General features: G+C 43.6%; 2 protein-coding genes across 4 annotated transcripts in view; both read right to left on the bottom strand.

The window, feature by feature from the left end:
- Window positions 1-27031: 27031 nt before the first annotated feature.
- Window positions 27032-125862, bottom strand: LOC138743683 (semaphorin-4B-like). Of its 3 annotated transcripts, none has more exons than XM_069899270.1 (15): window positions 125279-125862; window positions 107095-107252; window positions 76259-76318; window positions 73218-73316; window positions 69595-69706; window positions 67854-67973; window positions 67050-67201; window positions 63835-64016; window positions 61124-61265; window positions 56802-57021; window positions 48830-48939; window positions 46632-46795; window positions 32112-32166; window positions 31917-31975; window positions 28090-28176 (listed from the first exon to the last, which is right to left on the bottom strand). In XM_069899270.1, the coding sequence occupies exons 1-14, from the start codon at window positions 125667-125669 to the stop codon at window positions 31955-31957; spliced, it is 1986 nt and encodes a 661-aa protein (XP_069755371.1). In that variant the 5' UTR covers window positions 125670-125862; the 3' UTR covers window positions 28090-28176; window positions 31917-31954. The 3 variants fall into 3 exon arrangements, with proteins under 3 accessions (XP_069755370.1, XP_069755371.1, XP_069755372.1); XM_069899271.1 differs by having other exon boundaries at window positions 32121-32166; XM_069899269.1 differs by lacking the exon at window positions 32112-32166 and having other exon boundaries at window positions 27032-28176.
- Window positions 125863-141970: 16108 nt separating this feature from the next.
- LOC138742955 (docking protein 3-like) overlaps window positions 141971-144179 on the bottom strand; it is a 50041-nt gene continuing 47832 nt past the window's right edge. The window contains exon 5 of the mRNA XM_069897828.1: window positions 141971-143022. Within this exon, the coding sequence (XP_069753929.1) occupies window positions 142114-143022 (909 nt within the window). The 3' untranslated portion in view covers window positions 141971-142113. The remainder of the gene's footprint in view (window positions 143023-144179) is intronic.

Raw genomic sequence — 144179 nt, 5'->3', positions numbered from 1 at the left:
AACTTCCTACATTCTATTATTCCTTACTTCTCCTTATCTTATTCATACGGTGGGCTCACTGATCCTGTCGGAAAGACTAGAAGATTCTTATCTTACAGAGGCTGACTCTGCTTCCTGCATTCTAATTTCCATGCTTAGCCTGTTCATATTGGTTTAATCCATCACTCCATGTGTCTGTACTAGTTTCCCCATCTTTCATATTTTTATGTCAAGTTTACTCATGTCTCACACCTACTCAGCACTTACCTAACTTCCTCTAGTCTAGTATTCCTTATTTCATTCATACTAGCTTTACTTCCTATATTCTATTATCTCTCACAACTGGGTGAAGAAATACATGGTGACTGAAGGAATGGTGAAGGTGCATTCCCTCTGTCTCATAGGAACATGAAATATACCCTAGCACGTGCTGGGGTAGACGGTGCCTCCTTACATGGTATCTCCACCGTCAAAATGCTCACCATGTGGCCGGAGTACTGTGGCAAAACCCCACCAAATCCACACCTCCCCCACCTCCCCCACCTGAGGTGGCCATCATTCTCCCTTGTGCAACAGGAAATGGCCAACAAAGGCAAGCGATCGGACGAGACACCCTCCACTGTGTGGAACAATGCCATCTATGCCCCATGGGATGGAGGCCAGGGAATCTGGTGGATCCGCTCAGTGGTCCTGTCCCACCCAGGGGACCCAAGGCCATTTATCCCAGTGGGTCCACTAGGAAAACGGAAATACCCAAGGGTTGTTGGAATATAGGGGTTAATTAATCATGGAAAATATGTAGAATATATGCTTATGTACTATTCATTTTGTATACATGAATCCAGTACTATGTAACAATTTAATATTTACCTCATGGTGAAGGGAAAGGGGCAGCCACAGTATGTAGCAAAGTTGGCTGATTACAGTAGGTTTAGAATTGTCTGCTCCCAAAATACAAAAGAGAGAATATGTATGAAACAATTTAGTAGTAGGGGGGGCGTGGCAAGATGGCGTAAGGAACAGACGTGCCTTCCAGTCCTCTCCTGACTCTAACTTATTGTTTTGTCTTTAAGTACCCGTTAAAACTTTTTAAAAAAGTTTATAAATAGTATGAGATGTTGAATTAATACCTAATGGTACATTTGATTAAAAAAAGTAAAAGGAAACATCAACAGATTGTTAAAAAATTATATTTTCCGAAATTATGTGAGCCTGCTTGTTTACAAAAAGCCACGACTCACCGTGAAATGGATCCAGGAAAACAAGCGAAGAATTCAGCCTTGGAGCTCCATTCTGATTCCGTAAGTCTTTCAGCTGCCTTTAGAACAAAGGGCTGGCCGGATGCCAGTATTTCAAACAACGTCTACTGAGACTTTGATTCCACAAGAACAGCAGAATCCCACCATGTCTGGATCTACTGATGTTGATATTCTTTTCAAGAGTCTTGAACATAAGATATTTTCTTCAATGATGCATCTAGGTGATTCTATGAATAATCTTACTTCTAAGATTAATGCATTGGTGGATGTCAATACTCAACAGATGGCTGATTATGGAGCTTTTAAAGTTGAAACTATTGAAAGACTTGAGATGTGTGATCAAGGATTATCTGATGTACAAGATCAATTGCAAGATGTGAATAAAACAATTGAAACGTTACAGATTCAGAATAAAAATTTAGCAAAAAAGGTTGATTATTTGGAGAACCAATCCAGACGGAATAATGTGAAAATTGTCGGCTTGCCAGAAGGCATAGAAGGGCCAGATCCAAGAAAATTTTTCACTGAATGGATTCCACAAGTGTTGGGACAAGATAAGTTTTCTGAAGGTTTAATATTGGGATGGGGTCATAGAGCTTTGAGAAGGAGACCTTTTTCAGGACAGAATCCAAGACCTGTTCTGGTTCGCTGTTTAAATTACTGTGATAGAGAGACTATTTTACATATGGCTATTAGAAATGCACAGCAAAACAAATCTCCTTTGATGGTTCAGAGTAATCGTGTTTTCTTCTAACCGGATTTGAGTCAGGAAATTATGTTTCAATGACGTGAATTTAATTCTGTGAAAGAATTATTGTGGAAAAAAGGATATAAGGCAACATTTAGATACCCTGCGGTACTGAAGATTTTTCAGGATGGATATCAACCAAAGTTCTTTGATAATCCTAAAGAAGCTATGGATTTTGCTCAGTCTTTACCAATTACGCAATTCCAGGAACGACGTAGTCCTCCACGGTCTCCAAAGAGGGCAGAGCTGTAAGAAGGGAATTTGATTTCTGGAAGAAATGGAAGAAACGGTGGTCGCAATGGCAAAGGAAACTCATTTAATAGATAAGGAACATTTGTAACTCAAACGTGAATGGGTTGGGCACGTTTTTTATTCTTCATTTAATTCTAAGGCAAAAGGTGTGGCAATTTTGGTACATAAGAATCTACCATTTTAGTTACAGAGTGAAGAGAAAAATGGTGGAAGATTATTAAAATTAAATTGTACAATCTTTAATGAGGCATGGACTTTGCTTGTTGTTTATGCTCCTAATGTTGAGGATACAGCTTTTGTTATGGATATGTCTTTATTACTTGGACAATCGAACTCTAATGTGATGTTGGGGGAGATTTGAATGTGGTGTTGGAGCCTTTATTGGATAAGTACTCAAGAGTAATTAAGAAGTCTAAGATGGCAATCCAAATGATTAATATGATGGCAGATTTGAATTTAATTGATATTTGGCGAAGAGTTAATCCTACAGAGAAAGATTTTTCTTTTTATTCCTCGCGACATAATTCTTTTTCTAGAATTGATTATTTTTTAATATCAGCACATTTGCAGGATAGGGTTACATCTGTGGAGTATAAGGCTAGATTGGTTTCGGATCATTCATTATTATTATTAGAATATTTGAGTTCACAAGATGTTCAGAAAGCTTCAAGATGGAGATTTAATACTATGCTATTACGACGCAAATTTAATTCTGTGAAAGAACGGTTGTGGAAAAAAAAGACATAGGGCAACATTCATGTATTCTGCGGTACTGAAGATTTTTTAGGATGGAAATTAGCCAAAATTCTTTGACAATCCTAAAGAGGTTATGGACTTTGCTCAGTCTCTACCAATCATGCAGTTTCAGGAACGATGTAGTCTTTTAAGGGCTCCAAAGAGAGTAGAGATGTAAGGTGGTATCCAGATTTTTAAAAGAAATGGAAGCAATGGTGATCGAAGTGGTAACGTTGATTTAAAAAAATAAATCTTTTATCTTTTTTTTGAAAAGAGTTTAAATAGTTTAAATAATGATGATAGTTTAATGAAATGGGAGTTGGGAGAGGGAACTGGGTGGGCACTAGTTTCCAGAAGTCATCAGCTACCTGTGAGTTATCTCACACCCAATATTTTGGGGGAGTTACCGCTTTGGGCGGTTTAAACAGGAGGAGGTAGTTGTGACCTCCGACCTGTTTTTTTTTTCTTTTTAATTTTTGGGTTAAGAAGTGAAGGGTTTTTTTTATTTTTTAAAAAATAAATAATTATATATTTTTAAAACTCTTTTTGTTTTGATTGTAATTGAGAGGGAATTAGGAGGTTTTTTTCTCTCCTTTTTTTTCTCTTTTTTTTGGGTTTTTTTTTCTTTTTTCTTTCTTTTTTAAGAGGATGATGTCACAGAAGATAATAAGTTAAAAATTGAGGATGTTGAATTAGATGAAGAGGAAGATGAGGGGAAAGGTGATAAGAAGAAGAAGAAAATTAAGTACAAATACATTGAGGGAGAAGAGTTTAATAAAATTAAGTTAATTTTGATAGAGAATTTTGAAGATGTTATAAATGAAGAATATGGAGAATTTTATAAGAGTTTGAACTTTTTTTTCTTTTTTTTTCTTTTTTTATATAAGGGGAGGGGAAGGGAATAAAAAGTTTATCTGATTGTTTTTCTAAGGGATGTTTTTGTTCTCTCGATGAATTATAAAGGAAACTTGGTATTAATGGAAATTCTGTATTTATGTATTATTAATTATGATTTTTTGTATAACAGATATGTGGTTGATATATGATTTTAATATTTGAATTTAGTTTTAAAGTGATTTCATTTGTTAAATACATGAATTATGTTTGATTTAAATATATGTTTAAGGGTATTATTTTAGTATTGATTTTTTTTTGTTGTTAGTAATTTTTTTTGTTGTTACGTTTTATCCTTGTTTTTGTAAGTGGGGTTTTTTCTATTTTATTTACAACATTGTTAATTAATTCTTCACTCTTTATTTTGGGGGGAGGGTTGGATTAATTTTAAATTAGATGATTAATGTTGTGTTATAATTATTGGGGGGTTAATTTGTGTAGTTTAATGATGTAGTATTCTAATTTTTATTATCTTACTTTTTATTATTTCTTTAAATGTAATTTTTATTTTATTCATGTCATAAAATTTTAAATAAAGTTTAAAAAAAAAAGAAACAATTTAGTAGGAAATGTTAAGGCAAAGGAGGTGTTGATTAGCACAGGAGACGATGGCCAGACTTAAGAACAAAGAGGATCCTGACAGAGACTGTCAGAAACAAAGAGAATGGAAACTAACTCAGTAAGAAGGCTAAGACAGAAGGAGGTGTTGAGTAAAACAGAAGAATATGGCCAGATGAGAACAAAGAAATAATTAGAAATATCTGGGGTATGAATTGATTTCTGATCAAAACAACAGGATATTCTGGCCTTGAGGATTAAGATGGGAGATCTACACCCCAGATATCTGCAGAGCAGGAAATTACTTGTGATAAATCTTATGCAAGAAATGTAGCAAAGAAAGCCAACTTTTGTTCTGTATGATAATGAAATCTAGCAAAGGAAGCCAACTTTTGTTCTGTATGATAAGGTTGAGCTATATAAACTGTAGAGACTGGACAGTAGAGGTCAGTCTTGGGGAATAGCTCACTGTGCAGGTGATCTATGAACTAATGACTAAACCAGAGCTCTGTTAAGCTTTATTCTTGTGCTGTGTAATAAACTGATTGTTGAACCGAATACCTTCTTCTATCACTTCATTTAACGAACACGCTGGACTCAGATGACACATAGACTAAATTAAGGGTAGGGTAAAGTCAGAGTCCGACAATTTGATGACCCCGACGTGATGAAGATGGAGAAGTGACGGAAGAGAAAGAGACGAAACACCGGTCGATTGTGGTGTGGTGATAACAAGTGGCCACTCAACAAAAGGAGGTAAGCAGACGCCTGTTTAAACGAAGTTCTGCTATTGGCAATGATAAAATTGTGTGTTGTCACCACTCTGCAAAAGTCCTAGTAGAAGCCAAGGAATAAAGCTTAAAAAACCAGGGGTTAGAGTCCCCTGGAGACCCAGGGGTTAGAGTCCCCTGGAGAAAACGTGGGTTAGAGTCCCACTAGAAAAATAGGGGTTAGAGTCCCCTAGTAGAGACAGAGATATAAAAGTTAGAGTTCTTGGCCAAATAGATTTAGTGAACATATTGTATAATAGTTACGTTTTTTTGTAGTGTGCTAAGATTTCCTTGTTCAGTATTGTATAATAGTTACTTGTTTTAGTATTGTGATAAGTTTTCCTTTTGTGTTTGTAGAAAAGTGTGAAGGTTCAAGGTAAATTGACGGGGGACGAAATTCTATCAGGGGAGAGACTGATTGAATTACGAGGTCTAAAGGGAAAAAGATAGGAACGTAAGATAGAAGGAGAGGAATGTCAGGAGTATGGGGGATGCGGATGGATTCCTCCATCTGTAAACCAGCAGTGGGAAAAAAACAAGGAGTCAATTAATGGGTGGACTACCGAAGGGAGAGGAAGTAAAGGCTATGAAACGGTACGATCAGATATGGAAAGAGCTGCAGAGTCAGGGGAAGGTGCCGCTAGGATTAGGAAAAATCTGGCTTGTATTGTACTTAGGAGAAGCTGAAAGGGAGGCAAAAAAGGAGGTACAGGAACATGAGAAAGAGGGACAAGGGTCTATCTTGAATAGAAGAAAATTTAAACAACAGAAGGAAGCGAAGGAACAGAGGAGGGCAAATTTATATAATATGACATTGGCTTGCATGGCTGTGGAAACAAACCTTCAGCATTCTATTAAAAAGGCATCCCCTATCCAAAAGGAGGAAAAGGGGAAGGAGGTGACAGGAGAGGTTAAGCCATCAGCCCCGCTCTATCCAAAGTTACCAGAGACGTGGCCACCACCTTATCCGATTCCCCAGATGCCAGTGATGCAGATAAATGAGGGAATAGTGAATGTCACTGAATTAGCAGGACAAGAACTTCAGGAAGTGAAAGAGAGACTTAAAGTAGTTGTGCAGGAAAGTGTGGAGACAATGAAGGAGTTAACAAAGGAAATACAGAACGATGTATGTAAAGTAAGGGAAGTATGCGACTGTAAAAAACAAATGAGAGAGAGCAAGAACAGACACTTGAGTATGCCTTCTCGGTAGGAATGTCAGAGGATCACTCCACCCCCTTTACAGCTTGGGCTGTGGGAAATACAGCAGGTAGAAATGGTTGCAGGAACCACTGGGTGCCCTGATTCTGAACCATTTGCCAAACATGCTATGGCAGTAGGAAGTGCTATGCGGGATAAGTTTCCCGTTCGCCCTGGTGTCATGCAGTCCCTGACCTTTTCCATTAAGGAGGATGAGGAGATCTCGACCTTTTTGAGTCAGTGTAAGGAGAGTTGGATGGATAAAGCAGGAGTACACCCAGCCACAGATCCCTTGCAGACTACACTATTTAGGTCTACAGTAACGAGCGGGCTGCCAGCTGTAGTTAGAGAGGCATTAGAGAATAACCCTGATATTCCTTGTTGCTCAACTGTGCAATGAAGGAGGACAAACAAATTACGGAGTCTACACAAGTGCAACTCCTTAAGCTTCAATTGGAAGAGGCTAGGAAAAAGGCAAATGAGTCAAAAAAGAATCCCTCAAAGGGTGCGAACCAGATGATTCAGCAGCCACCGCAGCCACCACAAGGGAATAATACGAAATGGCACCCGGCCCCAAATTGGGCACCGGGTCCCACCTATGGGGGCAGGACTGGAGGTCCAATGGGGGGATTCAGAGTAAGAGGGAGAGGTCGGGGTGTTCCACGAGTGCAGCCAGCCGTATGTTTTGGATGTGGTCAACCAGGACACTAGAAGAGAAACTGCCCCCTAGCAAGGGGTCTTCAGGACACTGGGGGAAGGGTATATGGACCACCACAATATGAGCCTTGGGTCCAGCCCCAGAGATCGTCAGTGCCACCCCCGGTACATCAGGCACCCTATGCGGATCTAGCTCTGACGAGACAATTCCCATTGCTGACGGAGGAGGAGCAATGTTACCCACAGTGACGGGGCCCGAGCACCCAAGAGCAGGCTAGGTTGGCAGACCCCTTCCTGCAGATTAAAGTGATGGACATGGAAGTATCATTTTTAGTAGGTATGGGTGCCAGATTTTCAACACTTACTGGCGCTGTGTTTCAATCTACAAAGTCATCCGCTAGCGTCCAGTTAATAGAGTTCTCGGGTACACCAGAAAATCTGCCGTTTTCTACACCACTAGTCACTTCTGTGGCAGGACAGACTTTTGCACATCAATATATTCTGTCGGCAATGTGCCCTACTAATCTTTTGGGCAGAGATCTACTGGTCAGGTGTGGAGCATCGATCCTTTGCGGACCCAGTGGAATAGAGGTCACCTTTCCAAATGGGTATTCAATGAACTGTTCATTAACTACACTTCATTCCAGTTCCCAGATGTTACTGTCAGCCGCTGGAGGATCCACGTCTGAGGGACTATGGGCCGACATTTACTGGGGGCTGCTGGAACCAGAGGACCCACAGAAGGGAGGGCTGCTAAAGCTTTATAATCAATGGAAGCCGTGGATCCAGACGTTACACCTCCCTCGGACCCCCTCCATGTTACCCTCTTTTACGATAGAGATGGGGATGAAATTTATCAGCATGCCTTTTATGAAGAGGTAGAGGGCATGCAATGGGAGATTAATTCGGACTACATAGTGGTAGGAAAGGAGGGAGTGGCCGCTATGGTGGCACTGACATCCGAGCAGCTGGAGTAGTATGTGATGGCGGGTGAGGCCATTCCTCATGTCACTCTTGCAGTTGGCACTAATCACCAGGCAAAAGATTTGGGACCGATGTGTCAGAACTTGATGTCCTTGAGGGACTGGTCAGACACTCAATTACCGACAGTGCAGTTCTTTCTATCTGGTCAGGCATAAAGGATTTTGTACCCTTCAAATGATCGGGTCCTCCTTGAGCATAGACAGACTGAACGCTTTCATGGTAGAGAAAGGATGGATCATCCCGACTCTGCCCCTATGTTAGATTCTATCCCTGAGGACCTTTGGTCAGTGGGACCAGCAGATGTGGGTTTTTGCCAGCAGGTTGATCCCATAACATTTGAACTTTCAGATTATACTCCCATTTGGCAGACACAGTATCCCCATAAACCCGAGGCTGAGGTGGGTCTGGCAGATACCATTGATGGCCTAATGTATTCAGGGGTGTTGAAACATTCGTGTTCAAGTTGGAATACACCCATCTTACCTGTTCTGAAGCAGGACACGGGCAAATATCGGATGGCCTATGACTTAAGGCACATTAATGGTATTGTGTGAACACCCACAGTTCCAGTGCCGAACCCATATACCGCCATGACTGCTTTAACTCCAGACCACAAGTGGTTCTCTTGTATAGATTTAGCAAATGCTTTCTTTTGTTTGTCGCTGGCAGAACAGTTTAGAGATGTGTTTTCCTTTAGGTATAGAGGTATAAAGTTACGTTATACAGGTTTTGAAAGAACAGCTGGGGGGGGACTAGTACTACCAGGTGGGGTAGTTTTGATCCAGTACGTAGATAACATCTTATTGGCAGCACCTGAGCCTGTCTCCTGTTTGGAGGCCACAAAACTCCTGCTAGTGCAGCTGTTCAAGGCAGATTTTAAAGTCTCTCGTTTAAAGTTGCAATGTTGTAGACAAGTGGTCTCCTTTTTAGGAAGAATGGTCTCAGCGAAAGGTACAGGTATATCCCCTGAGCATCGTACAGCGATACTACATCATCCAAAACCAAAAACAGTTAAGGAAATGCTTTCATTTTTGGGCTTGATGGGTTATAGTAGGCAGTTTATCCCATCGTATGGTGAGTTGACACATCCACTGCGAACCTTGGTGAATGAGCAGGGGATGAGGAATCTGGGAGCTACATTTGATTGGACTGCACAGGCTGAGATGAGTTTTATTCTACTTAAGCAAGCTCTTACAACCGCTATAGATTTGGCGATTCCAAATTATAGACACCCTTTCTTTTCGGATGTTACTGAAAAAGCACACACGATTGTTGGTGTCCTTTTTCAGAAAAAAGGGGGTGGAAGATGTGTGCTCATGTATGTGAGTATAACACTAGATCCGACTGAAGACAGACACCCACCATGCACGAGACATGCAGTGGGGGTAGCAAAGATTTTACAAAAGGTGGCACACATAGTGATGGGACATGCCCTGACGGTATTAACAACACATAGTATTGTAGCATTTGTGAGCTCGACAGCGTTTACAATGACGTCACTGAGGCAGACGAGACTGGAAAAGATCCTGAATGCTCCAAATATTACATTTACCCATAAGGCATTAATATGCAGACAATATGGGAGAGGGAGAACCACACTGTTGTGAAAAGAGGGTTCTAAGGGATATTAAAATAAGACCTGATTTACAGGCTTCACCCTTGAGAGAACCGGATGAAACCTTATTTACAGATGGTTGTTGTTACAGACATCCCACGGACGGATTAAAAGCCGCCTATGCAGTAGTACGGAGAACCACAGAAGGATTTGAAGAAATTATTACAGGGACAGTGAGAGGAAAGGAGTCAGCACAACTGGCCGAACTACAGGGAATGATAGCAGCATTAGAATAGGCAGAAGGAAAGGAGGTAAATATATATACGGATTCGGCATATGTGGTAGGGACAATACAGGTTGAGCTAAGTCAATGGATTAGAAGTGGTTTTTTAACAGCAGAAAGGACCCCAATTAAACACGAGAAGAATGTTAGGAAATTGGCTGAGACCCTCTTGAAACCAAGGGCATTAGCAGTTATTAAATGTAAGGGCCATGATAAAACAGATACGATGGTGGCTCGGGGAAATCAGGAAGCTGACACGGCCGCAAAAAGGGCAGCAGGGTACGGCCCTCAGTTTATTATGATGCAGGCAGATAGAATGGCACATGACTTATTGTCACCTTGTGAGGTAGGAGTAATAATTCAGGAACAGGCGAAGACATCACCCCAGGAAATGATGGTATGGAAAGAAAGGGGGGCAACCGAAGATCAAGGACTGTGGAGATCAATGGACGGTAGGCCAGTATTACCATCTGGACTCATGAAACCCCTCCTGGAGGAGGCGCATGGGTTAACCCACTGTGGGAAGAAACAGATGATAAGGTATTTGGTACATTGGTGGCACCCCTTCCTGCCGGCGATGGTGAAGAATCATATCAGAGAGTGTAAGGTATGTATGACATATAATGTCAAGGCGACTGTGAAACCTCACGAAGGACAGTTTCCGTTTCCTAAGTTACCAGGGCAGGAAATTGTAATTGATTACACGGACATGATAGAGAGGGCAAGGGGATATCGATACCTCTTAGTAGCAGATGATGTGTTCACAGGTTGGCCTGAGGCAATCCCTGCCAAAAGAGAAGATGCAAAGATGGTAATTAAGTTCCTAATCAACTAGTACATTCCTATACACGGGTTTCCTATGAAGATCAGGTCAGATAATGGAAGTCATTTTAAGAATGAAGATTTACAGGAGGTAGAAGCGATGTTGGGGTTAAAACATGCCTTTGAAATGGTGTATCATCTACAATCCCAAGGAAAAGTGGAGAGAATGAACCAAACAATAAAAGGTAAGATCGGGAAAGTACAGGCACGGACCAAATTAAATTGGGTGGATGCGCTGCCCCTGGCATTAATGTCAATAAGGAGTTCGGTAAGTTATGTGACAGGATTTACTCCGTATGAACTACAAACGGGACACCAGTTTCCGGGACCTGGAGCCGGGATTCATACCACAAAGGAAGAGGTTAGTCCAATGAGATGTAAGCTTTATTATGATAAACTAACAGCTCTGGTATCAGCTTTTTCACAACAGGTTATAAGTACCGAACAAAAAGGTGAAACCCCGATACCATCCATTGTGGAGTGGAGGTGAAGGTGATCAAGAGAAAGTGGTCGGAGCCTACAGAGTGGTGGAAAGAACATCCCACGCGGTTCGATTACTGGGAAAAGTCGAGACGTGGTATCATTGGAGTCAGTGTACAGCAACGGACCCACCTACACGGACACTGGAACAGATTCGAACGGAGGTGACTGAGACCCTGTGAAGCAACTACGGACTAAGAACACTTTGAACGGGTCCCTTTAAAGAGACTATTGGATTACGGTGACTGTATTTCAGTATTTGAAGTGATATTTCTATACTGAAGTCAACAGAATTTAAGGGGCTGTGATGGACACTATGTGGGGACTATGGGTGATGTTGTTCCTAGCCCTTGAAGCGACTGGAGAAGGAAACAACTGTACAAAGAGTTTGCGGTCAGCCTGGGAGGCCCATAACGAACCGGAACAGTACTTTGTGGATTGGACTGACTTTCCTGAACACTGTGTTGGGGCCCCCACTGGACTGAAGTGTGTTCATAATGGCCAAGTGCATGAGGTTAACTTTAATAAGGGGTCGTGGATGGCAGTCTTTGCCAAAACTCCTGAGGTCCCATAAGTTAACTGGCTTGGGAAGCCCACATGTTTCACAGGTTGTGGGCACCCTCAGAATCAGACTTGATCCAGGGTGGTTGTGGGATTTCTTCTGGCCAGATTTCCCCCCAAGCGCAGGAAAATCATAACAGGAATAATATACACACACACACACACACACACACACACACACAATGAACTGGGTACATACAATCAAGGAAAAACAATACGATACCTGCCTCCCCTTGAGTCAGTGCAGGCACAGCCCTATGCCACTAGGGACATTAACTAAAACACTCCCAACCCTTTTACTGTGCACATCTTACCAACAACTTCTCCAGCGCCGTTCATTTTCATGAGACCAAAAGAGGGACTGTTGGAATATAGGGGTTAATTAATCATGGAAAATATGTAGAATATATGCTTATGTACTATTCATTTTGTATACATGAATCCAGTACTATGTAACAATTTAATATTTACCTCATGGTGAAGGGAAAGAGTAATGTAAGTAAGGGGCAGCCACAGTATGTAGCAAAGTTGGCTGATTACAGTAGGTTTAGAATTGCCTGCTCCCAAAATACAAAAGAGAGAATATGTATGAAACAATTTAGTAGGAATGTTAAGGCAAAAGGAGGTGTTGATTAGCACAGGAGATGATGGCCAGACAAGAACAAAGAGAATCCTGACAGAGACTGTCAGAAACAAAGAGAATGGAAACTAACTCAGTAAGAAGGCTAAGACAGAAGGAGGTGTTGAGTAAAATAGAAGAATATGGCCAGATGAGAACAAAGAAATAATTAGAAATATCTGGGGTATGAATTGATTTCTGATTAAAACAACAGGATATTCTGGCCTTGAGGATTAAGATGGGAGATCTACACCCCAGATATCTGCAGAGCAGGAAATTACTTGTGATAAATCTTATGCAAGAAATGTAGCAAAGAAAGCCAACTTTTGTTCTGTATGATAATGAAATCTAGCAAAGGAAGCCAACTTTTGTTCTGTATGATAAAGTTCAGCTATATAAACTGTAGAGACTGGACAGTAGAGGTCAGTCTTGGGGAATAGCTCACTGTGCAGGTGACCTATGAACTAATGACTGAACCAGAGCTCTGTTAAGCTTTATTCTTGTGCTGTGTAATAAACTGATTGTTGAACCGAATACCTTCTTCTATCACTTCATTTAACGAACACGCTGGACTCAGATGACACATAGACTAAATTAACAGTAGGGTAAAGCCAGAATCCGACAGGGTGCTTGGGAAGCCCGCATGTTTCACAGCTTGTGGGCACCCTCAGAGTCGGACTTGATCCAGGGTGGTTGTGGGATTTCTTCTGGCCAGATTTTCCCCCAAGCGCAGGAAAATCATAACAGGAATAATACACACACACACACACACACAATGAATTGGGTACATACAATCAAGGAAAAACAATACGATACCTGCCTCCCCTTGAGTCAGTGCAGGCACAGCCCTATGCCACTAGGGACATTAACTAAAACACTCCCAACCGTTTTACTGTGCACATCTTACCAACAACTTCTCCAGTGCCGTTCCACAGTACTCAGCCCAGAGCGAAGTAGGATGGTCCCTCAAAGATGGCAAAGAGAAAGATCCGAGCACATATGGCCCCCTTTATGGTACTGAAGGGCTGGGGATTTCAGCCCAGGTCATTTACAGGACCCAATGGCTAGGTGCCAGAATGTATCAATTACAATGGCATATGGTCCAAGACAAAGTGTAGGAGGGTTGGTGGGTCCACCCCACATAATTTACATAGGTCGAATGGCTTGGTACGTGTAATCGATTACAAAGGCCAATGGGCTAGGCCAAGTACAAAGGTACTTAAATGGGCCAATGGTCGGGTGTACACTAATGGTTGGGGCTAAACCTTCATTGGCAGGTGCTATGTCTTCTGACAAGGTAGTGTTGTCAATTGACAGCCATGACCCTCCACAATACAGGTGGGTCAGGATGGAATGAAGCGACAAGGGTATAGCATCATATGTGGAATGGTTTTTCTGTGGGTGAATTGATATGGCACCAGAATCTCTGGGAGGTGTGCTTTGATGTGTTCCATCACCAGATGTTTGAATCATTTCATAATGGTGTAGGTCAATGCCACAGGGTGGTAGTCATTGAGGCCTTTTATTGTCACCCTCTTGAATGATGGTGGCTGTCTTGAACCCAGAGACATGATGGACTGCTGCAGAGAGATATTGAAGATGTCTGTGAAGACTTCTGCAAATTGGTCTGTGCAGTCCTTCAGTACCCGATCATGTATGTTGTCTGGACCCACAGCCTTGTGTGGGTTCACCTTGGATAGGGTTCACCTCACCTCAGCCATGGCTATGCAGGGGGCCCATTCATAGGGGGAAATGGAGCTTTCTTTGGCATCATCCTGTTCTTCTAATCAAACCGTGCATAGAAGGTGTTCAGCCTGTCCGGAAGGGAGGCGCCATTGTCCTTAATTCACAAGGTTGACATGATCCATTATAGTCTTGATCCCTTGCCACATCTGCCTCATGTCGCTGGTGTCACACAGCTGTCTGTGGATCTTTGGTGTGTACCCCCACTTTGCCTTCCGGATTGCACGAGAGACCTCAGCCTGGATGGATCTTAGTGCCATCCTACACCCTGTCCTGAAGGGAGCAGACCATGAGGTCTGAGAAAGGCCAGGACCTCTGCATCCAACCATGGTTTCTGGTCAGTCCTGGTTATGAAGCATTTGATCTTGCTGACATCCTCCATACCCTATAGCCCTGCGGTGCAGCAGTGCTCGATGATGTGATGGCGATGGTGCCCGATATTCTGCTTCTGACCTGGACAGACTTTGGTTCTTTTGTTAGGAAGTCCAGGATCCAGTTACAGAGAGGGTTGTTGAATCCCAGTGAGGACAGCTTCCCCACCAGCCTTCTGGGAAGTGACTGTATCAGGATGTAGCCAGACACTGAGCTAGTCTATGTACTCCTCTATGTTTACATGATCATTGTGGGTGGCCCTGAAAGAGCTCCAACTCTGAAAGTGCTGTTATGGCACACCCCCACCCCCCCACCCCTGGCCATGTCCTGATCTCTTGTGAATTGACCTAGTTTGCTTTGCCAGCGGTCTGTTTGTTGGGGTTAGCAGGACAGATATGTGATCCAAGTAACCAAGATGAGGGTGAGGTGCTGCCTTGTACACACCAGGGACATTAGTGTAAACCCGATCTAGAGTCTTCTCTCTTCTAGTGGCGAAGTTTCAATGTTGTTGAAACCAAAGTAAGGCCTTTTCCAGGTTGGTGTGATTGAAGACGCCAGCAACAATCATGGCACCATCAGGGTGGGAAATCTGGGCTTCACAGATGACTCCATAAAACTCCTTCATGGCTTCACTCTCGTTAGCCGAAGGCAAAACGTAGACTGCGGCAATCAGTGTGGCTGACTGGGGTCTGCAGTGTGTAAATCCTGGATCCAATTGCATAGTGGAGTATCAAGGCCCAGATCTTGGAATTTACTGCTCAGTTTTGAGTGGATGATGGTGCTGAATACTGTAGATAATAAAGACCATCCTGATGTAGCATCTTTGCTGTCCAAGTGTTCCAGGGCTTTGTGTAGAGCTAGTGGTAGGCAAATTGGAATGGATCCATGTTGCCATTCAGACAGGGACTGATATGCCTCAGCATCAATCTCTCCAAACACTTCATCACTGTGGATGTGAGTGCTACTGATCCATAGTTATTTAGGCAGGTTACCAAGCCTTCCCTTGGATTCACTCTCCTGAAGTCATCCTCAGATACTGTCAGGAGGATCATCAGGGGGCGTGGAGGTGCAGTGATTCTTCAGGTGGTCAAATTACTTCACTAGATTTGATTTTGTAGCAAGGCCTTGCTACAGCCTTTCCACAGCTGTCGGGTGTCCTTCGTTGTTTCCTATTTGAGGATTTCCTATTATTTCACCTATTGTTGAGAGAATAATTCAAGATCGGTAACATGGCGTCTTGGAAGCAAACTAGGTAAGAATGTATGCAGCCTACTGTTAAGTGTTTGAAAACTTTAAGGCTGACAATGACTTCTCCTTCAGGTTTGGAGTTGGCCTGCTTCCACTCCAGTTTTGTATGTTCTACACTGGCTATTGAGGCAATTTGAGAATCGTGAATTCTTACACAAATAGACAAGAAGTTGTGCATCTGCTACAAGTTCTTGAGGTGCCCAGCACTTCCCCAAATGTTCCTTCTCCACTTTCAGCAGTCATGCACCGGAGCTTCCAGGAGGTTAGCAAAGTTGTTGCATTCCCACAGTGGCCATAGGAAACAAAGATATGCTCCTTGGCAAGATAGCAGCCAAGGGCCTGAATAAAAAGGTGGGAGCCAGTGTGGAAGGAGGGGCAAGGGGAGGAGCACAGGCCCGCAGTAAGAGTTAATAGGTGGATATGGATATGAGTGAAAAATGCTGAGAAGTGATGGGCATGAGGATAGCTCTCTTAATGGAGAGGGAAGGGGATGGGGTGCTGGAGTAAAGGAGTCAGAGGGATAAGCAAAGAGAGAGAGATGGGAGGAGTGGACATGGAACACTCTGTCTCAGTAGAGACTACCCCCTTATCCCCCTTTGACCATATCTCAACAAGTTGTGGGCAAGCTACATACCGAACTCTTTTTCTGCCATTTCTGTCTCAGTGTGACCTGGATTCTCCACCATACTGAAGACTCTTACTCCTGCCCAAAGCCTTCTTTCTCCTCTTAGACATCCCATTCTGGCCTTGTGCCCACTCTGGATCTTTATATTTCCAACTGCTCCCGGGGCATCAACTGTCACAATTTCACCACTTCCATCCTTATTCTAATCTCACCTCCATGGAAAACACTCTGCCCTCCACACTTTCTGCACCAATTCCAACCTCACTCTCATACCTACAGACAAGGGTGGTGCTGTTGTGGTCTGGTGCCTTAACCTTTACTTTGCCCTGACCAGCAACAGCTCTTAGACACCTCCTCTAACTTACCCCTTTAACAAGACTCTGAGCTCCCTCCCTCAGCCTCATTATTTCCTAATCCTGCTCTGCTAAGTTCTATCTCCTAACCAAGATCCAGCGGGGGACAGCACAGTTGGCGTAGCAGTTAGTGCAAAGCCTTCACAGCGGCAGAAATTAGAACCGGGGTTTGAATCCCGCATTGTCTGTAAGGAGTTTGTATGTCCTCTCTGTGTCTGTGTGGGTTTTCCCTGGGAGCTCTAGTTTCCTCCTACTGTTCAGAACGTACTGGGGGGCGGGGGGTTGTAGGTTAATTGGGTGTAAATTGGGCAGCACGGACTCATGGGCCGAAATCGCCTGTTAGCTTGCTGTATGTCTAACTTTAAAAATGTAATTTAAAAAACTTTAAAATCCACAAATTCAATTGTCCTGATATACCCACCATTTCTGCATGTTTCTGCCCCATCAACTTGGTATCATCTTACCTCGACTCCATTTTGTCCCCCCCCTTCCCTACCTATATCCGAGATACCTCACATGCCCTGCATCACTTCAACTTCCAGTTTCCTGAACTTGACCAACTCATTTTCACCGTAGCCATCCAATCTCCACACATCTCCATCCCCCCATACTGAATGTCTCAAAGACCTTTGTTTCTTTCTCAACATCAGATCCAACCAGTCCCCTTCCACCACCATCCACCTTCACCTGGCAGAACCTGTTCTCACTCTCAATAACCTCCTTTAACATGTCCCACTTCCTGAAAGTCAAAAAGGTAGCCACGGGTGTGTCCCAGCTATGTTTGGATTTTTGTTGGCCATGTTGAACAATCCATGCTAAAAGTCCTCACAGGCAAGGACCCTCAACTATTCCTGCGCTAAATTGATGACTATATTGGTGCTACCTTAAGAACCCATGTTGAGCTCATCAACTTTATCCACTTTGCTGTTAACTTTTACCCCGACCTCAAATTCATATGGTCCATCTCTGACAACACTCTGCCCCTTTCTTCTCCATCTCTCTTTTTCTATCTTGGGAGACAAACTCTGTACAGACATTTTTTGGAAACCCACCAACTCCAACAGTTTCCTCAATTACACTTCTTCACACATTGATTTCTGTAAGATTCCATTCTTTTCTCTCAATTCCGCTGTTACTGTTGCATCTTCTCCCAGGATGATGGCCTCCATTCCACCACAAATGAAATGTTCTCCTTGGTCAAAGATTGTGCCTTCCCTTTTCATGCGTTAACTCTACCCTCACCTGCACTTGCTCCATATCCTGCACACCTCACTGATCCCTTCTGCCCATAGGTGCAACGTGAACAGGATTCCACTTGTCTTCACCTACCATTTCCAACATGTGCAATTCCCACCACCAGGAACATCCATCCCTCTCCACCTTCTGCAAGGATTGCTCCCTCCAGGACTCTGTCGTCCACTCATTCTACCCTCTAATTGTCCCCTTAGCACTTCCCCTGTGACTGCAGGGGACTAAATGCATCCACACCTCCTCCCTTACCACCATTCAGCCCTTCCAATGCCCTTGTGAATCTGCAGGGATCATATACTGCATCCAGTGCTCCCTTTATGCCCTCCTCTACATCAGAAAGACTGGACGTAGACTGGGCATTCAGCTTGTTGAGTACCGTGGCTCTGTGCAGGGACCTCTCAGTGGCCAACTATTTTAATTCCCTGCCCCATTCCCACACCAATATGTTTGTCCACGGTCTCATGCACTGCCAAAGCAAAGCTATCTGCAAATTGGAGGAACAACATGTGATATTCCATCTGCAACCAGATGGCATTAACATTGATTTCTCCAGTTTCGGTTTGGCCCTCGGCTGTCTCTCTTCTCTTACCCTATCCCTCTGTCTCTTTTCCTTCAGTTCCCTATTCACTTCCCTCTCCATCCGAAAGCTGCCCCTCCCCTTACACCTCAGCTTTCTTCTCTTCTGCCTTCACACCTATGATCTCATACCTGTAGTCCTAGGCCGTGTTCATGAAAAACATATCCAGGACACTCTAGTTGTGGGAATCCACTTGAGGTACATGAGGCAGTAACTGCTCGAGTCAGGTAAGAAGGTCCTGGCTAGCCATGTTGAGCTGGCCAAATTGTTGGAACAGGCCAAGCTCAAGAACAGCGACCTTGAAGCCAGCGAGCTCGCTCACCCAGGTAACCCCTTCCAAGGACTGGCTGCTCCTGCTACCCCAGGCCTAATGACTGCTGCTCCCATGCTAGGGAGTGCTTTTTCTGCGGCAAGAGCCAGCATCCCTGAACTAATTTCCCAGCTAAAGACTCAGTGTGTATCAGTAGTGGCAAGAAAGGGCGAGGTTTTGTTGCACAAAGGGAAGCCCGGGGAAGTCTGCGGCTTGCACCGCTCCTGGATCTGATTCCAACTCTAAGCCATCTTTCCCGAATTCACTCGAACCAACTTGCTGCGCTATACACCGGTGGAGGGTGGCAGTGAGGAAACAGCACGAAAAGGCTCAGTGGCCATCTTGCCACGACCAAATTCAAACTCAGCACTATCATCATCAGAGGAGGAAGGAGATTGGCCATCTTCCCACACCATGAGGCCTACGCCATCTTACCCACGCAGGGCAACCCAGGACGGTGGTGGCCACTCAAGTAAGGAGTATGGAGTCTCCGACGACCTAACCTCGATGGACTTAGATCAGGACAGACCTCACCAGGTCAGCAACTCCATAGTGAAGGGAAACAGACATTCTACTAAATACCTAATCGAAACGGGCTCTACTGAAAGCCTCATAGACTCATGGACTGTGCAAGAGTACAACCTAAAGATGTATCCTTCCAATTATCGCATATTCCTCGTGTCCCATTCGCATTCTACGCATATTCAACAACATTGTATAGAGTATCTGTTGTTTGAAGGGGGTGAATTTTGCAAGATATGCCTGTATGTATTGATGAATTATGTGCTCCAGTGTTGTTGGGTCTGGATTTCCTGTGTCACCTTAAAAGTGTGACCTTGGAGTATTCTGTAATGGTTTGGAACAGAGGGCCTTCAAAATCAGAACCCACATGCAGCGTCTCCACACTGAATATCAACTCCCCACCTCTCTTCCTGAATCTGTTCTCTGACTGCAAACCTATTTCTAACAAGAGCAGGAGGTACAGTACAGCAGTCCGAGGTTATAGATGGAGGTATCATCAAACCAGCACTACCCTGTGGAGAGCACAAGTGGTAGTAGTGAAAGGGGAAAATAAGTCCAGGCTAGTAATTGACGAAAGCCAAACAATTAATCGGTACACACTCCTGGATGCATACCACCTCCCTCGAATTTCGGGCATGATGAATGATATTGCACAGTATTGACCATTGACCTGAAAGTTGCTTATGTCCAGCTGCCAATCCATTCCAAAGACTTTCCATATATGGCATTTGAGGCTAACAGTAGTTTCTATCTATTCCGGAGGGTCCCTTTCGATATTACTAATGGGATTTCTACCTTCAGAGAAAGACAGACAGACCTAACCTGCAGAGCTTTCTCCACGCAGCGAAAGCCCTGAACCTCACTTATAACTCTAACAAGTGTGTTTTCAGGACTAAACATCTGGCTATCCTTGGCTATGTGGTGGAGAATGGCATCATTGGCCCCGATCCCGATAGGATGTGCCCCCTGTTAGAGCTCCCCATCCCCAGAACCACAGATATGCCTGGGATTTTTCTCATATTACGCGCAATATGATCCCTCAATACGCTGATAAGGTTTGCTCTCTCTTAAAAGCCACCATTTTCCCCCTCTCCGGAATCACATTGCAAAAGCCGCCATGCACTCGGTGGACGAGAATGTACCTTTCCAAGTGGAAAGTGATGCTTCTGATGTAGCCCTGGCTGCTATCCTCAACCAGGCGGGCAGGCCGGTTGCATTTTTCTCTCAGACATTACAAGGCCATGAGCTCCGGAACCCATCTATGGAAAAGGAGGCTCAAGCCATTGTAGAAGCTGTGAGGTTCTGGAGACACTACCTGGCTAGTAGGAAATTTACACTCCTCACTAACCAGCGCTCAGTCGCATTCATGTTTAATAATGTCAAATGGGGCAAAATCAAAAATGACAAGATTACTGGGTGGAGGATCGAACTCTCCACCTACAATTGTGACATTAAAAAAAAGTCTCAATTTGTTTGAATGGTTGAACTCTGGTTGAGCAGAGTTTGAGGAGTGAGCTTGGCCCTCAGCAAGAATCTGTTGATAAGGGAAAATGTGAGAAGCAATCGTGTCAGCCTGACGTGGTTGCAGTGATGTGAGCCAGACTCCAGAAAAGGTGTGCTCTCCAAGATCTCCGCAGCTCAGGGTTACCTAATGGGCAGACGGCTTTGAAGAAGGAATGTATTGTGATGTGGAGGTGATTTTAAAGTTCCTCAGATCCTATGAATATTGTTACTTCAGGCCTCAATTTACTGATCTCACCTCAAAACTATATAGCTGGAATGTACCCTGAGAGGCAAAAAAACATTGCTGTGTACACTATAAGTAATCCAGAGGGGAAATCTTCATGACTTCAGAAGGGACAGGCCAAGGGAAGCCTGGGTGATGTAAAGAAGAGAGCGACACTAAAGCATGAAAAAGAGAACTCCGAGGTGGATTTCGATCTTGAAATATTATTTTTGAATTTAACAGAATATACTGGAAATAATGTACAGTGCAGCAGTTATCTAGTGTGATGGGCCAGCATTGTTTTGTGTTGGATTACGGAAAGATGTTAGATTGGTTATGTATTAAGCTTTCTTGGAGAGGTGAGATCTGAGGATTGTCAAAACTCACGTGAATAGGGTGGTGAAGAAGGCTTTTAGTATGCTGGCCTTTATCAATCATTGCATGGAATATAGGAGTTGGGAGGTGATGTTGAGATTGTATAAGACGTTGGTGCAGCCTAATTTGGAGTTCTGTGTGCAGTTCTGGTCGCCTAATTATAGGAAGGATATAAACAGAGTGGAGAGAGTGCAGAGAAGGTTTACCAGAATGTTGCCTGGGTTTAAGCATCTGGAGTATGGGGAGAGATTGGACAGATTGGGTCTTTATTCTTTGGAGCGTAGAAGGTTGAGAGGGGATTTGATAGAAGTATTTAAGATTATGAAAGGGATAGACAGAATGGATGTGGATAGACTATTTCCGTTAAGAGGAGGAAAGATTAAAACAAGAGGACATGAGTTAAGAATTAAGGGGCAGAGGTTTAGAGGTAACATGAGGGGGAACTTCTTTACTCAGAGAGTGGGAGCTGTGTGGAATGATCTTCCGGGAGAAATAGTGGCGGCGGAGTCAATTGTATTATTTAAGAAAAGGTTGGACAGGTATATGGATGAGAAGAAGATGGAGGGTTATGGGCATTGTGCAGGGAGGTGGGACTAGAAAGGGGTGTTTGGTTCGGTGCGGACTAGAAGGGCCTAATGGCCTGTTTCCGTGCTGTAATTGTTATGATATTATAAGATTGTAAAGTTTAGCTAATTGGACAGAGTTTGTAGTTGAGAGAGGTAAAGGACATAATTTCTTTTGGTAAAAATCCAAAAAACGTATCTGGGTGTAGCCTTTAAGTAGTAGGTTAATTGTATAATTTCAAATTTATGTAAATAATTGACTGATAAGTCGTATGATTATATATGAAAGACACAATGATATATAAAGGTTCTGTAAAGTAGCGTTTCTATACTATGGTCTTACATAATGGAACAAGAGGCTTCTCCATTGTGATCTTTGAACCTTCTACATTGAAAGGTGTTTCAGCAGTACACAGGGAACAACTGGTCATGAGCTAAATTGTTAGCTGTACCACTCATTATTATATACATTACTTCACTCTTTAATGCTAAAAAAGGAAGAAAAAGGAAATTGTTTCCATTCATTTATAAAATTTTTCAGATACTTGGGTCATCAGCATTCCTTCCAAATCTGGTTCTAGGTCTGTCCCTCCATTTTTGGACACCATTCTTGTCATGATTTTGTATGGACTAGTACGCGATGTAGATACAACACTGCCACATTCAACCTTAAGTATTAATCTGATGTAGGTTTCATCCTCAATATGTTTCCAAGTCTTAGATAGAACATTACAGCACAGGGTCTTCAGCCCATGATTTTGTGTTGACCTACATATTCCTACAAAAAAACCCCAAACCCTCACTATCTCATATCCCTCTGTTTTTCTTTCCTCCATGTGTCTAAGAGTTTCTTAAATGCCAATATTTCATCCTCCACCACCATCCCTGGAAAGACATTCCAGGCACCCACAACTCTGTGTTAAAAAAAAACTTACACCTAAACTTCTCTCCCTTCACTTTGTACATATATCATCTGGTGTTTGCTTCTCCTGCTTTGGGAAAATGGTCTCTTATCTATGCCTTTCATAATCTTGTAGACCTCGATTAAGTCACCTCTCATCCTTTTTTTGCTTCAAAGAGAAAAGCTCCAGCTCTGCTAACCTTACCTTGACATATTTTCCAATCCAGGCAACATTTCCTCTGCACCCACTCCTTGGGCTGCACATCCTTCATGTAACGTGACCAGGACTGAACACAATATTCTTAGTGTAGTCTCACCAGAGATTTATAGAACTGCAACATCACCTCACAACTTCTGAACTCAATCCTGTGACTAAAGAAACCCAGCACACCATAGACCTTCTTAACTATCCTATCAACCTGTGCAGCAATCTTGAGTCCTCGATGGATTTGGACCCCAAGGTCCCTCTGTTCTTGAACAATGGAAGATCTTTGACCCCACAATTGTAATAGTGTGCTCATCTTTTTCAGCTGTCTCCACTGTCTTTCTTCACCATTTGCACTTCTGGGAGTTGCACTTTTGAAATGGTTGCACTCATTTAATTCAACCTCTATGACCCCCATTACAGTCAGAGCCTGTGGGCTGTACTACTTTCCAGTGTTCTATAAAGATATGCAAGTCCTAGCTCCCATGATACTTTGGTTTCCCTTCCTTTTTGCGAAATCTGTCAGAAAGTCTCACTGTATCTCGTACATCAATAGTATATGAATTTTGAGTTATAACTGCAACACTTCAGCATCAACAGATTGATGGAAGGTATTGCCCTGAGTCAAGTTGCATTGTCCCTGGTTTCCTTTACAGGATCTTAGTGTGGGTACATTCGCACAATGGACCATGTGTGGTGCCTAGTACTTTAATCCAGTCTTTACCCCTTCATGGCTCATTTCATTCATCCTTGGACTTTCAACTTTTGATGTACACTGTCAGTAGAAATGATTTCCAAGTTCACATTATACACATACAGGTGTATCTTCACATACACAGGGTGTAACTTCTTCAACAACCTAAGCTGCCGCAATGCTACGATACTCAGAATTTCCAACCAACATCAGCTGTACTTTCCCAATTGTCTCACACTTCATCACGTGTACTCCCTTCTGTTGACCATCCATCATCTCCAGCCTGGCTTGGAATAGCTTTACATTTCTGAGTTAACCCTCCCTCACTTGGTCACCATTCATTCAGGTTTCACATCCAGATTCCATAAATAATCTGATCTGATCTGAATCCTTGAAATTTGTAAATAATCCTCGAACAATACTAACTCCATTCAGAAGGGCATCAAAGTACTCTCCCTGAATACAAAGATCTGGTTATTTTAACACTTAGTTGGATGCCACATGCATGTGGCACCTTGATCAGCATTTCAACTGAAAGATCAATCCTCTCACCTGTGCCCAATGAGATATAAAAACTTTAATCTTTTCAGCTATGCCTGCCATATCCATCTTAATGAAGAGTACAAACTCCTCCTTCCATTGTCTATTTCCTTTAGACAGTTACTTGAACAGAAGCCTTGGCCTGAGCAGTTTTATTTGTTCAAGTATGTACCACCTCATCCACTCACACTGCTTATTGTCTTTTGGCACACATCCACAGATTATCCCTATTGAAAGGGATCATGGTAATATTTGTTATTCTGATTCAGATGCTTGTGTAGTTTCATTAACCAGAACTCCTTTATCTTTCATTCATTAATTCACCGAGATCTGGGAGGATAGCTGGTTATTTGAATGAACTTAAGTTTATGATGTTATTTGTTAAAGAAGTTGCATGGCAGCTAAAATGGTAGCACCGTTGGAGCTGCTGTCAGGGCAATGCTGCCTCTGGTGCAGACTTAGGAGAGCGGAGGGAAAGGATGCAGTGCAGTCAGAACATTTCAGCCATCAGGTGCAAATGCCAGCAGCTCCCAACAGGCTTTAAATGGCCTGTTAAAGGATTCTATGGTGTCTAAGTGCAGCTTTGAAGTCTGGGGCCAAAATGGTGGCAAGCCAAGAGGGGTTGCAGATATCGGGGCCGTAGTGGACCAGCACAGGGCTCCAGAAATGAGGAGCACACTCCCTGTTGAGAAGGAGATGCATGGTAGACCACAGGATGGTCACCACGGCAGAAGGCCAGTGAAGGGCTCAGCGGTTGGAGGACATTAAAGGGGAGGTGACCACAGCAGGAGGCTGTGGGAGACTTGCAGTCGGGAGGCCCTTATAAGCTGTGGGCTACTGGACACTGGCTCATGGGAATCAGGTAGCGGAGCTGAGATTCAAGAGGGTGCTGAGGGCAAGAAGGGCTCTTGTTCAATGTTCCCTTTAATCTTTAGCAGTCAGTGTGCACGAAAATCTAATGTTCTGGGAATTTTTTTCCCTGTGACAAAAGTACATGGTCACTGAATACTTGTGCAAATGTAAACTTGAAATGGTTTCAAGATCATTTTGGCACAGCCCATCCCTCATGCCTGATAAAACTGCATTGGCATGTTTTAATATCATACAAGTATGATTTTAGGTAATTGACCTTTTATGCACACATTAATTTCCGTTGTCTGCTGGTCGCAAAAGCTTAGAGGGAACAATGCTCTTGAGGGACTTCAGGTGCTGAAAATTTCCTGATCGTATCCAAGGTTTGGATCTAGAGTTAGGGTTGCTGATGAACTGAAGAAATATCTCTGCAGTCGCAAAGGCTGCAGGCGCGCCGGAGGTGAATCCACGGACACTCAGTGACACTTCACTTCTCTTCCTTGTGGTGCCAGGCAATCCTCACGGTGACTTTTGTAAGCCTTGTGGCAGTTGTAAGTTAAAGTATAACTATCTTAAATTTTAATGTATTATTACATGACAATAAAAGTAACCTTGGAACTTTGTGCACTGTTTCTCTAATACAGGGGTGGGCAACCTTTTATCATGCGTGGGCCGGATGATGTGTCAGTGGGTGAACAGCAGGCCGCACTGATGCCACCAGCAATGAAATGAATAAATAGATGGAATAAATACGATGATGCATTTCAGGTCAGGGACGGCACCTTCAAATCTGGAAATGCACCAAAAATCATGAGTTAGTCATTAAAATGATACAATAAAAAAACATAAAAGTCAAAAAGGAGAGAAATTAGTCACAATGAGAAAGGAAGAATGTCACAGTGGAGAGGGGGTGTGTCACAGAAAGAGGGAGTTATGTGGGAGAGAGGGATTTACGCACAGATGGGGGGGACTACATACAAAGAGAGGGATTCACACACAAAAGATAGGGTGCAACACTGAGAGGGAGTCCAACTCAGAGAGGCAGATGATTGCAGAGAGATGAGGAATCACACAGAGAGATGGTGTCATACACACACAGAAAAAGTCTCACATATAGAAACAGGAAGTGAGAGAGAGAGAGAGGGGGAGAGGGGAATACCACACATTGATCAGTTGGAAGAGCGTTACAGAAAGTGGAAGTTGCAGAGGGAGAGAGGTGGATTCTCACAGCCACAGGTCTCTCACAGAAGAGATGGGTCTCACGCAGAGGATAAGACTCTCACAGACAGTGGGAGAATAACACCATGAGAGGGGGGAGAATGACACCATGAGAAGGGGGTAAAATTACACCGTGAGAGGGGCTGAGAATGTCATGGGGTGGGGCGGAGGGTCTTGCACAGAGGCTGAGGGGGGAAGTCTCGCGCAGAAGGCGGGGCGAGTTTCACCAGAGGGCAGGGGCATCGCCATTGCAAAGGGCGGGGGGGGGGTATCCAGCGCAGAAGGCGGAGGAGGCACATGCCACGCACCAGGCCAGATAAATTCGGCCCGTGGGCCATAGGTTGCCCACCCTGACCTAATACAAGCAGGAAGCATCTCTCAGAAGCTGTAGAGGCCATTTGGATGATTCTGCACGACACAAGGAATAATTGGTGACATACCTCAATTATTAAATGGCTAACAACCAATGTATTAGCTTATTCCCTCAAGGAAAGTTACTAATCCTAAATTTAGCATAGAAGTGCAGGCAAACTTGAAAAAAACTGGGGATTGTCATTACACAAGGATTTTCCATGGCAAGTAAATTAGGAGAGTTTTTGGTGATTCAATTACTAAATATCATTTTTAAGTAGATGCATCAATTTTCCAGTTATAAGTTTGATGTATAAGAAATAAATGATAGCATTTTGATCAAACACAGAAAATGCAAAATGGAGCCAATGTTGGCTCATGTTGTCAAACAGAGAACTCAGCCTTTTTCTAGTTCTAAACAGAAGTATTTACATCTCAAACCGAGATTAACCATAATCACCCTTCTAGTAACAACAGTATTGTAACCATGTCACTTGCGCACAACACAAAATTCTGAATAAAAACTTCCTTAAAAGAACACATTAATACAACAGTACCAAGTTTCTATGCATTCTTTTTAAAAGCACATGTAGAAAAAGATATGACATCAGCAACAAAATGTAATTTATAAATAAGGTACTTATTTTCTCCATTCTATTAAGAGCTATATTTAATAAGAGCCTTTTTTTCTGCCAGGAGGTTTCTGAGTGGGGTGGAGTTCTGCAGGGAGCTGTTCTGGGAGCCCTGCTCTTTGGATATTTATAAATGACCTGGAAGAACTGGAAGGGCTGTTTTTTTTTTTTTACACAGAGATTAAGTTTGCAGATGACATGAAAGTTGGAGGTGTTGTGGATAGTGTAGAAGGACCCAAATGCATTGCCAGTGTTAATCAGGTAGTACCATACAAAATCCATTTTACTGTCCGGTCAGTAACAGACAAGGATACTTGAGATGGATCCATTGATTGTGCTCGAATGTTCTTCAGTCAGTGGCAAATAAACCTTGCTATTAAGGTTGGCCAGTTCAGAAAGAATGTTCAGTTAATTGGAGAACATGGACTATGACGAGCAGGTAAAATTAAGTCTTCCGATGGTTCACAACAAAATAGACAATCAGAGTAACAAATGCAGTAGGTAAAATCAACACGATCAATGCCACCCGCGATCGCCGGGATGTGAGATGATAGGATGCTACTATCTGGCGAATGCCATTTTCATGGCAATAACAAGCATAGTTGCCAAGAGTATTTCCTGTCACCAGGAGTCCTGAACTGTCGGAATTAATTGTAATGTTCCTGTTAGGAGTCAGCCATTCACACTGGGCTGTGGAAGAGGAGGGGTTGCAACTGAGCATGGCATCTGTGTGATGATCGACCAGAATAATTTTTTCTGTAGCTTCTGAAACGGAGGAATATATTAGCAAAGCAACCATCAGGATGAAAAAATAGTTTTAAATGACCAGGCATAACATTAACTCTGACCAATTTAACTTTTAGTTCACCAAAGCAATCCCCACACTATAAAATCTCACCTCAATTACAGGTCAGTGGAATGGACAAGAGCTGAATCAAGCTTGCTCTCCCAGTTTTTTAAACATTCAGCGCGGTTACACGCCTTTGTGCCCCACGAGCCCATTCCTCCTGTGATTTTGGAGGGTTGGCGGAAACCCACGCAATCATAGGGAGAATATACAAACTCCTTACAGATAATCCCGGATTCGAAGCTTGGTCACTGGTGCTGTGAAAGTGAGGCAATAACTGCTACACTAACCGGCCGCTCTCCAAAGATACAAAATAATTACTAAAATATATACAGAAACAAACACGTACAGGTAAAGTCTTTACATTTGTTTCCTTGTACAACAGTCGGGCATGGCTTAAAAATGAGGTTCTAAAGAAATAACTGGACAATAGTTTACCCCACTCTTCATATTTCCCTTATCTGGTTCAAATTTTAATCTGCACAAACAGTGTCAATGTTATAAATCTCTTCCATTTAGTTTGAACTGGAATTTAACATTTAAGTGTGCTTGATGTCTTGGATATAAAGGGATAATAACATCTCAAGCATTTAGTTGGATTAAATTAGAACTCGTGAATCAGGGATTTAACACAAATCCATGCCCCATGAACACAACAGCTGATCCTTGTATGACTTGGGTGTTCAAAGCGATCGTTCTTTTCCTTTACCTCCCAGCCATCTTTCTGTATGTAGTAGTTCCTGACAACTCCAGAATTAACTCAGTTGTGCATGAGATGAGCAAATAATTTGCATGCAAATTATTTCCACTTTCCAGTGGAATGAAATCAGGTATGAATCCACTAGTTAACAGATGGAACTTGCATACAAAGTGTACATGAGTTTGAACTACAGAGACAATGATTCTATCTCAGAGCACAATAGAACCATAGAATGCCACAGCCCAGAAAACACATGATTCAGCCTTTCTAGTCTGTGTTGACCACTATTTTGCTAGTCCCACTGACCTGCTCCCATTCCATAGCCCTCCAGACCTCTGCCATTCATGTATCTATCCAATTTATTCTTAAAATTCAAGATCAAGCTTGCATCCACAACCGACGGCAGCTCATTCCACACTCCCACCACTCTCTGAGTGAAGAACTTCTCCCTAATGTCCCCCCTAAACCTTTCCCCTTTCAGCTTAAAACTAATCTAAGTGGAAAAAGTCTACTCACATCCACTCTGGCTATACCTCTCATAATCTTGTAATCCTCTATCAAATCTCCCCTCATTCTTCTTTGCTTCAAGGAAGAAAGTCCTCACCATGCCCCAAAAGTTAAATAAATGGGACCCAACAGTATCAGACAGATGTTTTCGCTGTAAGAAGGAAACGGGAACAACAGTACATGCAATTTGGGCATGTGAGAAAGTGAAAAAATTTTGGGAAGATCTAAATCAGGTATTAAATAAAATCACAAAATGCAACATAACAAAAAATCCAGAGATCTTTCTTCTAAGTAATATAAGAAGTAAAGAACTTGGACTCGATTTGGATGGAGCACAAAAATGATTTATTATGATAGCCTTAGCTGTAGCAAAAAAATGTATTATGTCAACCTGGAAATTAGAAGATAGCCTGAGAATACAGCAATGGTACATAGAAATGAATAAATATAATCGATTGGAAAAAATAACATATAATTTAAGAAATAACATCACAGTATTCGAACAAATTTGGGAACCGTACATGGAACACAACAGAGAGGTCCTACTGCGGACCTCCACCACCTAAAATGACAGAAGGAGAAGAAGACAAAATGAACAGACCCAGTATGTAAAAGTAGAAGACACAAATCTCTTGTTTATTTTCGTTGTGTGAAGGAGGGAGGGAAGGGAGGGGGAAAAAGGGGAGAAAATGACACTGTGTATATTCAAGAGGGAAATGTTTGTGTGTATTTTGGTCAGTATGGTTCATAGTGTGAAAATTAAAAAAAAATTTAAAAAGGAAGAAAGTCCTAATCTGTTTAATCTTTCCCTGTATCTCAACTCCTGAAGACCCAGCAACATCCTAGTAAATCTTCTCTGCACTCTTTAAACCTTATTGACATCCTTCCTGCAATTAGGTGACCAGAACTGCACACAATATTCCAAATTTGGCCTCAATGAAGTCTTAAACAACTTCAACGTAACATCCCAACTCTTATCCTTAATACTTTGGCTAAGATGCTAAAAGCTTCCTTCACAACCCTGTCCACATGTGATGTCACCTCCATAGAACAATGTATTTGTATCCCCAGATCTTTTTACTCCTCCACACTCCATTTACCATAATTACTGACCATTTACTGTGCATGTCCGACCTTGGTTTGCTCTTCCAAAATGCATCACCTCATACTTGTCTGCATTAAACTCCATCTGCCATTTTTTGGCCCATTCTCCAAGTTGGTCCAGATCCCTTTGCAGTCTTTGAAAATCTTCTTCGCTGTCCACAATAGCCCAAATCTTAGTGCAATCAGCAAACTTGCTGATCCAATTCACCACATGATCATCCAGATTATTGATATATACAACAAAAACAAAGGTCCCAGCACCGATTCCTGAGGCACACCACTGGTCACAGGCCTCCAGTCTGAGAAGTAATCATCCACTACCACTCTCTATCTTCTCCCTTTCAGCCAATTTCAAATCCAGTTTACAACCTCTCCATGAATACCTAGTGTCTTAAAATTTTGAACTAACCTCCATGAGGGACCTTGTCAAAGGCCTTACTAAAGTCCACATAGACAATATCCACAGCCTTTCCTTCATCTACCTGTGGGTGGGTGTGTGGAATGAGCTTCCAGACAGTGGTGGTGGTGGTGGGCTCGATATTGGCATTTAAGGGGAAGTTGGATATGCATGTGGACAGGAGGGTAATGGGTTGAGTGTAGATCAGTGAGTTATGTGAGAGAAAGTGTTTGGCATGGACTAGAAGGACCAAGTTGGCCTTTTTCTGGGCTGTAATTGTTATATGGTTTTATATATACATGGTTACCTCCTTGGTAACTTCCTTGAAAAACTCTACAAGATTCGTTAAACATGATCTACCACACACAAAGCCAGGCTGACTGTCCCTAATCAGCCCATGACTGTCCAAATACTCATATATCCTGTCTTTCAGAACTCCTTCTAATAACATCAGGCTCACTGTCCCATAATTACCTGGTTTAATTTTGGTGCCTTTTTTAAACAACGGCACAATGTGAGCTACACTCTAATCCTCTGGCACCTCACCTGTGGCTAAGGACATTTTAAATATATCAGCCAGGGCCCCTGAAATTTCTACACTTTCCTCCCTCAAGGTCTGAGGGAATAACATATCCGGCCTGGGGATTTATTTGCCTTTATTTGCTGTAAGGCATCAAGCACCTCCTCCTCCTCCTTAATCTCCATCTGTTCCATGACCCTTCTGTTTGTTTCCCTTCCTTCCTTATACACTCTGTCTGTTTCCTGAGTAAATACTGATGCAAAAAAAACTGTTTATACATGAATATGCCGGAGAACCTCAGGAGGTTCTGCAGCATCTCTAGAAAGTACAGGGTAGCAAATGTTTGGGGCTTGGCCTTCTGTCAAGATTTGGTCTCAGAGTTTTCTGTCTAGTTTTGTCTGTAACATTCAACCATGGTGACCACTATTACCTGTCTGTGGTGGACACAATCCTGCAGCATCGCCGTTCTTAATATCTTGTAAGAAATCGCTACAAATAACAAAAAATACCCATTTCAATCCATATTATTGAATCCATTTCAGTACCATTTGCTTTTCAGTTTCACTTTCATTGATTCAGTACATTGTATTGATGTATATAATTATAAACTTCATTCATTCACTACCTTACGCACATTGACATTACTTTCATTGGAGTGGTGATGAATGAACTTGATAGCTCTGTAGGTGAGAAAATGTGGTCAAACGTCAAACCTGATGCACAAATACTGTTCTCAAATCAGCAGTCTTAAATCAGAGATTAAGAGGTTTATTGGAACTTCATACTGGTGTTGCAGTGGCCACTTTGACTTCATCTTTCAGTCATACTGGTTAGGACTGTTTGTCTAGAATTTATTTCAATCTCACCTTTTGAAATTATATATTGTTTGGGTATTTAACAACTGAGACCCTAATGTCAGTTAGAAACCCGTTCGTAGTTAGAAATAGAGCAGTCAGAAAACCACAGATGGAAGGAACGCTGTTTTATGTTCTCCGTGATGCAGTACATGCATCAATGAGTCCTGTGACACATGAAAATCTCAGCTGGGCCTCTAGGGTTATCAGAGGGAATGCTGTAGTACTCTGGATGCAGTATTAAAGCAAGTCCACAGTTCCCCTTTGCAAGAACTTTTAAGAAATTGGTCTAGTAGCTAATTGCTTGTCCTACTGAAATGGAGGAAAGTTCAGATCCCACAGAATCACTTGAAACATAAATTCAAGTGATCAATCTGGTATTAAAAATCCAGTATCAGCATTCTTGACTATGGATAGGAAATTCAAATGCTGTCTACAAATCTGCTGATGACACCAAGGTCGCCGGCAGAATCACAGACAGCAATGAGAAAGCTTACAGGAGGGAGTGGTGTCACAACAACAACCTTGCCCTCAATGTTAGCAAAACCAAAGAGCTGATTGCGGACCAAGAGGGAGAAACCAGGAGAACCCAACCCAATCCTCACTGAGGGGTTAACAGTGGAAAGAGTTAAGAACTTCAAGGTCCCAGGTGTCAACATTTCTGAAGATCTGTCCAGGGGTCCCAATGCTGATGCAATCATGAAGAACACTCACCAGTAGCTATACTTGGTGAAGAGTTTGATATGTCACCAAAGACTCTTGCAAATTTCTACAGGTGCACCGTTCTGGCTGATTGCATCACTGTCTGGTATGGAGGTGGCAATGCACAGGACAGGAAAAAAACTACAGAGTTATGAACTCGGCAACACTACCATGGCCATCACTCCATCAAGGATGTCAACATGAGGCAGCCTCAATCTTCAAGAATACTTTACCTTCTTACCATCGGACAGGAGGTTCAGGTGCTTGAAGATGAACACAAGGACAGCTTCTTCCCCTCTGCCATCAAATTTCAGACTGGACAATGAACCACACACACTTCCTCACTTTCTCATTTTGCACTAATTTATTGACTTTTTAATGTAAATTATAGCAATATTTGAACTGTGATGCTGCCACAAAACAACAAATTTTGTGACATCTTCATGACAATAAATTCTGATTCTGACAACAGCACTGCTGGGCTGACGTGAAAGCCCACCTATTTAACTACATTTGTTTCTATTCAGTCTGACCCATATGTGACCCCAGACCTACAGTGTAACTCTTAGTTGCCCTCTGAAATTGATTGGCAAGGGAACTAGGAATGAACAATAGACAGTGGCCAAACCAATGATGCCCATATCCCATGAGTAACAATGTACTATGGACAGTGCTGACGCGCACAAGTGGGAAAATAAAAGTTAAACTTATGAAAATAAAAGAGTGAAATGTGCAATTAATTGTGAAAGAATTTCCATTGTAATACTTCAGCCACCAGGTGAATATTAATTCACAAAAGAAACAGCGTCTAACAGTAGATAGCATTGTACAAGAACATATTTACGCAATCATATCAGATTGTCAACACTTATTCCAATGTGTGACTGTCCTTTATTATCCTTAGCATGCAATTGTTAATGTCTTGAAAATTGATAATATTGGCTACAAATAAATCTGAGCTGGACAAATATACCAAAATTTCTTTGAATCTTTCCAATTTTTGGGAAGGGGTACTTAGTACCTTGTCTTTAATTCTTAATATTAATTAGACTCCAAATCTTTTTCTTGCTCGCTTTAGAACAAGTGGGTCTGACACTGCTTCCCAATCACATGTCGTTGCCCTCACCTCCCTTATTGCTAGAAGGCCCATATTAATGACATAGAAAGATGCTGCCCCTCCCTCTCACACTCAGCGGTTGTCCAATACAATGGCATGTCAGACTTTGGAAAAAATTTAATGTTCCACGACTGAAATTAATCTGAATTTTGTCTCTTTATGGGGTTCTTCTCTCAATTATTTTCAAATATGCAAGATAAGTTAAATTTTGATTTTTGACCCCATTATCAGGTAGTGGACTGTTTATGTTTAACCAGTAGCATCTGAAACATAGAAACAGAGAAGATAGGAGCAGGAGTAGGTCATTCGGCCCTTCGAGCCTGCTCCGCCATTCAATGAGATCATGGCTGATCTTAAAGTTCAGTACCCCGTCCCCGCCTTCTCTACGTAACACCTAATTCCCTTATACTGAAGAAATATATCTAATTCCCTCTTAAATATATTCAATGAACCTGCCTCTACTGCCCTCTGTGGCAATGAATTCCACAGATTCACCACCCTCTGGGTAAAGAAATTCCTCCTCATCTCGGTTCTAAACGGTTTACCTATTATCCTCGAACCATGGTCCCAGGTTCTGGACTCCCCCACCATTGGAAACATCCCTTCCACATCCATTCTGTCCAGTCCTGCCAGAATTTTATATGTCTCTATGAGATCCCCTCTCAATCTTCTAAACTTCAGCGAGTACAATCCCAAATTGCACAATCTTTCCTCATAAGTTATTCCTGCCATTCCAGGTATCAGCCTGGTGAATCGCCTTTGCACTCCCTCCATTGCAAGAAAATCCTTCTCAGATAAGGTGACCAAAACTGCACACAATACTCCAGGTGTGGTCTCACCAAGGATCTGTACAGCTGCAGTAAGGTATCCTTATTCTTATACTCAAACCCTCTTGATATGAAGGCCAACATACCAACATACCAAGGGTGCGGGATATCTGAAATCGGGTCCAGGGTATTCTAAAAGGGGAAGGCGAACAGACTGATGTCTTGGTACATGTGGGTACCAATTTCATAGATAAAAAGAAGGAGGAAGTACTGAAAAAGGATTACAGAGAGCTAGGACAGAAACTAAGAAATAGGACAGCCAGGGTGGTGATCTCTGGTTTGCTACCTGTGCCAAGTGCAACTGAGGTCAAAAATGGAAGGTTAAGAAAAATGAATGTGTGGCTGAGGGGATGGTGTAAAGGACAGGGTTTTGGCTTCTTGGATCATTGGGATCTCTTTTGGGGAAGGCATGACCTCTACAAGAAGGATGGGTTACACCTAAACCCAAAAGGGGTCAATATATTGGCAGCTAGGTTTGGTACAGCCGTCGGGTGCGGTTTAAACTCATTTGGCAGGGGGGTGGGAACCTGTATGATAGGGCAAAGGACACAAAAGATAAAACAGGAAAAGTTAGGTTAGGCAGCGAAAGTAAAAAATCAGAAAGAGCAAGGAGGGTGAAAAAAGCAAATCTGAAGGCTTTATATCTTAATGCAAGAAGCATTCGGAACAAGGTAGATGAATTAGCTGTGGAAATTGAGATAAACAAATATGATTTGATTGGGATTACAGAAACATGGCTGCAGGGTGGGCAAGCCTGGGAACTTAACATCCCGGGGTATACAATATTTAGGAGGGATTGGCAAGAAAGAAAAGGGGGTGGGGTAGTATTGATGGTGAGAGAAGGGACCGACATGATTGGCAGAAAGGATATCAACTCGGAAGATGCGGAATCTATATGGGTAGAACTGAGGAATAGCAAGGGGCAGAAAACATTAGTGGGGGTGGTATGTAGGCCTCCAAATAGTAGTGTAGAGGTGAGGGAAGGCATTAAAAGAGAAATTAGAAATGAATATTTTTCCTAGAATACAATATCTGTTTCAATCAATTCCTTATTTTTTAAAAAAAAGTTTTTTTAAGGGCTTATATAAAGGAATTAGAGAATTCTTATGGAAGGGAAAATTTCCGAGAGTAGCAATGAGAAAATTGATGTGGGATTTTCAATTTGGAGGTTTAAGATTACCGAATTTTCAGCATTATTACGAAGCAGCTCAATTAAAATTTCTTAGTGCATTAATGAATATGGACGACCCACCTAGTTGGGTAAAGATAGAAATGGCGGTTATTTTAGAAAAATTTCCTCATGAGTTTTTGTTTCGAAGGAATAAAAATTTACTACGAACTTACGATGTGCCAATATTGAAACATCTATTGAATTTATGGACAAGTAAACTTAAAAAATTGGGACTTAAAAATATATATTCTGGAAGATTGCCATTATATAATAATCAACTTGTTCCTTTTATGGTCTCCAATGCCACTTTGAAACAATGGGAAAAGAAAGGAATAAAAAATTTATCTGATTGTTTTTCTGAGGGTTGTTTTTGCTCCTTTGACGAATTACAAAGGAAATATGGTATGAGTGGAAATTCTATATTTGTATATTATCAATTAAGATCTTTTGTAAAACGGTTATGTGGTCGACATATGATTTTATTACCTGAATCTAGTTTTGAAGAATATGTACTTTCAATACCAAAAAAGGGATATATATCTGATTTGTATTGTATTTTACAAGAAATTGATAGTAAAAAAAGACTGGGATAAAGATAAGTTGAAATGGAAAAAAGATTTAGGACATAAAATAGCTGAAGAAGCTTGGATGGAAATTTGTCAGAATAGTATTCGGAAATTAATTAACGCTAGACTAGCGATGATTAATTATAATTTTATTCATCAGCTATATTTAATGCCGGAGAAATTAAAAAAATTTGGTCTTAGTAAGTTGGATTCTTGTTTTCGATGTGATCAGATGGCCACTACTTTTTTGCATACTGTTTGGCTTTGTGATCGATAGCAACAGTTTTGGAAAGGTATTCAATCTATTTTTAAGTTTATATAATATCCATCTTGTATTAGATCCCGAAATATATTTTTGTTAGGGAACATGCAATCATTAATCGATTTAGGTTTAGAGGATTATCAGATTTCCTTTATCTATTTAGCTTTAGTCGTGGCTAAGAAATTTATAGCACTTACTTGGAAAGATAAAAATATACTAACTTTAGATAAGTGGTATTTGGAGATGAAATTTTGTTTGACTATGGAAAGGATACCTTTTTCAGTTCAGGATAGGATGTCTTTTTATAAGTTAAAGTGGACTCCGTTTGCTAATTATATGCATTTAAGTTTGATTTAAATATATGTTTAAGCATGATATTTTAGTATTGATAAAATTTTTTTTGTTAGAATTTTTTTTAGGTTAAGTTTTATCTTTTCTTTTTGTAAGTGGGTATTTTTTTTCCCATATATAATATTGTTAATTTTATTAACTCTTCACTCTTTATTTTGGGGGGGGAGGGTTGGACTAATTTTAAGTTAGATTACTAATATTGTGTTACAATTAACGGGGGGGGGTGTTATTTTGTGTAGTTTTCTGATGTAATATTGTAATCATACCATTTTAATTTTTAAAAATTTTTCTTTAAATGTAATTCTCTATTGTATTCATGTTATAAAATTTTTAATAAAGTCTTAAAAAAAAAGAGAAATTAGAAAAACGTGCAATAAGGGAACAGCTGTCATCATGGGAGACTTTAATTTGCATATAGATTGGACTAGCCAAATTGGTAAAAATACTGAGGAGGAGGAATTCCTTGAATGTTTATGGGACGGTTATCTAGACCAATATGTCGAGGTACCAACTCGGGAGCAGGCCATTTTAGATTGGGTATTATGCAATGATAAGGGGCTAATCAACAATCATGTTGTACGAGGCCCTTTGGTTAGGAGCGATCACAATATGATCGAATTCTCACTCGACATGGAGAGTGATGAAATTAAAACCGAGACTAAGGTCCTGAATTTAAATAAAAGGAATTATGATGGTATGAGATGGGAGTTGAGTAAGATTGATTGGGTGGTGTTTATGGGGGAGTTGACTGTGGATAGACAATGGAAAGCATTCACAGATCTAATGGAGAAATTGCAAAAATCATTTATACCGGTTTGGCATAAAAATAAACCAAAAAAGGTGACTCAACTGTGGATAACAAGGGAAATTAGAGACAGCATTAGGTCCAAAGAGAGAGCATATCAATTGGCCAAAAAAAGTACCACAACCGAAGACTGGGAGCAGTTCAAGATGGAGGACAAAGGGATTAATCAAGAGAGCAAAAATAAATTACGAAAGTAAGCTTGCGGCAAATATAAAAACCGACTGCAAAAGCTTTTATAAATATGTCAAGAGGAAAAGATTGGTGAAATCCAGAGTAGGTCCTTTGCAGTCGGAATCAGGGGAATATATAATGGGGAATAAGGAAATGGCAGACCAATTAAATTCTTACTTTAGTTCTGTTTTTACAAGAGAGGATACAAATAACCTCCCAAGGATGTTGGGAAACATAGAGACTAATGCAAGGGAGGAACTGAAAGAAATCAGTATCTCTAAGGACATGGTCTTGGGGAAATTGATGGGATTGAAGGCAGATAAATCCCAAGGGCCTGATAATCTACATCCTAGGGTACTTGAGGAAGTGGCCATTCAGATAGCAGATGCTTTAAGAATTATTTTCCAGAACTCGATAGACTCAGGATCATTACCCATGGATTGGAGGGTAGCTAATGTTACCCCACTATTTAAAAAGGGGGGTAGAGAAAAAGCGGGGAATTATAGGCCGGTGAGCCTTACATCTGTAGTTGGAAAAATGATGGAATCCATTATTAAGGATGTAATAGCGGAGCATATGACTAGCAGAGAAGGGATCAGACGGAGTCAACATGGATTTACAAAAGGTAAATCGTGCTTGACAAATCTATTGGAATTCTTTGAGATGGTGACAGGTAAAATAGATGGGGGAGAGCCAGTGGATATGGTGTACCTGGACTTCCAAAAGGCCTTCGATAAGGTCCCGCATAAACGACTGGCTTACAAAATCAAGGCTCATGGGATTGGGGGCAAAGTATTGTTGTGGATTGAGAACTGGCTGGCAGGTAGAAGACAGAGAGTTGGGATAAATGGCTCGTTTTCTGAGTGGCAGGCGGTGACCAGTGGGGTGCCACAGGGATCTGTACTGGGACCCCAGCTGTTCACAATTTATAGTAATGATCTGGATGAGGGGATTGGATGTAATATCTCCAAATTTGCAGATGACACTAAGCTAGGAGGGGTTGTGTGCATGGAAGAGGGGGTCAGGAAGCTCCAGTGTGATTTGGATAAATTGGGGGACTGGGCAAATGCACTACAATATCGATAAATGTGAGGTTATCCATTTTGGTAATACAAACCGGAGGGCAGATTACTATTTGAATGGCAATAGATTGGGAGAAGGGAAAGTGCAGAGAGACCTAGGGGTTCTTGTGCACCAGTCACTGAAGGCGAGCATGCAGGTACAGCAGGTGGTTAAAAAGGCAAATGGTATGTTGGCCTTCATATCAAGAGGGTTTGAGTATAGGAATAAGGATACCTTACTGCAGCTGTACAGAACCTTGGTGAGACCACACCTGGAGTATTGTGTGCAGTTTTGGTCACCTTATCTAAGGAAGGATGATCTGGCAATGGAGGGAGTGCAGAAGCGATTCACCAGGCTGATACCTGGAATGGCAGGAATGACTTATGAGGAAAGATTGCGCAAATTGGGATTGTACTTGCTGGAGTTTAGAAGATTGAGAGGGGATCTCATAGAGACATATAAAATTCTGGCAGGACTGGACAGAATGGATGCAGATGGAATATTTCCAATGATGGGAAAATCCAGAACCCGGGGCCATGGTTTGAGGATAATAGGCAAACCATTTAGGACCGAGATGAGGAGGAATTTTTTTACCCAGAGGGTGGTGAATCTGTGGAATTCATTGCCACAGAGGGCAGTAGAGGCAGGTTCATTAAATATATTTAAGAGGGAATTAGATATATTTCTTCAGTATAAGGGTATTAAAGGTTACGGAGAGAAGGCGGGGACGGGGTACTGAACTTTAAGATCAGCCGTGATCTCGTTGAATGGCGGAGCAGGTTCGAAGGGTCGAATGACCTACTCCTGCTCCTATCTTCTATGTTTCTATAAGGGAGGGAGGGGGATGACAATTAGTGTTTTTTTTTTCCTTCTTCTCAATGTAACGTAGGTCCCAACACCATTTTTATTATTAGATGTGATTGTTGATACTTTATCATCATGAACCTATGTAACTTGTGAAACCAATAAAAATATTGAACAGAAGTTCTTTGAATCTACACATGATTTTCAAATACACACCATCTTTTTGAATTACCATTAGATTTAATCTCATACCTTGTATTACTGGGACTTGACACTTTTGAAAATGAAATCGGAACACGCTGGAGAAACTCAGCAGATCAAACAATGTGAAGTGAGGAAGACAATAAACTGAAGAAAAGTCATCAACCTGAAAGAGCCACTTTTCTTCCTACCCACAGATGTTACCTGACCTATTTTGTATTTCCAAAAATTTCTCCTGCTGTTGCAGGTTTGCCACATCTGTGTTATGGCACTATTTGATATTTGTTTTACATTTTGGCACCATTAGCTGAAAATGACAAAAGTGGCAAATTGCTCAAAAAGATTTTTTAAATTAAGAATGGTTTAATGTGTTGGAAGATGGAATAGAGCAAAAGTAATCCACAAATAAACCTGGAATTCCAATAAAAATTACTAAACCCTCCCTACCCCGTAACCCTCTATTTTTCTTTCATCCATGTTCCAACCTCCTCTACCACCCCTGGCAAGGCATTCCAGACACCCAAAACTCTCTGTGTCAAAAAGAATATACCCCTGATATCTCCCCTTAACTTCCCTCCCTTCAATTTGTACATTTGCCCTCTGGTGTTTGCTGATCCTGCCCTGGGAAACAGGTGCTGGCTGTCCACCCTATCTATGCCTCTCATAATCTTGTAGACCTTTTTACGTCTCCTCTCATCCTTCTACGCCCCAAAGTGAAAAGTCCCAAGTCCCAGCTCTGCTAACCTTGCCTCATAAGACTTGTTTTCCAATCCAGGTAACATACTGGTAAATCTCTTCTGCATCCTCTCCACAGCTTCCACATCCTTCCTAATAATGAGGTGACCAGAACTAAGTGTGGTCTTACCAGAGATTTGTAGAATTGCAACATGACATCTCTACTCTTGAATTCAATCCCACTATTAATGAATCCATGCATCCTATAGGCCATCTTAACTATCCTATCAATCTTGAGGGATGTATGGTCCCTCTGTACTTCCACACTCTTAAGTCACCGACCATTTACCCTGTACTCAGCCTTCTGGTTAGTCCTTCCAAAATGCATCACCTCGCATTTATCTGGATTGAACTTAATCTGCCAATTATCTGCCCAACTCCGCATCCTGTCTGTATCCTCTTATAACCTTCGACAACCTTCGGCTCCATTCACAACTCCAACCTTCATGTCATCCACAAACTTACTGATCTATCTTTCCATCTCTTCATCCAAGTCATTTATAAAAATCACAAAGAGCAGGGGTCCCAGAACAGATCCTTGTGGCACTCCACTATTTACCGACCTCCAGGCAGAATACTTTCCTTCCACTACTACTCTCTCCTTTCTTCCGATAAGCCACTTCTTTACCCACACAGCCACTGATAGTGAGCCTCAAGACTTTCTGAACTAGTCTCTGTCAAATGCCTTACTAAAATCACTTAGATTACATCTACTGCCTTTCCTTCATTTATTTTTTTTGTTACCTTTGCATAAATCTCAATTAGGCTCGTGAAGCATGACCTTCCTTTCACAAAGCCATGCTGATTATCCTTGAGTAGACTGTACTTCTCCAAATGCTAGTAGATCCTATCCTTAAGAATCCCCTCCATTAGTTTGCACACCACTGATATAAGACTCACTGGTCTATAATCCCAAAGATTCTTCCTATTACCTTTTTTAAACAAGGGGACGACATTTGCTATTCTCCAATCCTCCAACACCTCCCCTGCAGCCAAAGAGGATTCAAAGATCATCACTACTGCCCCAGCTATCTCTTCTGTCACTTCCCACTAAGCCAGGTGTATATCACATCCAGCCCTGAGGACATTAATCTTAATACTTTTAAGAAGATCCAAAACTTCCACTTCCTTAATCTCCACATTATCCAGCACACAAGCCTATTCTATTCCAACCTCACCCTGATCAAGGTCCTTTTCTCTGGTGAATACTGATGCAAGATATTTATTTAGGATCTCCCCAACCTCCTCCACCTCCAGGCCCATTGTCTCCTTCATTATTTAATGGCCCTACTTCATTCTCGTCACCCTTCTGTTCTTCACATATGTATAGAACACCTTGGGGTTCTCCTTAATCCTCATGCCAAGGCCTTTGAGCTCCCTTAATTCCTTTCTTAAGCTCCTTCCGGCTACCATGTACTTATCACGAGCCCTTCCTGCTTCCTAAATCTAATATATGCTTCCTTCTTCCTCTTGACTTGTTGTCTCACCAGTTTCGTCAACCACGGTTCCCTTTTCCTACCATCTTTTCCTTGTCCTAGTGGGACAAACCAATCCTAAACCCAGCACCAGTGGTCCCTATACTTCTCCACATTACCTCTGTGCTTTCTCCCTTGAACATCTGTTTCCAATTTACTCGCGCTAGTTCTTGCTTCATCCGATTGTAATTAGCCCTTCCCCAGTTAAACACTTTCCCATTTTGTCTGCTTTTATTCTTTTCATAGCTATGCAGAAGCTCCGAGAGTTGTGGTCACTCTCACCAAAATGCTCTCCCATCAATTGATCCACCACCTGACCAGGTTCATTACCCAGATTAGATCCAGTATATCTTCTCCTCTCATCGGCTGGTCCATATACTGTGTCAGGATTCCTTCTTGAACACGCCTGACAAATTCAGCCCCATCTATCCCTCTTGCAGTCAGGAGGTGCCAGTCAATATTAGAGAATTTGAAATCACCCATAACTACAACCCTGTATTTCCCACACCATTCCAAAATCTGCCTGCTTATCTGGTTCTTGGTGTCCTGAGGGCTATTTGGGGGCCTATGGACGACTCCCAGCACAGTGATAGCTCCCTTCCTGTTTCTGACTTCCACCCACTCAGTCAGTGGACACTCCCTTGGCTGTGTCCTCCCTTTCTGTAGCCGTGTTACTATCCCTGATTAGTAATGCTACTCCCCTCCCCTCTTTCTCACCTCAGATCCTATTCCTTTTAAAACATCTAAACCACGGATCAGCCAATCCTGCCCTTCCACCAGCCTCTTTAATGGCCACATCATAGTTCCACGTACTGATCCATGCTCTAAGTTCATCCCCTTTATTCCTAATGCTCCTAGCATTGAAATAGACACATTTCAACCTTTCCAACTGCCTACATTTATGATTTGTCCTCTGCCTGTCCTTCCTCACAAACTCAGAACACATAGCATCATGCTTTTGTCCTTTTGTCCTATTCTTGCACTCACATTCTGGTTCCTACACCTCTGCCAAACTAGTTTAAACCCACCCCAACATCTCTAGCAAACCTGCCCACCAGGATATTGGTCCCTCTCCAGTTCAGGTGCAGCCTGTCCTTTTTGTACAGGTCAGACATTCCCCAGAAGAGTTCCCAATGATCCACGAATCTGAACCCCTGCTTCCTGCACCAACTCTTCAGCCCTGCATTCACCTTCCTCATATTACTATTCCTACACACACTGGTATGTGGCACAGGCAACAATCCTGAGATGACCACCCTTGAGGTCCTGCTTTTTAACTTCTTACCTAACTCCCTATATTCCCTCTTCAGGACCTCATCCCCACTCCTATTTATGTCATTGGTCCCCACGTGGACCTTGACATCTGGCTGGCTGCTCCCACACCCCTCCAGAATACTGTAAATTTGATCAGAGATATCTCTGACCCTGGCACCTGGGAGGCAACATATCATCCTGGAACTAATAGGTCCACAATCACCATAGGTTTCCTTTTCTTTCCCCCTTCCCTTCTGAGCCGGGGTGGGGCAACCTCTGTGCCAGACGTGACCACCACAACTTGTCCCTGATAGATTGTCCCCCACTCAACAGTATGCTTGTTGTTAGGGGGAATGGCCACAAGGGTCACTCTCCTAACAGTTATCCAGCTACCTGCCTCCTGACTTTGGGGGTGGATGTCTCCCTGATCCTCCTCTCTATTACTGCCTCTGCCTCACAAATAATCCGGAGTTCATCCAGCTCCAGCTCACTAACTCGATCACCCAGGAGCTGCAGCTGGATGCACCTCTTACAGGTGTAGCCATCAGGGACAATTGTTCTGTCCCAGATTCCCCACATGCTGCATTCAGAGCACTCCACTGCCCTGGCTGCCCTAGAATTAAAATAATTCTTCCTTATTTAAATACAAATATCTTATTTGGCCTTACCTCACTGGATTAAAGATTAAAGATCCTCAGCCTCTGCTCGCCAAAGCCTTATGAGCCAAAGCCTCTTTCCCACTTCTACACTGGGCCACTCACATCCTTGCCATTCTCCATATTATTAATCAGTGCTGGGTGATTCCTGCTCTTTCGCTTCTAATTAACACTATGTACTTCATACAGAATGCAAAATATAGATTGGAACTCATTTTGACAGTCATCTAGTCTCTCCAAAACTATCCCTGCCCCAATAACTGCTTCTCAAAAATTCAATGTCACATCTCCAGCTACTGTTTGCTCCACAGCATCCACCCCTCCCACTGCACACCCCTCCACCTGCACACCCACCACAGAGAGCAATAATTGTGAGTGAGTAGTGTCACACCAACAATCTTGTGCTCAACATTAGCAAAACCAAGGAGATGATTTTGGACTTCAGGAGGAAGTCAGGGAACATAACCCACTCCTCATCGGTGGCTCAGTAGTGGAGAGGGTCAACAACTTCCAATTCCTGGGTGTCAACATCTCTGAACATCTGTCATGGAGCCACCACGTCGGTGCAATCACAAAGAAGGTTCGCCAGTGCCTATACTTTGTGAGGTATCTGAGGAGATTCTGTATGCCACCAAAGACTCTTGTAAACCTCTACAGGCATTCTGGCTGGTTGCATCACTGCTTGGTACAGAGGCGTGAAATCTCAGGATGAGAAGAAAATCCAGAGGGTTGTTAACTCAGCCTTTGACATTGACTTCACTCCATTGAGGACAGCTACATGAGGTGGTGTCTTAAAAAAGCAACCTCTATCCTCAAAGGCCCCCATCACCCAGGCCATACCCTCTTAACTCTGCTACCATCAGGGAAAAAGGGACAGGAGTCTAAAGACAAGCACTCAGCGGCACAAGGACAGCTTCTTCCCCGCTGCCATCAGATTCCTGAATAATCAATGAACCAAAGACACTGCCTTATTTTACGTGCAGTATTATTTTAAAATTTTTATATTTACTATTGTAAGATGGTTTATAATATGTATGTTTGCACAATGATGATCTGCAAAACACCAACTTTCATGATTTGCTCATGACAATAAATTCTGATTCTGATTCTGAATAATGTTAAGGCGATCTTGTGATTAAGCCAGTCAGGACCTTTCATTCCCATTAGACTCTCCCATCATTCTGTAAGTATCAGAAAACCTGTTAATTCTCAGCAAAAACAAAGGAGATATTTGTTTGTTTGTTTGAATACAAAAATCATGTTAATGCAAGTGTAATAAGACTTGCAAAGAAATTGTGAACTATCAAAAATCAAAGTTGTAACAATCTGAATGGAACAGAATGTGTGTTGGCTAACTAATTGGCACCTGATGGTCCTGGCATATAATCTGGTGGCTGAAGTTATCTTTCTGTAAATTTTCCATTTTCCAGGATTTATCACGGCACGGTGAAATATCAGTTTAGAGGTACAGCACAGTAACAAGCCCTTCCACCAACCCACGTGACCAATTGACCTACTAATCCCACACATCCTTGGAATAGGAGAGGAAACCAAAATACCCGGAGGAAACCTATGCAGACACGTGGCGAACATACAAACTCTTGCCAGACAACACCAGATGCGAACCTGGGTTGCTGGCACTATAATAGCGTTATGCTAGCTGCTATGCTAACCAGTAAATGAAAGCCAAAAGAATGCAAGTGCTGGGGATCTGAAATAGGAAAACATTCAGCAAGCAAGGGGGAGAAGTGTTTCTCTCTCCACGGATGCTGATGAGCTGCTGAGTCTTTGCAGCTTTTTCTGGTTTTATATACGTGAAAGAACAGGTTGAGGGTGATGATTTTTAGGGTTTCGTTTCTTAGGCCTCCACCTGAAGATGTTCACAAATTTCTGAGATTACCCAAGCTTTATCAATGACAGCAGATGCTGCTATACTACCTGATGGGGCCTGCCAATCTCAAGAGTCGGGACTGGCTAAATACCAAAGACCCGAGTTATGAATATTCTGTCAAATAAATCTCATCTTACATGGGTGGCATAATCGATGATGGATCATAGAGCACCCATTGCTCCTGATGGTTCAGTTGGCCTTCGGTTTATTTTGCCTTAGAGGTGGACACACTTCTACTTACGTGTTCAAAGAAGGCTTCTCATACAACTTGCATTGAGATTCAAGCTTACTCCAAACACAGTAGGGATCCTGGGCAGAGATACAGTTGTAACATGTCTTGTACTGATCACAATCTGCCACTGCAAGCTGGGTAACTTCATTAGGAGAACCAACATAGAGAAATCCCTGGGCAAGAATAAAGAGAACACACAACATAAGTAGAAACAGAAAATGCAGGCAATGCTTGGCAGGTCAGGCTGAAAACTATTTCAAAGGCAATCTGCTGAGCCAACCACCATCTCTTATCGTGGGACCTATTATTTTATTTAAGCTGTGAACTGTGCACCCCTGATGATATTGACTTTGGTTCAATTCTATGACCTGCTCTTATGAGCCTGAAAACAAGTCTTTGAACCTTTTCATCGACTGTATGGCATCACAGTTAAGTTGATCGTCATCCCAACCAATGTCCACCATACAATAATATGCAGCAAGAAGCCTGGGATTCCTTTCCACCACCTCTCTCTCCCGCAATCTCCATTTCAGACTGCCGGAACCGAGTGCAAATAGTTGTGTTTTTGCATTTCATTCTTGGTATGCGGGCGATGCTCGGACGCTGAGAATTTGTTGCCCATTCACAATTATACCAGTTAAGATATGGTGGCCCTCTTGAAACATGGTCACCCATCTGGTGAAAGTGCATTCATAGTGCTTTAGGGTTGAAAGTTCCAGCACCAATGAATGAAATCAAGATGGTTGCAGGGAACTTGAAAATGATAGCTGTAACCCCAAGGAACTGTGGCCTCAGAGGAGATGAACGAAAGGAAATATTGTACAATAGACAATCATAATCTTATTTGTAGAGATTGAGAATTCCATTGTTTTAATATAATTATGTTCTAAGGATATTCTTAATTAAAGCCATGTGGAAGTACACCAGAATATACAAAGATTATTCAGTTCCATTTGGTTTATTCTTATGTCTAGTTGAGTGCAGTTGTTTTTAAAGGTCTCATTTGTGCTAAATTGGCCACCATCAACCTTTGCTGCTTCTTTCACCAGCAAGTGAAGGACATGCAATGAACTTGCTCTTCCTACTCAAGTGAAAATGATCAAAGGTTGGGCCAATCCTCAAAGCATGTGAAGGAACGATGTTATGGGCATAGAGGACCCTAAAACCCAGCGGCAATACAAATTCACCAAGACAAATGGTGACTTAAACAAAAGTTACTTTTAATTTGCTTTAAACATAAAAAGAGGATCACTTTATCTTATTATTATTGACTTCACTAACCTAACTTAAGCCCCTTCTAATTTTAAATGCATGTGTATGTAAAGTGTATAAGTTCAGAAAAGTTCTTTGATTTATCATCCATAGAATTTAACATTTATGAATTTTCACCAGGCTCTGGTGCTTAAATGATTATTGCTCAGGAAGGTTCTTGTTGGTTTCAGAGGATGATTTGTTGCTTTTTGGACACAAACTAATTTACTTCCATCAGTTACTTCAAGAAACTGAAGAAACTTTCCCCATCACGGTTTTCCAAATGATAACCTCTTCTACTGCAGGACACCACAGAGTTCCTTTTGTTTCCCTTATTTCAGGTGAAACATTCTAGCCAGCCATTTCCTCTTGTAAGGACCACAGGGGTTTCAACAGGCTGAACTCACAACCTGTCTTCAAAATGGGGTTTCAAGAAGCTGCAAGCTTGTCATGACTGTAGAAACCAGTTCTCTCTCTCTTAGAGAAAGCTTGTTTGGTCTCCTCTCTCTCTCTCTCTCTCTCTCTCTCTCTCTCTCTCTGATAACAAAATCACATGACTGTCTTAGAACAACAAACTGCATCCAGACAGATTGCGGCACCGGACCCAAACTTCTGAGTCCGTTCATCTGTTGCTTTCAAAACAATAATCCATTTACATCTGCTTTTGAAAATATTTAGTAAAGCAGTCTCATTGTTTCATTGTCTTTGCAAAGGTTCTCAGTGCCTGCATGACTCACTTTCAGCAAAGCTCTTGCATTTTAAATGAGATCTGTTTTGTGAAGTGTTTGTGACCTACATTCTAAACCCCCACAATCTATCACCTTTACAATATATACAATTATAAAGTATAATGTAATCTGTCACAATGGGAGAACATGAGTCACAATAAATTAACAAAGGGTTTCCTTCCTGCACCCTCCAGATTCAGAAAGGCCAGTAGAACCTGAACCTCATACCTGATAATGTAGGAGATTCAGAATGGGTTGAACACCTTTGAATAATTTTTTCTCCTCTATGATGTGACTGCTGGAACCAATCAGTACAGCTTTGTGTAATTGGCCATCAACTACAGGAGATAAAATAAGGCATAGTTTATTAAATCTGAAGAGTAGGGTTGGAAAGGAGACAAAAGATCACCTGATCACATGCACAACTAGGCAGCTTCAGAGCTCACCCTCAGACATTTCAGTGGGAACTTACTGCCCATCTGTGTTAACCTACAGCGATATTGGCAGTTCTTCCTGAAACATTGTCACCCATAAAGAACAAGTGCATCCATGGAGCAGCTTGAAGTTGTTTGAAGTTTCAGCAACAATGATGGAATGGTAAGAAGTTTGGATGGCTTATAACCTGAAGGGAACTCCTTCTGTAAAGCCTCTCCTCTGTTATGTAGCTCAGTGATTCCGGTGATGCCCACCTGATCACAAGAGCATTTCCAGCAAAAAGTCCTAGCCCCAACATACAATGTCTCTCACCACTAGTGCCCATAGACATAAGGCCACTTTCATATTGTCAAAGCTCATTCAAATTCTCCTGCCTCTATTCTATCCCCTACCATGTCCCAGTCATCATTTCTCCCCTCATAGACCGACACTGAAATTTAGGAATGGGGAGCCAATTTAGAATTCTAACTGTGTATTCAAATCCTCTTTTGATGTCTCCCTTCACATTCATTTAACTTCTCTCCCATTAACACTATCATCTCTCTCTTGACCTTCTTGACCAGAGGGTCAGTTTTGTGGTGTCTGATGTGTCTTCAGAGCAGCACCGGGCCAGGGTTCGTCAGTCAGGATGGTAGTGTGGTGCCGATTTCCTGGGGAAGGAAAAGAGCCTTTCATGCGGTGTTGTGTTTGCAGCCATAAAGAGAAGGAACTAAGTGGCATGGAGTGCGTCGGGGAGGGCGTCTTGCCACCAAGAGGTGAGTAGTCCTCTTGATTTAAGGGCTAAGAGAACTGCCCTCCAAATGGTGACATTTTCCCTCTTGACCTGTCCGTTCTCCCGGGCGTTAAATCCCATGATCCTGCTCGTGGCTATGCTCTTGGCCAACAGGTACTGGCACAGCTCCTCGCTCATAAAGTAGGACCCCCGGTCACTATGGATATAGCAGGGGTACCCAAACAGAGCGAATATACTACAAAGCATCTTTATGAGGGTTGCTGTGTGTCATTTCTGGGCAGGGGATGGCGAAGGGGAAGCCAGAGTATTTGTCCAGGATGTTCAGGAAGTACACATTCCTGTTGGTGGATGGGAGGGGTCACTTAAAGTCCATGCTCAGCCACTCGAAGGGGTGGGAAGTTTTGATAAGGTGGGTTTTGTCTGCTGGTAGAACTGGGGTTTGTACTTTTTTTTTTTCCTGATATCTTTGACCGAGTTGGGGAGGTTGTAGGCTCTTACAAAGTGCTAGAGCCTGGAGACTCCGGGGTGGCAGAGGTTGTTGTGTAGGACTTGGAGACGATCCAGCTGCATGTTGAGCTTCCTGGGTTAGTACAAGATCTCGTAGTTGTAGGTGGACAGTTCAATTCTCCACCTCAGGATCTTGTCATTCTTCAGTTTTCCCTGCTGTTTGTTGTTAAATATAAACGCGACTGCATGTTGGTCAGTCACCAGGTGAACGGTTTCCTGGCCAGGTGGTGCCTCTAATAGTGCACAGCTTTCACTAAGGCTTGGGCCTCCTTCTCAACAGCCGAATGCCAGAGCTCAGGGCCCTGGAGGGTTCTGGAAAAGGATGCCATGGGCCTGCCTGCCTGGTTGAATGTGGCAGCCAGGGTGAGGTCAGACGCATCACTCTCCACTTGGAAGTCATTCATCTACATCATACATTGCCCCCTTGGTAACGTCGCCCTTGATGCCAAGGGGGAAGTTGGCAGATTTCACCAGGGGGCAGGTTTTGTCTGCTTAATTGGGGACCCACTGGGCATAATAGGAAAAGAAGCCCAAGCACCTTTTCAGGGCTTTGAGGGACTGGGGTAATGGGAGTTTCCACATGCAATCTGGGACTGGTGCACTTCTTTCAGTTTTAAGTCACCTGGAGGTTGGCATCATGGTCCTGTTGGTTCTGGCCGCAGATGGTCACATTGTCCAGGTAAATGAACACAAAGTCCAGGTCTTTTCCAACTGCGTCCATGAGGCGCTGGAATGTTTGGGCCATGTTCTTTAGACTGAAGGGCATACGCAGGAACTCGAAAAGGCCAGAAGGTGTGATAATGGCCGTCTTACCCACGTCGTCTGGATGCACCGGGATCTGATGGTATCCCCACACGAGGTCCACTTTGGCGAAGACCCATGTGCTGTGGAGGTTGGTGGAGTAGTCCTGTACGGGGCATTGAATACCTATCTGGGGTGGTTGCGTCGTTCAAATGACAGTAGTCCCAGCATGGTCTCCAGCCCCCGAACGATTTCAGGATCATATGGAGCGGCGATGCCCAGGCGCTGTCTGAGTATTGGATGATTCCCAGTTCCTGGAGCCTGGAGAACTCCTCCTTTTCCTGCTGAAGCTTCTCAGGCGGCAGCCGTCTGGGTCTAGCATGCAGCGGAGCCCCTGTGTGGTGATGTGGTGGAAGACCGCATGCTGGGGCAGGGCGGCATTGAACCGAGGCTCTAAGATGGCGGGGAATTTGTGTAGGATCTCATCGAACTCATCCCTGGCAGCGGCTATGGTGGCGATTTTGGGCCTGCGAGCTTCTGCTGTGTCCAGTCGGGTGGAGTGGAATGTTCAGGTGTTGACCAGCCTTTTGCCCTTCACGTCAACCAGTAGGACATGAGCTCTGAGGAAGTCGGTCCCGAACAGCGCAGTGCCCACGGAGGATAAGACGAACCTCCAGTGGAACTTCTCCTTCCTGATCTGGATCTGTGCCCTGCGGGTGCCTTAGGTCCTGATGGTAGAGCTGTTGGCTGCCTCCAGGCTCGGACCTCGAGATCGGGTGTGAGTCTCTAATGCTGTGAGGGGAAGGACACTAAGCTCAGTCCCTGTGTCCACCAGGAATCAATGGCCAGTGGATCTGTCCATCACATGAAGGAGGGTGTTTGTGTGGCCAGCCGTCGCAGCCATCAACTGCGGCTGACCTGGTCATTTCCCTGAAACCTGCAGGGCTGGCGGCATTTACGGGCTTGCGCTCCCCAGCGCTGGTGGTAGAAACATCAGGTCGACTGGCCCTCCTCTGGCTTGGTCTTGGGAGCAGCTTGTGGTCAGTTGGTTCCTGGTCATGCCACCTGGCTAAGGGCTGCCTCGTTCTCCCTCTTCGTGCACCAGAGGGCATCCGCACAGGTTGCTGCTCTCCTAGGGTTCAAGAAGTCTTCATCTGTGAGGAGCAGCTGGATGTCTTCCGGCATCTGTTCCAGGAATATCTGGCGGAAGAGAAAACAAGGCTTGTGGTCTTCCGCCAGGGCCAGCATTTCGTCCATCAGCGCCGATGGACTACGGTCCCCAAGCCCATCTAGGTGAAGGAGCCTGGAAGCCCATTGCTGGGGAATTAGCCTGAAAGTTCCAAGCAGCAGGTCTTTGAGGGAAGTGTACTTGCCCATAGCTGGGGGGTCGTGGATAATGTCATCCACCCTCGCTGCCATATCTTGGTCCAGAACACTCACGACATGATAGAACATCATGGCATCTGAGGAGATGTTGTGGAGTTGAAATTGTGCTTCCGCCTGCCCGAACTACATTCTGGGTCGGTGGGTCCAAAAGGGGGGAAGCTCTGCTGAATCCATGGTGTTTTGGGTCCAGAAAAATGTCTGGACTCATCAGGGTCTCCACTGTGGTGGTGTGAGCAGTGGAAGAAACACAGCCCACACGTTGAGGGTCATTAATGACAGTTTGATTCAAATTCAACGCGCCCCTATAAGGGCAGGATGAGCTCAGTCACCTGATGCATTGTGACATCATAATCGCTGCCCAGGGTGCACGCTGGAAGGGATGCTGGAGTCAGAGAGAAACCTCTGATGACGGCATTTCCCCATGTCTGCCCCTTCACGTGGCGATACAGGTGGGGCTGGTTCGCAATGAGGATGTGCACCGCCACACACCATCTGTTATACCAGTAGGGTGAAGCCAATCTAAAGTCATAACCAATAGCAAGTAGTCAGCGTAATACATTACATCACTACATTCACCCCCACCCTTATAATTAACCAATTTTAAGTAATATAAGAAAAAAAACAGGTAAGAAAAAGGGTTCAAAGCACTACAGAAGAAGAGAAAATCAGCAGCAGGTTTGAAAAAAAAAATGTGAGAAATGCAGCAATTAAAATTTATCATAAGGAAGCCACTAATGTGGCCTTGAGACTCTTGAGACCGACACAAAACAACTGGAGAGGACTCCTGTAAGCTTACAGGAGAAGCTGCTTTTTCGGCAGATAAGAAGTGATTGGTAGCAGTGTTAGGTCTGCTTTGTTCATGAATGAGTGAGACAAACACCAGGCTGAGTCGAAATCAGGGTTCTTTGTTCTTTATTACCGGATTGTAACACTTGCGACTAACCACGTTAGTCGGAGAATGCATTCTGCCGTTATCAGCAAAATGGTGATTTTTTATACCCTTGGATATGTGCTTAGAACATCATCATATCATTACTTGTCCAATGACTAAAACTGTTGCTATCCTTTCCCTGCTAGCTTCCTGCCTCTCAATCCATCAATGTCTCTCTTATCTTGTAAGTACAAGGATGCATTCACATCTTGTTACAGCCCTGTACATTCCCATCTCATGATGTTTTACCTAACAGGAGTACAAGGACACCTCCCCTTCTTGTTACAGCCCTGTACAGGGTAACTCCCTACACATTCCCATCTCATGATGTTTTACCTTACAGCAGGTGTCATTTGGGGTAAGTCTCTGTGTGTTACAGACTGAATTTCAGGGACAGAGACCTGCTGTTCTAGGGAGGGCAAAGGAAGATTAGTGGTAATGGGAAAAAGGTTAGAAGCTGCAGGCAGAACCCCTGGCGAAGCAACCCCTGGCGAAGCAAGATCCCTAAGGGATACAGTCTCCCATCAGGAAAATAAATTTGAGCATATTGTGGGTTAGCATGGAGCAGTTGTACACATGCGACTAATGCTCCATCTTGCTCTGTCTAATATGCTTTCTCAGTAAAACCTCTCCAGGTCTAGAAAACCAGACTGGCAAGGTCGATCCAATCTTTGACTTTCTGGGAAAAGAAAACAAATGCTGATGAGGCAAAGTAAGGTATGGATAGAGTTCACAGCTTCAGGTAACAGCGGCTGGTGGGGAGACCCTTAGATTTGAGTGCCATGGTAACAGCTTTCCAGATTGTACCATTGCTGCATTCAACTTGCCCATTTACCTTCACTTTCATCGTGGATGGCTGCAGATTGTAGGATTTATCTTGGTTTACCTTCATGGAAGCCAGGATTAGATCTCCTTGTGGCAGTGGCATGTAGGGCCTCACCTCGACACTGGTCGATCCGCTGGATGATTCAGAAGAAGTCAAAGTCGAGCTGGATGAATTGTTGACTCTCCAGCTCAGCATCGTGGCATTATAACTACGACCTTGCTTAGTATCAGCGCTTGAGCGCTTCTTCTTCTTACTCCTCTGCTCGCTACGAGTGCCAGATGTCAACTCTAGCTCGGCTAGCTCCGGCCCAATGGCCGGAGACAGTGAGTCTTCAAGGGCGTTCCAGAATGGCAAAGACATGCTGGCCAACGCCACCCTCCTGATACACTCCAGGCCAGAGGCAAGTACTGACAGTCGATGCCTCCGGCACAGTGGTAGGAGGCATAATGGAACAGCTCATTAAAGGCCAGTGGTAACCCCTGGCCTTTTTCAGCAGACATCTCTAACCCCAGAGCTCAAACACAGTGCTTTTGACCAAGAGCTATTGGCATGGTACCTGGCGGTAAGACATTTCTGTTACTTTTTGGATGGATGGCAATTCAAGGTTTTCACCGATCACAAATTGCTGACCTTTGCCTTCCATAAGATATTGGAGCTGTGATCGGCCCAACAACAGAGACACTTGTTGTTTGTGTCCGAATTTACCATGGACATACAGCACGTAGTGGGGAAAAGCAATGTGGTAGCCAACGTTCTGTCATACCCCGCAATAAAGTTGGTATGTGCCATCCCAGGGAGTCAACTATGTGGCCCTCACTAAGGCACAGCAGCAGGACCCTGAGATCCCTACCTATAAGACAGCCATCTCCAGTCTCAGGGTGGAAGACTTCCTCGTTGGCTCAGGTAACCTGACACTCATGTGTGACGTCTCCACCTCTCCAGTTTTCGACCCCATACACAACGTGGCACATCTGGCCATATGGTGTCAAGATGGTGGCTAGCCGATTTATCTGACATGGCATCCAGAAGCATATCAGCCAGTGAGCCAAGACCTGCATGTACTGCCAGTCTTCAAGAGTGCACACTCACACGAAGGCGCCCAGACAGACTTCTGAACCAGCACGGCGCAGGTTCAGCCATGTACATATCAATAAAATGGGGCCACTACCAGTTTCCTGTGGGGTGAGATACCTACTTACCATGGTTGACTGCTCCATGAAATGGCCTGAGGCAGTCCCGCTGGCTGATGTCACCACAGAAACCTGCACCAGTCACTCATCGACACGGGGGTGTCCAGATTCCAGAGCACCTAACCTCAGACAGGGGGATACAATTTACTTCTGGGCATTGGGCAGCACTGGCTAACTTTCTGGGGACACAGCTCCACCACACCACAGCATATCACCCTCAGGCCAATGGGTTGGAGGAGCAGTTTCACAGGCACCTCAAGGCAGCCTTGATGGCTCGGCTCAAGGGTCCCAACTGAGTGGATGAACTGCCTTGGGTCCTGCTGGAGATTTGCAGTACGCTGAAGGAAGACTTCAATGTCTCGGTGGTGGAGATGGTCTACAGGCCACCTTCAGTCACACTAGGTGAGTTCCTGGCCCCTGACAAACACCTGGAAGATTCCATGGCAACCCTTGAGAACTTGCGGTGAAAAATGGGGTCCCTAGTCCCGCAACAACCCCCATCACATGGCCAGCCAAAACATATAATCCCCTGGGACAAAGACTTATCAATATGTGTTTGCATGAAGGGACACACACTGCCGCCCCTACAACAACCCTATAAGGGGCCCTACAGGGTCACCAGGGAGAAGGGCTCCATCTTCATCCTCAACATCGGCAGTACGAAAGAGACTTTTACTGTCGACCGCCTGAAACCAGCATATCCGGACTGCGACCAGCCAGTCTCCACTCCTCCCCTGCGACGCAGGGGCAGACTGCCCAAGTCAATGGACAACTGTCCGATCACCGGTTCTTGGGAGGGGGGGTGGAGTCACATAGCAGCCCAAACTTGGAGATGTGGATCAGCCCACAAATTGGCTGATGAACAGAGCAATTGCATGGACCTGGGGGTGACACTGGTCTTCATCCCAGGTGAGCTCCCGCATGGCGGGTAAACGAAGAACTCTGGCAGGATCGCCGGCCAATCCTGGGCCGGAGCTCTGACGACGTGGGGCCCTAATGTCAGTGCCTACAACCCATATAAACGTGACAGCCAGTGCAATAAACCAGTCTCGACTTCAAGGCTTTAGTGTGTGAACGCTACAGGCTCACAATTGTTCAAGACTATCAAGTCATGAGCTGGGTTATTGAAAACTCTGTCAATTAGGTATACATTTCCTTCCTGAATTCATTCTCAATGACAAACAGTAACACTCATGCTGTTACCACTGCTTTGGTCTTGGTGAAGAATCAGTCTGGTACTTCTTTTATCATCAGTTCCCATCCACAGGAAAATCAAAATTAGGAATACGCAAAAATAATCAACAAGACCTTATGATTGCAGAATTCCAACACCAGCTACAAACTTTACTTTGTTAGGTTATCAGGAAATTACCAACAGTTGTTTCCCCAGCTGTTTCCAGCACCAATCACTAAAACAAAACCTCGTTTCTCTGAGAGCCAAGTGCACTTACTCGTTCCCAGGAAGAGAACATCATAAGATCCATCCAGTGAGCTCACTTGCACTGTTATGATCTTGGAATACTGTGCATTTTTGGTCATCAGCCTTGGCTGATCATTGAGTGGACGGACAGCTTCATGCATAAGAGGGTGACTTCGGCTGAAGCTCAGGACATCATCAGGTAACAGCAGTGAGCTCTCGATCGAATGGTTCCTATGCCAGTTTGTGATACACTGCAACAAAATGACAACAGAGTACATCTATTAATGTTACATTTGGCCCTTTCTCCAATTTTGTCTCATTACCTCGAGGGTGCACAGACAGTGGTATCATCCTAGAGCGGTAGACATTGAAAAGTTGAATAGTGTATTGTCGTGTTTACCAAAATGCAGTTAAACGTTTTACTTTGTGTGATCCCAAGCATGTCAACCCATTCTTAATTAAAACATTTAATTCAATAATAAAATCAAATCACAGCATATGGTGCTGTGAGAACAAAATGCAAAGTACAGAGAAAAGTGCTGTTAAAACAGTGCAAGGACATCATTTCTTTCCAGTGAGAGGATCATTTAAGGGTCTGATAACCTTCTTTGTGCAGGTTACCTGTTGCTATGCCATTTACATGGGTATAAACCCACATAGGTGTCATTGTTCATGTACACATTTACACCTGAATGCATTCATGCATACAGGTCACCTTTACGGATAAATCCTAACTAACAGATGCTAACTCATACATGTATGATCCTGCTATTGTTTTAACCACGAGTGAGTTTCTCCCAATATAAATATCTTGTGGACATTATGGTTTGAGAGTATTTGCTTACATGTTATAGTTTGCTCCTCTCAATTATTTAGGGAGAATTTAAAAGAGAGAAGCTATACTATGGTTGGCCCATCAGCCTAACATCTTGATGATAAGAAAATGGAGATGATCAGATCCTTACAACACAGTGATGTCGTGCTGAGCCATATTTACCTACCAAAAAAATAGATCCTCCCTACCTCATAACCCTCTATTTTTCTTTCATCCAAGTGTCTAAGGGTCTCTTAAATCCCCCTAATGTTCCAGCCTCCACCCCCACCCCTGGCAAAGCATTCCAGGTCCCCACAACTGTCTGTGTATTTCAAAAAATGTAACTTACTGTCTTCTCTAAACTTCCCTCCCTCCACTTTGTACAGGTTAGTGTGAATGCAATGGATGCTTCACGTTTAGATCATGGTCAATGAGATCAATTGCTCCTATGTTATTAATGTCCTTAATAGACATGTACAATATATTCAAGGAGGAGGGGAGCACAAACCTTTCCAGGGCTTCATAGGTTGTATCTCAAGGAGACGCAAAGTGGGTTTATTTTCCCAACGTCAAAGAAAGCTCGAGGATGAGTGAAATTAGGCTCTAGCATTTTGAATGAAAAGAATTGTTCTCTTATTAGGGGACCAAACAAGTCAGGTGACAGATGTACCTGAACATTTTGGGTCCAGTGACATTAATATCATTAGTTTCAAGTTAATTATGGAGAAGGATAAGTCTGGTCCTCGAGTTGAGATTCTGTATTGGAGAAAGGCAAATTTTGTGGAAATGAGAAACGATCTGGGAAGAGTGGATTGTGATAAGTTGTCTCTGGATGGCCTTCAAAGGAGAAATTTTGAGAGTGCAGAGTTTGCATGTTCCTCTCAAGATTAAAGGCAAAGTTAACAGGCACAGGGAATATTGGCGATCTGGTTAAAAAGAGGGAGGTGTACAGTAGGTAGAGGCAACAAGGAGAAAATGAAATACTTGAAGTGTACCAGAACATGCAAGAACATACTCCAGAAAAAATCAGGAAGGGAAAAAGAAGACCTGAAGTTGCTCTGGCAGATAATGTGAAGGTAAAACCAAAGGGTTTCTACAAGTATATGAAGTGTAAAAGGACAAAATTGGTCAACCAAGTGTGGAGCATCATGTAATAGGGGAGATCTTAAATCATTTTTTTTGCATCAGGAAACTGGTGTAGTGTATAAGGAAGGAAGGAAGGGGAACAAACAGAAGTGTCATGGAACATATGGAGATTAAAGAGGAGGAGGTGCTTGCTGCCTTACCCGGGCCAGATATGATATTCCCTCGGACTTTGAGGGAGACGAGTGTAGAAATTGCAGGGGCCCTGGCAGAAATATTTAAAATGTTCTTAGCCACGGGTGAGGTGCCGAAGGATTGGAGGGAAGCTCATGTTGTTCTGTTGTTTAAAAAAGGCTCCAAAAATAAACAAGGTAATCATAGTCCAGTGAGCCTGATGTCAGTAGTAGGTAAATTATTGGAAGGAGTTCTGAGAGACAGGATATGTAGATATTTGGACAGTCATGGGCTGATTAAGGACAGTCAGCATGGCTTTGTGTCTGGTAGGTCGTGTTTAACTAATCTTGTAGAATTTTTTGAGGAGGTTACTAAGAAGGTAGATGAAGGAAAGGCTGTGGATGTTGTCTACATGGACAGTAAGGCCTTTGACAAGGTCCCACATGGGAGGTTAGTTCAGAAGGTTCAGATGCTAGGTATTTATGGAGAGGTAGTAAACTTGATTTGAAATTAACTGAATGGGAGAAATTAAAGTGATAGTGGATTGTTGCTTCTCAGACTGGTGGCCTGTGACTAATGGTGTGCCTCAGGGATCAGTGCTGGGACCATTGTTGCTTGTTGTTTATATCAATGATCTGCAGTGAATTGGATCAGCAAGTGGACAGTGAGGAAGATTTTCAAAGATTGCAGAGGGCTCTGGACCAACTGGGAGAATGGGCCAAAAAATGGCTGATAGAGTTTAATAGAGCCAAGTGTGAGTTTATGCATTTTGGAAAGGCAAACTCAGGTAGGACATGCACAGTAAATGGTCAGACACTGAGGAGGGTGCAGGAGCAGAGAGATCTGGGAATACAGATACATTGTTCCCTGAAGGTGATGTTGTATGTGGACAGGGTTGTGAACGAAGCTGGTGACATTTGGCCTTTATAAATCAAAGTATTGAGTATAGAAGTTGGGATGTTATGTTGAAGTTGTTTAAGACAATGGTGAGGCCAAATTTGAAGTGTTGTGTGCACTTCTGGGTGCCAAACTACAGGAAAGATATCAATAAGATTGAAAGAGTGCTGAGAAGATTTAGTAGGATGTTGCTGGGTCTTCAGGAGTTGAATTACAGGGAAAGATTAAACAGGTTAGGACTTTATTCCTTGGAGTGAAGAAGAATGAGGGGAGATTTGATAGAGGTTTACAAGATTATGAGAAGTAGAGAAAGAGTGGATGCAAATTGGCTTTTTCCACTTAGACTGGGGGAGATAAATATGAGAGGTCATAGTTTAAAGCTGAAAGGTTTGGGGGAAGTTCTTCACTTAGAGAGAGGTGGGAGTGTGGAATGAGCTGCCATCTGATGTGGTGAATGCTGGCTCGATCTTGTGTTTTAAGAATAAATTGGATAGATACATGGATGGGAGAGATCTGGAGGCTTATGAAATGGGAGCAGGTCAGTAGGACCTTCAGTAGGACTACTGAAGGTAGACTTGGTTCAAGGGTTGAATGGCCTGTTTTCTGTGCTGTAGAGTTCCATGGTTCTATCTGAAAGGAAAGTGTATTCTGTTGGTGGGAGGATACAGAACAAGGGGAAATAAGCTTAAACTGAGATATTCTGTTGAGACGTTGAGAATCATTTTTTGCAGACAAGTGGTGACATAAATTTGCATTTTCTCCCCACATAAACAGGAGATGCTAACTGAACTAAGTTTTAAATCTGATCAGTCTTTGCTCACTGAGCTTATGATGAGTGAGGATGACAAGGACAGATGAGGGGTGAGTGGGATACTCGAGTACCCAGGCCAGATTCCGTTTGGTGGTATTACTGCATTTTTATTCAGCGCATACCTTTATAGAATTGCACTGATGCTTGTAATAAATAGATTGACAAAAAAAGAGCTATAAGCTAAATAAGGATATTTAATTTTTTAAAAATTTAGACATACAGTAGAGTAACAGGGAATTTCAGCCCACAAGTCTGTGCCGCCCAATTATACCCAATTGACCTACACCCCCCATATGTTTCAAACCGGAGCCCCCAGGGAAAACCCACGCAGACACGGAGAGAACGTACAAGCTCCTTACAGACAGTGCAGGATTCAAACCCTGGTCCCATACAATTGGCGTCGTGCTAACCGTTACTCCAATCCTTGTTCCATCAATTTACACAAATCTAGGTGGTGCTCCCATCCCCAGTCCTCTTGCATCTTTTGATCATCCTGGTTAAGCACCAGCTGACTCATTGTAAAACTGTCCAGTCTGGACGATCTGCCTTTTTAAATTTCAATCTGGACCCTTACCGACCCAGGCCTTGGAGACGGAACTTCACCTTTGTACTGAGTAAAAGAAGAACAGTCACGCTTGTATTGTTGATAAGGTCCATCCAGAGCAGCATGGATACTTTTGATGTCGTACACACAAACTGCAGACAGAGAATTATCCCTAATGTTAACACACCAGACAAAAAAAAAGCATCAGCGAGGTTAGAATTACCAAGGATTACCAAGGGACTGAAATTACAATATTGAAATGACCTTCTATTTCAATTTAGAGTGACATTCCCAGCCACTACATTCCTTGGGCCATTTATCAACGTCTATGTTTTTGACGGAGTCACACTGAGGTACAAGCTGACTTGTAAACACATATCCTGTCTGCAGATCTTCCTGTTTGCTCTTGTCCTGGAGTTAATCCTTTCTTCAGGAGTTTTGATGCAACCCTCCATCATCCTTCCCAGCAGCTCGTGAGGATGGGCCAGAGGAGGTCAACATTGAAAGTTAAATGCCAGACAACAACATGGTTGTACGCGCATGTTTATGATATACTCCCTCTAACACATAACCTGAGTCTGCCCTACTGACTGCAATTTTTCTTATTACTTGGGGCTTTCCACGTTGCCAAGCATTAAACCGTGGCCTGACCATCACAGAACAATGACAGTGAAGCAGAAGACACAGCACTGGCAGCATTTGGCTGGCTGCCTGAGAGGGAGGATGTGTGAAAGGTGGAACAGGAGGATTGGACAGTGGTACTGGGCACAAACATTTCTGCTCCAGGCGGCTCAGATGGGGGAGTGGAGAGAGAAGGGCTGATGGTTAAACATGGTGCAATCCTTGAAGCATTGGCGGTCCTGCCAGAAAATTTGTTTGCAACATAAGGGAACCTTGGAAGGAACCCAACACCTTGTTCCAGACAGCCACTGGAGTTCCTTCTTTCCAGCATTGAGACTGTGGCAAAGATCCATTATTTTGCTTTTAGGCAAAGTGTAACAGAGTGTCCAATACAGGAAAACAGAAGCCAGAGTATAAATGGGAGTTTAGTTTGCAGCCATGACTGTGAATTTCAGTGCTTGGAGGATGTGCAGGTGTCACGCCAGACCTGAGGGTTGTCTTCTAACAAATTATTAGGTCTTCTGCCACATCCCAGGACACACAGACAAGACCTGTGCTGGTTCATGGTCCAATGCTAGTCCATTGAGCACATGTATGATCACAATGGTGCCAATCCAATCATGATCTTGCAATTCCCAATTACCTCACCCTAACCCTGGACATCCCTCCCCATCCTCCAACCCCCTGCCCTGTCTTGCCCTGCCTGATAACAAGTGTCACAAATGCTCTTTGTTAAGGTATAAGAAAAACCAGGCAGGTGCTGCATCAGAAGGTGGAGGGGTGATCGTGGAGGGGGAGAGGGGAGTGGGGAGGGGGGAATGCAGAGGGGAGAGGGAGGAGTGGGGAGGGGAGAATGGAGAGGGGGAGGGAGAGGGGGGAATGAGGAGGGAGGAGCGGGGAGCGGGGGGGAGGGGGGAGATCCATCATGTACCAGACAGGATAGACTACTTGTGCCACATGCCCTCTCCTGCCCAGTTGTAGGATGCCATTGATGGGTCTAAACAAGGCCATTGCTGATGAGAAGTCAGAAAGAGCATCACAAACACTCGACAAGTTCTATGCTGTTAACAAGAAAATTTAGCACTACAGGAGTTGCTATAATGGCAGCAGTGTTGCTTGTGTGGACGCGGAAGAACTGGGAGCAAAGACACAGAGCTGGTCTGCGGGGTACTACTGTCTGGGCCTGATGCTGATGGCTCCATACAGGCTTTAAACAATCTGTTAAAGGAGCCAACAGTGTTTTAGTTTAAATCCTGCATCTTCAGATGGCTGTGCCCAAGATGACCTGCCTGTGCTGGGCAACGACCAGGGTTTACAGGCTCCGGGAGAGCAGCAGACCCATGCAGGGCACCAGAAATGCAGTGAAGGAGAAGCATGGGGAGATGACCCAACAGGGAAGGTGACCATGGCAGCAGACCAGTGAGAAGCTCAGCACAGGCTGCTGGCAACTTGTGGCTGCAGGACACATACAGGCTGTGGGCGGGTGGAGACTGGTTCCTGGGAACCAGGTAATGGAACCAAGACGCGAGAGGGTGCTGAGGGCAAAAAGGGCTCCCAAAAGGGCCTTGGGGGCTGAAGGCTTCCTGATCGTGCCAGAGGTTTGGACGTGGAGCTCGGGCTGCCAAGAGTTATAACAGGACTTTGTGTGACTGCAGAGGCTGCAGGAGTGCTGGAAGTGAATCTACGGACACTCAGTGTCTCCGAAGGGACTCTCTTTTGATTCTCTTCCTCTTAGTGTAAGTGGCACTGGGTAATAATCACGGCAACTCTTTCCTTATGGCAGACAAAAGGGACCAAAATGTGTACATAGTATTTACTGCAGGGCAAAAAAGAAACATTGAACAACGAGTGTGTGCGTGTGCACGTGTATGTGATTGTGCATCTGAGAGCGTGCATGCGTGTCGGATGTCTTCCCCTTTTGTTTCTCCCCTTTGCTACCTCTCTTTACGTAGAGTGCATTTTCTCCATCCCCCCTCTCTCTCTCTGTGCAGTGTCTCTGTCTCTTTTACTGTGAAATCCTATTATTTCAAATTGGTTTTAGGTTGAAATGCTCTTCATAGGACAAAATTAAAGCACTAAATATGAAGAAATTATAACCATGCCAAAATGTTTAAACTTACCATTGTGAAGTGAATACTGCATAAAACACAGTACTGGTCCAGTTGCCAAGGTCTCGCTGCAACATGAAGAGATCCTGAATCACATCAAAGTACAACTTGCTCGAAGGATCACTGCACACAAGTGTGGCCTTCTGGAAGCTTGACCACCTTCTTTGTAGAATCTTGAGCCCACCAATATCACCCTGCAGCCAAGTTATAAAAACTGAGACAGTTAGTGCATACTTTGACATTTTTAAAGTTTATGTTGCTTACAGATTTGAGCATAGCTTGATTATGAATAAACACAATGCTGGAGAAACTCAGCAGCTCCAACAATGTACTTTACAATAGCAGAGGTAAGGATACACAGCCAATGCTTTGGGCTTGAGCCCTTCATCAAGGTACGAGCAAAATGTAGGCAGCTGCCAGAACAAAATACTAGGGGAAGGGGCAGGGGGAGGAGCACAGTCCCACAGGCAGGAGGCAATAGGTGGATAAGAGTGGGAGGGAACACCAGCAAACAAAGAGGGGGGGGGGATGGTTCTGAGAAATGGAGAGAGAAGGGGGGAGGAGAGCTGGAGGAAAGAAGAGAGAGGAAGAACAGGGAGCAGGTTAGCAGAAACCAGGGAAGACGACCTGAATGCCTTCCGGCTGGAGAATGCCAAGATGGATAATTAGGTGTTGCTTCTGCAATTTATGGGTAGTTTGATTTGATAGTGCACAAGGCCATGGACAGACATGTCAACACAGGAGTGGGATGCAGAACTGAAGTGGTCGGCCACTGGGAGATCCCTGCCACTGATGCAGAAGAGACGTGATATCTCAACCTGCGCCCAGTCTCTCCGATGTAGAGAATTCCACAACTAGCCCACTAAATGCAGCAAACGATCCCCATGGATAAACAAATGGCTTCACTTAGAAGGGCCGTTTGGGGCCCCGAATGGTGGTGAGGGAGGAGGTGTGGGCACGTGTGGCTCTTCCTGTAGCTACAGGGGAAGGTGCCAAGGGTGAGATTAATAGGAAGGGATGAGTGGACAAGAGAGTCGTGGAGGGAGCAGTTCCTATGGCAGGGGGAGAGGGGAGGAGAGAGGAAGAGGTGTCTGGTGGTGGGATCATGTTGTTGGTGGCAGAAATTATAGTTATTTGTGTTGTAAAAATAAAAATCTAAAAAATAATGTGTTGTATGCAGAGGCTGGTGGGGTGGTCCTGTTGTTAGGCACACTGTAAGGGTATGGGCCCAGTTCAGAAAATATGGATTTTATATTCTATCCAATCATTTCTTTCCAACCTTCCTTACATGGTTCTGTATTTCAAAAATGGAATGGACTGGAGATTAAGTGTTTTAAAGATCTTTTTGTTGATAATTACTTTGCCTCATTTGAACAACTTTCTGAAAAGTTAAATTTGCCTATTTGGCCTATTTTTTTTTCAGATACTTGCAAATCAGACATTTTCTCCACTCTCTGATACCTAACATTCCTGGTGTACCTGATATGAACATTGTTGAGGTGTTTTTAAAAAAAAATTAAAACTCTTAAAGGTTTAGTATCTGTTATTTATGAATAGCTGGCAGATTTAAGATCTGTCCCACTTGATAAGCCTGGGAACAGGATTTAGGCCTTTCATTGTCGGATGAGGCTTGGGATTTAATCTTTAAATTGGTTAACTTCACATCCCTCTGAGTCTGTCATTGTTTGTTGCAATTTAAAGTTGTGCCCAGGGCTAAATTATCTTGCATTTATCCAGATGTAAATTCTTGTTGTGGTAAATGTAAGATAGATGAAGCCTCTCTTATTCATATGTTTTGGATGTGCCCCAACCTCACAAAATACTGGAGGGATGTTTTCCAAACCCTATCCTCAATTTAAAACTTGAACTGAACCCTCTGGTTGCCCTCTTTGGTATCACAGGAGAGGATGACGTCCGTTTGACTCCAATTAAATCTTGGGTTCTGTTTTTTACCTCTCTTTTGGCCAGATGTGCAATATTACTCAGATGGGAGGGATGCTGCCATTGGCCATTGGCTGAGGGATATCATGTCCTGTTTAAACCTCGAAAAGATTCGTTATTCTGTTAGTAACTTAGACATAAGGTTTCAAAACCTAAGGGGACCTTTCCTGAACTACTTTCAGAATCTTTAGTTGTATTATAAGCCTGTTTCCAACACTTTATTCTATTACTCCAGATATAAGGTATACTTTAAATATAGAAGTAACAGGCTCAAGCTGGGGGAGAAAATGAAAATATAATATATTCAGGATATAATTGTAAGCTGCTATGTACTCTATGAATTAGAGAACTTTGATGATTTCCGGATATTTGACCTCTCTGCTGTGTATTTTACAAATTTTCTGCATACAGCTGTTTACTCAATAAAAAATTTAAAAAGCACCATTGTGACTCATCATTAGCCTTAGCATTGCTTTGTTCAAAGAGATCTCGTGAAACTGGAATTGAGACCATTCTCTATGTTGGAACAAATCTGTGGCAACAGAATTAAAACCAACAAATCCTGTTTGTGCACAATCAGTACAGATCTCCATATTCAAATATTTCAAGTCAGTTTTTGACTTGGGTCGAAATGCCTTATGGAGATTTTTTTCCCATGGTGTTGCTAAAAGAGTAAGGTTATCGCCTCAATATGTTTATCATGTTACTAACACTTCCACAAAGTAAATCTCACCCTCATATCAAGTTCAAGTTCATTATGCAGGGTTTGGGAAAGTGGGAGGTGGGGGGAATTGAAAATTATTTAGTATTTATTGTGTAATGATATTGCAAGCCAATTTGAAATGTATGTAAGATACTAATAAATAAAATTTAAAAAAAACAAATGTTTGAGTTCATTATCATCTGAACATACATGTACAACCTGGCAAAACAGCCTTTCTCCAAACCACGGTGCACACACAAGCACAGGACATAATAATCACAATCTATAAATATATACAGATATAATACAAAATATATTTAGTCAGTAGCATCAATCAATCTCACAACCTGCGAGAAGAAGCTATTTCCCAGCCTGGCAGCCATGATTTTGATCCTCCTGTACCTCTTTCTTGATGGTAGTGGGTAATGTCTAAACCCCAATGAACCAGGAGAACATTAAAAGAAAATTATGTTGCATCTAATTAATTATTTGTCTTCCACAAGCCAAGGAGTCGCTGACTGAAAATGTGAACCAAGTCTCATTGGATAGGAAGGGTAAAGAATAGTTTCCTGTGGTTGATTACCTTGCAAATCCTGACAACTCTGGAGACTCGTAGTTTGGTGAAGTAATTAAACTCCTCGCTCAACTCACTGAAGAAAAAATATAGTTTGTCATCATCGCCCACTTCACTTCCCAAACTTTCCTCCACCAAAGCTGAGCCAATGAACGCTGGTTCTGCAGGAGGTGCAAAAGAATCTCAGTTTCCATTGTCATGGCTCAATATTGTACGTGCACATTGCAGATAGAAGTCAGGGTCACAGTAAATGGATGGCACGTTTAGTAGACCAGTTATTACAGTGCCAGCAACCCGGGTTCAAATCCTGCACGGTACGTTCTTCATGTGTCTGCGTGGGTTTCCTCTGGGTGCTCCAGCTTCCTTCCCCCCAAAACGTACAGAGGTTGCAGGTTAATTGGGCGATACAGGTCTGTGGGCTGGAAGGGCCTGTCACCATGATGTACGCCTACATTTATTTCTAAAAAATTTTAAAACGTGCTAAAGTGAAAGGACAGCTTAAAGCTGAACAAGCAAATGACTCGAGTTAAAAGACAATGGCTTGAAGTCAAATATTCATTTCTGAAGTTTTGGGAGGTTTTACTTCGACAAATCAGATCCATAAAAGTTATGGGCAGCATAATGAGAGAATTTGGGAATGAAAGAAACAAGAGTGTCTGAGGCTTCCCGAAGGAAGCAGCACACTGAAATATCCCAGATCAGATCCTTGTCATACATGCATGTCATACATGAATGTATGACAATCGACTTGATCAATTTTTCTCTTCAAAAATGCAACTAATGAATATGTATCAAAAATCTTTGGGTACTCACCCTTCAACCAGGAATCTAATGCCTCTGTTATGATCCGCTGATTGAAAGGACCCATTGCCCTGGAGATAAGGAATTGAGTCCCCTGGAGATTAAACGCTGTTGCTGCATAGAGGACTCCATCTGGTAGTTCAGAGTTGGAGAGGAAAGACTGGGTTAGTCACTTACTCTCACACACACAGTGTATTTCAGAGCAGGTACCTTGAATTAGCTTCACCACATTAGTATTCCACTTTATTTAAAAAGAAATTGGTTTTTAAGCCAGAATTTGAAGTGGGAATAAAGGAGCTGCACTTGTCTTCTTCACACATCTCAACTCCAAATCCTCACCCTACCGTTACCCAGTGTATACCTGAGAATGTGACTCAGTTGCCAATGTTGATGGGAGCAAGACAAAATAAAACCATAGGCGTTGAAGGAGAATTAATCATGGTAACCGGCGCTACACAGCGAATAGCAGCATATATTTCTTAACAGTCATTACATCACAAACAATGGAAATTTCACAAGATGGCCAGAAGTAGGCCCATCGGCCCATCGAGTCAGTCCCACCACTCTAATCTTGAGTTGATTCATCCTCCCACTCAGCCCCACATCCCAGCCTCCTCCCCACAACCTTTGATGTCCTGACTAATTGTAACTGTCCTTCTGACATGACATATATTTCTGGTTGTATTTTGTAAATTTAACTGGCATGAACTGATTTTGCTGACAACTTCCTTGCAAACACACAGTACATATTTGTAATGTCTTACTAACCTGCCAGACACCGACTCCTATTCCGCACCCACCCCTCATCGACTCCTGTTCCTCACCCACGCCCACCGACTCCTGTTCATCACCCACCCCCACCGACACCTGTTCCTCACCCACCACCCACAACTCCTGTTCCTCACCCACCCCCACCGACTCCTGTTCCTCACCCACCCCCCACGACTCCTGTTCCTCACCCTCCCCTCACAGACTCCTGTTACTCACCCATCCCCCACCGACTCCTGTTCCTCACCTACCCCCACTGACTCCTGTTCCTCACCCACCCCTCACAGACTCCTGTTCCTCACTCACCCCCCACCGACTCCTGTTCCTCACCCACCCCCACCGACTCCTGTTCCTCACCCACCCCCACCGACTCCTGTTCCTCACCCACCCTCACCGACTCCTGCTCCTCACCCACCCCCCCACCGACTCCTGCTCCTCACCCACTCCCACCAACTCCTGTTCCTCACCCACCCCCACCGATTCCTGTTCCTCACCCACATAGACAAGTTGGCATTGAGAGGAAGAGACCTGGGCGCTCAATGCCCTGGACTGTGCCTCCCCGCACCCTGAGCTGGTCTGAAATACGAAATTAACATGTGCTGAAAACATGTTACATAAAATAATTTCAAGGTGTCTCAACTTCTTCATACCACCATTCATGGGTGTTACATTTAATTTTCTTCTGTTCAACAGCCTGTGGCATCTTCACTGAAATGATAAAAAGATTTTAGAAGAAGCCCAAAATCAAGGAAAAGAGGAAATATTGCATTTTGAGCACATGTTGACAGCTGCCTCTTTCCTGAACATACTGTGAACAGCACAGGCTGAAATGATTTGGTTCCACCACAGCTCCTGGGTCTGTAAAGATTCAATACACCTGCACACAGGCAGCAGTTCAGTGGTATACCCCATGCACAAGGCTCATTTCCTTGGTCAGAGTTTATCTCAGCCCTGTCCACTACGAATGAACAATGCATGTGATTACCCGTGACCACAGTGCTGAGTTGAAAAGCAGGATCATATGGGCAGCGAGCCTTGCCACTCTCCACCAAGATATCTCCGTTCTTGTCTTTCACCAGCTCAAAGTCAGACACCAACTGAAATCAACAATATAATGAATTATATAAGTGACATAATATTATTACTGATGCACGATCATAGGCATCTCACCAAGCTCTAACACACCACCATGTACCTCACCAATTTTTACACCTCACCCACCCTTCACTGATCTACATAACTGCTGAATCCTTCGCTCTAATCCACAATCTGAACCCTTCAGTGTGCACACACCCATTGCACACATGAAACTGTGCTTTGACCAATTCTCCCGCAGGAATACACCTGTTACAAACATACCCTTTGTCTGGATTAACAGTGGCCTCAACAGACAGAGGAGCAGATTAATTATCCTTCTAGTCATATTCCACGACTGAATTTTTGGGAAGGTCATGTGACTGGTTTCCTAGCATGCTTCAACTACTGTCATGGGGTATTAAATGGATCAATATGGTAGGTCACTGACCTTTCTGAGTTCTGTAGCCCAATGATCATATCCCCAACAGGTTCTACCTTTCACATAGTTTACTATTGCTAGGTTCTTGTCTTACGTACTGAGGGAGCAGAGCAGATCCCTGACTCGGCAATGGTGGGTGATTGAAGTAAGAGCTGGAACTTCTCGAGTGGGGACCTGATCTCCAGATGACGCATCCCTGGAGGCAGAGAGGTTAGTGTCCAGTTGGGAGTGGGCATTCAAATATGGGGTTGTTCAGCTCTTTATACTGGAGGTTCTTGAGGGTGTGGGCATTTTGTTGATCATACTTTTTTACTAAAATATACATTAATAATCAAATTTGTAAATAAATAGCATTGCTAAATATTACCATTTGCTCACATGAGTTACATTTTCCCTAAATTTCAACAATTGTTTACTTTCCAGAATCATGAAGTCCTCTATTTTTTTTTACATCGAAACTAACCACGAGCCTCAGTGCACCCCCGCAGCACCCACCCCGAGCCTCACTGCACCCCTTCAACACTCACCCTGAGCCTCAGTGCACCCTCGCTGTACCCACCCGAGCCTCGTGCACCCCCACAGCACCTACATCTAGCCTCACTGCATCCCCACAGCACCCACCCCTAGCCTCAGAGCACCCCGCAGCACCCACCCCGAAAGACATTTGGCAGATTCACAATTTCACAAAATGCACAGTTATTTTCCTTTGTTTTCCCTTGAATGGAGCAGAGCGAGGGGCTGCAATCCAGTATTACCATAATGATGAGAAAAAAAACAAAAGAGAGTCACTTCAGAAACATGATAATGAGTTTATGGTCATATACACATGTACTGAAATGCTTCCTTGCTGCAGCCAAACAGTTGGTACTTGCAAAAAAACACTCTTCTTTCTTTGGCTTGGCTTCGCGGACGAAGATTTATGGAGGGGGTAAAAAGTCCACGTCAGCTGCAGGCTCGTTTGTGGCTGACAAGTCCGATGCGGGACAGGCAGACACGATTGCAGCGGTTGCAGGGGAAAATTGGTGGGTTGGGGTTGGGTGTTGGGTTTTTCCTCCTTTGCCTTTTGTCAGTGAGGTAGGCTCTGCGGTCTTCTTCAAAGGAGGTTGCTGCCCGCCAAACTGTGAGGCGCCAAGATGCACGGTTTGAGGCGTTTTCAGCCCACTGGCGGTGGTCAATGTGGCAGGCACCAAGAGATTTCTTTAGGCAGTCCTTGTACCTTTTCTTTGGTGCACCTCTGTCACGGTGGCCAGTGGAGAGCTCGCCATATAACACGATCTTGGGAAGGCGATGGTCCTCCATTCTGGAGACGTGACCCATCCAGCGCAGCTGGATCTTCAGCAGCGTGGACTCGATGCTGTCGACCTCTGCCATCTCGAGTACTTCGACGTTAGGGATGTAAGCGCTCCAATGGATGTTGAGGATGGAGCGGAGACAACGCTGGTGGAAGCGTTCTAGGAGCCGTAGGTGGTGCCGGTAGAGGACCCATGATTCGGAGCCGAACAGGAGTGTGGGTATGACAACGGCTCTGTATACGCTTATCTTTGTGAGGTTTTTCAGTTGGTTGTTTTTCCAGACTGTGTTCTGGCACCAACCCTCTTTTCAATCTTCTTCAGCATGATGCTGAACCAAGCCATGAAAGACCCCAACAATGAAGACGCTGTTTACATCCGGTACCGCACAGATGGCAGTCTCTTCAATCTGAGGCGCCTGCAAGCTCACACCAAGACACAAGAGAAACTTGTGCGTGAACTACTCTTTGCAGACGATGCCGCTTTAGTTGCCCATTCAGAGCCAGCTCTTCAGCGCTTGACGTCCTGCTTTGCGGAAACTGCCAAAATGTTTGGCCTGGAAGTCAGCCTGAAGAAAACTGAGGTCCTCCATCAGCCAGCTCCCCACCATGATTACCAGCCCCCCCACATCTCCATCGGGCACACAAAACTCAAAACGGTCAACCAGTTTACCTATCTCGGCTGCACCATTTCATCAGATGCAAGGATCGACAATGAGATAGACAACAGACTCGCCAAGGCAAATAGCGCCTTTGAAAGACTACACAAAAAAAAACACTACAATGCATTAAACTAACGTAGTGTAGAAAGAGATAATGGACAGAGAGAAAATAAATATTCGTAGTTACAGTTAATGCAAGAAAAAATGTTGGTGTTTGAATAGTGCAGATGTGTCTTTTTGTGGTTATCCCATTTGAAAAGGAGCACCACCCCTACATCCCCAGTATGGACATTCCCCATCCTTGGGCATTCTTAGGCTCTACCAGAACCAGATTCCCAACCCCTTAAGGTAATTGGACCTGGTGGTGAGAGGTCTTCACTCTGGACTTCATTTGAAGATGCAGTTGAATGGGGGCCCAACTCCTGGTCCACAGCTGAGCACCCACCCAAACTGATCCTCTCCGAGTCGTGATGAGGCAGCTGTGACAAGCCTTTATGTAGCCTGTTTCCATCCAAAGGGCCTCTGCATGAGCACTCCCAACAAGATTATGTCCATACAAGCAGCATCCTGTGTGCATTGCAGGCTGCAAGATTTTCTGCAGTTTGGGTCCCTCCGAGCATAGCTCCTGATGTCGTGAGGATCTGCACAAGAAGAAAACCACAAACTTCATAGGGTTCACAAAAAGTCCTTGATTCTCCCTTACGATGTAGGGTTTTGCTTTTGTGATTGAACTGCACAAGATAAACCTCCTGGGCTGACTTACTCATTAGCTTAGCCTCAAACTCAGCTTCTTGTTGCTCTGAACTAAACCCATGGCAACTAGGCAGAGGGCTGTAGATCAGTGAGGTTCGGGGGGGGGGGGGGCAGGGGGTGAGGACTGAAGTTGATGGAACATTCAGGTGCAAAAAAATACTTGACATGCTTTAATTAAAGTAACACCTTCTGCTGATTGGCAATGACACCAGAATTTCTCTCAACAATACAGCATGTTTTCGGCAGAGTGAAAACACCTTGTTCCCTATTGGTCAGCCACGATGCCATCAGAACTCTGCTACTCCAACTGGCACAGGAAAATCTACACAGAGAGGTAGCACATTTTCATGCCATCTATGGGTTTAGTAGGAGAAGAGAATTTGTCTTACAATGTAGGCGCACTGTGGGTCAAAGGCGAACGTCCCGCACGTGAAAATGTGTGTGTCGTTGAGATACTGCAGAACCCGGATGAAATTGCTGCATTCTTCCTGCCAAAAAAATAGAGAAAGTGATTCCAAACGCATCCATCAGGCTTTCGCACAGAAAGGAAGTGGAGATGTTGCAAATACTTGCACTAGTCATGATGGTTTTAAAACTTAGACCATTAGACAGGATGGTAACAGACCCTTTCAGCCCATGCTGCCCAATTACACCAACTTACCTACATTTTGAAAGGTGGGAAATAGCTGGAGCCCCTGGGGAAAACCCACAAAGACCCGGGGAGAACGTATAAGCTCCTTACAGACACCGTGAGTTTCGAACCCTTGGTGTTGTAACAGCATTGCGCTAACCGCTATACATTTGCCCTGATATTTGTTGGTCAAGGATACGCATACACAATATAATCTTCTTGTTTGAAGATTTGTGACCACAAATAGTGAAAGTTATGCCCATATGGAAATTGAAGCAAGCACTTCCTATTGGGAATCACTTTCACATGGGTCTCATTGGCCCGTCATATTTCATAGTAAAGGAAGGGGCAAACCACAGAGACAATCTCTCTGGGCTGGGATATCAATGTGATAATATCCACATCCTGCATTTTTAATCAGACAGGAAAAGTCAGTAAAAACTGGCCATGAATAGTTCAGGGCAAGGTGCTATGATACATGGCCCCAGGTTCACGCTACATCACAGTAAGTTAATCTATTCTGTCCCATTTGATTTCAACTTTATTCAGTTATTTTTACCCTGAACATCTCAGCTTGTCTTCCTTTTTATGCTGGCTTTTGATTTTTCAGTAAACAATTTTCCTATTTTAGTTGAGAATTTCTTCAGGCCACAAGCCCTCCAGTTTCTAGAGGTCAGGGCGGCAAAGTGGAGCAGCAGGTAGTGCTCCTCCCTCCTAACTCCAGCAGCCTGGGTTAAGCCTTGGCCTTCAGAGCTGAGTGCATGGAGTTTCAACGATCTCCCTGCCACTGTGTGGGTTTCTCCCAAGACCTCTGCTTCCCTCCCATATCCTAAAGGCAATCGGTCATTGGTGGGCTTTCCCAAAGTTTCCTGGACTCTTCACACCCTCCCCTATAAGAATTCTACTTGTTTCTTGCAATTCCTCCACCTCATATGCTCTCAGAATGAGATCTTCCTTTCCACATCATCCGAGATATCCTCGTCTATGGCTTCCCCTCTACTGCCATCAACTCAACCCTTACCCACATCTCTATTTCTCACACATATGCTCTGGCCCCATCCAACCCTAGATACAGCAAGGATGGGAATCCCCTTGTCCTGACCTACCACATCCAACACATCATTCACCGCAATTTCTGCACACATATGACTTCACCACTTTCCTTTTCTGCTTTCCACAGGGACTTTTCACTCCTCATCCACTCCTCCCTCCCCACCAATCATCCCCTGTGACTGCAAGAACTGCCACACTTATGCCCACACTATTTCCCTCATTACCATTCAGAGCTACAGACAGTCCTTCCAAGTGAAGCAACACTTCCCCTGTGACTCTGCACGGGGTGGTCCACTGCACCTGGTGCTCCATTTGTGACCTCCTCTACATTGGAGAGACTGGATACAGTTTGAGAGATTGCTTCATTGAGCACCTATGCTCAGTCTGCTGTAACAGTGGGGATCTCTATTTCAATTCCCTGCCCCTTGTCCATCCACGATCTCATGCACTGCCAAATGGAGCCAGCCCACAAATTGAAGGAACAACGCCTCGGATTTCATCTGGGCTTGTCCAACTAGATGGCATTCACATTGACGTCTGGTTTACATTAGGACCCCCCCCCCCCACCATCTCCCTCTTTCCCCATCCCTCTATCTCCTCTCCTCCAGCTCTTCATTCACACAGCTAGACTCCCATCAGCGTTTCTCTCTTGTTCACCTGTGGTCCCTTGGATACTGGCTTAAGCTCCTCCCCCTGTTCATTCTTCCCTCCTCCCCTGCCTTCTTCTCTCCTCCCCTTGCCCCTTCTTCCTTCCTCCCCTGCCCCTCCTTCCCTGATCCTTTGCGTCTCCCCTGCCTCTTCTTCCCTCCTCCCCCTGCTCCTTCGCATCTCCCCTGCCCCTTCTTCCTTCCTCCCCTGCCCCTTCTTCACTCCTCCCCTGCTCCGTCTTCGCTCCTCCCCTTCCCTTTCTTCCCTTCTCCCCTTCCCTTTCTTCCCTTCTCCCCCTGCCTTCTTCACTCCTCCCCTGCTCCTTCCCTCCTCCCCTTCCCTTTCTTCCCTTCTCCCCCTGCCCCTTCTTCCCTCCTCCCCTGTCCCTTCTTCACTCCTCCCTTGCTCCTTCCCTCCTCCTCTGCCCCTTCTTCCTTCCTCCCCTGCCCCTTCACTCCTCCCCCTGCCCCTTCGCTCCTCCCCCTGCCCCTTCGCTCCTCCCCCTGCCCCTTCGCTCCTCCCCTGCTCCTTCTTCCCTCCTCCCCCTGCTGCTTTTTGCTTTTATCTTGGTGATGGGCTCTGGCCCAAAACATTAGATTTCTTTGCCTCCTGTGGAAGCTGCCGGACCTGCTGAGTTTCTCTGGCACTTGGTGCAATAACCACTATCACAGCACCTGCAGACTTTCTTCTTGCATCCGGGCCGTAGATTGATTGCCCACAGTACACTACCCCATTACAGGAAATTGATGGGGATTTGGGTCTGATGATGATGCAAACAGTGGTGGAAGGGTCAGCTTCTGTGCTGCACTCTGTTCTGTTCTGTTCATAAGTGATTGAATGGATGAAGAGCCTTTTTCTGTTTTCACTGATTTTAGAACTCAATCCCATTTGTTTTAATTCATTCATTCCCTTTTTTATAAAACCAGCCCCTTTCCTCTCTCTTCTCTCTCCAATAGCAGAGGAACGGAGCTGGGAAGAGTGGAACATCGAGAGGAAAAACAAACTGCGTATGATCACATGGTTAAATTTCTATTTCATTTACTTTCCTTTTGGAGCTGGAGTGCAAGGAAAGAAGTAAACGATGCCACAAATACTTACCTTCGTCTTGCCGATTGCAGTGCAATCTGCCCTCTCCTTTCCGGAAACTTCCCATGTGATCTGTCAAAGGAACAGATGCATGGAAATTGGGAGATGCAAGGAAAGTGACAAACAGAGAATATAATTGTCAGTGTGATCTCTGCAATTTATTCCTGACTTTAAATACCCGACTTGGGACATTGAAAAGTAAATAACTGAGCTGCAGAGGCAAGCTAATGTAAAATAAAACAGTTACTGGAGCATAGGGTGCTTTGGATTTCACATCGAATGCTACAGCACAGAAAAGCATGCCACTCGGCCCTTCTAGTCTGTCCTGACTATTATTTAGCTCCCATTCCATAGCCCTCCAGACCTCTCCCATCCATGTATCTATCCAATTTATTTTTAAAACTTAAGAGTGAGTCTGCATTTACCACATCAGATGGCAATCCCTTACAATTATGAAAACCTCTATCAAATCTCCCCTTACTCTTCTTCGTTCCAAGGAATAAAGTCCTTACCTGTTTAATCTCTTCCTGTAACTCAACTCCTGAAGACCCGGCAACATCCAAGTCAATCTTCTTGGCACTCTTTCAATCTTACTGATATCCTTCCCGTAGTTTGGTGTCCAGAACTGCCCACAGTATTCCAAATTTGGCCTCACCAATGTCTTATACAACCTCACCATAACATCCCAATCCTATAATCAATACTTTGATTTATAACGGCTAAAATACCAAATGTTTTCTTTACAACCCTGTCCACCTGTGATGCCACCCTCAGGGTAAAATGTCTCTGCATCCCCAGGTCTCTTTGCTCCTCCGCACTCCTCAATGCCCGACCATTTACTGTGCATGTTTTTTTTAAAATTTATTATTTTTCACACCATAAATCACATTAACCATGATACACACTTTTTCCTTTTCACACATATACAGTGCCATTTTCTCCCCCCCCTCCCTCCTCCCATCCCACCCTCCCTACCTCCCCCCTCCCATCCATTTAAAGTACAAAATCTAGGATACATTAAACCAGTCAAACAATGTTGTCATTCAATAAAAATACACAAGAAATTCCACTGAGTCCATTCTTTTCATTTCTTTCTCCTTCCGTTAATTTAGGTAGTGATTGTCCCAGGTAGGTTTTCGCTATTATGTTTCATGTAAGGCTCCCATATTTGTTCAAATAATTCAATATTATTTCTTAAACTATATGTTATTTTTTCTAATGGAATACATTTATTCATTTCTATATACCATTGTTGTATTTTCAAATTATTTTCCAATTTCCAGGTTGACATAATACATTTTTTTGCTATGGCTAGAGCTATCTTTACAAATCTTTTTTGTGCATCCTCCAAATCAATTCCAAATTCTTTGTTTTTTATGTTACTTAGGAGGAAGATCTCTGGGTTCTTTGGTATATTGTTTTCTGTTATTTTATTTAATATCTGATTTAGGTCTTCCCAAAATTTTTCTACTTTCTCACATGTCCAGATTGCATGAATTGTTGTTCCCATTTCTTTTTTACATCGAAAACATCTATCAGATACTGTTGGGTCCCATTTATTTAACTTTTGAGGTGTAATGTATAGCCTGTGTATCCAGTTATATTGTATCATACGTAACCTCGTATTTATTGTATTTCTCATCGTTCCAGAACATAACTTCTCCCATGTTTCCTTTTTTATCTTTATATTTAAATCTTGTTCCCATTTATGTTTAGTTTTACCATTTGTTTCCTCATTCTCCTTTTCTTGCAGTTTAATATACATATTTGTTATAAATCTTTTGATTATCATTGTATCTGTAATCACATATTCAAAGTTACTTCCCTCTGGCAAACTCAGACTGCTTCCTAATTTATCCTTCAAGTAGGATCTCAATTGGTAATATGCCAGCACTGTATCTTGAGTTATATTGTATTTATCTTTCATTTGTTCAAAGGATAATAATCTATTTCCTGAAAAACAATTTTCTATTCTTTTAATCCCTTTTTTCTTCCATTCTCTAAAGGAAAGGTTATCTATTGTAAAAGAGAGTAACTTGTTTTGCGTCAATATTAGTTTTGGTAATTGATCATTTGTTTTATTTCTTTCTACATGAATCTTCTTCCAAATATTGAGTAGATGATGTAATACTGGAGAACTTCTATGTTGTACCAATTTTTCATCCCATTTATATAATATGTGTTCAGGTATCTTTTCCCCTATTTTATTTAATTCTAATCTGGTCCAATCTGGCTTTTCCCTTGTTTGATAAAAATCTGATAGATATCTTAATTGTGCGGCTCTATAATAATTTTTAAAGTTTGGCAGTTGTAAGCCTCCTTGTTTATACCATTCTGTTAATTTATCTAGTGCTATCCTCGGTTTCCCCCTTTCCATAAAAAATTCCTTATTATTTTCTTTAACTCCTTGAAGAATTTCTCTGTCAGTTGTATTGGCAATGCCTGAAATAGGTATAATATCCTTGGAAAAATGTTCATTTTAATACAGTTTATCCTTCCTATTAGTGTTAGTGGTAAATCTTTCCAATGCTCTAAATCGTCCTGTAATTTTTTCATTAGTGGATAATAATTGAGTTTATATAGTTGGCCGAGATTTTTGTTTATTTGTACACCTAGGTATCTTATTGCCTGCATTTGCCATCTAAATGGTGATTCCTTCTTAAATTTTGAGAAATCCGCATTATTCATAGGCATTGCTTCACTTTTATTTACGTTGATCTTGTACCCCGACACTTCTCCATATTCCTTCAATTTCTTATATAATTCTTTTATTGATAGTTCTGGTTCTGTTAAGTATACTATAACATCATCCGCAAATAAACTGATTTTATATTCCTTGTCTTTTATTTTTATCCCTTTTATATTATTTTCTGTTCTTATCAATTCTGCTAGTGGTTCTATAGCTAACGCGAACAATAAAGGTGATAGTGGGCATCCCTGCCGTGTTGACCTGCTTATGTTAAATTGCTTTGATACATGTCCATTTACTGTCACTTTCGCCAATGGTCCCTTATATAATGCTTTAATCCAATTAATATACTTCTCCGGTAAACTGAATTTTTGCAGTACTTTGAACAAATAATTCCATTCTACTCTGTCAAAGGCCTTTTCTGCGTCTAAAGCAACTGCTACTGTTAGCGCTTTATTCCCTTCTACTGCATGAATTAAGTTAATAAATTTACAAATATTGTCTGTTGTACGTCTTTTTTTGATAAATCCAGTTTGGTCTAGATTTACCATTTTCGGTACATACTCTGCTAATCTGTTTGCTAATAGTTTAGCTATTATCTTATAATCTGTGTTAAGTAAAGATATTGGTCTATATGACGCTGGTGTGAGTGGATCTTTCCCTTGCTTTAATATTACTGTAATTATTGCTGTTTTACATGAATCTGGTAAGCTTTGTGTTTTATCAATCTGGTTGATTACTTCTAGGAGGGGTGGAATTAATACATCTTTAAATGTTTTATAGAATTCTATTGGGAATCCATCCTCTCCTGGTGTCTTATTATTTGGTAATTTTTTTATTATCTCTTGTATTTCTACTATTCCAAATGGCTTTGTTAATTTATTTTGTTCTTCTATTTGTAGTTTTGGTAGTTCAATTTTAGTTAGAAATTCATCTATTTTCCCTTCTTTCCCTTCGTTTTCAGTTCGGTATAATTGTTCATAGAATTCTCTAAAGTATTCCTTAATTTCTTTTGGATTATATGTAATTTGTTTGTCTTTTTTCCTTGATGCCAATACCATTTTCTTAGCTTGTTCTGTCTTAAGCTGCCATGCTAGGATTTTGTGCGTTTTTTCACCTAGTTCATAATATTTCTGTTTTGTCTTCATTATATTCTTCTCCACCTTATATGTTTGTAGTGTTTCATATTTTATTTTTTTATCTGCCAATTCTCTTCTTTTAGTTGTATCTTCCTTCATTGCTAATTCTTTTTCTATATTTACTATTTCCCTTTCCAACTGCTCTGTTTCCTGATTATAGTCCTTTTTCATCTTGGTTACATAACTTATTATTTGCCCTCTAATGAATGCTTTCATTGCATCCCATAGTATAAACTTATCTTTCACTGATTTCGTATTTATTTCAAAATACATTTTAATTTGTCTTTCAATAAATTCTCTAAAATCCTGCCTTTTAAGTAACATGGGGTTTAATCTCCATCTATACATTCTTGGAGGGATGTCCTCTAACTTTATTGTCAATATTAAGGGTGAATGGTCCGATAGTATTCTAGCTTTATATTCTGTTTTTCTTACTCTATCTTGCATACGAGCTGATAACAAAAATAGGTCTATTCTTGAGTATGTTTTATGTCTAGCCGAGTAATATGAATATTCCTTTTCCTTTGGGTGTTGTTTCCTCCATATATCCAAATTTACTGTGCATGTTGATGTTCATGTATTTAGAAACCTGTATTGCCCCATGAAGAAACAGACATATGACGCGAGGTAGTTATTTGCTATCTAAGTGTGTGTTGCAGCAAAGAGGTGTTCTGATCCATCCACTGATCTAGTGCTCCATCCACCATCCAAATTCTGAGCAGGAAAGAATCCCATTCCCTCCCCTTTTAGACAGCTGCCCCCTCCAGCTTTTTTCTCTTTTGCCCTCGCACCCATGCCCCTTCTTCCCTCCCCCTCCTCCCCCCACCTTTTCATTCAGCTGCCTGTCTACCTTTTTGCTCATATCTTGATAAAGGACTCAAGCCCAAATGCTGGTTGCCTGTGAGACCTTCTACTTTTCTCAAGCACTGCACTATAATCCCAATGTCTGCAGACTTTCCTGTCTAACAGAATCCATGAGGTTGCTCATTCAAACTCGTTACAAAATTCTCACTGAGATTTGTCCAGACTAAACCAAAATGTAAAAAAAAGTGGAGCCACAGATTAGACTTAAATCGTTAAGTAGAAAGTGGAGTAAAACACCTTCATACACTTTACTTCCACCATTTTACCTTATCCAACACATACTTTCTAGGAATAAAAGCAAAATGTGCTGCAAACATTTAGCAGTCAGGCACTTTGGTCAGTCAGTCAGTCAAAGGATGTACACAGTAGATGGCAGGGCCCTGGAGTGTCCTCGGATTTCACCACTCTATGAAAGTAGCAACTTGAGTGTGAAGGTAAAGGTAAAGGTTCCATTATTGTCACTTAATACTACATTTAGAATGTAACATACATGTAATTCTTTAACTTTTAAAGACAAAGAGTCGCCACTTTGTCCAGCGCCCCTCACAGAAACATACAGCCCCTGGAGCTCCTTTGCCAGTCTCCCCTTCAAATACTGACCAGGCCTGAGCCTGCTTAGCTTCCGAGATCAGACAATCTCAGGCGTAGTCAGGCTATTAGGCTACAGAGGGGTGATGAAGGTGTTTGGCCAGCTCATCTTCAGTGGGTGGGATATTGAGACCTCATGATACAGCTTGGGACCTCATGATACAGCTGAACAAAGCTCTATACTACAGGTACTATGTATAATTCTGGTCACCCACCCACCTGTCAGAACAAATTCTGCTGACAGATTTACCAAGAGTTGGAAGAGGAGATTTAAGTTTAAAATTTTTTAGATTTAGACATGCAGCATGGCAACAGAGCCCGTGCTGCCAAATTTACACCCCAGTACATTTCGAACGGTGGGAAGGAACTGGAGCCCCTAGGGAGAACATACAAACTTCTTACAGACAGCAAGGGATTCGAACCCAGGTCCCGATGGCTGGTGCTGTAAAGATGTGGCGCTATCGCTACCAGGATGTTTCCAGGACTGGAGGTAGACAAAGGGGTGGCCTTACAAAGGTTTATAAAAACCATGAGGGGCCTGGATAAAGTAAACGCTCATTTCTGGGGTAGACAATTCTAGAACTGGAGGGTCTGGATTTAAGGTGAGAGATGTAAGAGGGATCCAAGGGCAACTTTTTCACTCAGAGGATAGTCATGTCTGGAGTGAGCTGCAAGAGGAAGTTGTAGGAGTGGGTACAATTATAACATTCCGAAGGCATTTGGACAGGTGTGGGGATAGGAAGGATATGGACCAAAAGTAGGCAAATGGGACGGACTGAGAATGCCAACATGGTCAGTATGGATATGTTGGGCTGAAGGGGCTGTTCCATACTGTATAACTATATCCAGATATAGAATATGTTCTATCAGGGTAGTGTTAGTGTGAAGATAACCAATGAAATAAAAGAATTGTAGGAAATGTATTCAGAGCGATACGAGATATCTTGCTATTAAAAACAGTACTTTTGAGTGTAGACAGTTCTTAGGTTTGGAACCCTTATTCAACCTGGGGTCTGTCTCATGTTGCTTGCTGTCATAGTGGTGAGAAACTACTGATCTCCCTGAAGACCTGAAATAGCTGGAGGGGAGACAAAATGATGAAACAAGAGGCCACACAATGGATTAAACTTTCCCCCTTCATGTTGCAGATTGGCTGATAGGAACACCCTATCGGTCTGCCAGGGATGGTGATACAGACAGATGAAAAATACTCAAGGATAAAACCATCAAGTTGAAATACTGCAAATTACCCTCATATTCTTAAAATATGATGGGAAGCAGAAAAGGACGGGGGAGCAGGATTACTGGTCAGGGATAGTATCACGGCTATATAAAGAGGGAGTGTCCACTGAATCAGTGTGGGTGGAAATTAGAAACAGGAAGGGAGCTATCACTGTGCTGGGAGTAGTTCATAGACCCCAAATGACCCTCAGGACACCGAGGAAAAGATAAGCAGGTAGATTTTGGAATGGTGCGAGAAATACAGGGTGATTTCAACTTACCTAATATTGACTGGCACCGACCAACTTCAAGAGGGATGGATGGGACTGAATTTGTCAGGTGCGAACAAGGATTCCTGTCGCAGTAAGTGGACCGGCCAATGAGAGGGGAGGCCACACTAGATCTGGTTCTGGGGAATGAACCTGGTCAGGTGACGGACCTCTCGGTGGGCAAACATTTTGGTGAAAGTCAGAAAACTCCCTGAGCTTCATCGTAGCTATGGAACAGGTTACAAACAGACAAACTGGGGAAGTGCCTAACTGGGGAAAGGGCTAATTATGAAGGGATGAGGCAGGAACTAGCGAGAGTAAATTGGAAACAGATGTTGAAGGGAGAAAGCACAGAGGTAACATGGAGGAAGTTTAGGGACCACTTGTGCAGGGTTCAAGATAGCTCCCATTCTGACAGACTGATGACTTACCTAATGCATGTCAGGATGACCAAATAGAAAACCTTGGCTCCAACGTAAGTAATGGTCAATGTTTCTCCTCAATAACCAGATTCAATATCACTTGGTACACATCAACTGTTCTCTGTTATATACAGAGCTGTGTTGACAATGCATCCGGGTGTATTCCAACCAGAAGCCCTGGATGACAAAGGAGGTCAAAACTCTTCTCAAGGATCGGATACTACCTTCAGGACTGGTGACAGAACCACTACAGTGCTGCTAGAGCCAACCTGAATGGAGGCATCAGGGATGCTAAAATGGCCTTAAAGAGGAAGATTGAGGATAATTTCATCAATAATGATCCACAGCAAGCGTGGCAAGGCATCCAACATTTCATCAATCACAAAACCAACAACACTATGACTGTCGGCGGTGACGTCATGCTTGTAAAGGTTAAAACCTTGTGCTATTGATTTTATGCTTGTCTCTTTAAGAAGAAGTATTGTTTGTAGTGTCACCATAGTAACTATGACATAATACATCGTACTATCTGTGCAGACTAGGAGCTTGCATCTTTTTCATCAATGAACCATGAAGGGAACATGAGCTCGAGATAATTTTCTTTGAATTTGTTTTATTTCTTCTTGTAAATCTCTTTAAAGTTGAATATTGTTATATTTTTAAATACATTGTATGCTTTGTTTATTCATCGTTATGATAATCTTAATATGAAGTTGTGCAAAATGTTTATGCATTTTAGCAATGAATTAAAGCTACTTAAAAAGCTGCATCTACAAAGTTTGGTTTATTGGATTAATAAGATAGTAATATGGAATATCATCCCCATGTTTCCTTGAAGATTACATGTTTTGAAATTAGGAAATATTAGAACCTGGAAAGTGTCATCTATATTTTGATTCAAAGAAAATTACAATTGTGAACTTTGTTTGGAAGAAAGGTTCGTAAAATTTGTTGAAAGAACTCAACTTGTTAAAAGCAAAGAGACATTCTTGCTGTAACAATAGAATATTCCAAACCAGTAAAAAAGAACATGTCTGTGAATTGCACTGTTTAAAATTAAGCTGAAGTCTTAGAAGACACCTGTGACCTTGGAAAGATAAGATACAGATCTGGTTCACAGAATCTGGCAGGAAGCCCAGAAGAATGTGTTCTTAAAAAAAAAGTTAAAGAAAGCTTGTGTGCATATTCACAGATTCAAGAAAATTCAGAGCAATTTTCTTAAAGGAACCTTCCAAGATACAAATTTGTTTACAGTACACAGGAATCAGGAGAAGCCAGGTTGCAGTGTGAAGAACCCAAGATGGATAAGAAAAAGTCTTGTTGGGCTAAAGACATTGAACAAACAGCTCCTCTCAAAGAACTGTTTGATTGTGAGTTGAGCCAGCAAGGCAGACCGACAACACTTGGCAGGAGGTTGGAGCCAGACATCAAAGAAGAAGCGGCTTCAACTACCAAACAAGAAGAGGACACCATCAAGGCACTGCAGGCCTAATTAGCTGACTTAAAGGTTAGTGGAACTGGAACAGATTAATGTTTGTGGTAAAGCCCCGCTGGTGCTGTACCAAGCAAAATGCAGAAGATAGAGACTCAATCAGCGGTATTTGAAGGTTCAGATGTCAATCCTATCCTGATGATAGTATTTCCAAGCTTATGAGTGCATGAAGACCTTCAAAGTCTTTAAAGGCATCTAGAGCAAGTACAGCTTTGCATGCTTCAACCCTAATGTTTTTAATTATCTTTAAACATGAAAACAGAATCAAACTTTAACTTACCTTTATTAACTTAAATAACCCAACTTAACCCCCTTCTAATTCTAAGTGCATGTGTATGTAATGTGTGTGTAAATTTAAGAAAATTTCTTTGGTTCACAGTTCAATATCATTTCTCATTCTTCCAAGTTCTCCAGTTGCAGGCAATTCTTACACTGTGCACAGAATTTAACATATATAAAGTTAACCAAGCTTTGGTGCTCGAAAGGTAAATGTTTACCACTCAGGAAGGTTCTCATAGGGTTTGCAGAGAGAGATTTGTTGTTCCAGGATTTCCACAACTGAGGTACCACCATTAGTCACCTCAATGTCTTGCTGATGAAACTGGCTCCAGATGATAACCTCTTTCTTTCAGGCTACCACAGGGTTCCTTTCTGTTCCACTTATTCCAAGAGAAACATCAGACAGATAGCACTTCCAGCCATCCGCCACTCTTGAATTTGTTTCAGTTCCAACCAGCTTCTCTTGCTTGTTTCAGCTCTCTGTTCGGTCTCTCTCTCTCTCTGCAACTGCCAGAAAGCCCATATAACTCTCTCACTTGCAAAACCCCTGACCTTCTCCAACAAACAATAGGAGTTAGTCTTCTTGGTTAAGCCGTTGTCTTTAGGTAAACAAAAACCCAAGAGTGACCTTTCTGTGCACTCTGTCAAAACCTTTACAAAGAGCTTTCAACAGCCAGAGTGTCTCCTGCTTGTTGCTTTAATGATGCCATTTCAATTAGCACCTACTTGTGAAATGTGCACAGCATTCTCCATAGTTTCTGTAAAGTTACTGAATATGAATCCTTCAGTTTTCAAATAAGATCTGTTTTAAAATGTGTTTATGTATGTAACCTACTCTAATTTTACCAATTTATCTCCAAAATATATTCCATTACAATAGAGAAATGAACTAGAGCTTGAGGAACAACGTGCTACGAATATGGCCAAAGTAAAAGCATTAGGTCAGGCTTCTGCATGATCTATCACTCAAAGTGAAATACCCAAAGGGATCACCCCTAACCTTCCAGCAGATCAATGGGTACTGCAGTCACAAGAAAAGTCGACTCAAGCAAGGAGCCATGGGTGTCGCTGCTAGTGCTCCAATGACAAGGACTAATCCTATGGAAAGAGCCAGCAGTATTCAATCTCTTCAGAGCGCACAATATATGAATCTTCCCGAAAGGAGAGTATTTCAAAAAGGTTCAACCATGTGAGTTGATGATACTCAACCATTGATGTCTCTTCGTGTTGCTGGAGAACCAGTGATGAGCCAAGGATCCCCACCAATCCCATCATTTACATATCAAGGTCCTACACCTATGGCACCAGTTCAAGATCCGTTCACAAGACAACCAGTCACAAGCCATGGTGGACAAGACAAATTGAAATTTCTGCTATGTTATCACAGCAAAAAGGTTAATATGGTTTACCAAAGAAGGAATTTCCAGTTTTTAATGGAGAACCATTACAATATCTGACATTCATGAAATCCTTTGAACATCACATTGAAAGTAATACTAAAATGTTAAAGATCGTCTGTATTACCTGGAACAGTATACTGGAGGACAGGTGAAGGAGTTAGTGAAAAGTTGCCAATATATGAATCCAGACCAAGGTTTTAAAAGGGCAAAAGAATTATTGCATCATCATTATGGCGAAGAACATAAAATCACAAGAGCCTACATAGACAAGATTTATTCTTGGTCAGCAATAAAATCAGAGGACGCAAAGGGTTTACAAGCATATGCTCTCTTTCTGAGAGGTTGTAGTAACACAATGGGAAGCAGTGAATTGCAAGAGCTGAATTTGCTTGTTAATTTGTCGATTATTGTAAATATATGAACTAAAAAGCTGAAGGATTTATGGAGAACCAAAGTTGCAGAGGATGCTTGTACAATTCTTGGAATGAAATGTATATATTTACACCATACCAGCATTTGGAAATATTAAGGATAGTTAGGGAGGACATTACTGCCGTGAGGTGGCAGGATGGTATGGAGGGATCGACCAGTGAGGCTGTTTGGGTGGAATTGAGGGGTGGAGGAGGCAAGAGGGTGCTAATAGGGGTGTATTACAGACCACCAAATGGGCCAAGGGAATTAGAGGAACAAATTTGTAGGGAGATAACGTATATGTGTAAAAATCATAGGGTAGTGATCATGGGAGATTTTAACTTCCCACACATTGATTGGGATACCCATACGGTTAGAGGGCTGGATGGGCTGGAATTCGTTAAATGTGTTCAGGATTGTTTTCTAAATCAGTTAGTAGAAGAACCGACTCGGGATGGTGTAACACTGGATCTCCTGTTAGGGAACGAGCTAGATCAGGTAGCAGACATTAATGTTGGAGAACCAATTGGGTCTAGTGACCATATTCTGTTAGTTTTGGGGTAGTTTTAAGGAAGAGCAAGGAGAGGCCTAAAGTTGAGGTTCTGAATTAGAAAAGAGCAAATTTCGTAGGAATAAGAAGGGATTTGGGGAGTATTGAGTGGGACAGGATATTTTCAGGTAAGGATGTTAATGAAAAATGGAGGATATTCAAAAGAGAAATTTTGAGGGTACAGAGTAGTTATGTCCCAGTCTGGATCAAAGGAAAGGCTGGAAGTCATAGGGAGGCTTGGTTTTTGAGGAATATTGGAAATTTGGTTAGGAGAAAAAGGGAGGTGTACAAGAGGTATAAAGAGCAGGGAGCTGAGAAGTTGAAGGAGGACTACAAGGAGTGTAGAAGGAATTTTAAGAAAGAAATTAGAAAAGCCAAAAAAAGGCATGAAGAGGCTTTGGCTGACAGAGTAGAAATAAATCCAAAGGGTTTCTATAAGTACATTAAAAGTAAAAGATTAGTGAGAGATAAAATTGGACCCCTTGTAGATAGCGAGGGTAGGCTGAGTGAGAAGTCTGAGGAAATGGGGAAAATTTTGAATGATTTCTTTGCCTCGGTATTCACTAGGGAAAAAAATGTTGAACCAGTTGAAGTAAAGAAAAATAGTGGGGAGGTCATGAAGCATATAAGGATAACCGAGGAGGTAGTGATGGCTGTGTTAAAAAAGATAAAGGTGGATAAATCTCCCAGACCAGACAAAATATTCCCTAGGACACTCAGGGAGGCTAGTGGACAGTTAGTTCGGCCATTAACAGAGATATTTAGGATGTCACTGGCCACGGGTGTGGTACCAAAGGATTGGAGGGTGGCGGATGTAGTTCCTCTGTTTAAGAAAGGGTCCAAATGCAAACCTGGGAATTATAGGCCTGTAAGTCTGACGTCTGTGGTGGGCAAGTTGATGGAAAGTGTTCTGAGGGATGCTATTTACAAATTTTTGGAGGTACAAGGATTGATAGGGAGTAATCAGCATGGTTTTGTCAGGGGTAGATCATGCTTGACAAACCTGATTGAGTTCTTCGAGGGGGTTACAAAAAAGGTTGATGAAGGGAAAGCTGTGGATGTTGTCTATTTGGACTTTAGTAAAGCTTTTGACAAAGTTCCCCACAGGAGGTAGTGAAATGGATTCAGCAGTGGTTGGATGGAAGGTGTCAGAGAGTAGTGGTAGAAAATTGTTTGTCCAATTGGAGGCCGGTGACTAGTGGAGTTCCTCAGGGTTCGGTCCTGGGTCTACTATTATTTGTTATATATATTAACGATCTGGATGTAGGGGTAGAAAATTGGATAAGCAAGTTTGCGGATGACACAAAGATTGGTGGTGTTGTGGACAGTGAGGCAGATTACCGTAGATTAAAAGGTGATTTAGGAAGGCTGGAGGTGTGGTCTGAGAAATGGCTGATGGAATTTAATACAGATAAATGTGAGGTGCTGCATTTTGGAAAGGCAAATTTAAATAGGTCATATACATTGAATGGTAGACAATTGAGGAGTGCAGAGCAACAAAGGGATTTAGGAGTTATGGTAAATAGTACCCTCAAGGCTGATACTCAGGTAGATGGTGTGGTGAAGAAGGGATTTGGAATGTTGGCCTTCATAAATCGGAGTATTGAATTCAAGAGTAGGGAAGTTATGATGAAATTGTACAAGGCATTGGTGAGGCCAAATTTGGAGTACTGTGTACAGTTTTGGTCACCAAATTATAGGAAAGATATAAACAAAATAGAGAGAGTGCAGAGAAGATTCACAAGAATGTTGACAGGATTTCAGGGTCTGAGTTACAGGGAAAGGTTGTGCAGACTGGGGCTTTTTTCTCTGGAGCGTAGAAGATTGAGAGGGGACTTGATAGAGGTGTTTAAGATTTTAAAAGGGACAGACAGAGTAAATGTGGATAGGCTTTTTCAATTAAGAAAGGGGGAGATTCAAACTAGAGGACATGGTTTAAGATTGAAGGGGGAAAATTATAAGGGGAACATGAGGGGAAATTTCTTTACGCAGAGGGTGGTGGGGATGTGGAATGAGCTTCCGGCAGATGTGGTCGAGGCGGGATCATTGGTTACATTTAAGGAAAGACTGGATCGTTACATGGATAGGAGGGGACTAGAGGGGTATGGACCGGGTGCTGGTCAGTGGGACTAGGAGGGTGGGGATTTGCTATGGCATGGACTAGTAGGGCCGAACTGGCCTGTTCTGTGCTGTGAGTGGTTATATGGTTATATGGTTCAATAATTCCTAAAGATGTAAAGAAGTCTAAATCATTGTCTCAACAGAAACCAAAGGGAAATACTTTTGTTACTGCTGTCAGATACAAGCACAAGAAAGAACAAGGAAACAAAGGAAAAAGAAGATCAGACTGTTCAGGAAAGCTGTTTGTATTGCAAAGATAAGCATGCTTTAGAAAGATGATCACAACTGGAAAAAAAGTCATATGACATGAAATTAACCTATTTAAAGAAGAACGGAATATGTTCTGGTTGCTTGTGCAAAGGACACATCAGCAAAACTTGTAATAAGTGACTCAGTTGTGATATATGCAGTTTAAAACATCCCAAGTTACTGCATACTCAACAAAGTAAAGTTGAGAAAGATGTCAAACAATCTGAATCCAAGACTAGCGTGAAAGTCAAAGAGGATGCATCAGCTTCAGTTCAGACAAGCAATCTTACTGGAGCCAGTGACAAAGCTTTCTCAATAGTTCTGTGGAGGTTAAAGCTAAAAAAGGAAGCTTCATTCTGAAGACCTACATATTTCTTGATCCAGGAAGTACCACCTCATTTATTAATGAATAAACTTTATCTTCATGGTAAATATCACAGTTCTTGTTGAAGACAATGAATGAAGAAAAGAACATTGAAACGAAAAAAGTTTCAGGTTTACAGATTGCTGGATTGAATAGCAATGAATGTTGTGATCTTCCAAGTGTATATACTCAGAAGACTATGCCTTTGAATAAGGAGAATATTCCCTATCAGGATGATATCAAACAGTGGGATCATTTTAAAAACATTTGCTTACCCAAGATTGATTCTAAAATTGAGATGTTAATTGAATTAGATGTATCAAAAGCTCTTGAACCTCTAGAAGTATAAGGAGTCAAAATGACAGACTTTATGCCATGAGTCCTTTGCTTGGGTGGAGAATTAATGGACCATTAGGAGGAAAAATGAATAATGACTAAGAAACGTCGAATGTAAATGTCAACAGAATCTCAGTTGTCAAACTTAATGATCTGTAGGAACAACAGTTGAAAATTGATTTCCCTGAATGTCTCAGAGATATTCAAGAACCTTCGAAGGAGGGCAAGAGCTTCTGGATTTAGTTTTAAATTCTGTTAAATGTGTTGATGGTCATTACTGTGTAGCATTACCTTTGAAGAAGAGAAATTTGTATGTCAGACAATAAAATAATTGCAGAACAGCGTATGCTGAATTTGAAGAGAAAATTCAAGATAAAGTCTTCCTTTCATTTGTCATGTTGGACATGATATCCAGGGTTATGTAGAAAAGGTATCTGAAGATATCTTGGATTGTAAAGATGGTAGAAAATGGTATTTACCAACTCATAGAGTTATACATCCACAAAAGGAGAAATTACGCATAGTGGAGTATCATTTCAAGGAGTTCCAGTGAATTCTCAATTTTTACAAGGTCCAGACTTAACCAGTACTTTAATAGGTGTCCTGATAAGATTTTGTAGAGACTATTGTAATTGCTGCAGATATTGAAGTGATGCTTCATCAAGTGAAAGTATCATCAGAAGATCGTGATATTCTATGATCTATGATTGTTGGTGGCCTCATGGCGATTACAGTAAAGATATGATTGAATATGGAATGAAAGTTCATCTATTTCGAGCAATTTTGACACCAAGCTGTGCAGATTTTGATTTCAGGAAATGTGCTGAAGATAATGAAAAGCAATTTATTTCTCAAGCTATTAGCATAATCAGAAATAATTTATCTGTTGATGATTGTCTTACTTCAGTGGCTTCAGAAAAAGAAGCAATAGATCTTTATCATGAGTTAAAAGAGATCTGTAATAAAGCAGGTTTCTTCCTCACGAAATGGATTAGCAACAGTTGGGATGTGTTGGCTGTTATTCCTGAGGCAGAAAGAGCAAAGGAGGTGAAACATCTTGACTTGGATTGTGATGTTCTACCTGTCGAACGTATTTTAGGAGTACAATGGTGTGTTCAATCTGATGTTTTCAAATTCAAAATTGTTTTGAAAGAATGGCCTTTAACAAGAAGAGGTATTCTTTCAATCGTAAGCTCGATATGTGATTCTTTGGGAATATTGGCACCAGTAGTATTAATAGCCAAAAAAATTCTGCAAGAATTGTGCAGAAAAAAATTTGGATGGGATGAAACTATACCAGATTCCATCACACAAAATTGGATGAATTGGATTGAGAGTCTTGAAATGTTAGAAAATTTTGAAGTCAACAGATGTTTTAAACCAACAGACTTTGGAATTGGCACATTTGCTCAGTTACACCACTTTGCTGATGCAACCAAAGGTGGTTTTGTTACTGTCAGTTATTTAGTGCTGCAAAATTGTAGATTTGTAATGGGAAAAGCCAGTGTGGCTCCATTAAAACCAGTCACCATAACTCAAATGGAATTGACTGCCGCTACTATGGTGAGCAAAATGGATACTGTGTTAAGAAGAGAATTACAGATGGAGTTAGCAGATTCTATGTTTTGGACTGATAGTACATCAGTGCTTAAACACATTAATAACAAAACCATGAGGTTTCCTACCTTTGTGATTAACAGAATTAATGAGATTGAAAAGGTTTTGCATGGAGATAAAACAGTGAACAATCCAGCTGATATGGTTTCACAAGGATCAAAAGTTCAATTGTTTCTGAAAAGAGCCAATACTTGGGTGTCCAGTCCTCAATTTCTTTCACAATGTCAAGAAGATTAGCCTCAAAATCCTGAAGAGTTCAAAGAATTTTCAATGGAAGATCCAGAAATCCAAAACACTAATGTGAATACTATTCAAATATCTAATGAGAATGATCCAATTGTTCAATTAATTTGCTGTCATTCTTCATGGTTTAGTTTGAAAAAAGCTGCAGTCTAAGGATTCTTAGATTAAAAACTAGGCTTTTAAATCATATCAAGAAAGATAATCTGAAGTCCCTAACAGTTGATGAATTCGCGAATGCTGAATTGGAGATAATTCGTTTATGTCAAAAAAAGGTGTTTAATAACGAGATAGCAAAATCGAAGTTGAATCTGAATGTTACGAAAGCAAGTCTTGTAAATGATGTATTGAGACTAGGAGGAAGATTGAAAAAAACAATAATGCTAGAAGATGTGAAACTAGAATAATGCTAGAAGAAGCTAAAGAATTTCATATTTCTGAATTGATTGTTCGACATTTACATGAAAAAAAAGGTCATGGTGGTTGTAATCTCATGTTATTAGAATTACTCCAGAAATACTGGATACTTGGTGCTTCATCATAGATCAAAAGAATAATATCAAAATGTATTAATTGTCAACGTCCAAATGCTAAACCTGGACAACAACAAATGGCGGATTTGCCACAGGACAGAGTTTCACCTGATGAATCCTAATTTAAATATGTGGGAATTGATTACTTTGGTCCTTTACAAGTAAAACAAGAAAGAAGTGTTGAAAAATGATAAGGAGCTATTTTTACTTGTTTGACTACGAGAGCAATTCATATTGAAGTAGTGTCATCACTTGATACAGACTCTTTTATCAATGTTCCTTAACTTTTTATCGCCAGACGTAGTCAAGTAAAGGAATTACGTTCTGATAATGGATATAACTTTACAGGCGCTCAATTAGAGTAACAAAAAGCAATTCAAAATTAGAATCGACATTAAATTCATGATGCATTACTTCAAAAGGAAATTAATTGGATATTTAACCCACCTACAGGATCACATCATGGATGTGTATGGGAAAGAATGATTAGATCAATCAAGAAAATTCTTAATTCCATTTCAAATAGGTAAATACTTAATGATGACAATCTTCAGACAGTATTTGTGAAATCAAAGCTATTTTAAATAATTATCCAATTACAAAAATTTCTGTCGATTAAAATGACATCGAGGCTGATGAGGGTGTTGTGTTAGTCTCCACTGCCTTCACCTCAAATCGAGCATCTCTTACTTTTAAATCTAAACCTTTAATACCTCTGGGTCAATTTCAGAAAGTATTTATGTAAGATGCAGATGGAAACAAGTGCAGTTTATTGTGGATTTATTTTGGAAAAGATGGATTAAAGAATATCTTTCATTATTACAAGAAAGATAAAAATGGTAAACACAATTTTTTATGTGGAGATATTGTAATTATCATGGATGATTCTGCACCAAGAAATTCTTGGTTACTGGGGAAAATCATGGATACAGTTCCGGACAAGAAATGTTTCATTTGGCAAGTGCAGATTAAAACAAAAACTGGTTAATTAAATTACTATTCTTCTTTGGCTTGGCTTCGCGGACGAAGATTTATGGAGGGGGTAAAAAAGTCCACGTCAGCTGCAGGCTCGTTTGTGGCTGACCAGTCCGATGCGGGACAGGCAGACACGATTGCAGCGGTTGCAAGGGAAAATTGGTTGGTTGGGGTTGGGTGTTGGGTTTTTCCTCCTTTGCCTTTTGTCAGTGAGGTGGGCTCTGCGGTCTTCTTCAAAGGAGGCTGCTGCCCGCCAAACTGTGAGGCGCCAAGATGCACGGTTTGAGGCGTTATCAGCCCACTGGCGGTGGTCAATGTGGCAGGCACCAAGAGATTTCTTTAGGCAGTCCTTGTACCTTTTCTTTGGTGCACCTCTGTCACGGTGGCCAGTGGAGAGCTCGCCATATAATACGATCTTGGGAAGGCGATGGTCCTCCATTCTGGAGACGTGACCCATCCAGCGCAGCTGGATCTTCAGCAGCGTGGACTCGATGCTGTCGACCTCTGCCATCTCGAGTACCTCGACGTTAGGGGTGTGAGCGCTCCAATGGATGTTGAGAATGGAGCGGAGACAACGCTGGTGGAAGCGTTCTAGGAGCCGTAGGTGGTGCCGGTAGAGGACCCATGATTCGGAGCCGAACAGGAGTGTGGGTATGACAACGGCTCTGTATACGCTTATCTTTGTGAGGTTTTTCAGTTGGTTGTTTTTCCAGACTCTTTTGTGTAGTCTTCCAAAGGCGCTATTTGCCTTGGCGAGTCTGTTGTCTATCTCATTGTCAATTACTATTACTATTACTAAAATATGTATTTTACAAGAAGCAGAAAGTTTTGATTTCTAATCTTATACTTACAATATTTACTTTTGTATCTGTAATAGTAATGATTATATATTAATCATGAATGTCTATTATAATAATTAGAGGCCGGAATGTACAAGTTAAAATCTTGAGTTTTTGATTCTTAGTTAATTTATGTCTATCCCTTTAAGAAAGACAATTGTTTGTAGTGTTACCATAGTGACTATGACATAATATGTTGTAATATCCGTGCAGATTGGGAGTTTGCATCTAATTCTTTAACAAACCATGAAGGGAACATGAGCTCGAGATAAATTTCTTTGAATTCATCTTATTTCTTCTTGAATATCGTTATATCTTTAAATACAGTCTATGCTTTGTTTATTCATCATTATGAAAATCTTTATGCAGAGTTATGCAAAATGTTTATCTATTTTATCAATGAATTAAAGCTACTTAAAGCTGCATCTACAAAGTTTGGTTTATTGGATTAATAAGTTAGCAATTCAGAATATTGTCCGCATGTTTCCTTGAAGATGACACGTTTTGATATTAGGAAATACTAGAACCTGGAAAGCATTGTCTATAATGCTGGCCAAGGATTTTAATCGTTTCTTTGCTCGATTTGAGGTGAAGGCAGTGGAGACTACCACAATACCCTCATCAGCCTCTAAGAGATATATCTTCACTGTGCAGGAGCACGATGTGAAATGGGTGCTCAGTGCAGTGAATCCAAGGAAAGCCGCCAGCCCTGATGGCATGATAGGAAGAATGCTGAAAAATGTGCAAGCCAGCTCTCCAAAGTCCTTACAAAGATCTTCAACCTGTCCCTGTCTAAATCCATCATCTCATCTTGCCTGAAGTCTGCCACGATCATCCCACTGTCGAAGAAGGAAGTCATCAAAGGCCTCAATGACTATCGTCTGGTTGCACTTACACCGGTCTTGGTCAAGCCAGCCTCCCACCATATTAGTTTGCCTACAGCACAAACAGATCTACAGTGGATGCCAGTGCACTCCACTAACCCACCTTGAACACCAGAGGAGCTATGTGAGGATGCTTTTTATAGATTTCAGCTCTTCCTTTAACACCGTCATCTTGCTGAATTAGGATTTTCCCAATTTATTTGCCTCTGGATTAAGGTCTTTCTAACGAACCACTCCCAGATTTTTAAAATTAGCATTCACCTCTCCTCTACCCTTATACTCAGTACCAGCTCCCCACAAGGGTGAGTATTGAGCACCATCCTCTATTCCCTCTATACCCATGATCGTACCTCCATGAATTCTACCAACATCATCATCAAGTTTGTGGACGACACAACTGTGATTGGACTTGTTTCAAGGGGAGTCAGACTGACTACAGGAATGAAGTCCAAAGACTGACAGCATGGTGTTCAGAGAACAATCTTGTCTTGAACTCCTCAAAAACATAAGAACTTGTAATGGATCTCAGGAGGAACAGTACAGTTCCAGACCCATTATACATCAAGGGGGACAGTGTGGAAAGGGTCATTGCTTTCAGGTTTCTGGGCACACACTTTGCTGAAGATTTCTCCTGGACCACCAATACCATCGCAGTAGTTAACAAGGCACAACAATGTCTCCATGCCCTGAGGATTCTCAGGAAAATCAAACTGCAGGAGAAACTGCTGGTGTCCTTCTATCCCGGCTCCATTGAGAGTGTGCTGGCTGACTACATTCCAACATGGTTTGCCAGCTGCTCGACAGTAGACAAGGGAGACTTCAAAGGGTTGTCAATATGGCCCAGAAGATTATCAGCTGTTCCATGTCTTATTTGGAGGATTTATTCAGCTCTCGCTGCCTCAGTAGAGCAGCCTACATCCTGAAAGACCCTCACCCACCTTGGTCATCATCTGTTTGACCTGCTGCTTTCATATCCATTAAATCATGGACAAACAAACTCAAAAACAGTTTTTTTTTACCTCAGAGCTCTATGCCAAACATTGAATATTATATTGTTTTATTGTGTTGATGTTTTTATGCCATTTGTTTGATGTATGTGTGCACCATCAGGATGTGCACTCAATCTCATTTTACTTATGCAATGACAATAAAAGGTTACCTTAATCTTATTTTACCCACAGTAGAACAGTTATGTCTTCTTTAGGTATGACTACTATTAGTGCTGCCCCGCACTCTAGCTTGTCTTCACAAGTTTTGTCTAACTCTTCCTCCACCTGGTCCTTGGACAGGACAAGGCTTGGGACAGGACAAGGCTCATGGGCGACTGGCCTTCAAAATGCCATGGTCAGCCTTTATACCCTCCACGTCCAAGAATAATGTTAGATTGCCCATACTAAAAGCCTCCTTCTGATTAAATTAAAACAGTTTGGAAACATTCAACAAGTCAACAGAAGTGGAGAGAGAAACAGATGTGAAGTTTCAGGCCATGCCAATTTATTTCTAGTGTCTGACTATTTTGTCTTTTTTCAGACTTCTAGCATTTATCTTTTTTGATTTTCCTCTTACTATTAATGTTGGTCAATTAATGTAAACTGCTACAACCACATTGCAATCAACTAAACATTTCATCTAGCCGACTGCCCTCAATGTTTCACCTGAACACATTGTTTAGTTCATTGTTATACCGGGCTGAACTGACCTCAGTTGCATTATTGAATTTGCTTTGGTTAGGGTTAGGGTTTTGGACTTGGATAGCAAAGGATATGTGTCACTTTTGCTGAGAGTTTATACATTTTGCCATTTTACATTTTCATGGTTTCCATTACCTTTGTAGCCAGCTGCCTACATTGTTCAGAACTCTAGATAACACGACAGCTGTGACCATAAACATCTATTGCATGTGTTCTTGACAGTGAACACAGTTCTTCTGCATTCCTCATTACCATTTCCATATATCTCATTGCTTTGTAGACAAAATCAAGTGCAAGACTTCCTGTAGTGAAAACCTGACTGAATTAACAATTAAACCACAAATTCATGACACTGAGCATGGTCAAAGAAGTGAAGTCTGAAGTCTGAAGGGTTAGTGCAGTGCACTGGCATCCACTGTAGACCTGTTTGCGCTGTAGGCAAACTAATATGGTTGAAAGTTGGGTGGGAGGCTGGCTTGACCAAGACCAGCCTCTCAAAGCACTTCATGATGACCGGTGTAAGTGCAACCGGATGATAGTCATTGTCTTCCTTCTTTGATCATGGCAGACTTCAGGCCTACATGTGAAAGTCTTCCATGAGAAAATATGACCTTGTCCAAATTTTAATTTACAACTCCACAAAACTCCTGAGAGTCCAGGATTGATAGGACTTTATAACTTTTGTACTCCAGGGACTCCACTATACAGCTTTTCCATGACATTTTAAAATTTGATGAAAAACTCCACACCTCAAAATTTATTTCCAGGAAGAGAATGGCTTCCTGTTGGTGCAGACCATTTGCTCTCTTCTCCTTCTGATGACATTGCCGTCAAAGCTGTTGGCATCAAAGTAGAATGCAGGAAGATTCCTACCACTAGTTACCCTCTTTGCGATTGATCCAAGTAACTACACCTTTTTTAAAATTTTTTAAATTTTTCACACTATAAACCATACTGACCAAAATACATACAGATTTTTTTCTCTTGAATATATACAGTGTCATTTTCTCCCCTTTTTCCCCCCTCCCTTCTCTCCCTCCCTCTTCCCCCTTCCCATTTATTCAAAGTTCAATCTATAAGATACATTAAACCCGTTAAACAATGTCGTCACTTAATAAAAATAAACAAGAAATTTGTGTCTTTTACTTTTATATACTGAGTCAGTTCATTTCGTTGTCTTCTCCTTCTGTCATTTTAGGTGGTGGAGATCCATGGTAGGATTTCTCTATTGCATTTCATGTATGGTTCCCATATTTGTTCAAATATTGTGATGTTATTTCTTAAATTATATGTTATTTTTTCAAATGGAATACATTTATTTATTTCTATGTACCATTGTTGTATTCTCAAGTTGTCTTCTAATTTCCAGGTTGACATAATACAATTTTTTGCTACAGCTAGGGCTATCATAATAAATATTTTTTGTGCTCCAACACCTTTTTTTGATGTGTTGGGAGATCACTCATTCCAGTGCATACGTGTGTATGCACACCTGGAGTTGCTGCACACATGCACACCTGGAGTTGTTGCACTCACGCACACCTGGAGTTGCTGCACAGCATCACTGTAGCTATGCTCTTCCCTCTAAGAGGTGCACCAATCCTTGCACAAAGTAATCGTCCAGCAACATGAAACACTGTGTGAATACACAAAAGTGCTGCAGAAACTCAGTCGATCCCACAGTGTTCAATGGAGGCAAAGATATAGAACTAACGTTTCGGGCCTGAGTCCTTCATCAAGGTACGGTACTGGCTGCAGGACTGGCTGAGTTTCTCCAGCACTTTCCATAACCTCTCAGGATAGGCTGTTTCTCCTTCTCATGGCAATCTTAGCCCGTGTTCTCTCCTGCACCGTGTCTTAGCTCACAGTCACGATTAGACTTGGCTCTTCTCAGTCACATTACTGATGCCCAATTCTGTCCTTCCCCGTCTAAGTCTTTCTTCATTTTCTGTCACACTGTCGTCACTAATTTATGTGTCAGTTCTTATTTTCATGCTAGTTGAAGGTTCCTAGTGTATTTCCAAATCTAGTATAACTTGAAGGGCTCAAGCCTGAAACATCAGTTATGTATCTTTATCTTTACTACATAAGTGCATTGTTTGACCTGTTGTGTTTTTACTTCAACCACATTCATGTTTTTACTAGTACAAATATTTGGAGGTACAGGGATTGATAGGGAGTAATCAGCATGGTTTTGACAGGGGGTAGATCATGCTTGACAAACCTGATTGAGTTTTTCGAGGGGGGTTACAAAAAAGGTTGATGAAGGGAAAGCTGTGGATGTTGTCTATTTAGACTTTAGTGAAGCTTTTGACAAAGTTCCCCACAGGAGGTTAGGAAAAAAGGTGGAGGCATTAGGTATAAATAAGGAGGTAGTGAATGGATTCAGCAATGGTTGGATGGGAGGTGTCAGATTGTTTGTCCAATTGGAGGCCAGTGACTAGTGGAGTTCCTCAGGGATCGGTCCTGGGTCCATTATTATTTGTTATATATATTAACGATCTGGAAGTAGGGGTGGAGAATTGGATAAGCAAGTTTGCGGATGATACAAAGATTGGTGGTGTTGTGGACAGCGAGGAAGATTACCGTAGATTAAAAGGTGATTTAGGAAGGCTGGAGGTGTGGGCTGAGAAATGACAGATGGAATTTAATACAGATAAGTGTGAGGTGTTACATTTTGGAAAGGCAAATCTAAATAGTAAAATTAAATGGTAGGCTATTGAAATGTGCAGAGCAACAAAGGGATTTAGGCTGATACTCAGGTAGATGGTGTGGTGAAGAAGGCATTTGGAATGTTGGCCTTCATAAATTGGAGTATTGAATTCAAGAGTAGGGAGGTTATGATGAAATTGTACAAGGCATTGGTGAGGCCAAATTTGGAGTACTGTGTACAGTTTTGGTCACCAAATTATAGGAAAGATATAAACAAAATAGAGAGAGTACAGAAAAGGTTCACAAGAATGTTGACAGGATTTCAAGGTTTGAGTTACAGGGAAAGGTTGTGCAGACTAGGGCTTTTTTCTCTGGAGCGTAGAAGATAGAGGGGGGACTTGATAGAGGTGTTTAAGATTTTAAAAGGGACAGACAGAGTAAATGTGGATAGGCTTTTTCAATTAAGAGTGGGGGAGATTCAAACTAGAGGGCATGGTTTAAGATTGAAGGGGGGAAAATTATAAGGGGAACATGAGGGGAAATTTCTTTCCGCAAAGGATGTGGAATGAGCTTCCGGCAGACGTAGTTGAGGCGGGATCATTGGTTACATTTAAGGATAGACTGGATAGTTATATGGAGAGGAGAGGACTGGAGGGGTATGAACCGGGTGCTGGTAAGTGGGACTAGGAGGGTGGGAATTTGTTACGGCATGGACTAGTAGGGCCGAACTGGCCTGTTCTATGCTGTAAATGATTATATGGTTATATAACTTGGCTCCAGGAAATGCTGTATCATAAAACCATGCAGAGATCATATTATACCAAATCTGGCATTGTAGTATCAAGACTAGCTTTATTTTATATTTAGTTTTGTGGAAGAAGATGTGTTTAAACCGAACATCTCAATAAGAGAAATCAGAATCAGCTAATGTGAATTGTGAAATGAGAGTCGGCTGAGATGCACTGGCTGATAAAGGGATTTCTCAGAGTACATTATAAGGAGAAAGAGAAGGTGGAAGTGAGTTGTTGGAGGAACCCACTGTGTATGGTGTTGAAGTTAGTATGAAACTAAAAGAAAAGCATGAATGGACAAAGATGGGCGGAAGGTCAGAAGATTGGACAGAAATTACAATTCACTAGAATATAATTGTAATGAAGGAAAAATACAAAGCAGAATTTAAAAGCAGACAGTAATAATCTCCAAGGATATATTTTTTTTTAGATGATCAAAGTAAATGTTGATCCTGTGGAAAGTGAGTCTTTTGCATCAGTTTTTGCTGTGCAAGGTAGAAGCAAATGTCCAGAAATTAATCACTCTAAAATGGGAATTGGAAGGGAGGGACAAATTAAGGGGAATTAAATCTCCAGACAAGAGGTGTATGGTAAATCTTTAGAGTTTCGGGCTCTATAAAAATTATTGTCATTTATAAAAATCACAAAGAGCAGGGGTCCCATGGTAAAATCCATATAGACCACTTCTACCACCCTTCCATCATCAATTCCTTTTGTCACCTCTTCAAAAAACACAATTAAACTTGTGAGACATGACCTTTCCTTCCCAAAGCCATTCAGACTTTCCTTGAGTAGACTGGACTTCTCCAAATGCTTATAGATCCTGTCCTTAAGAATCCCCTCTATTAGTTTATACACCACTGATGTAAGACTCATCAATCTATAATTTCCAGGATTCTTCCTTTTACCTTTTTTAAACAAGCGCACTACATTTGCCATTTTCCAATCCTCTGGCATCTCCCATGTCCAAAGAGGATTCAAGGATCTCCTCCGCCTCCAGGCACATGTTGCCTCTTTTATCCTCTAGCAGCCCTACCTTCATTCTCATCATCCTTTTGTTCTTCACATACGCATAGAACACCTTGGGGTTCTCCTTAATTCTACATGCTAAGTTCTTTCTTAAGCTCCTTCCTGGCTACCATATACTTCTCATGAGCCCTTCCTGTTTCCTGCTTCCTATATCAAATGTATGGTTCCTTCTTCCTCTTGACGTTGCTGGACCTGTTTTGTCAGCCACAGTTCCATTTTCCTACCATCTTTTCCTTGTCCCAGTGAGACAAACCTATTCTGAACCTTGCACAAATGGTCCCTAAACTTTCTCCAAGTTTATTATGATTTACAGAAAAAAGATTGTGGATCTGTGCCCAGGATGGCATGTCCTGTGCTCAGCAGTGGTCATAAAGGGTTGCAGACACTGTGGGAGCAGCAAACCAGCACAGGGCACACCAAAAATGGGGAGAACCCCCCCCCCCCAAACCCTTTGGAGAAGACCACCTTACAGGACAAAGATCATGGCAGCAGACCAGCCAGGGCTCAGTGGCTGAGGGACCCATACAGGCTGCATGCGTCTTGCTGTTGGAGAACCCGCACCGGCTGTGGGCTGCTGGTGACTGGCTTATGGGAACCAGGTATCGGAGCTGGAATTTGGGAGGATGTTGAGGATAACAGGGGCTCCTGAAGGGCCTCAAGATCTGAAGGATTCCTAATTGTTTTGGAGGTTTGGATTTGGAGCTCACTAGGGCTGCTGTTGGATCGAACAAGAGTCTGTACTGAGGCTGTAGGCATGCTGGAGATAAATCCATGTACGCTCAGTAACTCTGAAGGGGGTCTCTTTTGCTTCTCTTTACTGTAAGGGGTATTGGACAACACTAATGGCGACTCTTTGCCTTACAGCAGGGAGAAGCCAACCTTGTGTAATATTACATGTTTTGTACTATTACATGACAATAAAAGAATCTTGAATCTCTCATGGAGTCATGTATGGTAGGCTAGTTGACAAAAGCGATGGTTAGGAAAGTAAGTTGGTAAGTGGGCAAAAGAAAGCTACCCCGTGAATGGAGAATTGGAGGATATTGTGAGAAAAAGCAAAGTTCTCCATTCTGGCAGAGAGATTGCAAAGTTTGGAAATGCAAAGGAATCTGAGTGTTTTGGTGCATGATTCTTAAAAGATGGCATACAGGTACAGCAATTATTATTACATTTAGACATACAGCATGGTAACAGGCCCTGTCAGCCCATGAATCCATGCCACTCAATTATCCTACACCCCGGCACGTTTTGAATGGTGGGAGGAAACAGGACCCTCTGGGGAAAGCCCACGCAGACATGGGGAGAATGTGCAAACTCCTTTCAGACTGCGCAGGATTCAAACCCTAGTCCCAATCGCTGGCGCTGTAATGGCATTGGGCTAACTATTGCACTTATCATCCTGTCCTAGCTTAGCTTGCTTCTGTTGTAGTTTCTGAGTTTGAAGGATCTGGAATTTGTCACTTATTGTCTTTTCCAAATTGCAGGTGAACCAAGTGATGTGTTAGAGCACCGAATGGGCCCATGGGGTGTGTCAGGCAAACTAGGTGAGGATAGGAAATCTTCTCCCCTGAAAACTAGTTTTGTTCTCATCATTGCTAATATCTCTTTATTTTATTTCCATTTATTTGACCTGAGGGCAAGGTTGCTTTATCAGAGAAAGTTAAGACACATCTCAGTTGTTTTCTGCACCGAGACCTTGCTAACAGAGAACACCGCTATCCAACCAGACAGTTTCATAGACTGGATCGGAACTTGGATTCTGGCAAAGAGGGGGTGGCATGTGTTTTCTACTTAAATCTGGATGGTGTACAGACGTTGGGTTTATGTCGACCTCCTGCTCTACTGCCTTAAAGCAAATATTGATTAAATACAGACCCTTCTATCTACCCCAAGATTCCTCATCAGTGATTCTCATCGGAATTTATATCCCTCCTGATTACAAACAGGCATCTGCAGATCTGCATGATATGGTCAGTAAACAAGAGACGGCCCAGCACAACCCACTACAAACTAAAGTCAGTAACTTTAATCAGGCCTGTGTCGAGAAAGCTCTGCCCAGAGGTCCCAGCATACTCAATCACAGCTACACCAAGCTAAGGAACACCTACTGTTCTGTCCCAAGACAGCATTTTTGGCAGGTCAGATCACCTGGCCGTGTTCCTTCTGCCTTCATACAGACAGAGCCTAATAAGAGAGATTCCAGAGGTCAGGACAGGACAGCTAGAAGGTGGTCACAGGAGGCTGAAGAATGGTTACAGGACTTCCTCGAGTCTGTGGACTGAGCAGTGTTCAAGGACTCAGCTGAGGATCTGAATGATTACACCAGGGCTGTCATGGACTTTGTCAAAGCAGATGTGGATGAATGTGTCCCCACCAAATCGTTCAGGGGTTTCCCCAACCAGAAGCCGTGGTTGAACAGTAAAACCTGGAACTTGCTGAGAGCCAGATCACAGGCATTTAAATCCAGAGTCCCAAATCAATACAGAAGGAGTGGGTATAACCTATGAAAAGCCATATCCTAGGTGAAGTGGAGTTTCTGGGCAAAAATGGAAACAACGAAGGATACCCAACAACTGTGGCAGGGCCAAATTGGCATAATCTGCTACAAACCCAAATCCGGTCCAGTAGTAGGAGACGGAAAAGCTTCTCTTCCAAAGGAACTCAGTATCTTCTACACCTGATTCAACCACAAGAACAAGAAAGAACCACCCTTCTGCACCCCCACATACCTGATGATCCCCTCCTGTCCATATCTGAGGATGATCTGCAGGAGGGTGAATCTGAGGAAAGCATCTGATCCAGACGCAGTACCCAGCCAAGTATTAAAAGTCTCTGCTGACCAACTTACCAAATGTATTCACAGATATCTTCAACATCTCACTCCATCAGGGTGTTGTACCCACCTGTTTCAGGCCCAAGAAGAATGCAGTAACCTGCCTTAACGACTATCGACCAGTAGCACTTACATCAACAGTGATGAAGTGTTTTGAAAGGGTGGTGATGAAGCAGATCTGCTCCTATCTGAGCGGTGACATGGATCCGTTCTAGTTCACCTATAACGGCAACAGGTCTATGGTGGATGCCATTTCACTGGCTCTACACAAAGCCCTAGATCATCTGGAAGCAAAGATGCCCTTTATCGACTACAGTTCAGCATTTAACACCATCATCCCCTCAAAACTGATCAGCAAACTCCAAAACCTGGGACTCAACATCCCACTGTGTAATTGGATCATGGATTTCCTCACCTCCAGACCACAATCAATGAGAATAGGTAAGAACTTCTCCTCCACAATCTCCATCAGCACCAGACCACCACAGGGCTGTGTTCTTACTGCGACACCCCCCCCCCCCCCATGACAACAACATCATCTACAAATTTGCCAATGCCGGTAGTGGGTTGTATAAAGGAAGGGAATGAGTCAGGATACAGGAGGGAGAATGAAAACTTGGCTGAATGTCGCAACAATAATAATCTCGCACTTAATGTCACCAAAACTAAGGAGCTGATTGTTGACTTCAGGGAGGGAAAGCCAGAGGTATATGATCCAGTGATCATTGGGGATTAGTGGTGGAGAGAGTTCTTGGGAGCCACTATCTTGGAAGATTTTTCCTGGACCCAACACACTAATGGCATCATGAAGAAAGCACGTCAGTGCCTCTACTTTCTCAGGAGTTTGTGGAGGTTTGGTCTGACAGTGGAAACCCTGGCAAATTTCTACGGATGCGTGGTGGAAAGTGTACTGACCGGCTGTATCATGGTCTGGTATAGGGACACGAATACCCCTGAATGTAAAGCCCTGCTAAAGATAATGAACACAGTCCAGTACATCACAGCCAAAACCCTTTCTACCATCGAGAACATCTACAGGGATCGTTGTCGTCGGAGAGCAGCAGCAAACCTCAAGGATTCACACCACCCAGCACATGCTCTATTCTTGCTGCTGCCATCAGGAAAGAGGTATCGATGCCGCAAGAATTGCACCAACAGGTTCAGGAACAACTGCTCCCCCTCCACCATCAGACTCCTCAACAACAAACTCAATCAGAGATTCATTTAAGGACTCGTACTGAAAAAACACACAAATGCTGGAGAATCTCAGCAGGTCAAACAGTGCCTTTTTATAGCAAAGGTCATCATCCACGTTCAGGATGGAGCCCTTCATCAAGGTGTGGGGGAACATAAGAGATGTCCTTTTGTTTGGACATTTGTCTTCTGCCCTTTTAGGATATGAACTTAGATCTCCAGACTATTTGTCTAGGCTTCGTTTGGCATTTGTTTATCAAAAGGTATAGGTAACTGTTAGAATACATGTTCCTCTCTTTCGGTCAATGTATGTGTGTGTCATGCATACATTCAAACCCACACTACACCAAGTGAAGGTCAAAAAGGGAAAGTTTGTATTAAAACTAAAAACAGGAAGCTGTACAACATAGGCGATGGTAGTACAACACCAAAGGGAGTGGTAATAGGTTAAGCAAAATTAAAATATAGATCAAAAGAAGGTCCAATTGGGAGTTGTCAAGTGATACCTTAGCCCTAAAATCAAGAGAGTAACAGTTATGGTTTGAAATTGTCCAACTCAGTGCTGAACCTGAAATGCTGTAATTCTTCAGCCTAAAAAATTAACTTTCATCAGAGGGATTGCTTGACCTGCTGAATATTTTCATTTTTAATTTAGGCATACATCAGGTTAACCCACCCTTTTGGCCCTACATGCTACTTAAATACGCCCACAAATGTTATACTTTTTGGAAGGTGGGAAGAAACCGGAGCACCCGAGGAAACCCATACACAGGAAAAACATCCTAACTCCTTACGGACAACACTGGATGGCACCACGGATCGCTGGTCCGGTGATAGCCTTGTGCTAACAGTTGCTCTTTGTTTATTAATTCAGATTTACAGCGTTCATAACATTTTGCCCTCGAACTAATTGTAACACTTAGGAGAAAACAGAGAAACTAAATAAGTGAGATTTGATCCATCGAGGACACTCATCTTATACCCTTGAGCACTCCATATTGGTTAAAGATGGACGCACACCCAGCTGAATATTTTCCTTTAAGTTGTTAAATCCAAGTTAAAACTGTATCTCTATCAGGTAGACCAAAATGCTGATCTCACAAATAACCAGAAGGGCCCTAGGTATGGAAACCCCTCTAAAATTGTGAATCCACAAGATGATCACTGCTTACTCACCGCTGCTTTAACCTCCTGAGTCACTTGAGAAAGGCTCAGAGCAAACAAGGTTCCTCTGGCTCCCACATACAGAGTGTTCTCCCTTTTTCCCAGCAGGAATATCCTATAGTCTGACACACCCGTCAGGGAAAAGCGCTGGAAAATGGGTTCATGGAGATCTGCAAGAGAAAAAAAGAACCATGTCTTAGAGATTCTGATTTAATTCAGAGTTCAGCTGGCATGGGTGAACCTGCCAATCGCTCTCATGACTTCTGGAACCCAGGATTTAGATAATAGTACTGACTATCTCTAAAATATAAAAGAGTTGAAGAATGGCAACACATTGAAAGCAACAAGACTTTGAATCCGAACAAGACATCTGGCCACCCACACTGAGGTTACATAATCTGCCCAACATTTAGAGGAACATTCGTGAGTCAGTCATTGCAGAATGTTTGTGAATAATTATAGAGATGTAAAGTTCTGAATGCGACCAGGTGCAGCAACCCACGAAAAAGCATTCCTTGGAATAATCTGGATTCACTAACTGCAATCAATGGAACCTATGCAAAGGATCAGTGTTGACATCCCACATTAAAACATCTGTCTTATGAAGCCATATCCAAAGGAGTAGACATTATTGGGACTATAACGTTTCCATTATAGTTCAGAAAACAGCAAAATTCTGAGCTCTCAGTTACATCACACAAGGTTAGATTGAATTTGAATTTCTGCCTATATCTTTTATGCATCACATGACATTGTGAACATTTTAAGGAACAATATGTAGTGGAAAGTGATTTTTCTTTGGATGCAGATCAAGTCTGTATCAGTCCATCTGAAACACATTTGCAGACAGAATGATAACCATACAGTTATTAACGGGCTGGGAGGTGCAGCACATTGAATGTTCCAAGGAGAATGGATGGGAATTTAATCCAGACAACACAAAGTTCTCATCTCCAAAAAAACAGACAGTTTCAACCCCATTTTAAACTTTAAATCCAATGCCCTTGTGGGAGAGGGTGGTTGAGTCAATCAGAACACAGCCCCTTGATATCCTAGATTGCAGCCTCTGTTCACACTATTGTTGGCAGCATACTTGTTGAACATCTGTTAGGAAACTGCTTTCAGTGAATTGGCCCTATCTGCTTCTTTCTACAGCTGGGGCTGTGTTGAGATTGTTTGAAAGTCATTTAAAAAAATGGGACAAGGCAAATCATACATCTACAAATCATACAGAGTAAAATCATAGCAATGTCTTTGTTGAGGGGCCTGGAATGGGGACAAAGATACATGCAATATATTTGGAAGAGAGATTAGAGCAATTTCTTCACTCAGAGTGGTGGAGCAGTGCCTGAGCAAGTTTTTCCATGATTAGTTGCTGAGACAGAACTTGTTCTGAACCAATGAATGAAGGAATTCTGTACATAAAGACGAGGGATATAAAGTTGTGGTAAAAATGTTTAGAACACTGTGCAGAGGACGAGTAAACATTGACACAAACTGTTTGAACAGATTGGCCTGTTTCTGTAAGATTCGAGTTTGTCCAATTCACTAGAACAAGGAGAATTAAAATCATTTCAGACTTCAGATTTATTGTCAGAGTACATTCATGACATCACATGAACCTTTAAAAGTTCAGCATCATTTTAGTCTTGCTGGAAGTTCTTAAATTCTCAGTTCAGAAATAATTATAAAGTGCTTTTAAACATTATATCTTCTTCAGGCCTCTTTACTCACCATGTGGCTATTTTCTTCCATGATGAAGTCACAAATGAGACAAGGGTTAAATAAAGGGGCCAAACAAAAATGAACCCAGTAGAAATCTGTCCTCTTTTCCAAAGAGACAGTGAAATAGTCTTCTTTATTTCAAAAGCCACTGATTCTGTGTTTCCCTTTTCCCAGGAGTATCACATAACAACAGCAACAATTCTGGTTACTGTAACCCAACCCTGTCTTTCACAAGGGTTTTGACTTTTGTACCCTCCAAACTGTACGCTTCCAAAACCTAAACACAAAATGTCTGAATCTGGTAATATATTTCTCCAAATCATTATATCATCACTGAGGAGAATCCCAATTCTTGGAAACCATATGACCATCAGTTTAATTTCTACTAAAATTCTGTTCCTTTTTCAAAACCATTCAATATCCATAACAACCTCTGACCTCACCTCTGTTCAAGAGGCTTAAATTACTTTGATTAAAAATAGTTCTTGAATAATTAAGACCCATTTGAAATCCATTAGCTCTGCCTGTCCGAGGCATGTTGACTCCAAAATAAACACTTCTCTGAATATGATGGTGTATCTTTAAATGTGCTGTGACCTGTGTGTAACACTGTACCAACCCAGAGCTAACTTACTAAGAATATAGATATTGTATTTTAACTCTACAATTTACTTTACTAAGACATGATTATATATGAGAAATATAGTTTAACATTAAATTAAAGATTAACACAAATCCGTTACAATGTACTGGGTGGTGTGGGTCTTTGATGATTGCTGCTGCCCTCTGATAGCAGCTTTCCCTGTAGATGTACTCAATAGTGGGCATGGTTTTGCCCGTGATATCCTGGGCTGTGTCCACTATCTTTTGAAGGGCTTTATGCTCAGGGGTATTGGTGTTCCTATTCCAGATCATCATGTAGCACTTTTTCCACCACACTTCTGCAGAAATTTGCCAGGGTTTGTGATGTCATAACAAACCTCTGCAAACTCCTGAGGACATAGAGGCACTGACGCGCTTTCTTCATGATACCATTGTTATGTTGGGTCCAGGAAAGATTCTCCGAGATAAGTGGCTCCCAAGAACCTAAATGTGCTCACCCCCTCTACCTCTGATCCCCTCAATGATCACTGGATTGTAGACCTCTGGCTTTCCCTTCCTGAAGTCAACAATCAGCTCCTTAGTTTTGGTGACATTGAGTGCAGGATTGTTGTTGGTGCACAAATCCTGTGTGCTGACTCATCCCTTTCCCTTATACAACTCACTACCATGGTATCGTCGGCAAATTTGTAGACAGTGTTATTGTCGTACCAAGCCACATATTCATAAGAACACAGCCCTGTGGTGCTCTGGTACTGGTGGAGATTGTGGAGAAGTTCTGACCAATCTTCACTGATTGGTGATCTGGAGGTGAAGAAATCCACACTAAGGTGTTAACTCTCAGGTCTTGGAGTTTGCTGATCAGTTTTGAGGGAATTATAGTGTTAAATGCTGAACTGTAGTCGATACAGAGCATCCTGATGTATGCACCTTTCCTGTCCAGATGTTCCAGGGCTTTGTGTAGAGCCAGTGAGATGCAACATGTTGCTATGATAGGCGTATCCATGTCATTGCTCAGACAGGAGTTGATCTGCTTCCATCACCAGCCTTTCAAAACACTCTTCTTGGGCACCAATATGATTGATGTCTGTTTGAAACAGATGGGTACCATGCCCTGCTGGGGTGAGATATTGAAGATATTGATGAATACATTGGTAAATTGGTCAGCACAGAGTTTTAATATTCAGCCAGGTACTCCATCCGGGCTGGATGCTTTCCTCGCATTCACTCTCCTGAAGGCAGCACGCACATCATCATCAGATATGGACAGGCCTCCTCCCCAGCCACTCCTCGATAGTTATTAGATACCAAAATTTCAGGGCTAAAGCGTCCACTAAACATCATAGAGCATCATGAGGTGTGTCACTGTTGACATGGTGCCTCGGGGATTTGCTGGCAAGTGCCTGGTTAGTTGGAGGATCATGAGGGAGTAGGGGTCAATGGAGGAGGGGGTTGTGCTTCAGTGGACCAGAAGGTCAGGACTTGAACCAGAGGATCATCATGTGATTGGTATATGAATAGTGAGTGGGGAGGGGTTATTGATGAAATGCTCATTCAGAGGGTCGATGAGACTGATATGGTTTTTGTGAACATTCAAAGGGTGTTTGATAGCATGTAACTATCAAATAGGTATTTAAAATAATGAAGGGTTGGAAAGAATGAATATGGAGAAACAGAAGGTGGAAGACCTGAGAACATATAATGATGAGAATTGCAAAATAAAGTAATGTGGAGAAAAAAAATATTTTCATCCAGCAACTAGTTACGTTGGAATGAAACTCGGAAATCTGCAGATGCTGTGATTGTAGTAAAAGCACAGAAATGCTGGAGGAGCTCAGCTGGTCTGACAGCTTCATCCCTTGAAGAAGGGCTCAGGTCCAAATATTGGTTGATACATCTTTACCTCTTACGGACTTTGAGAGACCACCATCATTTCTGTTTTTTTTTCTAGTTACGTCTGGACTGCACCACCCAGGCGCAAAGGTGGAATCTAGTTCAAGGGGAAATGAATGAATGAATGAAAGGAAATGTGCTGAGGTGCAGAGAAAATATGGAGTGTGTGGTATGTGATTAACTGGGTTCCTCTTAACATTAAGCCAGAATGAACTCAAAATGGGCTGAACGGTTTCCTTTCATGCTCCAAGCCTTTGTGATTTAAGCAGTGAGTCTGCAGGCAAATGGGTTCTGTGAACAAGTTAAAACATTTCTGATAATCTGAAAACCAGTGACTGCTCTGCAAAGGAAAACAGTGACGTACTTGCAGAATTCATAAAGAATGCCCTGTTGTTTGTATGTGTACATTATTGTGTGGAAACTGAATTCTCTGGATACCATGCTAGAGAGCCAGCTTCATTTAAATTTTTAAATTTGTGTTTAATTTAGAAATATAGCATGGCCTATGAGTCTGTTCCCAAATACAACTGAATTAATCTTCCAACCCCGTACATTTTGGGACGTCGGAGGAAACCAGAGCACCCGGAGGAAACCCACACAGACATGGGGAGAAGTGACAGACAGCAATGGATTTGATCTCGGGTTGTTGGCACTGTAATAACTTTGTGCTAATCACTGCGTTAACGGTGCCACCCGAATGCAAACAAAACTTTCAAATCCTTTCCTACTGGGGCTGGAGCCCTTCATGTAACCCAAAGGTCTATCGATCCCATGCTATCCAAATGAACTGTGTGGAACCAGCATGGCAATTGGATCCAAGCACCATAATGAAAGGGGAACAGTCATGGAGGAGAGGAATAATTAAGGTAGAATTTTATAATTGTTGGATCCCAATGATGGATCACAAATCTGGAAGAGAGAATGAAAAGCAATATCATTCTTTGTCTGAAAAGAATGCTTTGGCACTGCATGATGGAGACCTGGCTAATGAATTCCAACATTGATGAATGCATGACTGAATCAGTCCCTGCTCTCCTCAATCTGTTCTTTACTTGAGAGAAAATGAAAAGCAAAGGAATTAGAAGGTAAAAATGCACACAAGGAATTAAAAGCCTACAAAGTGCTGGGCAGCAGGTCAGGCTGTGCTAATACAATACCATAGATGATTTACAGCATTCAGAGAGGAAGTCAGTCACCAAAGTTGTACATTTTTAGACCCCTACTCTCTAGGGTGGTATATACAGGATGCCTCGTCCATTCAGACCCCTACTCTCTAGGGTGGTATCTGCAGGATGCCTCATCCATTCAGACCCCTACTCTCTAGGGTGGTACATGCATGATGCCTCATCCATTCAGACCCCTACTCTCTAGGGTGGTATCTGCAGGATGCTTCATCCATTCAGACCCCTACTCTCTAAGGCAGAATCTGCAGGATGCCTCGTCCATTCAGACCCCTGTAATGGAGGATTTAGACCATGCTTTTGCTTATACAAGTATCAGTAACCTACTTTGAGAATAAGGTATGAAGCAGACATAATCTAAATTCCACCATGGGGCCCAGAGATGCATATGAATCAGCAGACATAATCTAATTTACACCATGAGGCCCAGAGATGCAGTTGTCTTTTGTTGGTCGCAAACTGTCAGGAGACCTTGAAGATAAGTAAACCATTTATTCAGGGTGATAGGCTATGAGTAAACAATTTTTGGGTAATATAAGCCATGGTCCCGCTGCTGAAGTTTGAGACTCTTTACAGGGTGGGAACGTCTCTCAGCAAGAAGAAGAATTTCTAGAGTCCAACCATCGTCCCGGTCGGGGGAGGTGGAGAAGCTGCTACCAGCGCCCCGACAACCTACTACAAGTGTGCGGTCGTTGCCTCGCTTCAGCAGTTGGGACCAGTCCAGGCATTGATAAGTATAATTTGGAAGGGCTTGCATATTGTAGTTTGAAATCAGCTTTAGATTTAGTAATAAAGATTTGTATAAACTGAAGTGCTCTCGGCGTGTGTCTCTGTTTTCTTTCGGTAGCTCAAACACTGTGACCAATCTAAAATGAACGAAGTGAGAGGTACAAGTTTACCCAGGTCAAGAGAGGAAGTCAGTCACCTAGAGTTGTACATTTCTCGGTCAAATCTCAAAAGCTGTAACCTATCCAAATGGAAGAGAAGTTGCTGTTCCTCAAGCTTCCTCTGGGCCTTGTTATTAACAGCACAGGAGGTCATAGTCAGGTAAATCAAAGCAGGGCTGAGGTGGAAGGAAGTAAGATCAGAGTCAATTCTGTACACTGAACGCTGGTATCTTGCAGGCCAGTCCGCAGACTCCGCTTGGTTTCTCCAATGTACCAGAGACTATCATATGAACACCAATTGTAGTTTATCTAGATTGGACGAATTGCAAGTGAATCGTTGTTTCATTTGGATGGTCTGTTTGGTCTCTGTGTGGCGGGAAGGGAAGAGGTGAGTGGATGAGTGTTGCATTTCTGGTGAAGTCCTGCACGTGGGGAGATGTGGTTCATGCTGAAGGAAAAGCAGTCCAGGGAGATTTGAAATGTTGAAAAGGAAGCAGAGGGGATGATGGGCAGAGGGTGCTGGAGGGAGGGGGAAGTGTGGAGATAGTGACAGAGGCTGAGAGAGGATGCTGGGCTGCAGATTATGGAATCTCATAGGGAAGCCAGTTATGGGAGGGATACTATGTCTCAACATAAAACTTTCATTCTCTCCGCAGACGCTGCCTGGCCTGCTGAGTTCCTCCAGCCATATCTTTCTGCTTCAGATTCAAGCAGATGCAATCTCTTGTGCATCCACTAGTTTGTAGTTCAGAACCAGATCAAGGTGGAAAGGTGCCAGAAAAAAAAATGGGAGTTTAGTAATAAAATGTCCTCTTTAATTCTACCTGAATCCAAAATTTTTAAACCTTTTGTGGAAAATCTGGTACAGGCTCAAAATGGAACTTTAAAAATTCTACACGAGCTAACTTCAGCTGTAGAATATAATCGCTCTGTTGACTATTGTCTCTCTCAAAATTGCTGGGGAAAATGTATCATCACATCCTTCTTATTTGTTCTTATTGAATGTGGTTTAATTTCCCTCACACAGCACCCCGTTGTAGGATGTCAATTCTCACAAAGATTTTGGACTTATCACTTAGCCCTTTTAAATACTTTTTTGGTAACCATCCAGATGGAGCATCAACCTTGAAACGATACGAGTTGGTGACTGCCAGCTAGCAGAATTGTTCAATTAATAGCAAAGTCTGGAGGGAAGAATCTTTCCAAGTAGATTTAGTTGATCATTGAAATTCCATAAGCAAAACCTGCTTTTGCTGAAATAATCTAGCAGTCCTCACAGAATGGGTTGTGGAAAATCAAGACTAAACCAGCCAGATACAGTTTAGACAAACCCATATTACAATGCACGTAACCACAAATGGGATGGAATCCGAACTACTGAAGAAAAGGCCGAATAAAATGCATTCAAACAGGAGCTCTAACAGTACATTTATTCCAGGATAGCATTGTGGAGATATGTAAAGTATATTTTAAAAATTAAAATATGTTGATATTGTAGTGGCCTGCGGTCCACACCTTGGTCCAACACCTGGAACGCGGAAACCTCATACAGACTGAGACGACCGTTTCCACAGGCCACCGATGGAACGGTGAAACTCGCCAACCACTGCCAGCAGATCGCAGGGGGACCAATAGGGACCCAGATGCTGGAACCGAGCAATCGGTGGCAGCCCGTTCAAGCCACACCCCAGTGGTGACGCGGCCAAGCTGACTATAAAAGGCAGAGCTGCCCCTGAATAAACTCAGTGTTCTATACACTCTACTGGCATGCCTGTCTTCTTTCCTCTGTAAATTTTGAGCTACAGCTCAGGAGCTATAACCGTGAGCTATAACCTGACTGTAACAGTAGCGACCCCACTACAGTGGTGACCCCAAATGGTCCTAATGGTGTTTTGGATCCGACAATGGAGCAACAACCCGAGATCAATGCCATAGCGTTGAAACTGCCCAGCTTCTAGACCGCCCAACCATGGGTGTGGTTCCAGCAAGTCGAGGCACAGTTCGCCATTCGAAGGATCTCTGAGGATGACACAAGCTACTACTATGTAGTCAGTGCCCTCGACCAGGACACGGCAGCCCGGATTATCAATTTCTTCCAGTAGCCCCTGGATCAAGTAAGGTAAGTGGCCATTGAAGAGCTACTAACCTGCACTTTCGGGCTCTCAAAGCCCGAATGCACTGCCCATCTGCTGAATATTATCAGTTTTGAGGACAGGGCCCCATCTGCCCTCATGAGCAACATGCTCACTCTCTGTGATGGCCACACATCCTGTCCACCATTCCAGCAGATCTTCCTGGAGAGGATGCCCGAGGACATCCGGCTGCTCATCGTGGAAGATTTTGAGGACCCCAGAAAGGTGGTCGCTCGAGCAGGTGTGCTATGGGCGGCGAAGAGGGATGTCTGCACTTCAATCGAGCAGGTGACGACACCACATCAATAGTGTCCAGCCATGAGGAACACTGACCGGCCATCTGACTGATCGTCCGATCGATGGTCTGACTGACCATCTGACCAAATGTCCAACCAAACAAGATGCCCCACCGTTATTATCATCAATGGTGGGGCTCTGATGCCCAGAAATGCTGCTCCCCCTGCACGTTCTGGGAAACACCCAGGCCGGGAATTGTAAATGGCTGTGACGACTGGCCAACTAGATAACCTCCTATGTATCCAGGACTTGCTGTCGGGACAATGCTTCTTAGTGGACACAGGGGCACAATACAGTGTCATCCCTCCACCAGCCTCGAGGCTCGCTACAGCAAAATGGGCCGGAAACTCTGAGTGGCAAACAACTCCAGTATCCGGACTTTCGGCATCCATTCCATGCCCCTCTGCTTCAGGCACCACCGATTCACCTGGAAGTTCACCGTGGCAGTCGTGCAGCAAGCACTTTTAGGTGCCGACTTCCTGAGAGCCCACTCCCTCCTGGTGGACATCAAGGGGTGTCGACTGGTACACACCCGGACATTCCAATCGCTCTCCCTCAATGGCACCAAGCTCACCAACCCCCACCTGCACTCAGTGAGTATTGACACCAATGAGTTCGTCAAGATCCTGTCGGATTTCCCCACAATCACCTTGCCTCACCTCCATTTGGCAGAACCCAAACATGGAGTGAGGCACCAGATCATGACTGAGGGCCCTCCCCTCCACGTCAAGGCATAGCGCCTCCCCCTTGAAAAACTTAACTTGGCCATGGACAAATTTTTTTAAAATGGAGGAACTGGGCACTGTGCGGCGCTCCGATAGCCCCTGAACCTCTCCCCTCCACATGGTCCCCAAGTCAACAGGTGGTTGGAGGCCGTGCATTAACTCCCACCGCCTTAACGAGGCCACTGTTCCAGACAGTTATCCCGTGCCCCATATTCAAGACTTCACTGCAAATCTGCAGGGGGAACGAATATTTTCAAAGGTGGACCTCATCAAGGGCTACCACCAGATCCCAGTTCACCCAGATGACATCTCAAAGACGGCCATTTGGATTGTTTGAATTCTTCTGCATGCCCTTTGGGTTAAAAAACACGGTTCAGACTTTCCAGAGGTTGATGGATGCGCTCAACAACATTCTAATTGCCAGCCACACCCGTGCCGAGCACACCACCCACTTATGGGAATTGTTCTCCAGGCTGAGCAATTTTGGCCTCACCATCAACCTGGCCAAATGCCAATTTGGCCAAGAGACTATCAACTTCCTGGGCCATTGGATTGATTGTCACTGGGCCAGACCATTGCCAGCAAAGGTGGAGGCTATCCACGCTTACCCCATGCCTTTAACTGTGAAAGTGCTACTGGAGTTTGCAGGTATGGCCAACCTCTATCTCCGGTTCATAACTCAGCAGCCCCGCATCATGAGCTCACTCTTTCTCCTCATGACAGGGCCCAATAAAAACTTACAATTGACCCAAGAGGCCACCGAGGCCTTTCAGGCCACTAAGAGTGCCCTAGCCAACGTCACCCACCTTGTGCACCCACAGACAGACGCTCCCACCACCTTCAACACAGTCACCCCCAGTCCAGTGGTCAGGGATGTACTTGAACAGCTCATTGATGGACATTGGCATCCGCTGGCCTTTTTCAGTTACACCTCAGGCCACCAGAGCTCAAATGGCTTTGATAGAGAACTGTTAGCCTTTATACCTGGCAATTCGGCACTTTCGTTACTTCCTGGAGGGCAGGAAGTTCAAAATTTACATGGACCACAAACTCCTTACCTGCACCTTCAGTAAAGTGTCAGATCCGTGGTCAGCCAGGCAGCAGCGACACCTATCCTACATTTCTGAATTTACAATGGACATTGAACACATAGCCAGCAAATCCAACGTGGTGGCCAACGCCCTATCCCATCCGGCTATCTGGTATTGACTATGCGGCCCTGTCTGATAAGCAGCAAGCAGACCTTGACATTCCGGCATGCCAGACAGCACTCACTGGCTTACAACTGGAGGACATCCAGATCGCCCCCGGCAATCGCACGCTGCTGTGTGACACCTAGATGGGTAAAACTCACCCTGTTATTCCAGCAGCATGGAGGAGGCGAGTGTTCGATTCAATCCTTAACTTGGCTCACCCTGCCTTCAAGACTACAAGTTAAGGTGGTGACGAACAGGTACATCTGGCATGGCCTCCGCAAAGAGGTTGCACTATGGGCCAGGATTTTACTTAGTGTCAGTCATCCAAAGTTCAGACCCTCACTAAGGACCCCCCCCCCCACAGACATTTGACCCCACATTGTGGGACCCCTACCCGTATCCAGAGGCACACGTTACCTTCTCACAATGGTCAACTGGATGGCCAGAGGCGGTGCCACTATCAGAGGCTTCCACAGAAATATGCGCACGGGATTTACTCAACACTTGGGTAGTGTGTTTCGGGGTCCCCGAACACCTTGCATCGGACAGGGGGGCCCAATTCATTTCCAGTCTGTGGACCGCCTTAGCCTATGCCCTGGGGACCCAACTCCATCACATCACAGCGTATCACCCACATGCCAATGGATTGGTGGAAAGGTTTCACAGACACCTCAAGGTGGCTTTAATGGCAAGTCTGACTGGACCTAACTGGGCTGACAAGCTTCCCTGGGTCCTGTTGGGAATTTGAGTCACTCCCAAGGAGGACCTCGAGGCATCCTCTGCTGAGTTACTCTACGGTGCACTCCTGGTCACACTGGGCGAATTTGTAACAACCCCTGAGGACTTAGGGATCACACTGTCCTGGCTTTGCAAGTGCCTAGGCACCCTGGCCCCCACCAAGCCCAGGCCCAACGGCCAGCCCCGCACGTACATTCCCAAGGACTTTGCCGATTGTAAATACTTACCTGTTCGGCACAGGCAACACTGCCCACCTCTCCAGAGACCTTATGAGGGGCCATTCCGACTCATAAGAAACAACGGCTGCACCTGTGTTCTGGACATTGGTGGAAGAGAGACTTTTACGATCAACTGGTTGAAACTAGACTACTTAGACTCTGACCAGCCCATCATCCATCTGACCCCACGCGCAGAGGCCGGCTTCCTAAGAACTCTGCCCCGATCTTCGGTTCTTGGGGGGGGGGGGGCTGTGTCGCCCACGTCTCAGGCCAACAGCGGGAATAGCCGTCGAATGTGGCAACTGGCAAGACCTCGCATGGGCTCAGACGCCTGTTTCCACACCAGTGGAACGGTGAAACTGCCGACCACCGCTGGCGGATCGCAGGGGGCCCAATCAGGGCCCAGATGCTGGAACTGACTAATTGGTGGCCAGCCCGTTCAAGCCATGCCCTAGTGGTGACGTGGCTGAGCTGACTATAAAAGTCAGAGCTGCCCCTGAATAAACTCAGTGTCAAATACACTCTACTGGCGTGTGTCTTCATTCCTCTGCAAGTTTTGAGCTACAGCCCAGGAGCTATAACCTGGCTGTAGCAGTAGAGACCCCACTACACTATACCTATACATTGTCTGCAAATCTTTATACTAAATCTCTTGACCTTGCCTAAATTGCTCGCATCTATTCTTCCCAAATAAACACTGTAATGAATAGATTAACATTGTCCCACATTCATCAGTGGTAAGTGATTACACAAGATATGAACACGTACACTTTCATAAATCCTTCATTGAAGCACATTTTTGATGTACATCCAGAAGATTGAGAGATAGAAGACTAAGATCGTATCTTAGTCCACATTTAAAAAAAACTTTGCTAATAAATATCTGGAGTGATGAAGGATGAAAAGTGATTTAAAGGAGGCATTTGAGATTGTGAGAGGCGTTGATGGGGTGGATAGCCAGTGGCCTGTTCCTAGGATGACAGTAGCAAATGTCACAGGCTTTGTTTATGGAGAGAATGAATAGGGAAAGTTTAGAATGGAGGTAAGAGCTAAATTTATTTTATATTCAGAGAGTAGTGGATGAGGAGGCGGAGGATGGTACAATGGAGACATTTAAAAGTCTCTTGAATAGGCACATAGATGTTAGAAAAATGGAGGGTAATAGGTGTGAGGCAGGATTAGATGGTTCTGGAGTCAATTTATATACATTGACCCAACATAATGGGCCGAAGGGTCTGTAATGTTTGTAATGTTCTAAGTTCCATCAGCAGAGACCTGGATCCACAAAGTGTTGGAAGTAGGACAATTGGTGAAAGTAATATTACAGTGTATATTCTCTGAAATTTAGCGGAGTTAACAGATTCTAACATCCATCAGCATAGTTGAATGATAGCAAGATTAACAAAAACTTTAAATTAGTTGTTTATTTTTCTGGCTGTTTCGTGATCCTTCGAGGGTTTGGTAGTTTGCAAAATCCTATAGGGAATGGGGTAGCAGGTGACAGAAGCAACTTCAAGGCACCTGGGCAAAGATGTCCCAGACAAAACCACATGAGCGGTTATTCCCCCAAGAATGGAGCATGACAGAAAACAATGAACAATGAGTTATGTACAGCAGGGCAAAGTGAGGAGAAAGGCTTTCAACATCCATCAGGTGTGCAGGAAAGAATTCAGCCTGACCCTATCAAACCATGTGCATGATGCCTGCATTTCAGAGTTAATTGATTGATGATCTGACAGTTGTGATGACTTTGGGGAAGAGTGATCATAATATGTCAGAATTTTAATGATAAACTGGATGATTTAGTGCAGTATGAAACTCAAGGCTCAAATAATGAATATCATATATTCACAATCAATTTAATATCATATACTTAAATGACCCAAAGGACAAAGGCATGGAGTGTGAGTAATGGCAGTTTGGGAGCTTCCTTTAAAAGTATGGTATTAAAAATGTAATGGCCAGAATTTAAAGAATTAATACAGAGTTTATGCATGATATGTATTCACTTATGGCAAAAAGGAACAGAAAAAGTGGTGCAACTGAATGCTGCACAAGAGAAATCATAAGTAGTATTTCATGAAAGGAAAGGCTTTGGGAATGAGACTAAAGAAGCAAGAAACTGATGTGTAAAGGTTTTATTTTCTGATATGAGAAAAAGATTAAATCAGGCAATGGTTGACAGGTCACTTATAGACGGGCGACAATTGAAATGACATTTAGGATTCAATAAATCCACAGGGATGAATGGAATAAGAAGATAAAAGAAATTAGTATCAGTAAAATATTAGTACTGGAAAAGTTAAAGAGGCTGCGAGGTGATTGGTGCCAGGTCTGATGACCTGCACACCAGGTAGCCATGGAGATGAATGATGGGCTAGCTGACATCTCCCAAAACCTCACAGATTGGAGAGCAGCTCCCCTGGAGTAGAGGAGAACAAATACATGTTGAAGAGAGGAGGGAAGGAGAACAGGAAACTGCAGACTAATTAGTAGGGAAATGTTGGAATCTATTGTTAAGGATATTGTAACATGACAGTTAGGAAATAAAAATTAGACTGATTGGGATCATTAAAGATTAAGGATAGAAATCTGTTAGAGTATTTGAGGTTGCAACTAGCAAAGTAAATGAGGAGGAAACAAATAGATCTGTGGCAAGAGATTATGAAACAAATTACAGCCCACATGATCAGAAGGTAACACTGACAGATAGAGTACACATAGCAGAGAGTAAGAGTAATAGCTTATTTTTGGGTTAGAAGCTGGTATGTTACTGGGGCCCCAGATGTTTATACTCTGTGTATATCATTTGGTGTAATATTTCCAAGTTTATTGATGATACAAAGCTGGGTGGAAGTGATGACTGTGATGAAGATGCAGAGAGACTTCAGAGGGATATAACAAGAATCAATGAAGAGGAAAGTAGCACGAGATACATTATAGAAGAATGGCCTCATTTAAGAGTATTTACTAGTTCTTCACCCTTTTGAAAATGTTTTTCTGTGTTTCCCATCAAATGATAACCATGTAGAGGCAGCTAAACGGAGTTGAAAGAACGAGACCAGTACTCAGTGGACTCGTCTGCACACTGGTTGTTTATTAAAACTTCCCGTGCTGCGCCTTACAAGGCCACAGGTAAGTCCCACAGGAATCTGATCAGCAGGAAACAGGAAGGGCTCATGAGAAGTATATGGTAGCTAGGAAGGAGCTTAAGAAAGGACTTAGGAGAGCTCGAAGGAGAGATGAAAAACCTTGGTACATAGGATTAAGGAAAACCTCATGGCGTTCTATATGAATGTGAAGGATGATGAGAATGAAGGTGGGGCCACTAAAGGATAAAGGAGGCAACATGTGCCTGGAGGTGGAGGTGGTTGGGGAGGTTCTAAATGAATACTTTGCTTCAGTATTCACATGAGAAAAGGAGCTTGATCAGGGTGAGCTCTTAATAGAACAGGCATGTGTGCTGGACAATGTGGCAATTAAGGAAGTGGAAGTGTTGGATCATCTTAAAAACATTAAGATTGATGTCCCTGGGGCCAGACACGATATACCCCAGGCTGCTGTGGTAAGTAAGGGAAGAGATAGTTGGGTTCTCATCTTTAAGTCCACAGGGGAGGTGCCAGAGAAGGGCAGAATGATAAATGTGGTCCCCTTGTTTAAAAAAGGTAATAGAAAGAATCCTGGGAATTGTAGACCAGGTGAGTCTTACATCAGTGGTGTGCAAACTATTGGAAAGGATTCTTAAGGATAGCATCTATGAGCATTTGGAGACACATCATGGCTTTGTGAAGGGAAGGTCATGCCTCACGAGTCTAATTGAGTTTTTTGAGAAGGTAACAAAAGAAACTGATGAGGGTAGGGTAGTCAATGTGGTCTACATGCATTTTAGTAAGGCATTTGACAAGGTCCCCCATGAGAGACTTGTTCAGAAAGCCATGAGGCATGGGATCCACAAAACCTTGCTGTGTGGATTAAAAATTGGCTTACTTATATAGAGCAGAGAGTAGTAGTGGAAGGAAAGTATTCTACCTGGAGGTCGGTGTCTAGTGGAGTGCCACAGGAATCTGATCTGGGACCCCTGCTCTTTGTGATTTTTATAAATGACCTGGATGAAGAGGTGGAAGGGTGGGTCAGTAAGTTGACATGAGGGTTGGAGGAGTCGTGGATGGAGCTGAAGGTTATTGAAAGTTACAAGAGGATATAGACAGGATGCAGAGTTGGCCAGAGAAATGGCAGATGTAGTTCAATCTGGATAAGTGTGAGATGATGCATTTTGGAAGGACAAACCAGAAGGCTCAGTATTAATGATCGGTTGTTTAACAGTGTTGAGGAACAGAGGAATCTTGGGATCCAAATCCATACATTCAAGGTCATCACACAGGTTGATAGGATAGTTAAGAAGGCCTATAAGATGCAGGGCTTCATTAATAGGGGGGAGCTTAGGAGTAGAGAGGTCATGTTGCAACTCTACAAATCTCTGGTGATATCACACTTACTGGTCACCTCATTATAGGAAGGATGTGGAAGCTATGGAGACAGGGCAGAGGAGATTTACCAGGGTGTTGCCTGGATTGGGAAACACGTTTTATGAGGCAAGGTTAGCAGAGCTGGGACTTTTCTCTTTGAAGTGTAGAAAGATGAGAGGAGACATAATAGAGATCTGCCAGATTATGAGAGGTGGGTCAGTAAGTTGACATGAAAGTTAGAGGAGTCGTGGATGGAGCTGAAGGTTATTGAAAGTTGACAGGCGAACCAGCTCCACATGTTACGGTTGTGGCAGCGGAGCAGCCACGTCAAGATGGCACCGTTGGGATCATCTTTTCCCCCCGGCCGGGTCGGGTCCACATATGCTCGGGGCAAAGTCGTGATGTGGTTTCTGGCATGAGATGTGGTCGTGATGTGGTTTCCTCTTCATTAACCTTCAGCTCCATCCATTAGGGAAGTTGAAGTTTCCCACAACAATTGCTGCACCATTCCAAAATCTCCATACTTATCTCCTCCTCGGTGTCCCAAGGGCAATTTGGGGGCCTACTTCCAGGACAGTGATAGCTCCCTTCCTATTTCTGACTTCCACACCGGACACTCCCTCTGCAGCATCCTCCTTTCCTATCGACAGCCGTGATACTATCCCTGATCAGTAATGCCCTCTTACCTCCAATCCTATTCCTTTTAAAACACCTGACCACCAAGAACTTGCATCAGCCAATCCAGCCCTTCCTCCAGCCAAATTTTAGTAATGGCCACAACATCATAGTTTCACGCTCTAAGTTCGCCCCCTTTATTCCTAATACACCCTGCATTGAAATAGACCCATTTCAACCCCTCCAACCGGCCACATTTCTGCCTCTTCCCCACCTGTCCCTCCTCACAACCCCACAACACAGCACCATGCTCTGCTCTCACAGCCGTGGGAAGGGGGAGCAGCCGTGGGGAGGGGGTGGGGAGGGGATGGGGAGGGGGTGCAGCCGTGGGGAGGGGGTGCTGCCGTGGGGAGGGGGTGCTGCCGTGGGGAGGGGGTGCTGCCGTGGGGAGGGGGTGGGGAGGGGGTGCACCCGTGGGGAGGGGGTGGGGAGGGGGTGCACCCCGTGGGGACAGGGGGGGCGCAGCCCGTGGGGACAGGGGGGGCGCAGCCCGTGGGGACAGGGGGGGCGCAGCCCGTGGGGACAGGGGGGGCGCAGCCCGTGGGGACAGGGGGGGCGCAGCCCGTGGGGACAGGGGGGGCGCAGCCCGTGGGGACAGGGGGGGCGCAGCCCGTGGGGACAGGGGGGGCGCAGCCCGTGGGGACAGGGGGGGCGCAGCCCGTGGGGACAGGGGGGGCGCAGCCCGTGGGGACAGGGGGGGCGCAGCCCGTGGGGACAGGGGGGGCGCAGCCCGTGGGGACAGGGGGGGCGCAGCCCGTGGGGACAGGGGGGGCGCAGCCCGTGGGGACAGGGGGGGCGCAGCCCGTGGGGACAGGGGGGGCGCAGCCCGTGGGGACAGGGGGGGCGCAGCCCGTGGGGACAGGGGGGGCGCAGCCCGTGGGGACAGGGGGGGCGCAGCCCGTGGGGACAGGGGGGGCGCAGCCCGTGGGGACAGGGGGGGCGCAGCCCGTGGGGACAGGGGGGGCGCAGCCCGTGGGGACAGGGGGGGCGCAGCCCGTGGGGACAGGGGGGGCGCAGCCCGTGGGGACAGGGGGGGCGCAGCCCGTGGGGACAGGGGGGGCGCAGCCCGTGGGGACAGGGGGGGCGCAGCCCGTGGGGACAGGGGGGGCGCAGCCCGTGGGGACAGGGGGGGCGCAGCCCGTGGGGACAGGGGGGGCGCAGCCCGTGGGGACAGGGGGGGCGCAGCCCGTGGGGACAGGGGGGGCGCAGCCCGTGGGGACAGGGGGGGCGCAGCCCGTGGGGACAGGGGGGGCGCAGCCCGTGGGGACAGGGGGGGCGCAGCCCGTGGGGACAGGGGGGGCGCAGCCCGTGGGGACAGGGGGGGCGCAGCCCGTGGGGACAGGGGGGGCGTAATCGTCTCGAGGCCGCCCGTTCCGATGCAACCGCGTTATGCGTGGAGATGGAGGCGACTTCATGGGCGCAACGGAAAGGGAAAGCCGCCTTGATTCACACCGGTCACTCACTTTGCTCCTGGCTCGTGACCCCAGGCACCTCGCCCACCATCCGTGCGAGGGTCGGGGCGCGACAGAAAGCGGCAGGAAGCAGCAGCAGCAACACAGTCCGGCGGATCTCCAATGCCATCCCACTCCCACTTCGTGACACGCCAGCGAATAGCCGGCGCAGAATGGGACCGCGATCGCCCGTCTCCTGGGGCAGGGGCCTCCCCTCCGACGTCCTCCCTGCCATCGCAGAGCTTCTCTTGGACTGGGCTCGGTGATGGCCGGCGAGCGGCCGCTGACTCCTCCCTCCGTGCTCGCAGCCTCCAGGAACGGCGTCCCGAAGGCAGCGGCTCACTGTCCGCGCTCCTTCGCCTACTGACCGCGCTGCGGGAAGGGTTGAGCCCCGACACCGCATGCTGCACGTCTCCGTTCCCGGCGCTCAGTCACTGGCAGAGGTGTGCAGGGACCAGCTCCGGTGGCTGGAGACTGGCACCTTGCAGCTTCAACAGGTACATTTTATGGGACCCTCACACGGGGTGTTTCTCGCAGAGAGCGTGCACACCATTTATTGTCAGAGTGCACCCATGAATCACACACAACCCTGAGATTCTTTTTCCTGCAGGAGAGGCAGAATCACCACTTATTTCTGGTGGGGAAAAAAACCGAGTAAACAGATAACGAATGTAAACAAACTGTGCAACACAGACAGAATCAAATAAGTACAAAAGTCAGAGACCTGAAACGAGTCCCTGATAGAGTTTGTCGTTGAGGAGTTTGATGGTGGAGGGGAAGCAGCTGTTCCTAAACCTGCTGGTGCGAGTCTTGCAGCACCCACACCTTTTTCCTGATGAAAGCAGCGAGAACAGAGCGTGTGCTGGGTGGTGGGGATCCTTGATGATTGTTGCTGCCCTCCGATGGCAGCGCTCCCTGTCAATGGACTCAATAGTGGCGAATTTTGCCTGTGATGTCCTGGGCTGCATCCAGGAAGTTGAAGAGCTTTAAGCTCAGGGGTATTGATGCAACTGGTCAGCACATTTTCCACCACACATCTGTAGAAATATGTCAGGGATTCTGGTGTCTACCTCCTGAGGTAGTAGAGGCGCTGATGTGCTTTCTTCATGATGCCATTGGTGTTTAGGGTCCACAAAAGATCCTCCAAGACATACTCCAATGCCAAGAACTTAAATTTGCATACCCTCTCTTTGAGCAATAGTCTAGCGAGGCTTGGGGGAGTTTGTATTGATGGACCTGTATTATTCTGAATGGTCATTAAATCCAGGCCCCATCCATTTGGGTAATTCTTAATGATAGGGGAATGTTTCCAGGCCCAGCATTAACTCTTTTCTCCAGCATTGCCAGAATGTAAATGAGCAAAATTGGATCTTGGTAATTCAGCCCCTTCTTCATCACAGAAACTAATTGCGGATTGTGTGACTGTGGAGTACCTCAGTTCAGTCCACAGGGGTGACACTAAGTTTCCTGTTCTTAGCTCACCTATTGGGTTTGCAGTTGCTTGCAGTGTACAACAAGGCCCACTGCATGTTTGGCACATCTTCCTTCTGGGCACATTGCAGCTTTCCAGGCTCAGTATAAAATTCAGCAGATTCATGTTTTCTGCATCACGGTTGCCACTTCTGTTGGCCATCCATCTGTAATATTGGCTCAGTTTTTCTCTCTTCACCAGTGAACCCTGTCCTTCTCTGTGTTTCTTTCAGTTCTTCATTTCACAGCTATTATGTTCATTTGTTCCTCTTCTCTCTCTCAAATATCCATCATCACCATCCAGGTAACCTGCTGTGGTGATACAGCCACTGGACTGTCAGTGACTGCCTGCGCCTGTCCACACTCCTGCACTGCCTACTGCAGGGAGGTAACCTTGGAGACTGGCTCCATCTATTCCCTGCCAAACACCATCCCCACATAAAGGCTCATGTCAGCCCTTGGGCAAGGAGCAGAGTATATGAAGCCAGAAAGGATCCAGAACCTTATGTGTGTGTTTTAAGCTAATTAAAGCCTATGGTGCAGCCTTCATTGTTTGTGCTTGTTTGTTTGCACTGCAGTGCACCACACCTGCCCTCACCATTTTTTAGACATACAGCACAGTAACAGGCCATTTTGGCCCACCAGTCCAATTACACCCAATTAACCTACAACCCCGATAAGTTTTGAAAAGTGGGAGGAAACTGACACTGCTGGGGAGAAGCCATGGAGACATGGGGAGAATGTATAAACTCCTTACTGACAGGGTGGGATTCGAACCCAAGTCCCAATCGCTGGTGCTGTAACAGCATTGCACTAATCGCTATGCTAACCGTGCTGCCCAATTGGCAATATTGGCAATAACAGGAGTCCTCTGCAACCTTTCTCGACCTGTCTGGAAACTGTCTTGCCTTTTTCTCTTTCAAAGGGCCTTTGACCTGAAACATTGACTCTGTTCCTCTTTGAGCAGGCCTGTCGAACGTTTCTTGTCTTTCCTGTTTCTATTTCTGATTTTCAGCATCTGCACTTTTTTATTCACTTTCACTCACCAAAACATTTATTGGTTCTTGGACTTGACTCTCTGTTAATGATTTGCTGTTGCCAGGGATTACAGCACTTAATTAAAACAAAACAAACTGACAAGATGCTTGTGTTTGTTGACTCTTCAGGCAGTGCTAATACTGTCTATCAGATATTAATGGAAATAAGCCTGTTATTAGATATTACCAGTGAGCAAAGGTGGGATTCAACTCATCACCTGAACCTGTTAACTTCCTCAAAATAAAGGGAAATTGTTGGAAGAAATCAGCATTGAGCAGCGTCTGTGGAGGAATCATTGATGTTTCAAGCTGAGACCCTGCATCAGCCTATCCCTTTGCTTCCACAGAAACTGCTTACCCCATTGTGTTCTTCCAGCATTATTTTTGCTCCAGCTTCTCGATCTACATCTCTTGTTTCATGAAAGGCTTATAATATTGTCAAAAAAGTATGTGTATTTAAGGCCGAGATTGATAGGTTCTTGATTAGCCAAGGTTATGGGGAGAAGGCCGGGCAATGGGGATGAGTGGGTAAAATGAGCCAGCTCATGATTAAATGGTGGAACAGACTCAACATGCGGCACGGTAACAGACCATTTTGGTCCACGAGTCTTTGCTTCCCAATTTACACCCAATTAACCTACACCCCCCGTACGATTTGAATGGTGGGAGGAAACTGGAGCACTTGGGGAAAACCCATGCAGATACAGGGAGAACTTAAAAACTTACAGGATTTGGGCCCCGGTCCCAGTCACTGGCGCTGTAAAGGCATTGAGTCAAAATGGACTTATGAATCATGTTTGACACATCTGTTAGAGTTTTTGAGGCTGTAACTAGCAGACCAGATATGGGGGAACCAGTGCAGATGGTGAGTCCAGACTTACAGAAGGGCTTTGACAAGGCTCCACGTAATTAAACAGAATTAGAGCATGAGGGTTTAGGAGTGAGATCAGGTGATGTGATGGTGAATTGTTTAATGAACGTTAAACAGAGAGCAGGAATAAAAGGTTATTTTTGGATTAGGAGCCTAAGCCTAGGGCCTGTGTATATTGAAAAAAGTAGATAGAAAAGTGTACAGTTTTAAACAGTGAGAGACTGAAAAGTATTTCTATTCATGCCCTCGTTCACATGTTGCAAAAGTTAATGTGTAGGTACAGAAAGCAAATAGAAGGGTACGTTGTGGTTTGGCTTTAATTACAATATGATTGGAGTACAAGTATGAAAACATCTTACTGTAATTATATTGTGTATGGTAAGATCACCTCTGGAGTATTATGCCCAGGTATCATCTTTCAGCCTAAGGAAGCGTTGTGGGTAATGGGGCTCTTATCTGCATTTCCTGCTCACACACTATTTTCCCATGGACAGAATAAGAAGGAGGGTTCCCTTGGTCCTTTCCCTTCACTCTACCAGCCTCTGCACCTAGTATGTGATTGCACCAACAGCAACATTTACTCTCCCCCTCCTTTCTTTTTGCCTCAGGGACCACTCTCTCCATGACTCCATGGTTGGCTCATGGAAAGGATGTGTAACTCCTGCCCCTACACCTCCTTGCTCACCTCTGTGCAGGGATGTATTCAACCCTACCAAGTGAGCCAGAGATCCCCATGCATCTCCTCCCACCTTGTCTCTTGCATTCAATGTTCTCGATGTGGCCTTCTCTATATGAGAAAGTCCAAATGTGGATTAGGTGACCATGTTACTCAGCATCTGACCACAATAGCCAATTTGAGTTGCCATTTACAAACCATTTTAACTCCCCTCAACATCCCCACACTGATCTTTCTGTCCTTGGCCTCTACTTCCAGGGTAAGGCCAACTGCAAACTAAGATAACAACATCTCATATTCCACCTGTGTTGTCTATAGCCTGAAGCATGAACATTGAATTCCCCAATTTCAGGTAATCCAAATCCTCTCTGTTCCTTTCTCTCTCTGACTGATCTATCCAGGGCTTCTCGCACATCCTCTTTTTTCAACCCTTCTTCCCTCAGACTCCATTTCTTTCCACCTCCCCCCCCACCCCCGGTTCCATCTCCCTTTTGTCTTCATTAATTAGCTTGCTGTCTCCACCCTTCCCTTCCTACCTGACCCCATTTGCCCATCAATCCCTCCTCCCAGCGGTAAGCACCAGCGAATCGGGTTCAAATTCAGACCTGTTTGTAAGGAGTTTGTTCCTTCTCCACATGAATGTGTGGGTTTCTCAGGTGCCATGGTATCCTCCCACCCTTCAAAATGTATGGAGGAATGGGGTGACTGTAGGTTAGTTGGGATATTTGGGTGGCATGGTCTCGTAGGCCACAATGGTCTGTGCTATATGTCTCACCTCCTTCATCTGGCTATTTCACCTGGTGAATTCCTCCAGTGGTTCGCTTGTTGCCGAGAAAGGAGATAAACTTGCAATCAAGGGAGTGTGACTGAGATCCACTGGTTAATTTTGGTGTTGGAGGTGGAGGGCATGGATTTGTTATATGAGGGGAGATTAACCAGACATTCTCAGGACTTTAGAAGAATGGTAAGTGAAGCATTAAAAAATTTTCCGACAGCAGAGATGCAGGAATAATATTTCCCTGGCTGGGGTATGTAGAACCAGATGTCACATTCTCCAAAGGATAGAAAAAAATTCTTTAGCCAGAGGGCAAATTCCCTACTCGAGATGGATATGGAGGTCCAGTCACTGATGGAGATTGATAGGTATAGGGATAGAATGGGAATCACAGATTACAGCAGGAAAGACTCACAATCTTGTGGAATGGTAGACCATGCCCAAGGGTGTGATTGGCTGATCCTTGCTTTGAATTCTTATGTTCATTGGGAGGGATAAATATGCACGGTTTCAAAAACCCATCATACCAGATGTGGTCACCCTTCACTCATTAAAAAGGGGAATTGTTGATGTCCAGAATCTTCCAGAGATAGCTACAAATGATAACTTAATTTGTCTAAAGTTACTTTTCTGTTCCGAAACTGTTTGTCGGGAGTGATTACCACTGCGCTCAATTTACATAAATGTCACTAATCTTTTAATGACTTAGAGAAGAGACAAATATTTTTAATTACTGTCAATATTACTTTATTAGAGCAAATACATTCTATGCACAATATTGAAAAGTGGCCCTGATGATTTAATTTTACACATACAGCACAGTAACAGGCCATTTCAGCCCACAAGTCTGTGATGCCCACTTCACAACCAATTAACCTACACCTCAGTTACGTTTCAAACGGTGGGAGGAAACCGGAGCCCCAGGTAAAACCCACGCAGACACAGGGAGAATGTACAAACTCCTCTCTGACAGTGCGGGATTCGAACCTTGGTCCCGATCTCTGGTGCTGTAACAACGTAGCACTAACCACTACGCCAACATTGCTGCCCTTAATATGAGCTCTATGTGATCTCACTAAAGAAAAAGACATTATATATCTTTAACTATTCAGTTTGATTAGTGGCCCCTCCAGGGTGATTCTCCTGATACGAGGAGAAAATTCAAGCACCTTTAAATTTTCTACTACGTTACTCCCTCTATAATAGGCAAATCACTTGTGGTGCCAACGAGCTCATGAGCTCTTTTTAAAAGCAAATTGCTATGTTGCAGATGATGCCTACAGCTCTTTGAGTGTTATTATTCTGCAGCTTACACCACCTGGGAGAGTAGCATTCATTTAAAAGTATTCAATGGATGGAAAATGAATGAGAAAACATCACACATGTGAAAGAACAGTACAAAATAAATGAAAAAGGAATTATATACTATGCACATGCATATCTTTGAAAAGTCCAATAATCCTACTAACTCCTGGTTATCTCTGGTCCATGACCATTCAAAGTGGGAAAGGAGCATTTGAGATAGTGATGAGCACCCCACCCACGTGTCAGGAATGCACAGTAATAAGCAGAAGAAACGGTCCACCTCACAAGCCTGCCCCCCCGTCCCATCTGTGGTTGAGCCTGTTGTTCCCATATTGGTCTCAAAAACCACCTTAGAACTCATAGTACCAAATGGGAGAAGAGGACCACAAGAACTGCTGAAATCTGGAGCAGACAATGAAAAATTGGCAGAACTCAGCAAGTCAGGCACTGGAGAGAAATGGCTAGCCAATGCTTTGTGTCTGGAACCTTTCTCAAGACTCAAGGCAGTCAGTCTTGAAGAAGAGTCTTGACCTAAAGCATTGACAGACACTTTGCCTGACCCCCACGCCCCCTCAAAATCTCTCGAATCTCACATTGTCTGCTCATTATCAATCCTGCCGAAGTGGAAGTACCAATTTGTAGAATATATATGGAGAAGTGTGTGGAGATGGAGATACTTCATTAATATTTATAGTACAATGTCTAGACTCACCTATGCACTGAGAGATTGGGAGTCAGAAGGTGCAGATAATGTTTCAGTTCTTGCAGGACTCCTTGAAGGGGTTATGATGCTGAATATGTTGAACTGTGGAACAGGAGTTGTCAGGTGACCAATTAGACGAGTCTTTGAGTCAAATGATGTCACCCAGTTTTACAACATCAGCAGATGGATCATTTATGTTGATTCACCTCATCTTTGCTGAGGTGCCATTAAAATGTAATTGTGATTGAAACTTAACATACTTTCCGAAAAATGAGGGATTTCATGACAACTGATTACAATTTTGCTTTTGTCCATATTGCCCACAGACTTCTGGCTAGTACAGTCTGAAAAATGGAATCAAGGACATATCCCTAAGCAGCATTAATCAGTCTCCAAGTAACCCATGAGGTCCCATGAGAAGAGTAAAAGAAATGCAGAGGATGACCTCACATTAACCTATATTAAGCAAACTATTTTTATTTCTTTGTTATTTAATATTTCCATTCGTACCACTCATATATTGTTTTATTAGGAACGTTAAATAGGTGTCCTTTTCTTCATTGGCTGAGCTGTTTATGAGTAAGGTAAGATGTTTTGATCCCTCTACAAATCCTTCCTGGACATCTGTAGATACCCTCTGCTAATGTGAGCCCTTGCTTGTTATACTAGTTCCCTTCATTCTGTTTGTCAATTTTCCAGTCAAGTCAATAATTTCCATTCCATAAACTTCAAGTATCTCAGTTCTGCATCTTAATTAAAACTTTAAAAATGCAAGATCCACCCTTTACAAGTTCACACTGGTTCTCTCCCATACCATTTTGGATACTGTTGAGAGGTTAACCTACCTTCATGGTGCCAGGTCTCTGGGATGGACTCTGGCCCTTTGACTCACAAAGGGAAGGGGGGAGAAGAGGCGAGCTGCTGCGATGGGGGTTTAGTTGTGAGGAGAACAGATAAGAGGTTCTGTGGATAAGACAGAGACATATGGAGTGTATGTTGCCTCCCAGGTACCAGGGTCTGGAATGTCTCGGATTGAGTCCACAGCACTATCTAGCGGGAAGATGAGCAGTTTAATGTTGAGGTCCATGTAAAGTCAAAAGACTGGAGGCTCACTACAAAGTGAGTTCAGGGAATTAGGTCCTGGGTGAAAGGAAAGGACTTCAGGGTTACTACCCATGCCACCCACTTGCGAGGCCAGAAATACTGTATAATATTCAGAAAATATTCACAAGAGTGATTCCTGAATGAAGGGATTACCATATGAGAAAAAAAATTGATGGACTGTACTCCTTGAAGGTCAGAGGATTGCAAGGGGACCCTTTAGAAGTATGTTGAAAGGCCTGAACAGATAAAATGTGGCAACATTGTTTCCAATGGTAGATGGAGATAGAACAAGAGGCCATCCATTCAAAACAAAGATGGGGAGGAATTTCTTGAGCCAGAGAGTGGTGAACCTCTGGAATTTGCTATCACGGATGGCCGTGGAGGCCAAGACATTGGGTATATTTAAAGGAGGGAGTGAAAGATTATGGGGAAAAGGTAGGGGTGTGGGGCTGTGGAATATCAGCTCATGATGGAATGGCAGAGCAGACTCGATGGGCTGAATGGCCTACTTCTGCTCCAATACATGGCTAAAGAGCAGGAGGGATGTCTTCAGATTTTTTGATCATTAAACTCTTCTCCAGGGAAGGTAGGGCCTGTATTGGTGAGACAGTTTGCATCTGAACTGGGGGGGAACTAATATCCTTGCAGGAATGTTTGCTAGTGGGGGTTTTAACGAGTGAAGCAGGAGGATGGGAATCAGGGTGCCAGAGAAGATACTGGGGTGTTTGTGGAAAAAGATGTTGAGCCTGATACAAAGGCAGGAATAGAAAGGTTATGGGGGTTGGGAATAATGTTTTGAGTTGCTTCTATTTCAGTGAAAGGAGTACTGTGGGAATGACGGATGAGCAAAGAGCATGGATCAGCACATGGAATTATGAAGATGTGGCCATTAGTGCAACTTGGTTGCAGGAGGGGAGGACTGGCAGCTCAGTGTTCTGGGGTTCTGCTGTGTTACATGTGATAGAGAGTGAGGAATGAAAGGGGATGACCTCACTTGTCTGGAAAAATGTTACAAATATGCTCAGACAGGACAGACTAGAAGGCTTGTCTACTGAGGTTACCTGGATGGAACTGAGGAATGGGAAAGGGATGAGCCCGTTGATGGGATTCCCAATAGTCAGTGGGAATTTGAGGAGCAAATTTGCAGAGAAGTAGCAAACAGTTGCAATATGCACAAGGTTGTGATATTCAGGAGATTTTAACTTTCCACCCATTGACTGGGACTCCCATAGTGTAAAAGGGGTAGATGGGTTAGAGTTTCTCAAATGTGTTCAAAACCATTTCCTCAATAAATCTATGGAGGTCCTGTGATAGTACAGATTCTATCACCAATGTATATATGTACATATGGGACTGTGATTGGCTGAGAGTGTAGCCACACCTGCTGGTAGGTCTTAAAGGATTGCTCCTAGCCAGACCAGGTCATTCTGGACTGGTTGACCTACTTGTGATATGCTCCATTCTTGTAGTTAATAAAAACCTTGGATTGGATCAACAAGTTTTTGATTCTTTTGATGCACACTACAATTTTATTAACTAAAAAATTTTGAAAAGACTGGAGCATATCACAAATAGGTCCACCAGTCCAAAATGACCTGGTCTGCCTAGGAGCAATCCTTTAAGACCTGTCAATAGGTGTGGCTACACTCTCAGCTAATCACAGTCATCCTACACTACCAGCTGTAAATATGTATATATACACATTGGTGATAGAATCTGTACTATCACATGCACCGCCGCCGACCAGGGACCTGCTGCTGCCGCCGCCAACCAGGAACCTGGCGCCGGCGCTACTGATAAGGAAACTGCCGCTGCCGACCAGGTACCTGCCACTGCCGACCAAGGACCCGCTGCTGCCGCTGTTGATCAGGTCCCCGCCGCTGCCAAACGGGGACACGCCCACGCTGCCGACCCGGGACCTGCCGCCACCGCCGCTGCCGAACAGGGACACGCTGATGCTGCCGACCCAGTACCCACCGATGCTGCCGACCAGGGACCCACCACCGCTGACCGCCCCACCACTCTCTGCGCCACCGCTGACTGCCCCACTGCTGACCACCCCACAGCCGACGGCAAGCAGCGACCCCCAACACTTACCTTTGGCTGCAGGCAGCAACACCAACTCCCCAACACTGTTTTTTCAGGCCCAATTGTTTGCGTGACGTCATCACATACATGTTGTGTGACGTCATCACGCAGGACTCCCCTGTCTACATTACAAGTCTCTGCATCAATAACCCTTAACCAGGGCTTCCCCCATCCCCTCACAAAAGCAATGGAACTGATTAAAGTGCATGGACACTATACCAATTTCTTATTTGACTCGGGGTCAACTGACAGTTTTATCAGCCCAGATCTGGCCCACCATTGCGGACTGGCTATTCTCCCCACTGCCCAGAGAATTTCATTGGTAACACTCGACTGGGGTAAAAGGGGTACTGCGTGGCGACCCTGAAAGTCCAGGGCATCACATTCACAGACTTCAAACTATTAGTCCTTCCCCAATTGTGCGCCCCTGCTCTGCTGGGACTGGATTTTCAGTGCCAGTTTCAAACCATTTCCCTGCACTTTAGGGGGCCTTATGCTCCGCTCTCTGACCACCCTGGAAACCTCCTGCCAGCAGCAGCCCGAGCCACCCGCCCCCGTGCCCCAGGGCCTCACCTATAGTCTCTCCACCCTCCGAGTTGCTCCGCCAGCACTTTTTGTAAATCTCACCCCTGGCTGGAAGCCTGTGGCCACCAAAAGCTGGCAATATTGTTTTATGAACACAGGAAATTTATCATAAGCGAGGTGTGCAGATTGCTGGATGAGGGCATTATCGAACCTAGCTTGAGTCCATGGAGGGCCCAGGAAATGGGGAGAAGCCGCGGATGGTCGTTGACTACAGCCAGACAATCAACCGCTTCATGCTCCTGGATGCGTACGCCCTTCCAAGGATCACGGATGTGGTGAATCAGATCGCCCTATACCATGTATTTTTCACCATTGACTTATGTTCGGCCTATCATCAGCTCCCGATCCGCCAAGAAGACTGACCTTTCACGGCCTTCGAAGCGAATGGGTAGCTGTATCAATTCCTCAGGGTACCCTTTGGGGTCACAAATGGCATCGCGGTCCTCCAGCGGGAAATGGACCAGATGGTGGACCAGAACAGGCTGACTGCGACTTTCCTGTATCTGGATAATGTCACCATCTATGGCCATGACACGGAGGATCATGATGCCAACCTTGAGAAATTTTTTCAGACTGTAACTCGGCTGCACTTGACCTACAATTTCGACAAGTGTGTCTTCCGGACCACTCGGCTCGCAATTCTGGGTTGTGTGGTGGAGAATGGGCTGGTCATGCCAGACCCTGACCGCATGGACTCGCCCCCTCCCCCCCACCCAGAAGGCACTCAGACGCTGCCTGGGCTTTTTCTCTTACTATGCCCAATGGGTTCCACACTATGCTGACAAGGCACGGACACTCATCAAGACCACCTCCCTCCCCATTCATCAAGACCACCCAAAGCCAAAGCGGCCTTCGACTGCATCAAATCGGACATCGCTGCTGCAACGCTGCATGCCATCGATGAGTCCATTCCATTTCGAGTCAAAAGCGATGTGTCTGACTTTGCACTGGCGGCCACTTTGAACCAGGCCAGCTGGCTGGTAGCCTTCTTCTCCAGAACCCTCCATGGTCCTGAGAGCCGACACTCTTCTGTCGAGAAGGAGGCCCAGGCCATAGTCGAAGCAGTACATCGTTGGAGACACTACCTCATTGGCAAGCGCTTTACGCTGCTGACCGACCAACGTCCAGTCTCCTTCATATTTAGCAATACCCAGCGAGGTATGATCAAGAATTACAAAATCGTCAGGTGGAGAATCAAGCTCTTCACCTTTAATTATGACATACTGTATCGGCCAGGTAAACTCAACGACCCGCCAGATGCGCTCTCCAGGGGTACTTGCGCCAACATACAACTGGACAGGCTGCAGAAACTCTAGAGGTGCTCTGTCATCCAGGGGTCACTAGGTTTGTGCACTTTGTCAAAGCTCGCAACCTGTCCTACATGGTCGAGGAGATTCGCTCCATGACCTGAGCCTGCCCGGTGTGCACTGAGTGCAAGCCCCACTTCTTCCGTCGGAGAATACCCACGTCATCAAAGCCACCCGCCCCTTTGAGCGTCTCATTTTAGACTTCAAGGGGCCCCTACCATCGACCAACAGTAACACCTACATCCTTACATCCATCGATGAGTCCTCCTCAGTCATAGACGCCCTGCACAGCATCTTCGCCATCTTCGGGTAATCCAGTTACATCCACAGTGACAGGGAGTCCTCGTTTATGAGTTCAGAGCTGCGGCAGTACCTTCTGGAGCATGGTATTGCTTCAAGCAGGACCACCAGCTATAACCCACGCGGTAATGGGCAAGTTGAAAGAGAGAATGCCACAGTCTGGAGAGCGGTTACGCTTGCCTTCCAGTCCAAAAGTTTCCCCACCTCTCGCTGGCAGGATGTGGTCACTAGTGCCCTACACTCCATCTGCTCCCTCCTATGCACTACAACCAATGCCACCTCCCATGAAAGGATATTCTCTTTCCTGAGGAAATCCGAGTCGGGTACGACCATGGTTCCCGGTTCCCGGTCCAATCCTCTAAGAATGACCCCTTGGTTGACCGAGTGACCCTGCTCCATGCGAACCTGCATTATGACTACGTTGAGTACCCGGACGGACGGGAGAACACAGTCTCGGTAAGGGACCTAGCCCAAGTCGGATCAGGCGCAGCAGTGCCTTTAACCCAACCTCCCCCAATTCCTTCTCCCCCAGGTCATGTGCTTGAACAGAGGGAGAGGGACCAGCACCATCCCACTAGCTCAGGCCAGACTTTTGATAACGCCGTTGGGGAATTGAGCGAAGCAGTGGCCGCACCCTACAGGCCTGCCGGCAACCACAATCCCGGCACCACAGTAGTCACACTGAATGGTCAGACCCCCTGACCGGTACAGCCCCTAACCTCCATCCACCCTGGGGTTGGTTCTCAAAGAAGGGGTGAATGTGATAGTACAGATTTTATCACCAATGTATATATGTACAGATGGTAGTGTAGGATGACTGTGATTGGCTGAGAGTGTAGCCACACCTACTGGCAGGTTAAGGGTTGCTCCTAGCCAGACCAGGTCATTCTGGACTGGTCGACCTACTTGTGATATGCTCCAGTCTTTTAGTTAATAAAAGCTTTTGGTTTGGATCAATAAATCTTTGGTTCTTTCGACGTGCACTACAGGTCCCAATGAGAGAGAGTCCAATACTGGACAGGGCTGGTGACGGAACTATGTATAGGGGAACCCTTCAGGTCCAGTGATCATAAAGCCATTAGTTTCAAGGTCTGGTCCTTGTGTTGAGAATCTAAATTAGAGAAAGGTCAATTTTTCGAGATTCAGAAACCAGTTGGCAAGTGTCAATTGGGGCAGGTTAATTTTAGGTAAGGATGTGCTTGGGGGCAGCTCAGTTGGTACACAATGCTGTCACAGCGCCAGCAATCGGGACCAGGGATTGAATCCTGCACTGTCTAAGGAGTTTGTATGTTCTTCCTGTGTCTGTGTGGATTTTACCTGGGGGCTCCAGTTTCCTCCCACCGTTCGAGACATACCTTTAATTGGGTGTAAATTGAGCAGCACAGGCTCTTGGAGCAAAACTACCTGTTATCGTGCAGTAGGTCTAAATAAAGGAAGATCTAAGTGGGTTGGAAAGGGCCATGAGAAGACCTTGGTGAGCAGGATTAAGGAAAAGAGCAAGGATGTGAAGAACAAGAAGATGTGTTACATCAGGATAAGACCCATCAGGGGTGAAGTTGGATACTTGTACATGGAGTCAGAGCTCCATGGATTCAGAAAAAAAGGATCTTGGCAATTGTTTAGATCACACATGTCAAACTCTGGCCCGCGGGCCAAATATAATTATATTTGGCCCGCAAGATCATTTCAAAAATGTATTAGAGGTGGCCCGCCCTGCAGCGAGAGCCGATGCTGTTTTTTGGTAATGTCACTCCCACCATCCTCCCCCTTCATTGCACATCCTTCCCCATTGTAACATGAGAAATTGTAACACGAGAAGTCTGTCGCTGTCATCAGCCGGCAAGCCAGTTGGAAGGCTCCCCGCACAACCAGTCACTTCTCCCACCTGTCAAGCGGTGCGGCGGATTGGCGAGCGCCTGTGATTTCCTGTCGGCGCGACGGGCATGTCAGGCTGCGCATGGCCCCCGGGCAGCGCGAGCCCCGCGCGACTGGCACCGGACGGCCCTTCCACAGCACGAGCGCACTTCTCCCGGTCGCTACGTCCTTTAGCGCTTGCACCCGCGCGGACCCCAGGGACGGCTGGTTTGGCCCTGCACATGAAGAGAGAGATGGTGGCTGTCCACAAAGGCTGATCGGCAGCACGCTGGGCCTGAGTGGGTGGGTAAGCAGGGGTGGCAGAGTGTGTAGGTGAGGAGTAATGGGCAGGGGAAGTTATGGTGGTGCGAGGGGCAGTTAGAGGGAGGGATGAGTAGAAGGAGGGGTGGATAGGAAAGAGGTAAAAGGGGAGGGGTGATTAGAGGGTGAGAGACGGGTAGAGGGAGGAACAGGTTGAGGGGAGAGGCAGTAGAGGGGTGTGTATAGGGTGGGGTGGGTAGAGGCAGAGTGAGTGGAGTGAGGGGTGAGTAGAGGTTGGATAAAGGACTGGTCAGGTAGAGGGATGGTGGGTCGAGGGTGAATAGAGGCCTAGAGCCTGAGGAGTGAGCAGGAAATGCTGAGTCCTGATGCAGGCCAAAATGGACACAGCCTGTGAATGCTGACTACATCTCCACAGGGACAAAATAGGTTTCCCTCAGGTGAAGCAAAGGGTGAACTTGACCTGTAACATTATCCTCCTAAAGTTATATCCTAAAGTTTAACATTACATATGTTGAAAGAAGAGAAAACATGCAGATGTTGTTGAAAATTTTCAATAAATATTTAGTTCGGCCCTCGACTTAGTCCAAGTTTTTAATTTTGGCCCTCCGTGAATTTGAGTTTGACACCCCTGGTTTAGATACTTAAAATGGGCTGAAATGCTTGAGCATGTTGATATTAAGAAAGAGGATGTGCTGGAGCTTTCAAAAAGCATGAGGTTAGATAAGCCACAGGTTGCTATGGGAAGCGAGGGAGGAAATTGATGAGTCACTGACGATGATCTTCTGAATCACCTGTGGGAATAGAAGTACCGGAGGATTGGAGGGCTGCAAATGTTATTCCCCTGTTCATGAAAGGGAGTAGAGATAAGCATGGAAATTATAGACCAGTGAGTCTTACTTCAGTGGTGGGCAAACTATTGGGGAAGATCCTGAGAGACAGGATTAACAAGCAGTTAATCTTACTGGGGAAAGTCAGCATGGCTTCGCCAGGGGCAGGTCATGTATCACCAGGATGTAACAACATTGATGGGGTAGAGTGGTGGATGAGGTGTATATGGAATTCAGAAAAGCATTTGATAAGATTTCCCATGCAAGAGTCATTCAGAAATAAGGAGGCCTGGAATCCAAGGAGGCCTTGCTCTGTGGATATAGAATAGACTCGCCCAGAAAAAGCAGAGGGTGATTGTAGATGGTGCATATTGAGCTTGGAGGTCAGTGACCAGTCGTGTTCCACAGGGATTGGTTCTGGGACCCCTCCACTTTACGATTTTTATAAATGACCTGATTGAGGGTGGACGGGTAGGTTAGTAAGTTTGTGGATGACGCATAAGTTGGTGGCACTGTGGATCATCTGGAAGGTTACCAGAAGTTACAAAGGGTCCTTGATAGGATGCAGAGCTGGGCTGAGAAGTAGCAGATGGAGTTTAACACAGAAAGGTTTGAAGTGGTTCATTTCAGGAGGTCAAATGTGAAGGCAGAATACAATGTTAATGGGAAGCCTCTGAGCAGGGCGGACAAACTGAGGGATCTTGATGTCAACTTCCAAGGGACATTCAAAGCTGCTGCACAAGTTTCTGTCGGCCTTCATTAACTGTGGGACCAAGTTGAAGAGCCACAAGGTAATGTTACAGCTATATAAGACCTTGGTTAGACCCTCCATGGAATATTGTGTTCAGTTCTGATCACCTCGCTCCATGAAGGATGTCAATGGTATAGAAAGGGTTCAGAGGAGATTTGTTGCCTGGATTGGAGTGCATGCCTTATGAGGATAGGTTGAGTAGACTTGGTATTTTCACCTTCAATGTGGCTTCCAGTGGTTTCCTTCAAGAATCCATTCTCCCCCTGATCAGGCCGATGGCACCATTGGAGTCTGTCCTCAACGTACCAACACAAGCTAAATGTGCCATTCAAATTATCATGCTGTTGGTGGAATTCAAGTTCCTGGATGGATCTTACTGGCAGTTTCATGAAATATTACATATCAGTTTCATCACATGATCTGAAGTGTCTTTAGCACATATTTGACAAGGTCTCTATAATATGACAGTGTCTATTTGTAGTATGCTACATAGCAGTGAGAAACAAAGGACAAATTACACCATGGTTCGGGTGATTTGATGGCTGAAGGACATTCTTACCATGTGCAAAATTACACAAAAGAGAGTTGTTTGAGCTTTCTCTGGCTGTATAAGCCAGACCACCTGTACCTTCAATTGGAGAAATCTTCTTTGGCTGACATGAACTCAGTTTGTTTGCAGTGGCTTATATTCACCGTTTATTGTTAACAATGATAGTATTCTGCAGACAAAGAAATAGGTCCCATGGACAGTTCAATTTCTGGTCACTCATAAATCTTAATTGTAGTTTTATTAGAAAATAAGACATTTTGAATATTACAGATCATTTTAAAATGCCTAAATAATTTCAAAGATACTTAAAGATGATCTTTCTCTTGGTATTCATATTTACTCCCCACCTCACACCCTCTCCTTTACTTTTGCTGGTACTGCTGTGGTTTATTCCCTCCCTCGACCTTACTCTCTCTTGTTCTGCTCAGTTCTTTAGCATATAGGTCAGATAACATCTCATGGAAACCGGGTGGAAATTTACCTTTTGTGACCTTTGATGTGTTAGGGTTGGAGGAAATCTCTCTTTCTTTATTTTTCCTAATGACAGCTGTGCTATTTTCAAATTTCTGACCCGCTAAAGAGTTTTCACATTCAAATTCGGTATCTTGCTGGCTCCTTTCATTTTCAAGATTCACGTAATTGTAGTCAGAAAATGTGTCCTGGTCTTCAATATTTCCCTCTAAACTTCGGTAAGTTGGCTGTTCTATGTCTTTGAGGAAAGTGGACTCGTTGAAAAAAATTGGGAATTCTATTTCAGAAATATTCTCATAGATTGGACTTGTTTCAGGATCATCATCTTCTCCATCCTCTCTGTATTCTAAGACATCAAGTCTTTGGCATTTCATGTCTTCTTTCTTTGATCTATTTTGAGATTGCTTGACTGTGGCATAAATTATTTGTTTTCCCTCACTTTCTTTTGTGGAGGCAATTTGACTTTTTCCAGCAGTCTCCACACTTGACTCGATTCCACAGGCTGACCTGTTGCCTTCCCAGTTTTGATCAGATTTATTCTTTGTGGATTTTGAACTTTTCATGGCCTCTTGCTCACTCTTCGAGGTGTGCTCTCTTCCACCTTGAGACTTGACATTAAACAATTCCTGAGAAAAACTTGCTGCATTAGAAGGATTTCGGCCAGGCCCAATGGAAGTGGATTCCAATTTTTTAACAACTCCATCAATAAGGTGGTAAATTTTTCCAACTTCCTTTGCATTGAACAGGAAAACCCCTTCCCCCGAATCACATCTTCTGCCTGCTTCAAATGTAAATGCTGCCTGTAGAAACAAAAAGATCTGTGTCAGACTTTGGCCCACAATAGAACATATATAAAATTCCATTCAGCCTTACAGAAATATTGTAATTGAGGTCTCTCGTGCTTAAGAATCCCGCTGCACCTGTGGTTCAACAAACTGAAAACTGCAGCAACTTTGAACTTGGAACCTGTTTTGCAGGTTCCAAATCACTCAGATGTCATATCTTTGTTGATACTTCACTGGTAATGATATCAGATACATTCTTTTCTCGTGCTCACCAGCTTGACTCTGGAAAAAGGTGGAAGGGGTAGAATTTAATCTTCTCGTGGACTGGAGATTCAGGGAAAGGTATGGCAAGTTATTAACAAGTCAGGCATCATCAGTTGTTATGTTGTGATAATGTATGAATTGTACAAGATGGCACAATTACACAGATAATTATAATGATTTAGTAAGACCATCATGTACTACAATCTTCACATTCTGATTTGGAACATGTGGCTGCACTCAGCCTCCACATCACAATGTGGTGTGGAGAGAGACAGCAAATTAATGAATGCAGTTGGTCCCTCTTCAGACATTTCCTAACAGCACAGTGAAGGCTCCATCATGATGCCCAATCACTGTCTTAAAGTAGCCAGCATTACAGGTAACACCCATTTCATCAAAATCATAGACTTCCAGCTGATTTGGGATGAAAAGGTTCTACCCATGATATGGAACACATCCAAGAGAAGTGGTCCAACCATTGAAGGGGTTGTCTGAATTAACCACATCAGGCAGATGCAGCTGGTGGTAAAAATAGGAATGTGAGTAATTCCCTATTGTTAGCAACGTACCCCATAGGGTGATAAAGTGGTACGGGACACTTTGCTGTATCACTTTGTCTCCTCACAAACATGGGACAAAAGATGGGTTAGGATTAGGCCTTGTCAATCTGGCTCAAATGAGGTGGACGTCAGAGCGCCAACTGATTCACTGCTTTTAAAATGCCTATAAATTCAAACATTTTCTATTTAAAATAGCTTTGTTGTAGCTGGGCATGAAACTATTTGCCATCCTGTGGATGCCAGGATGAGTTCTGTTTTAAAGGTGGATGGTAATTTGCAATGGAAGTACAAATTGATCTGACAGGAGTGTGAGAGAGAGAGAGATAGAGAGAGAGAGAGAGAGAGAGA

The sequence above is a fragment of the Narcine bancroftii genome, chromosome 9 (assembly GCF_036971445.1).
Source record: "Narcine bancroftii isolate sNarBan1 chromosome 9, sNarBan1.hap1, whole genome shotgun sequence".
NCBI lineage: Eukaryota > Metazoa > Chordata > Chondrichthyes > Torpediniformes > Narcinidae > Narcine > Narcine bancroftii.
Note: the sequence above shows the minus strand (reverse complement) of the source record. Positions and strands in the feature narration are given on the sequence as shown.

Bases quoted from the DNA above. Each gene is read 5' to 3' on its own strand.
- LOC138743683 (XM_069899269.1), bottom strand. From the start codon at position 125,669: ATGCGGTGTCGGGGCTCAACCCTTCCCGCAGCGCGGTCAGTAGGCGAA. The intron at 48,940-56,801 runs GTAAGTGCACTT...TATCTCCTGTAG, and splicing joins TGTTCTCTTCCTGGGAACGA to TTGATGGCCAATTACACAAA. The intron at 46,796-48,829 runs GTATGAGGTTCA...ATTCTTGCCCAG, and splicing joins TGAATCTCCTACATTATCAG to GGATTTCTCTATGTTGGTTC.